This window comes from Ammospiza caudacuta, chromosome 2 (assembly GCF_027887145.1).
Source record: "Ammospiza caudacuta isolate bAmmCau1 chromosome 2, bAmmCau1.pri, whole genome shotgun sequence".
NCBI lineage: Eukaryota > Metazoa > Chordata > Aves > Passeriformes > Passerellidae > Ammospiza > Ammospiza caudacuta.
The window spans coordinates 58,525,897-58,641,176 of NC_080594.1; the positions used below are offsets into that span (position 1 = coordinate 58,525,897).

Below are 115,280 nucleotides of genomic sequence, written 5' to 3' on the forward strand. Positions count from 1 at the left end.
TCTCCACTGCTTTTTATTATAGTTTTTTCTTTTCCATTAAATTAAAATGCCACTCAGTACCTAATATTTTTTCATTGTAAGGAAGCTAAAAACTGCAATTACCTTTAAACTCTTTTCAATAAGCTGAACAAATAATCCCTTTAGCTATGTCTAATTTTCAAGCTATTTATCATCTTCATGCAGCCTATCTCACTCTCAACATCCCTATCCAAATGTATAGTAGCATTAAATGCAGCATCCTAATAACCTAAAATACTAATTACTGGATGCAAATTACCTTTCAATTACTGTTGATTCCTGTCTGGGCACATTCATGAATGAAATTAGCCTTTTTCACTTTTATATCCCTTGTCATTCAGCTGTTATTCACCAAACTCAATCCTTTAGCTAAATGTTTCAGAATGCAGTTTGTCTGCTTGTAGATCTACATCTATTGCTTGTAGATTTAGGGACACCACTGTATCAAACTGCATTTTGTTTCAGAGGATCAAATATACCATCTGCTCCACTGCTTCTAAGTGTGACCTTCTGTGAGTCACATTGAGCATAACTCCTAGAAAAATACCCAATATTGTTCTAAAATATGCACTATAGAACTGATACACACAAATGTTTTAGGGGACAATTACTCTTTGCTTTACTGCCAATCTAAATATTAATAGCTTCAGCTTGCAGCCTAAACCATTCCATGATTCTTTGATTCTGTGCACTAGGCAGCACATCAGGGAAGAGCACTGGTGGTCGGCACAGCACTGCAGGCACTCCATGTGTGATATAGGTGAAGAATGGGATAAAAGGCGCATGTAGCCCATGGACTGAGACTGCCATGCCACAGAGCAAGTATGGAGAACATACATGTATGGAACCTCTGCTCCTTTGGTAACACTAAGGATGGGAGTTTTGCAACTTTAGGTACATTTACAAACTTCATTTTTGGACAGCCAAAGGCTTGCATCTGAGTACATCAATCTTTAAAATGTCAAAACATCCTTATGAAGCTGTCATTCCCATAAAAAAACCCTGACACCTTCCCTAGGGCATAAAGGAATTTAATTTTTGATGGGAGTTCCTTAGCTCCAGAGCAAACTTTCTCCTTCTGAATAAGGTTTCCACAGCAATAATGTAACAATATCTTTGGGTGTGGCAGCAAGGGTCTCTGAGAATTTCTCACAGCCAAACAGCAGGCAATTGTCACACTCAAGGTAAGAGACACAACCAGGCATAACAGCCAGGTTGCCACTTGCAGGAAAACTTATCAAGCGTATCTTCTTTGGGAGTGCTTAATTTTTAACATAAGCCATAGGAGATACAGAATACATAATATCTCCTCACTTCCTTCGGGAAAAAAAATTAAACGATCGCAGGTTGGAACAGCACGGCAATATTTGACATTCCCCTCTGACCATGTGTGTGGTTGACACGCGTATTTTTGCCCAGGCACCAGCCTAGAGCGGGCGGCCCAGGGACCTGCTGGAAGCCCCGTCCCTGGAGGTGTTTAAGGAGAGCCTGGATGTGGCACTCAGTGTCCGGTCTGGCTGTCACGGTGGTGCCGGGTCACAGGCTGGGCTCAGCACCTCAGAGGTCCTTCCCAAGCCGATTGATTGATTCTGTGATTCGGAGGCGGGAAGGGGTGGTGTCTCCGCCGAGACGCCGAGCTCGCTCTGGGCATGGCTCTTCCCAAATCAGCCATGTCGTCCCGAGGCCAGGCCCTGGGAGAGCTCCAGCCTCTCCCGCAGCTCTCCCCGGCAGCGAGCACTGCCCCTCAGCCGCGGGGCCCGCTCTGAAGACAGCGGCCACTGCTCCCGACGCTCCTGCTGCAGTGGGTGGATCCTGGGAGGTGCCAGCCGCTTCCCTCCCCTTCCCCTCTCCCCGCGGGCTCGGCGCTGAGGAGGCGCCTGAGCGCGGCAGCATCTTCCCTTGGCTCGCCGGGGCGGGGGGAGGAGCCGCCGGCCGCCGCCTCGGAGAAGGAAGGTAAGCGCCGGAGCATGGGGGTGGGAAGGGGAGGGGAGGGAAGGGGCTTGGCTCCCCCCTTCCCTGTGCTTCCCCTCCCTGGGCGGCCGGCGGTGGGGAGCGGGAGCGGGGCCGGGGCAGGGCGCGGCCGCCCGTGCTGCGTGTGCTGTGCTGGGCCGGGCCGGGGCTGCGCTCCGCGGGGCCTCGTTTCTCAGGCACCCGGTGTGTAAATGGCCGATAACGGGGATGGCGGCGTGTCTGTCTGTGTGTCTGTGAGTCTGTCTGCGTGTGCTCCGTCAGGAGTCCCGTGTGTGCGGTGCCCGTGCGCGCTGCCCGCAGGTGCGCAGAGGTGTGGTGGTGGTGGTGGCGGCGGCACTACAGGCGAGCTGAGCTTGGCGGCCCGGTTTTGGTTTTAAGGAAAAGAAGGGATACTTTGGGAACCAGTCACCGTTTGTTTATTGTGTGGGAGATGGGAGGATTTCGTGGCGTTTCCTTGGCGAGTGAAATTGCTAATATCAGGCACAGTCAGCAAAGAGGTTTTACTCGGGTTACGAATGGGGTGAGGTCTGTAGGAGTGATGCTTGTGCACCATCAGAAACTATTCGGGCTGATGAATTATGTGCTTTCCAGTGCATTAAGGGAACTTAGAGGAAAGATGGGGCAAGACTATTTATAAGAGAATGTAGTGAGAGGACAAGGGGGAACAGGTTCAAATTGAAAAGGAGTATATTTAGATTAGATGTTAGGAAAAAATCTTCACTGTGGTTGGTGAGGTATTGGAACAGGTTGCCCAGAGAGCTGTGGATGCCCTATCCCTGCAGGTGTTCAAGGCCGATGGATGGGGCTCTGAGCAAACTGGTCCATCAGAAGGTGTCCTTGCCCATGGCAAGGGTTGTAACAAAATTATGTGTGTGGTCCCTTCCAAGCCAGATCATTCTATGATTCCATGTTGGACGATGTGAAAGCAAACATGGAGTAAAGGAAACGTTTAGAAGTAACCGTCCTGCTCAGTGTTGATAGAAGAGATAATACCATCCAGGTATAGGAAATAAGTGTGACTGAATTATGTGGGATTTGAATGATGTGATGGACTGTAAAGTAGCAGGAAGAGACTATGGATAAAGAAAAACAGTCAAGCATATCATTGCTTTGACACAAGAAAATTTTAAGAGCTTTTGATGGTGTCTGCTATGGACCACAGGAGTTGGATTTGTATAAGAATATCACTTACTGAGAGATACTGTCAGGAATTATGTCACAGATGGATTTCTTTCTTAGACTGTAGAATCACAGAATGGTTTGTGTTGGAAGGGACCTTAAAGGTCATCTGGTTCCAACCTCCCTGCCATGGGCAGGAATACCATTCACTAGACCAGGTTGCCCCTGGCCCCATCCAGTGGCCTTGAACACTGCAAGGAATGAGGCATCCACAAATTTTCTCAGCAAACCATTTGTGCCCTCACCGCTATCTGAGTAAAGAATTTCTTCCTGGGATCTCATCTGATTCTGTCCTCTTGTAGTTTAAACCCATTCCCCCTTGTTCAATCGCTATCTGCCTGTGTAAAAAGTTACTCTACCTCCTTTTTACACTCCTTCCTCCTTTCAGTGCCTAAAAGGGGCTTTTTGTAAGCCCCCTTTAAGTACTGAAAGGCCACAGTGAGATGGCCTGGAGCCTCTTCTTCTCCAGGCTGAGCAGCCAAGAGATGCAGGTGATGGCATCATTCAGACACACAGTGATCCAGGTGATCTTACACACATCTTGCCCAATAAGCACTGAATTGCCTTAGACTTGCTCTCAGGTAAGCAGTGGGAAACTTCTGGGGAAAGGTGGTTCATTGGTCAGCTTGTGATCTTGGGCCGCATTTCTAATTAGATTAAATAAATAGAAATAGATGACTAAACAGGTTTGAAATTCTTCATTTAGAAACTTGGAAAAATCAAGAGGTTTAATTAGTGATGTTGTTTGTACAGGAGTCCTGAGGGCCGTATAAAGTAAAGAAGTTAAAAAGCTGTTTTATGCCAAAGGTGTAATCCATCTGGAATTTATGTCCAAAAAAAAAAAATTAAATAGGTCTGTTGAAATCAACTTCTAACCATCAAAAAGGATTTTAGAAATTAAGGTGAGAAAAAGGATAGTTAAGCAAAATGAAAGTGAAGAGGTAAAGTGCCAGTTGGACAGTAAGAATTGCAAAGGAATAGCAAAAGTAATTCTGAGTTAGTTACAGACAATTGTTTTTTTAAGTTTCTTTAATCATGTAAGTGAAAACATTAATAGAAGTAAGACCACTGAGTGATAAAATTGAGGTAAAATGAGGGTATCATGATGCATATCATCTCTTGCAGTTTGGAGGAGGCTACTGCAGTGGATATACTTAATGTTAGATACTCCAACTTTTGCCTTGAAACAATAACATTTTGTCTCTTAATTATTTTTAAGGGTTGAGAAACCTCTGCTTGTTATGTCTGATGCTGTTATGCTCTTGCCACTTAATGTCCAACAGTTCCAGTATCAGAAGACTGGAATTGTACATTTGAGTATTTAACAGTATCATTTATTGGTAGAGGAAGTGGGGTAACTTTTCTTTCTCATGCACATTCTATTTACTGTTTTTTCTCTCCTGTAACATGCAGCATCTTCTTAGGCAGACAGTGTTAAGAGTATTAACAAATGGATTAATTTTGGATTAATTATGGATTAATTTTGTTTCCCTAGAGCTGGTTCATTGACCTCTCATTTTGGAAGGTCAAAATGAAGATAAGTTATCAATTCTACCAAATCAGTTGCATAGTAAATGAAATTTTATGTAGAATATAAAATAGGCAGAGCCAACAATTGCATCAGTTGTATTTTATTATGTTTGTGTTTTTGTATGGATTACAGGAGTTTGGGTAACAATTGAGCAAAGAGAAGGAACTTTTCAGGTTAATTTTTTGGACAATCCTGGATTAGCCGTATCAAAATTGTCAACAGATGTTTTTCCTTAGCATCTCAGGCTAGATTTAGGTTACATTAGATTGCATGAGGTTAGATTTTGGTGCAGGAATGGCATCTTGTTCCCAAGAGACTGGGATTCCCAAAATGTTTGATTATTTTAACTCATCTCAAGGTCTAGAGATAATGCTCATTATATTTTTTTCCTTTTACTGGAGAAGTAAACCAGTAATTATGTGAAAGTGACTCCAGCACCTTCCTATAATACTTTTCAGCACTTAAAGGAGTTCTTGCTTTGTTTCCATGATCTGAAACACTTGTTTGCCTTCAAAAGGTAGTTTTACATGTGTAGAAAGAAGTGTAAATACTTCTAAGTGAAAATGTATTTTGATTGACATTTTCTTATCAGGCTTTTTTAGCTGCTGACTTTGACATTTCAGTAAATCTACTGGAGGCTTAAGTTTTAGTAAATACAGCTGTTTTCTTGTCTTTGTATTTCTGTCTTTTATTTATTTGTTATATAGCTTCTCTTTCTTAGTAGTTGCCAGCTTCTTTCTTCAAATCTTCTTTTTTTAAAGTCAAGTAGATAGCTAGCCAAAGGTGTGGTATTATTTTTTCCAGATTGACTCTAGGGTTTGTAGAATGAGAAAAAAATTTGGGATTATTTTTTTATTTCTGCTTTAAATATTTTCTTTCTGGTGGGTGATGATGATTTTTTCCAGTTGCTTCCTCTCTTGTTGCTGCCTGGTCAACAATCCACCATTCTACAGCAGTGATGGTGATAGACTTTTCTAAAGGGGAAAAAGTAACTGGAATGGGAATGAGAAAAATGAAGAGACTTAATATGAGCACTTGTCTTACCATCACTTAGAATATGGATTTTGCATGTGAACCTCAGGAAACTTCAGTGAGGTCGTGCTGGGTGTCCATCCCTGGAGCCAACAGATGGAGCTGGATGTCATGCCAAAACACAGGTAGTGTCTGACAAGATGCTTGGCTGAAGTTTTGCTCCTGGACATGGAGCCAGTAAAGAGTTTCTTGGATCTAGCCTCTGAACTGTGCCTTGATTTGCTTGTGTAATGAGTAGGCACACAGTGGAACTTGCATCAGGAGCAAAGAATTCTCAGTCTGGTGTCATGGAGCAAGAAAGGAAGGAGAGAAGATTATACTTTAGTTGGAGTTTGAAGTTTTCCAAACAACCACTCACTGTTAAGGTCTGCAATTTTTTGCTAATGGAAAATGCCACATCAGTGGAAGAATAAATGATAAGCTGAGTTCTGTCAATTTATTGTCAGCACTGGGTGTAGTACTGGCATTTCACTGTAAATGAAGAAAGAAGATAATTTTGGAAATAGTCTTCCTAGAAAGGAATGTGACCTGTTCAAGGAGTGCATGCTGGCAGTATTGGTGATCTGATCTCTCCTGCAAAATTGCTTGGACAAGTTAGCATCATGTAATGACTACTCTTGTAGGAAACTGCTCAGAAATCAGGAATACCAGAGAAGGTTAGGTGCCTTTTCTAAAAGTCTTATCAAGTCACTTTTCTCTGTGACTTTTGCTTTGTAATCTTTCCTAAGCCTGTGGTTAGAGTCCTTGGGGAAGAAGCTGCAGACAGACCTTTGAATCAGCAGATGAGGTTCATAAATGCTCAAGTTAAGTGGGAGGAAATACTAAGTGGAGTTCTGAAAATTTTTGTTTGCTTGCCAAGTTCCTAGAGAGAGAGTCTACAAGAATGTTTACATTCAGATGAGTCAGTGAACCTGATTAAATATTTAGGGTTAAATGGTCTGGGACTGTTAATGAAGCTTGGCTACCAGATTTAGTATTTATGTTCTTTAACTCAATCTTATGTGTACTGCAGAGGCGTGTGTGTCTTACCCAAAAACCTATTGTGGCTGGACCAAAACGATGGTCAAAGCTTCCAGTTTCCAAGACCTAAACTCAGACTGCCAGAGTATGCTAACAAGATTCTTAATGGTACTTGGATTCCAGATAAGAGATTTGTGGAAGTTTAATATAAATATTTTTATATCAAAAGGCTGTGCACGGCCTCAAGAAATGAATGTTTACAATAATTATATTTTCTCCTTTAGATTTGCACTTCAGAATTCTTTTTTTTTAAATACAGGTAGAGAAAGTTATTAAGTTTTCAGCCATGAGAATTGTTTCTGGCTTACCTTTTTACTTTCTAAAATAAGTATTGCATTCTTTTTAAATGTTGTAGCTAGCTATTTTAAAGCAATGGGTTTTAGCAGTTGTGCACATATTATAAGATTTAGTAGACAAACAATCCCAGTAACTTGTCTGAAATAGCTAGGATACGTTTTTCTCCTGTAGCTGATTTACTCAAATATAGAGGTTTTTGTCTTTTCATTTTTGATAAAAATACTGGTTTTAATTTGCTTGACTGCTTTCACAATGGTTATTTTTCTGGAGAAAAATTCATGCAAGTAGGAAAATATGAATAATTGCTAATATTTTAAACATGTATGGATAAGAATAGTTCTTAAACAGGTTTAATTTTTTTCTATCTTAATTTTTGGGATCCCCAGGTGGATATGTACTCCTAAATCAATTACAGATTTTTAGAAAGAATGACTTTGCAGATACAGATATGTGGCACTCAGTATGTACTTTTATTAGAAGACATGAATTTGGATAGAAGAATAAACTGGCATAATTTGAGTCACCCTGTTTACTCCTGTGGGGTTGCTCAGAAATAAGGTGTCTGTGGTTGCAGAGCAAACTGAAAATTGAGTTGCAGGGTAATTTTATCATAGTTATGCAGAAGATAAAACATGTTCTAACTTTTGAGTTGGGAGGGCATGTAACTGATCTTTGTTATAGAAAAGTCAAGGCAAAACTGTCAGGAGTCTGAAAAGTAATGAAGTGGAGCACTTTTTATCAATTAACTGAGGTGGTTAGATCCTGATGTACCTTTATGCTAACAAATCAACTGCTTTTAAGTGAAACTATGCTTTTGTCTGAACTGGTGCAATTGAAATACTGGAAGCTGAAGAATCATGGATATCAGTTTTGTATCAAATGGTGCTGCAAAATACTGGATAGCCTTGATAGTCAATTTCACAGGAGGACTGCTAGCATACTTGAAATGAAATGTTTCAGAATGGTTCAGTAGTACAGGCAAAGGCCTTGATTAGGGGAGTTGTTTCTACTTTGAATAATGTCCACAAAATCAACTGTTGCATTCTTGTTGTTTGAACAAGTATGTTGAAGAAAATAAGCAATTTCTTAAGTGCAAGAGCTCAGCAAGCTCCCCCATTTCCATGAAGGCGTAAATCTTGGTAAAAGGCTGTGTGTGCTTATTCAGGGCGCTGCTCAGCTGCACAGGCAGGACTGTCTGGTGCCATTTAGTTCTTGGCTGCTGCTCCAGCTTGGCATGGATGTGTGGATATCCCGTGGGTCCTGAATCGTATCTGCCAGCACTGTTTGGTGTCAGGGATCCCCAAGGTCATCTCAAATACCAGTAGGTGCTGATGTGTAGGTGACTGACTCAGCCCTTCAGTCTGTCCTAGTGGAAGGGGAATATAACTTGGCTTCCAGGTCAGTTTGGTTGTGTGTTTGAGCCTTAAGGTCAAAGTCACCGTGGACTTTCACATATGAGCTGAATTCTTCATGTAATGTCTCAAACTAGCTGTATAAAGTACACTCTGTGTGTGTAGATTTGTGGGTTGTGTTGAAGCTTAAGCTTAACAGTTGTGCATATTCAGCATGGTTGAGCTGCAGAGTTGTTCAGGTTTTTATTTGTTTCAAGAAAATAATTTTTGTTTGTTTATTCAGTAGATTACATGTTGAATCATTAACATTTATCATACTTTAGTCATACTAATTTCATGTATTTTGTGTAACTGAATTGGGTCTTAAGGCATGAAGTCTTACATAAGAGATGTGTTTAGTATTAAGTTAGGCTGTTTTATGCAGTTACATTTGATACTTGTTTTAATGTGGTATTAGTCTGAAAATTAATAAAATGGTAACTGTTTGTTGGATGTTATTCTGCCTGTAGTCAGAATTTTAGAGACATGAGTTTATGCGAGAAATAAACAGATTTTAGCTGTGTCCGAACCAATGTATCTCAAAGAAAATTATGTGTACAACTTTCATCACTGTTCAGTGAAAGAGGCTTGTACAGCTTCAGAGCTGCTTCTCATTTTTGTAGTTTTACTGAAAACAGAGTTGCATGGCTTTATGTTAGGAAATAATTTTAGGATAGTGGAGCTGTGTATATTTCTGAAGAAACATCTGGTCTGAAGATCTGTTTCTATTGATAATGTACGTTATAGAAATTATACAGGTAATTTACGGGGCTGACAATATTTTCTGAAGCAGAATGAATTTTTAGCAGCTCTCAGTAAACCTGAAAAGACACAAATGTTTTTCTAGGATTGGTTTCAGAATGGAACTGGAATAAGTAATTTTGAAGGCTTAAGCCAGAAATTGAATTCTCTGAGCAGTGTGCTTTTTCTTTGCTGAAAGAAATGTCTTAAAGCATTATGTCAGGAAGATTCTCAATTTATTTCTGCTGCAATGAAAAGACATTGGAGTATGGTGCTCATGAAACATCTTTCTTTCCAATCACAATCTGATTAATTTTCCTATTTGTTTTAATAAGATGTTTTGTCCAAGAGTTAATATTTTAGGTAAGACTACAGAAGAGCAGAGTCCACCTAACTGATCATTGTATAGTTGTATGTAACAGCAAAACTGAGAGCTTTGCATTTCTTGTTTTCTCACCCCACAGAAGAAGAGAACTATCTTAACTGGCTTTATTAAGTGTGGATGGTTTCAGAAAGTATTGTTTCAGCAATATGATATGATGATTTTAACCCCAGCTCTCTCTCTCTGCAGGGGGACACAAGCACAAGTCCATATGGAGGATGAAGCTCCTCCTCAAGGAGTCAGTGCCAAGGTCAGAGTGTTGATTTGTATTGGGAATTCTGTACTGTTCTGCTCAAAAGGTTCCATTTAGCAATAGCTTAGTACATGCAAGTACTTTCCAAGGTAGACAGAAAACAAAAGCTATGGTTAGAAGAAATTATACTAGCTGAAGAAATCTTGCTTAAGTCATCCACAAAATATTAGAAGAACAATATGCTCATATAACGTCAGAGATTTGTGTCTAAGTCTGCCTTTCATTACTTCGTGCAATATAATGAGGGAACTGATCACTTACGGGATATAAATATTGGTGGGCTAAGAGTTGAAATGGTTTTCATATTTTTGAAACAAAACATAATGTGGAACGGTGTGAGGGGAGAAAGTATTGAAAAGTGGAAGAATATCTCTTACTGAGTGTAACTAATAATTCCAGAGACAGGATTTAAATTATGGATTTTTTTGTCTGATAAAGTTTTGGTTCTTTCTTTTTTTTTTTTTTTAATCAGTATCATAAGTATTTCCTTGGGTGCTTTTTATAAGAGTAGTTGGGGAGTTTTTCTTTCAGTGTATTATTCTAGTGTTAAAAAATGCTACAGTTTGAGGCATTTTTTTAACCTGTTAATTATGAGGGTACGACATGAGTGCTTTGTAGAACAAGGTTAAAGAAAAACAACTTTTCTATACAAGATGAATGGGTTCTGACCCACTGAGCACTTGGAATTTAGAGCCCACATTATAAAGAAACCAATATGTTATTCCAGTAAAGGTGTCTGTAAAATGGAAGGACACCATGATTGTCCTTTTGAATTTCAAGCTTCTTCGGTCTTGCACAAAAGTGGGATGCAGTTTTGTTGATGCAGTTGGAAGAATAGTCTGTGATGCTTTCAGTATTTATTATCATATCTTAAGAGGGCCTAAAATTCTCTGTGGAATGAATAGTAACCTCCTGACATAAAAGAAATTATTCTGCAAGCAGCAGATGAACGAAGACTGATTCCATATGGATTGTGGTCCTTCGTCCCAGATAACCGTGCTACGTGTCACAGGGAACAATGTCTGCTAGGGTTAGCTTGGACCTACTTGCTCACTGACTTATTTCATAACATAATGTCTGTTTGTCCAGCTGCCTGCTGCCAAGCTGATTGTGTCAGCAGAATCTGACTTCCCTTTCACTTGCAAATTTGGCTGAAGTTGGTCAGTTATTTGCTGCAAGGAGATGGGGAAAGAACTGGTGTGATCAAAACTGCAACTTTTTTTCCTGTAAATATGGCCAATCCTTCTTTCCCCTCCTCTGAAGTAAATAATAAAGAAATGTGTGATTAGCTGGTATTTTTCAAAAGAATTTAACTTAGGGTCAATTTAGGGTGTTGGTTTTATTTTTCTAATGTTATATATATTCCTGTGTATATTTTTTCATAGTCAGTGATACTAATTGAAGAAGCAATATTCTTATGGCTGATATAACATGCTTCAGACTCCAAACTAGAATTTCTTCACATCTTTGTATAATTTGGAGGTAGGAAAAATGCATACATGAAAACAAATATCCATATTTTTCAAAGATAAGTGTATTCTTGGGCAGAGTTCTTTTATGGTTTCTTTTTTTAACAGCAATTTTAGCACCAAGGGAAAATACACAGATTTCAGATTTTTAATATGCTCTTTTCACTTTATATTGGAATGCTGTCTTACAGAATTCAATGTATACTGAATTCTGTAAGACAGCACTTAATGTTGCATGAATATAGTGAATATATGACCTCACCATTTAACCTCCTACATGGTACTTTTCTCCATTAATGTTGATCATTTATTTCTAGATCATGATATATTTTATATGTTTATTTAATGTCTTCCTTTCAAGCGTTGTAGAATTAAAATACTGGTTTGTGGCGGAAAAAGGAGATGGTGATTTGATTTGCAAAGGCATGTATTTTTTCTGTGCAGATATTTGATAGCATTTTTTATAATACCAGGCCTTGGAGGCAACACTCTTGTCAGCCCTGAAGATGCTGGATGTTGGGAAATGGCCGATTTTTTCTCTCTGTTCCCCAGAAGAGATCAAGTTAATTCGTCAAGCCTGTGTATTTGGCAGTGCTGGTAATGAAGTGTTGTATGCAACTGAAAATGATGAGGTAATTGTCCAAGAGTGTGTATGAATGGGACATGTTTAATCAGTCATGTATCAAGTTATTCTGAAGGCCAGTAGTATAATAGTACACCTAGAGAAAGTTGCATTCAAAAATGTCTGATTGTTTTGTTTGCTACAAAACATTTTCAGTTTAAATTAAAGGCTTCTTACCACAATCATAGAACAAAGAGAAGATGGAGTTAGGTATTTGTTGCAAATGCATAGTGACAGGATGAGAGGCAGTGGACACAAACTGCGAGATGGCATTTTCTGATTCAGTACTAGGAAAAAAATGCCATAAGAGGGGTTAAATCCTGAAGCAGTTGTGAGATTTGTTTTCCTTGGACATGTACAAGAATCTCTTGAACATGGCCTTGAGTCAGCTGATCTGTTTAGATCTTTGGTGAGTACAGAGGTGGATTAGTTGACCTTTGGAGGAAGCTTTCAGTTGCAACCTAAGTTATGAGTCTGTGATTCTTTTCTTACAGGTTTTTGTGCTTGGCATGAACTGCAGTGGCTGTTTGGGAACAGGAGACATGCAGAGCACTATAGAACCAAGGAGGTTAGATTCCCTGTGTGGCAAAAAGATAGCCTGCCTGAGTTATGGAAGTGGCCCTCATGTTGTTCTTGCTACAGAAGGTAAAGTATGACCTGAATATTACTTCTTCAGAGAGTCCACTTAAATTCATCCAGCAGGTGTAAAAGGTCTGGGCTGGTAACATAAGAGAGAGAGTTGAGCATTCTAGGCTGTTAAGTCAAAACTATTTTAATTGGCAAATATGACATGTCAGCTAGCTTGTTATTTTCAGGAGTTTTTCAAGCCCTACTTTGATCTTGTTACTACTTTTGGAAAGGTTTTTTCTTTCACTTCTCAGTTAAGTTCAAGACTTCTGATAGCTCTTGGAATGCATTAGTGGCTACATTATGCCCCTATGTTCTTGTGCCAACAATGTCCTTCGGCCAAAATGAATCTTTTCCCTCCAGTACCTAATTCTGGATGTGCTTTAAAGACCCTTATGTTGGCTTCCTGCCTTCATGCTTCCTGCACTGATGCTGTATTATCCACATTGTGATAGTGGCTTTTATGTTCATGTTTAAGTATGTTACACTTGAGGAAAAATTATTAATATTATGTTCCTAGCGAGGTTCTCTTAGAGCCTAATTGATGATATTCACACTTACCTGTCTCTGTCAATGAGAGGAAATGTTTTTCAGTATTCTAGATTATGACTAAAAGTAGGTGGAATTACGTTGTAAATGTGTTCTTTTACATTCATTTCCTCCAGTCTTCATGGCAGACCATTCTGCACACTTTTTTTGTGTATACATCTGTATTCCTCTGAGCTTTGTTACTGGCAGATCCCACTGACACACTCGCACTCCTTAACCTGATGATGAAGTACTGCCAAAGAGCAGGTCAGGAGCTGATCCTTGATGAGGTTTACTCATAACTCCATTTGCATTGATAGCGTATCTTCAGCACAGCCTTTTAAACTTCCCTTTTAGAGGGCTGTTACATGTTACACAATTCTTGTGTTAATTATTGTCATTGCCACTTTGCTGTATCTTACTGTGCTGTATGTTTCACATGTTGACTAAAATTTGTATTCATATGTTGGTGAACTGAGGAAAGGGTTGTTCACTTTTGATAGGATAAAGTAATTAGATTTAACCAGTTATTGTATAGAAGTGTTGTTTTAGTGTAGCATATTTTACCTTTGTAGTTCTGAGGGAATCCTCCTTAGGGAATATGCATATTGTAAGGAAATGAAAGCTTATTTTTTGAATTTTCCAAAATGGGAAACAGTGCCAGGATGTGGACAAGAAATTCTGATTAGTTGTCAGTAAAATAGAAATTTAAATGGGAACTCTTGACTGTCATTTCTTCCTTTTGTCTTCTGTATTACACCATCCCTTTTCTTGCAGCAGTATGTTTTCCTTTGCTATGATTACACTGATACTATCCATTTGGATTTGTGGTCAACACTATGTGAGCCTGGTAGCATTGGTACATCCATGGGCTGAACAGCCCTATAGGTCATATATGTATTTATACACTTAAGTATGCATATTGTTACTGAATTTGACTTTTTAGTTTGTAATTTTGTGTTCTGTACTCATTGGAAAAGTAGAGATTTTTCAACCAGCTCTTTACATTTTTCTTGTAGAAGGAGAAGTGTATACATGGGGTCATAATGCTTACAGTCAGCTGGGCAATGGTACAACAAATCATGGCTTCATTCCCTGTCAAGTCTCTACTAACTTGGTGAACAAGAAAGTCATTGAGGTTGCCTGTGGCTCTCACCACTCCATGGTGTTAACCTCTGATGGAGAGGTGAGTATAGTGGGAACAAGTGTCTGTTTTCTTTTAATGAAACTCACATATGTGAGAAACAGCAAAACAGTATTCACCTCTAGCATTAGACCTTGCTTCCTCCAATCCTCACAGTGCTGATGTAACACAAATGTTTCAAAAAAATTGAAACTTGTGAGGGTGTAGCTGATTTTGGGCCACTTCTGCTTGTAATAACAAATTACACAGCCAGTTCCTTCCTATGCTATACTCTACTTTAAATGCTTAGTGGCATTACAGCTGATGTTAATGTAAATCACATTCACTGTAAGGAATTTTACCTGCCAAAGTAAAAAGTTTCCTGGACTTTACCTTGAGGTGGCATTTGTGCCACTTAGATATTCTAGTTTGGGTTCTGGAAAAGTAGCAATGGATTCTTCCAGCATTGACTGCAGCCATCATGTTTCCTCTTACCTTCGAATGGAGGAACATAAAAGAATGGGATATATAAATGCTTAGATTGGCATATTTTTATTAGAAACAGTTCACTTGTAAACCTGTGTGTCTTCCTTGGTCTGAAAACAATACATCCACTTTCACATAAAAAACCAATTTTTTTACTCATATGGCTTTTTCCTCTCTTGAATGTGTACTTTGAACTGTATATTTTAAAGCCATCTTTGATGACGATTCTTTTGCAACAGGTGTACACATGGGGTTATAATAACTCAGGCCAGGTTGGATCTGGTTCAACAGCAAATCAACCAATTCCTCGAAGAGTTACTGGCTGCCTACAAAATAAAATAGTTGTTAATATAGCTTGTGGGCAGATGTGCTCTATGGCTGTAGTGGAAAATGGAGAGGTAAGAAACTTCACATGAATATTTGGACTGAGTTTTAATTCATGTAGTAACTTGGCACGTAGATAATTTCAAACCTGGTAATAATGAGCTGTTACTCAGAAAGGAAGTTTACCTTTGCAAACTCCCTTGAGTCTAGCTGCTTATACTGCTCATAACCACCTTTGTTATTATACCACTGCTGTCTTTAGCATTCATAGACAAATTATTGTCTATACTAGAATCTGAAGTATTGTATGTGAGAGTAATCAGTGAATGTGAGAATAATCACTGAATGATATTTTAATTATCAGTGCTCATATTCACATATCTTAAGAGAACAAAAGTACATTGCATATATTTTTTGTACTGGAGTACCTCTTGAATCTCTCTCATACTTTTTTATTCTCTTTGCAAAGATACAGGGAGGCTGTAAAGTTCTACACTTTGTTCATATGAGCTGATGATGTTGGGCAGTATACATCTTGCTAGCTCTATTTCTCCAAACACTTGAGTTTAGAACTAAGTAACCATTGACTGCAGTAAAACATGATGTCACTGAAATTATCAGAGCTCAGTGTTTTCCCTTTTTCTTATGTTTGGCATAAAGCTGCCTACTCAAACTGTTGTGTACAGCTTCCATTTTATAATTGTTCTAGTGTGTTTTCTGTTAGAAGATTTTGGAATGAGAAATCAGCTCTTTGAAGAAGGGAAGTATTGTGCTGGATTTACTCTGTTCTGGCAAGCAGCCATATGAGTCACTGATTTTCTGTTCTTCCTATTAAAATATTGTAGTCCTACATAATCTAACTCCTAAAGAGCGTGAGTGTGGAAGAATTGTAGATGAGTATGTAACCGGCATTTTAAAGAAAAACGTGTGTGTGCGTATATGTGTTTATATAGGAAGGTATATGTGTGAATATGTTTGTGTTTACCTAAAATAACAAAAAGAAGTGAATAGTAGCAAGCAGCTAACAGTCCCTGTCTCTGTTTCAAGGTCTATGTGTGGGGGTACAATGGGAATGGCCAGCTGGGGCTGGGCAGCAGCGGCAACCAGCCCACACCGTGCCGGATCGCAGCCCTGCAGGGCATTCGTGTGCAGCGGGTACGTCTGTGCTGCTCCTCCCCAAACCCTCCAGGAGCCTCTGCAGGAGTCCCATAGACAGCATGTGCTGCCTTTGAAGGAGATAGTCCTTTGTTTAAAAAGTGACATCAGAATGAAACATGTGTCCTAAAGTGGACCTCTCCCAACAGGGGAGAAACTGTGACCTGTGGAGGTCAGTGGAAATTTTGCCATTAACTTCAGTGAGGTCAGGATTTTACTTAGAGGACTAGACCACTAAAAAGTTTGTTTTGTTTTCTTCTTTTTTCCCTGTGAAAGTTAATTAAAAAATATTGCTGTTATTTTAGTAAGTAACAGAGTCTTTCTAGGACATTCCATTCTTCATTAACCTCTGCCTTTTTTTCCTGGAAAAATGCTGCAGTTTAGCATTTTGTCTGTCTTGAGGACTGAATTTCATTTCAGAATGCACTCCAGCCACAGTGACTTACTGGTGTTTGGAATCTGAATAAATTGCCTCCCACTGCATTTGGCTAACATTTGGTATGATTCCACAGTTAGTCTTGACCTTTGGAGATTATTGCACTTTACCAAGTAGTGGGGCTGCCACCAGTGTAACTAGCAAACTGATAACTTCTTTTATACAATAAATATTTAAAGTTACTGCAGGACTGATTCTGGAAGTTTTTAATTGATTCATGTGAAATAGAGGATACTGACAGGTAAATGATACAAACTGTTAGAAAACATCGGTTTTGTAACTAGTGAAAATTTGCAAGAGCATTTTGAACTTTGGATCCTATTTACTGTGTTTACTCAGGAAAGCTATGAATTTTTTAAGTATTTTAAAAGAAACTTATTTAATGACATCATTTTATATTCAGTGCCTAGGATGTAGACAGTAGCTTTGCTGGTAGCAACTACTGTTGGATAGTAACATTAAATAAAGTAAGTATTATGTTCCCCTGTACTTATTCTTCTGTTTAGAGAGTGAATGCTCCAGCAAGTTTGGATTAGATTCTGTTTCCATCCACTTCCTTTACTTGATACCAATTAATACCATGTTGTAGATCTCCACTCAGTAAATAACTTGATGGTTTATTTCACTTAAAGTACATCACATGCTTCATGGATGTCAGTGGAGTATATGTGTTTATGGTGTGTCTTTGCAGATCATATTAAGATAGGTGAGCTAGTTATGAACAATGTAAATTGGTTTTTGGTAGCTGTCTACTAAGTTACACGAACTCCTGCAGAGCAGGACTGCTGCTGGTAATGTTGCCACTGTGTATCTGTCTGTATGTGGGGCATGTGCTGCATATATGAAGTGGATTTTTTGGACAATCTGATTGAGGAGGCAGCTCAGCAGGACCAAGGGGGTTTCCTTGAAGTTATGAGTTGATACAATTGTGGGCTGCCATCAAAATGGAGAGTTTTGTCTCTTCCATCTCTTTCCTGGCTGATTGCTCTTGTTGCTTATCTTGTATGGTTCTCAGACTGTACTGTGAGAGTTTTCTTGCAGTGATGTAAGTTTAGAGAATTACAGAATGGCCTGGTTGAAAGGGACCCTAAAAACCATCCAGTTCCATCCCCTGCCATAGGCAGGGACACCTTCCACTAGACTGGGTTCCTCAGAGCCCCAACAAACCTGGCCTTGAACACTTCCAGGGATGGGGACTTATCTCAGCAGAGGATCCTCTGATCCTCTGGCCCAGGGAGGGGGCAGTTTTGTGTGGCTGTTAGTCAGGGATGAGAGGATCAGACAGGGAGAGCTTAGCTGTTTTTCCAGTGGTGAAGCTATTCATATTGGAGCAGTTGTCCATGGAGCCAGGTCAATGCAAGACAGACCATCTTCACTTTTCTGGGTATTGTTAAATTTGTCATATAGCTTTCCTTCTTTCTCAGTTTCTAGCTATTCTTTTTGCTCTGCTCTTGAGATTATCTGTCAGGGTTTCTCATTGGTAAATTTTTTCCCCCAAAGTCACTTCATTTACTTTCCTTCCTTTTTTAATAAACTTACCTGTATATTTAATTTTTACACTAGCCTAGAATCAATGGCATAACCTATAGCATAAGATGTATCTGTCTGTATTAACTTACTATTGCATAAAAATGAGTTTTTCTTCTTTTTATTATTCCTTACAGGTTGCCTGTGGCTATGCACATACATTAGTGCTAACAGATGAAGGTCAGATATATGCCTGGGGAGCCAATTCATATGGCCAGTTAGGTACTGGGAATAAAAGTAACCAGTCTTACCCTACAACAGTTATTGTGGATAAGGACAGGTAATACTTACAGTCTTGCAATCAGACATTGGTTGACATACTCACAGAAGAACTACATAAAATTATGGTATTTTTAATCTTTTTTTGGGAGAAGGAGCCTAAAATTTTTTGCAATGGTTCATCTGCTAAATGTGTAGAGAATTTTCACTGAAAATGCTTGAATCTGTCCCATAACCACCCCTGTGAAAGAGAAACTGAACATTCTGAGCCTGAATATGCTATTTTCTGCTCTGGCTCACACTGTACTTTAAAGGCCTTAATTGCACTTTCCCTTCAGTGGTGTAGTTTCATTGCTTGAAATCAACAATAAAGGCTTTATTGTCTGTGAATATAAATTGTGTTTTAATATGCTACTTTTCACAAGAAGTGTACTCAGAAAAAGTGAAGGGTGGACATCTGCAATTTGTGTTATTTCTGCTATTAAATCTGGCTCATAATCAGGAGAGAGAGAAAGGGAGGACTTCTTTCTTGGTATTGGTGCCTAAAAATAAAGCTTCGATTTTTATGAGTTAAATATTTTCCTCTAGGTCCTTGAGGGACAGTGGAGAAGTTGTTTCTGTTGTAAAGCCAAGTATGTATATGATCAGAAATCTTAATTTTGGGCTCCTGTTGTGAGTAAGAAGGAAAGTGAGATGTCCCTCTTAACCCTGTGTCTGAGTACATCATTGTGAGGAAGTGGCATCTCTGCTCTGGTGATGAGACATGGCCTGATCTTGAACATTGCTATTTCTGTGTGTGTACTTGTGGTTTTGCTTCAAATGTTATTGATTTTTTTCCAGACACTTTTAAAATGTTACAGTAAGAATTTAATACAAGTTCTAATGTTGCCTGCTACCTTTGGCTTTTGTCGGTCAGAATATGAATTCTTGGTGTCAGTGAAAATACTGCCTCACTAAAGCCTGCAAGATTTGTGCATACAGCTTTAAACAAGTTGTTTCCCTGCCATTATCCCCAGGCAGCTGAGAACACAAGTAAACAAGCAGTAGTTCAGACTGCAAAACAGTGGATTGTGTAATGCTGTACACAGTGGGAGTTTTGAAGTCCTAAATCAGTCTTGGGATTAGAGACATAGCCTAGCTAAAGGACACTTAAAAACAGCTTTAACAGCTGTTTGGTTCTAAATTTTAGTTTTCAAAATGGAAGTCCTTTAAACATAAGTAATAATAATTATATGAGTAAGAAGAAGTATGTTTAACTTGTTGGTTTATGATTGTTACCAATAAGCAAACAGAAAAAAGACTTTCATTGTCTTTCAATTATAAGCGAAAATGCAATTTTAATTATTTTTAATGCATCCTTATTTCCCTCTTCATCTTCTCCAAGTATTTGTTCTCTGCAGCTTAATACAGCTACTCCCCTCACTGCCTAGCACCACCAAGGACATTCAGAGACTTGAAACTCATCATAGCTTTGCTTGAGAGAGCTGAGGGATCAGCAGAGGATGTGCTGCAGCAGATACAGGGCTCTGCTACAGCTTTGGCTGCTCTCTCCCAAGATGCTTTCCCAAAGAGAAACTTGGAGTGCCCGCTGTTTGCAGAAACACTGCCAGCCTTTTAATTTTGCTGTGTGTGACCAGAAAGCCTTCTTGCTTATGTGCATGCTTAAAAGCATGTCTTGCACTAGAGAAAGACAGGGGGCAGTGAGCTGATTCACTGCATTTTGTTCATGATGAGTGATTTTCTTTTCTCCTTTTGTTTGCTCGCAAATTCAGGGTGGTGGAGATCGCCGCCTGCCACTCAGCGCACACGTCGGCGGCCAAGACGCAGAGCGGCCAGGTGTACATGTGGGGGCAGTGCCGCGGCCAGTCCGTCACCTTCCCGCACCTCACCCACTTCGCCTGCACCGACGACGTGTTCGCCTGCTTCGCCACGCCCGCCGTCATGTGGCGCCTGCTCTCCGTAGGTGAGCCCAAAGGCTCCTTATTCTGACACCTGCCAAACAGAACTGGTAGCTCATACAACAGTTGCGTGTATTTGAAGCCTAAACATAGTTACTCACAAAAACTTACTCCAGGAAGCATAATCATAATGACATGTTATATGTGTGTAAGTGGTAATGTGGCATGGTAAAAAATTGCTAAAGCCTGATGTCAGGGCTAAACACTTGTCTGTTTTATTGATGTGGCTCATTGTCAGAACCCAGGAAATTCCTCTGGCTGCCCTGGAGGGCTCGAGCCCCTGCCCAGGGGGCTCAGAGACCTTGGCACAGAGCCCAAGACCCCTGTGCCTTTGATTTAGCCCTTGGGAAAAACAATTACCAACCTTATATGAAGGACTACAAGCCACGACAGTTTAAGTAGAATGATAGTGAATTTATCACAGGGTGAAAAATAGATTTTTGAGGTTTTTAGAATGGGGGTTCAGGGGACAAGAGGAGGAATCTGGGCGTGTCCAGCCTTTCTCCTTCTTCCTCCTAGCCTCCATCTTCTCCTGTGATGTTGGCACTTTTAGATTGACTTAGAGTAGAAGCTCACTGTCTAACATAGGTGATAGGTATTGGACAGTAATTGTAAATATTGTACACATAGGTTTTAGTATAAAAAGATAACACCGCCCCGGGGGCAGTGAGAGTGCCTGGACTGTCCTGCTGAGCAGACCTGGGCAGGCCTGGAGAAAGAATTTTATAGATAAGATACAAAAAACAACCTTGAGACCGAGAAATGAAGAGCTCTGACTCCTTCTTCGACTGCCAGGCTGGGAAAAGAGACTTTCTAACATATCTTGGGGTCACTCTGACCAGATAGAGATCCCGAGAGCTCATTTCTATGGGGAAGTGCCTCAGGTTTGGGGAGAAGTTTTTTGTGTAACCTCTGTGTGTGACTGTCCAGTGGCTCTGGGTGGAAAATCTGAGTTTGAATTTGGAGATTTGAGTTGAGGAGCTCTGAAGCTTTCTTTGATGCTCTTAAGTAGACTGCTAAGAATTGAGGGGTTCAAATTCCCATGTTCTGAATTGGCCACAAGCACTCAGTCTCATCACAAGTGATTGTGACCTGGTCTTCTGAAGAGTGTTGCTGGATCTCAGGTGCTTGATTAGCATTGAGATCTGTCTTAATGGCCTTGAGTAGAGTTAAGTATACAGCATTGGCTACCAGAGAGCTCATTCTTCAGCTGCAATTTAATCCCATTATGGTTCCTAATGAAGTTACTGGGGTGTTGGATTTTTTGTTTGGTTTCTTACTGGGTTGTTTTTTTTTTTGTGGTGGTATTTTGTGTGTTTCTTTTGACTTGTTGTGGGTTTTGGGGTTTTGTTTGTTGTTGTTCTTGGGGGGTTTGTGTATTTGTTTATTGTGTGAGTTTCTGGTGGGGTTTGGGATTTTTTGACCTTAACTTCCGAGTCCCTTTGGAAATAGGGCTACAACAGTGTAGCAATGTTGCACCAAAGCATAAGGTGAAGCCTTACAGGAGGAAAGGTTACTTTACTTTTAAATAAAACAAGTTTCAGATGTACTTTCAAAGCCACTTTTTGGTATTTGCCAAGTAGTGTCTCCAGCACCCTGGCACTATTCAGGAGGTAGGGTTCCTTGTGATGACACAGGAAAAAGGACGCTGGCTATCAGGTCCTTGTTATGTCTGCTGGGTTGTTTTCAGTTAGGTCACTGTGCTGGAGTCAGTTGTGCCTTTTTGCACACTCCAGGAGCTGAGGGTGACTGGCCTCTTCATCCTGTCCTACCCTGGCAAGCTCTCAGGACTGACTCAGTGCTGTTTGTCATCTGACGTATGCGTGGTGAGAATCCTCAGGCAGCTGTGTCCTGGGATCTTACATCTGCTGACCTTTATGCCATGGACATCTGCCATGCTTACAGCCCTTCTCTGTCCCTTTTATTGTGTGCTTCCACACCCAGGCATACCCATTCTCTCCATGTTTGTGGCAGTTCTAACATTTCTAATACAATTCTTAGCACTGGCTGCTAAGGAGTTTTGTTGGCTTTGTGCCTTGTCAGTGGGAACTGCCTCTTCATTTCCTTCCTCAGGCTCCCCTTTCACTGCTGTAACAAATAAAAGCAGCTGGTTTCCCCCTAAGAGTTTCAAAGCTGAACCCCACTCTATTCAGTTTTCCTCTGATGGCTGTAAGAAGTCAATTGGAGATGTGTCTTGGTAGACACCTGGATTGCCAGTTAACTTTGAATCAGAGGTCAAAATAAATAAACCACACATTGTACAAAAGAAGAACTAACAAATTATTTTATTGTATCATTGTTTCAGAAATGTTTCTCTTTTTTATCATGACTGTATTGGGTTTCTTTCCCCCATCCATTTTATGTGTACCTACCCAAATTGTGTATACCTGACATTCTCTAAATGAAGTGCAAAATGACTGTGCTAAACAAAGTGTAACAGTATCAAAGTGTGTGTGTGTGTGTGTGTGTGTGTGTGTGTGTGTTAAGCTTTTTTAGAGCTTGTGGAGAAGGTCTTTCCATTTCCAGCAGAATACTATTCTAGTTTCTAGTTTGATAGGTTACAGGACCTAGCATTTATGTAATTTTCTGTAAAGAACAACTAATTATTGACCCACAAGATCTGTCTAAACCCATAATATCTATTTATATGGTAAGAAGACAAAATGCTGTCACAGTTCAGAATGAGATTTGGGGGTAGAGTGGGTTGTTGATTTTTTTACTAGTATTAAAGAAGACGGTTCTCTGAGGCTGTGTGATGGAGATTTGGATCAGTTCAGTAGGTAAAAATTTGTATGCAGATAATGGAGGACTTTTCAAAGCTGTTTGGTAACTTTATAATGCAAATATCATGTGCACTGTGGGATATACAGACATATGACACCAACAGGAGTATGCAGACCTTGACAAACTGTGCTTCTAACACAATTAAGTCTAGGGAAAACAGTTATTTTAGAATAAACTTGTAAGTGTTGGTATTTACTTTTAGTGATATTGCACTGGACAGTTTCACTGGCAACCAATATGTTGTTTCTGTAATAGATTCATTTTTGCTGTAATATAATGCCTCCTTATGGAAGCATTTCAGAAAATTTTATTATGATTTTTTTATTGATCTTTGGAGGCTCTTATAATAACTAACAGTTTCAATTTGATATAATTTACTGACTAATGGTTGATAGCATTTTCTATCATATGGTGCAGTAAACTTCTGAGATTAAACTTTTTATTTTCCTGGCCTTATATAGATGAGTTAGAGGAGTGGATTTCGGAGGTTTTTAATAAAGATATTTGCTTGGAGCAGGAAACTAGAAAGGACTGAAGAAAGCTGTCCTTTCTTTGCTTTTCTGGCCCAGACAGAACATGTAGGCTGCTGGGGGGTTTTGCTACCTTTAAGGAGATGTATTTGTTAAGACTGTTAATTGCTGACAGATACCCAGAATGTAGTGGGAGATATTTGTATTGTTTACTAATTTATATAAAGTCCCCTATTTATTCTAGAGCCTGATGACCATCTAACAGTTGCCCAATCACTAAAGAAGGAATTTGACAACCCTGAAACTGCAGACCTGAAGTTCCTAGTGGATGGAAAGTACATTCATGTTCATAAAGTTCTTCTTAAAATTAGGTAAGAAACAAACAGTATCAATTGTATAAACTAAACTGTGCAGTGTAGTCCACTGTGCTGAGTCATCACTGCAAAAAAATTCTTGACTTACTCTTATAAATTCCCTTTTCCCTGAGTCAGGGACTCATCTGCTGTTCTTCACTGTTGCTCTCTTTGTAATTGTCAAACATGTTCCTCTACTATCTGCCTACACTTCCCTCCATCTGACATTTATCCTCCTTTGTGCTCCTAAATGGCCTTGACCTCAATTTCCAATAACCTTTTGCTGCCAAGGAAAAGGCTCGCTTCCTTCTGCTGTCTTGTCAGTAGTTAGAATCAGTTTTTCCTCCTTTATATGCTTGGATGCCTCCACCAGAATGATTTGAGGGGGTTGTGTTTATTCTTGGCACTCTTTCCTTCCACAGAACACTTCAGTTGTTTCAGCATCTTCCAGATGATCTCTTTCCTCCTTTTATGATAGATTTCGTGTTCTATGTGTTTTAAACATTCTAACCAGTGAGTTTGACTTTTAAGCTGGCTTTTTTTTCTGTTTTTACAACTTTTTGCAAGTTAAGACCACTTTATGATGAGATTTTACGTAAGCAGATCTACAGAATGATCTCATTGTTATTAACATGCAGAGAGATAAATTTGTTACTGCTAATGTGGTTTCTCCTGTGATATTCTAGAGACACTGCTTTAGATCTCTTCTGCCTTGCCTCCTCATTGCTTCTGCTTCATCCTCCTCATTGTTATATTTTTCTCTCTTTGCTATTTTTTTTCTCAAAATGCTTGGCTATCTCACTCAGCTTATCACCACTTTCATCTTGCTGCTTTTGCTCCTGAGCCCTCTTAGTGATTTCTTGTATATTACTGTGTGAAATTAAAATTCCCTGTTAATTCTTGCCTGTCCTTGTTTTGTTGTTTGGTTTTTGGGGTTTTTTTTCTGCTCTCCTCTTACTACTCTGATTACCTGTATTACTTTTGTCTTCTCTTTACTAGTCTCATTGCTTGTTCATTACATTCATGCCTATAGTCCACCCTCATCATTTGGAATGTCATGTGTTCTCCATCAGATACCACACCAAATCTTGTGTATGCCCAAAATGCTCCTGGTAGGGGGATAGAATACAAGAAAACAAAGATAGTGTAGAAAGTAATCTCACCCCTAAGGAGTTGCAGCTGGGCCAATCACCAAGGGTTAGGAACAGGCCTGACTTTACCAGGCCACAGCTGTGACCAGTGAGAAGAAGAGTGCTACAAAAGAGTGGGGTGGCTGGGTGAGAAGGGAACTGGAGTCAGTTGGCTGCTTTGTGAAGAAGAGAGGGTCAGTGGTCTAAGGAGCTGCCCACAAGAAACTTTTGCAATCAGGAGACAACAGTATGGAGCCCCTGCAATAAGATGACAACAGTTCCTGAGGTTCGTTTTCCTGATAATCAGCCTATATGTAGCTTTCTCATATTTCCTTTTTCTTGATGTATTTTTATCAGATTATATGGCATTCTGTGAAGGAAATATCTAATTCTAAAATGATTTTACATATATGGTGTTACCAAAATACTGTGAGGGAATAATAAAGCACAGGCACAGCCTGTAAAATTAATATTTTCTTTACTGTCATGGTGCAACTGGATCAAAGTATTTAAGAAGGTGTTTTGCAACATTTGGCCTGGAGCATTGTCATGAAAGCAGTGCTGCTAAAAGTTCCTTTTTGTTGTTTAGTCATTTCTTTACTGCTTATGAGGACTTCTTTCCATCTTGTTCCATTCCGGCTCTTGAGCTGGATCCCGTTGTTGGTGGTTACTGGCAGGCAGTGGTGGAGGAATGGCAGGGAGCACCCAGAATGTCAGTGAGAGCAGCCCAAGGCCATCACTGCCTGCAGGAGCAGGGACATCCCAGTGCAGGGGTGGGATTTTCCAGCCCTGCATTCAGCCAGCCAGAGCTGGATGTATCTGCACTGGGTCAGCTCAGGGATAGCGACAGTGAGAGAGAAGCTCCAACAGATCACTCACTCCAAGATAATTGCAGACTGGAGGACGTGTGCTGACCAGTTTTTGTTTTCATTGGCTTAATTTTTCAGGGATCAATGTACTACCTTCTCTCTGACTTTTGTGTGGTGCCATTGGCGCACAGACCATTCCCAAGGTCTGACCCATGCTGGATGGATAGCATGGTCTCACCATTACTTAACACGGGGCTCTGGGAAGCAAAACAATGAGGTTTTGTCTACCTCTCCAAATGCTGGAATGTGGTAAAAGATGTGGCAGAAGCTGGATAATGACTTTATTTCTTTATGAATTTGACAAGAGGTTCCATTATTTTATTAAAATCCTCAAAGTACTAAGATTAAAAAAGTTCTTTCATTAATAAGTAAAATGTGAAGAACTTAAGTCATTAGTTAAATAATTATTTTTCATTTGGATTTAAGTAATACTGTCTTTAAGTTGTAGTTTTATCTCAGAGACATTAAAAGGAAACCATCTTACTTTTTACAGGGAAGTTTGAGTAAAAGAAGAGAAAATTCAGATGTGAGCGAGTTACAAATTAGTGTAGTACAAAGAAGTATGATTAAATTGTGGTCGTTTTAGGAGGTTATCAGAAGTGGAGATGTTCATTTTTATCACCAAAACATTTGAAAACAATGTGCATGCTAGGATGCTTTTTAGGGAACACTAAGTTACAGTGCATTGTAAATTACTGTGAACTGGAAGTTGCAGATTACAGCTACCAAAGGCAGTGCTTTGTCCTTGTTTGTATCTGTCACAAAAGTGTTCAGACTTGTAAGGAAAAGATGATGAAAGATCTGAGTGAGAGTGTCTTCACATTCAGTAATTTAATCCTTGAATATCATGATTAATGCTAAATTGTGTATGGACTCTGACACTGGAATAAATGATATCTGAAATTATTAATAATTTCTCTCTTCATTGGGAAATGCTGGAGAAATCAGGGTCAAATCTCAGAAGTGTCTAAGTTAATTGTAAACTTTATGTGCTACAAGACAGGTAATAAAATTGGTTGTTAATGTATAATCGATTTTAAAAAATGGCACCAAAACTAGATGGATAATCCTCGTAGATATTGTAAGTGGAAATGGATTCTGCCATAAAATATTAACAACAGAAATAAAATTCTGCGTTATATATATCAGCCTTGTAAGACTTAAAGAAATTAACATGTTCAAAGCAAGAAATCATGTAGCTAGAGGTTCTGCTTTTGTATTCAGTCTGTGGGACTGACTTATTTTTTTCACCAACTTCTTGCTGCAGCTCATCTTTCAAGCTTAACTCTTTGCCATGTACAATTTTTGTTCGTGTTTTGTAGGTGTGAACACTTCCGCTCCGTACTCAATAATGATGATGAAATTATAGAAATGAGTGAATTTTCTTACCCTGTTTACCGAGCCTTCCTGGAATATCTGTATACAGACAACATTAGGCTCCCTCCTGAAGATGCAATAGGTATTTGCCATAAATGCAAATTACTCTAGATGATTATTTTTGAAAAGTTCAATCTAGGTGTCATTACAGAGTAAGGAAAGCAGGGCTTGTTGGTTTTAGTTTCTTCAGCACTTTAATCTTGAATGTGGCAGGTGTCAGGAAGAAAAGATGCAGTAGCAGTAAACATGCCCAAGGAGGATAAGTGGTGGGCATGCAATGGGATCAAAGGTGAAAAGTTTTCAGAAAGAACTCGTTGTTGCTCTTACTAAGAACTTCCCTTTATTTAGAAAGGCACTACTGCCATCCTGAAAGTTTACTTGTTTGAGTAGCTGTAGTGATTTTTGATCCGGAATGAAAAGAGAGCTCTTCCCTGCATGAATTTAAGAGGATGTAAGTCAGTAATTGATGTCCAGAATGAGAACAAGAGAATAGAACACTTCCATAGTAATAAAATCGTTCCTTTTTTGATAGGTCTGTAGGGGACCTTAAAAATGCACACATCACATAGGGGAAAAAAACAGAGCACATCTTTGATTAATTCAGCCTAAAACAAAAGGATGATTGATTAACTTGAAAAGCCACTAATATATTTTGCACCAGAATAGTTAAAGGTGTATAAATTTTCACAGGGCTGCTAGATTTGGCAACACTGTATAGAGAAAACAGACTGAAAAAGCTTTGCCAGCAAACGATCAAACAAGGCATTTGTGAAGAGAATGCCATTGCTCTCCTCTCTGCTGCTGTCAAGTACGAAGCTCAGGTAAGAACTTCTCAGATAAGCAGATGTTTTCTGAGAAATGAAGCTGCCTAATGTAAACGTGACTGTATTTAACTGATGAGGCATGATTACTGTAATTTCCTTTTCTGGCTTAACAAATGTTTTTTTCCCCTTTTTAAGCTGTTAAATAAAAATTTTAAAACTCCAAGTTTAGTGTTTTCTTCCTGCCCTTTTGGCTTGCCTCTGTGAGTCAGGGTTTTTAATCTGCTTCCTTCCTTGTCATGTGGCATTGCAGGGCTTGGCATACAAATTTCTCACTGCCATTTACATCTCTGCCTTTGGATTTTGCCCTTTCACTTCCTGAGTTCTCCACCTGATCATTTTGTCTGCCGGTGTCTGGTACAATCATTCTGGTGCTGACTTTTACAGGCAGCGGAAGGAGTCAGCTGTAAAGTCCCTGCATATTTACACTTGTGCTTTTATTAAAAAAATCTACTTTAGCAGTGCTGTTTACAATGAATTATGCTGACATACAATAAATTACCTATTGTTAATACTCCCCCCATATCCTGTCATCTGCTCTGCCCTTGGTTCTGGAATGAGTCACTAGCAGTCAGCCTGTTATCCATGCTTTTTTGGTAAAGAAATACTTTCAAAGATATTTTCCTTTTCTCATCTTCCTAGTGCTGTGATGATTGTGGAAATAACTGTGTGGTGGGCTTTATTGTCCAAAAAGTCTCATTATGTATTTCAGGTGTAGGGGACATTGTTATAAATACCTTTCAGGTATGGGAGGCAAGTAGAAGAGACTGAAACAAACACTGAATTAATAATGTTACAATAGTCAGTGCTGTATGGAGACAGCAAACTACAGGAGATGAATTTGGGTAGGAGTTGCAAAGAGGCGACTGGAATTCAGTAAGTTCTGTGCATTGAAAGAGAGGATAACAAGAGATCAGTAGATAGTAAGAGTGCCAGCTGCCAGTTACTAGGCATTTGTAACCCAGGTAGCAGAAACAGAGGGCATGGATGGCTGGGTCAAAAAGGACTTGTGCCTTCAGTGTGCTGTGCTGCTACAAGCCCAGCATGGCAGGGAAAACTCTACAGAAAGGCATGACCCAATGGTTTGGTTCTCTTAACAGCAGATTTTTCATTAAAATTTTATTCTTTAGTTTCTCCTCCTTCAAACTTTCCAAAATTTTTTAATATCTTCAAAGCAGAAGTACTTTTGGTTGGTCTGTATCTGGTGAAGGAGTTAAAGATATGTCCAGGTGTGTTGTGAAGTAGTGAAACTAGCCTGAACAAAGTACCAGAGTTTATAAGGCCTGAAGCACAATAGAAGGGATTGCTGGATAACTAAATACATGTTATCCTCCTCTTCCTTCTATGATTCAGTGTTTTGCTCTTTCAAAACATACTGTAACAGTTTAGCACAATTGTCAGATGAGGAATTGGTTCACTTGCCCTGGCTGCAGCATGTGCCAAACTTGGGGTGTATTGTTGCCCTCCTGCCTATACCCATGGGTCAGAGAGGGTTGGATGGGCAGCAAAGATTTCTTAAAAAAAAAATTTCAAAAACATGGGGATAACTTCTAAGGAATCATGGAATAAACCAGGATCTTCTAGTGTACTACATTGAGAACAATGTGCAGTGTCAGGACCTCAGTAGAAAACTGCCAAAAGAGGGATTATGAAAGAGGCCTTATGTTTTGGAAGCTTGAAGAGATAGAATTCTATTTTTTTGTCATTAAATGTGAACACTGCAAGTGAAAGATTATAGTGGTGTGTGACATGCCATTCCACATTGCAAATTAAATGAAGACTAACTTGACTACTGTATACCTCTGTTAGGATTTAAGATGTATAAAAATATTTTTTCCTATCCTCAGAAAATACAAAGAGTTTCTGCTACAAGTTAATTTAAAGCATATTTCTCATACACACTGTAGCAAAGTTTAGACTAATCATCTTCTATAAAACAGAATTAAAAAGACAGTATTTCTTGAAACTGCAAAATGACTGATTCTCTATAATCTATGGTTCTATTCATACCAGCAGCAGAAAAACTAGCTGCTGATAGTTTTAGCTAGTATAAAAATTTTCACATTGACTGTAAAGCAGCTCAGGTTCTAACAGTACCATTTCAGAAGTCTGCTGGAACTTAAGGTGTCACTGTCTTTGATTGTCTACATTTTTATTTCCTCTGGTTTTTTGCTTTTTCTATTCTCATTCCTCTTCTACTTTCCCAGTAGTTGTTGATGAGAGATACTTGCTATACCATATTTCTTCTTTAAGGATATTTTGTGTTTCAGTTTATGCTTTAGTTACATCTTGAAACATGGAATCTAAGGAAAAGTTTTCAAAAGAAAATGCACAGGTCGTCTGCTGAGTATCTTGCTACTATTAATGCCAGGCTGCAATGTTTGTGAAGTTAACATAGAATCAAATTGGCTTGGGTTACTCTTTTTGCTGTAACCCTTGAAGAGTTTTATAGTTTATGGTTTAATTCTGACTTCCTTGCTGCTGGCTCCAGCTCTGTATGCAGAAGGTAATTAATTTTTCTTCACAGCAAGTTGTTGCATAGGAGCCAACTAAAGGAGGCTGAGCCAGTGCATGGAGAGAAAGATTGCCACTGTTGCGAGGAGTCTGAGTGGGAAGAATTTGCTGCATGCAATCATGGTTGTTTGACTTGTAGCCATGCTGTGCTGAACTGCTGAGCATCTTCTTACAGTGAGACCAGGACAAGACAGAACCTTTTGTGCTATCTGGGAATCCCATTAGACAGAGGAATTCAGTTCCTAGGTTTGCCATGAAAGACATATGTATCCTAACATGCAGTTTGTGTTCAGCAAGTATCATCCCCTTTTACATCGTATTCTGCTTTTATTTCCAGCATGACTAGCAGATCTGCTGTTTTTCACAGGACATTCACTACTGAATTCAGTGCAGGGAGGACAAGAAATGAGTTATTGATGCTCTAGTAGTTCTTTTTGGGGCAATTTGATGGCTTCACTTGTTGGTAACTTTTCTAATGAGTATGTAGTAAATGTGATGGAGGTCTAGAGTTGATTTAGGTGGCTACTCCTATTTTCTCAAAGTGGGTTTATTGAATAGTTTGTATGAAAAAACTTCATCCTATCATTTGTGATCTCATCAAAAGGATAGAAAAGGGGTTGATAATGGGAGCAATCTGGTGTGTTTTTTGCTAATTAAATGACAGATTTGAAACAAAGTAACAATGTTCATAATTTTATCAGTCATTCATATTACAAATTACTCAAATTTGTTCCTAGGACTTGGAAGAATTTTGCTTCAGATTTTGCATAAACCATTTGACTGTTGTTACACAAACTCAAGGCTTTGCAGACATGGACCATGACCTCCTGAAAAACTTCATTAGCAAAGCCAGCAGAGTGGGAGCATTCCGAAATTGAGGTCTGACTACTACCGAGCTGAAGAGCACATCCTCTTCCCTTCTGGAAATACTTTCCCTTTGGAGAACTCCCCCGTGGTCAGAATGTGCAATGGTTTGGAAGGAAAGTCGCGGTGTCCATCAGTTTAGGGAGTGTGTAGAAGTCCACTGACATGTAGGCTTTGTTGTAAGGATGGCTACAGTGTAGGTGTGTGGTGACTGTTCCTTGCCAAGAGCCAGAATTTAACACAAAAATCTAATGCAGTAACTACCCTTTCCCACCCAAAGTCAAGCAAACTAAGCTTGTCATTATCTAGTCTGTCTAGTTACTAATTTTTTTTAAACAGTCTGTATTTGGATTTTATGGCACAGTGACCTCTTTGCTGCTAAAACTTTCATAGTCTGTTTTTGTCTCAAAACTCAGTTAATATGCCATCATGGGCTTCTTTTTATAATCCAGTGGAGATACGAACTTGTGTTTCTGGACATGTAGTAAAGTTCCATAAGTTCTTTAGGATGCGAGGCTTTGTGGTTTGTAGAAGGGTATGTCTCATTTGTTGTTTATTTGGGAGTTAATTTATGAGGAGCTTCAGCAGGATATTACAGTTTTGAGTTCTTGTCTCATTGTTTAGCCAGAATGAAAAGGATCTCCCTTTCCACTACACCAGGCATGTCCCTGGCCCCCCAATGGAAGCACTCATCAAGTTTGTCTGTGATGTGAATTGTCATGCCGTGAGTTTGACTACTAAGAAAACCACCTAGTTACAAACCCAAACAAGCATTCTTCAAGTTCTGCTTGAGGCATAGTTAGTTTTACTATCTCTCCTCAGATCAACTTCAGAAAAATGGAGAAAAAGGTGATTTTGAAGTAGTATCTTCAAATTAATTAAATTTTTAAGAGTGAACTGACATTATATTCCAAATGGTGATAAAGGTAACTTGTCCAAATAGGGCATTTCAGATTCTCCTGTGGTCGGAGCTGTGAGGTGACCACTTCACTTTCCTTTCAGGGCTGTTCAGGAGAGAGGAGATGCCCTCTGGCCATGCCTCTCTCCCAGCACTGATCATTGGTGGCTGAGGTAGAGTAGATGCTTCATTCCCACTTGGCTGAAGTAAATTAAGATGAAAACCCACCCAGTGCTGCACAGAGAGGGGTTTGCCCCGTTACAGAAGATGTGGAGCTTATGGAGCATTTACTTGAATTTTGTAACAGGTAACTGTGAATTAACCTTGAGAATTTCAGATTTTAACTGACTGAAGTGACTTCAAGTGCCTTTTGCAGTATTTTACAAATGGGAAGAAAAAAGCTGGGTGACCAGGCTCAGGACACCAGATGGACTCACAAATATAATTATGGACTCACAAATATAATTATGTAAGTAGTCATGCAGCCTTCCTGCAGGTCCCTGCTGTGCCACGGCATCCTTCAGTGATGTTTTCTAATCCTCAAATGTGCTTTCTAAGAACTTAATTCCCTTAAATTATCATGTCTTCATGTCTAAGGTGGAAACAGCTGTTCTTTACTATATTGGAGGCTCATTTCTCAAACAATTCTGTTCTTTGAGGAAGAGTATGAGGAAAAAGAGGAAGAGGAGTAGTGAGTAGTACCCCCTTCACCCCAGGCCCTGTGTGTATGACTAGAAAGGTGAAGCACACAGGTAGCAGAATTTACTTAGGAAGAGGGTGATGAGCAAATATTTTAGAAAATGCTGAGGTAAATATTTAATTGTGTTTTTGACATTTGCCTCAGACCCTCACTAGAAATACATTGGATTATCTACTGCTAACAAGCACATTCTGCCACCCCCTCAGTGATGAGTATGACTTCCTCCAGCAGTGTTAAGTCTGTTCTTAGCAGCTGTGTCAGTATTTTGTATTCAAACAGAAGTGGTCAAAACCTTTCCAATCCATAATGCTGATTCATCAAAAACACAGCTTTGCTGGGGGAGGAGATCAGTTTTGCTAAGTTTGTGTTGAGAAGCACTTGGCACCAGCACACAGCCAGAGGTTCCTGCAGACAGTGAAACAGTGTCATCGTAGGGCACAATTTTGCTGCCAACCCTGTGTGCTGTAGCCCAGCACTGATCATGCCAGTGTGGGCACAAGGGATTCCATGAAAGCCAAGGCTGCAGATTCCTGGCTAAGCCTGAGATGCCAGATTCACCTGCCAGCACTTCCTTCAGGGCAGCAGTGCCCAGAACAAGGGTGTACCACCACATCCCAGCCTTGGGGCAGCAGCTGGCACCAGCCCCTGTCCCATCCACCCCCATGGCAGCACAGTGGCACACATCCAGTCCCACTGGGAAATGGAACCAGCTGGGAAACCCCTCCCCTGCTGCTGGCTTGGCACTGGTCACACCAGCTCTCTTAAGGTGTGGAGTATGAAAGGTCTCTCCGCATGTTTCTGTTGTTTTACTCAGAAGAATCAAAAAACTATAAACGTTAAATGATGGGGGTCTTTCTGACTCAACATCTGATCACAAACCTTCCCTGGCTCTCTGGGGACACCGCTCCATGGAATGATAGCACTGGAGAGAGGCACCACTCTCCTCCATTAGCTCAAGTTCATAACAAAGTAGTTGAACAGGGATTGCAGCTGAAATGGCATGCAGCTTGGGACAAGACATTTTTGGCTTAATAGAACAAAGTGTCATTTCTTCTCCAATTTACTTCCTTCCTGCTCATTATTTCCAGCCAACCATACACATTAAAGCCTACTTGCAATTTCAGAATAATTGACAAAGCCTGTAATTTTGAGAAAAAGCATCTCTGGACTGAATGAGGGTGATTCTAAAGGTCCAGTGTGTCAGCGTTGGCTTTTATTTTGTATCATCTGACCTGGATGTGATAGTGTTTCATTCATAGAAACATTTATTTAATTTTTTTAAATTTTCATTGCATGTGTTCAAAGAAAAACCACCCTTACTGGCTTAGGTGGTTAAATGTGGGTACATGGATGTAAATATTGAAACCCAACTGTGGGACATTTCAGAAGAAATTAGGGATGCTTTTTACTGTGGTGAGATGGACTGCAGCAACCTTGTGTTTGTGTATCTTGCAGACTAAATACTTAATAAAGTATTGTTGTGTTTTAGGATACAACAGAAAAAAGGTATTTATTTAAAAGTGAACATTTGGTCAAGCAGAAACTGTGTCTGGGGTTGAAATAAAAAGCAATGTTCTGTTTTCAAGAAAGGAGTCTGGAAAAAAAAAAGAAAGTACATGGGTAGGATCATTTGAAGGTTCTACTAAGTTACTGAAGCCAAAAGCCAGCACTGCCTTGTCATCTAGTATCCACCTGTAGAGTTCTGTTACAATGCTTGGTAACTATGTAAACTGCTGTTTTTGTATGATCTGAACACTTTCCATGGACTTTCCTTGTAAAACAAAGCATTTATTTGCCCCAGAGAGGCAGGATTCAATGGCCACCACCCAATGATGTAGGAAGTTTACAGCCTGATTTTACATAAATGATTTTTTTGTTCTATATAAGCTTACCTGGTTTAATAGACCATTAATAAAAATGCCATAATGTTTAAAACAGTTTGAATGGGACTTTTTTCCTTTCTTTTCAGTAAAAATGAAGAAAGTTTGATGCTTGTAGACTGAATTGACTGTATGGGGGGGGAAGTAAAGCAGATAATATTTCAGAGGTACCTTGAAGACTATTTGTGTTCTTAAAAATCAGTGTCTCCAGATAACACATTTGTAAGCTGGAGAATGTCTTCAAGTGTATTTCCACCTTTAAAAGAAATCAATGCCCTGGTGACTTAATAAACTGCGATTAATAAAATGGTCCTCAGAACACCAATCATTGTTTCTTAAGCAAATGTAAAATGTAAGCTTGTTACATTTAAAATATTTCAGCTTGTAGCACGGAAGAAGAAATAAGCTCCTATGACATGTAAGAACAAACAGCATTTGGAAACAGTGGACAGCAGGAAGAGATTAAGGTATAAAGCATCAAATGAAGAGGCTGGGAGCCAGCTCATCCACCTTCACATGGCTGCAGAGCCAGGCTGACAGACTCCATTCCCTTAAGCACCAATGGACAGAAATGGGCCTTTAAAGGATACAATTTACCTGACCTCATCTTACACCCAGCGCAGCTTCAGCTTTCTACAGAAATTGATGCCTCATGTTAAGAGCACCTAAAATGGCCTTCACATTTTGTGCCCAGCTTCTGCTGTGATGCCAAATTTTCTTTTTTCCTGGAAAAGTTTCAATATTCCAGGCCATTTTTAGTACAGCAAGGTCTCACTCTAAGAAAAGTGGTGTCAAACACAGTAAGATTTCCATACCTAATAAAAAGCCATTAGTTTCAGTATGTATTTATTTGGATAAGTACCATATGAAATCACCTAATATAAGAAAATCACTGACTGTAAATCCTTTAAAAGCTATTTTATTTATCTTGAAAGGCAGGAAACTGATTAGTTGTATAAAATAATATTGTACAATTGATGTAAAGCCTTCAGTCTGTTTGAACAAAAAAAACCACATTGTCACAGTAAAGAAAGAATGAATCTGTGTAGATACTGGACTCTGTATCATCCCTCCAGCCAAAGGACTGCTGTAACAGAGCTTACAGTCAGTGCACCCCAATGTTAACACATATCCTGTCTGTAAAACTGCAAAAAGTGAGAAAATAAACATAAGGTACTCTGGAAAGTTCTGTACATCTTCAGTAAGGAAGCTGGAGCCATACTGAGTCTAAAACTCCCTCAATATTATTTTTAAATTAATTTACAGTTTTTGCTGCTCATAGAATTTTTAGTAGTTCTAGGGTTAGCTTTGAATCAACACAAGACCTTTAAAAAACTTCCTACTCTAGGTACTCTAGGATCAGCTAAACAATTGTAAATAAGCTCCCTGGAAGACATTGGTTTAAAATGTTTGTGCCATTAATAGCATGCTTTTTTACTGTAGCTGTTCTTGACTTAAGAAGCTGCAAAAGCTAAAATTCATAAAAATGGGTAATTTTGAAGCAGGACAATTGATTTGCTTATATTTTAATCCACTGGAAATAAAACGTGCTTTTGTTAATTGGCTATTTTAACAAAACTTTCTTGTTTCAAGAAAAGTTCCAGTATCTGAATCAGTAACTTACAAATACAAAATATGAAAAAAGTATTGGATGGTTTTGTTTGGGTTTTTTTGCTAGTTGCAACCATTGACAAGTTGCCCAAGTATCTGCATTTTCAGTAAAAGCAGAAGGGTTTTCCCAACGTGGGTTCACCACGTTCAGGTTTTGGCAGATGCTGCAGTAAGGCCAATGGGGATGCCCTGTGCTTTCAGAGACCAGGCTGCTCTCACCTGGAACCCAGCTGGAGACACTCAGCTTCCAGCTGTTCCTCAAGCTCTTTGGCTTGGCTACAGTTAGGTGAAAATTTGCAGAAATCAAGAAAATTCTACATCTTTAGAATTTTGAAATCTTGTGAGTACCAGGTATGGTTTAGGTTTGTTGGTTTTGGGAGGTTTTTTGGGGGGTTTTTGTTTTGTTTTTTCTTGTAATACTTGAGATTTCCCACGATAAGAAAGGGCACATCAATTACTCTGCATATGGGAGGAAGCTTCAGCTTCTGGGAAGTTTCAGTGTGGGATTCTGGGATGAATCTCTATGGGATTCATACTCCATGAAATTCAAACTAAGGGACAGTGTAACTGCCTTCCAAAATGACACTGGGGTGGGAGCTGGGGAAGCAAAACTACAAAATGCCAAGTGTTGGTGTCAGTAGTAAGGCTATGAAATGATTTCACTTTGAATTCAGGTTGTACTCCTGAGGTGAGGCCCCTTCTCTGCAAGGCCCCCAGCTGCTGTCCCATTTAATTTAATGGGAATTTGATGTGCTAATTATGAACAGAGACAGGAAGTCTTTGCAGTAATTGGCCCACCATTTTCAAAATCTGCAAATAATGAAAATCTAATAATCAAAGCTAAGAAACAAAATTAGTGCATTTCAAAATCATTCTAGCTAACATTTCACCTTTAGACATAAAAAATGAAATCCAACAAGACTGAACTGGCTTAAATCAGTAATGCTGCAACAGGAAATTCAGACACTTTCCAAGACTTTTAAAAAATCCTCAAAAAATATATAAATTAAATTCAGTGGCTTACATTGTATATATGCTACATCATAAGGCAAAGTATAATGGAAAACATTTAACAATTTAAAAAGTACAAATGTTTTCAACTAGCAGTTTGGAACTGAAAGCAACTAAAAAGCAACTCTATTAATGAAGGCTGTAAAACAAAAACAATTTAAGAGGGCTGGCAGTGCAGCCCCTGGTCCTGAGAAGAACTTCACTTATCTTCAGTGGCTGAGGTATCATTTCCATCATTCAGCTTCTGCTTTTGCATTCTTGTTCGAGTAGATGCTACAAGAAAACCCAACAAAGAAAAAGAATGAAATATTTCTTCATAATTACTTTGGACTGATTATTGGAAAAATTTGTAATGACACAAGGAATAGAAGTACATTATTCTATTGTAAACAAACCAAATCCCTCATTATAGGATGAACACCTGATTTTGCACTGTTTCAGCCATTCTTGCTCAATCTTACAGATCTTATGAAATTCCTTCCACCTGTTCACTCCAGTTCTCATTGTCTCTGTCCCCTCACTATGTCCATTTCCACCCTCCAGGTGGGCAGATGGTCCATGTCACATCAGGAATCTCGCCAGGCAGAGGCTGTGGGCTGAGCAGTGCCCACATCCCAGAGACAGCCTGCCCAGGAATGCCCTTTCCCCTCAGTGGCACACACCAACACCACTGGACACGAGACAGAGCTCTCCTTCTTAACCCCTACCATAAATCAACACTGAAACATTTTCCCTACCTTAAAACACAGAAGCCTGGATCCACACTCATACCTATCTTGATGAGCAATGTAAGAGTTTTTAATGGGCAAATCTGCTCAGCTGCAGAGCTCAGATTCTCAGAGAGTGAGAATGCCTGGCCAGGCCAAGTGTGCTTCTCACAAGTGGAAAATATAACTCAGACATGGGGGTGGGGCTGTTTTGCTTTTTATGAGCTAGATTTGAATTTCATTTCAAAACAGAAAAGTGATGCCATAAGATCTGAAAGAAATGCTGACCCACAGCAGAAGAAAAACCAGTCTCAGACATTTCCCTATAAAAGCAAAGCAACAAAAAAATCTGCATACGGTTTTCCTGTGTACATAAATTTCCATTTTGTAATCTGCATTTTCAAGATTATATGCAGGAAGTACAAAAGCGAAGCAAATTATCCAGATCACATCGGTGTTGAACAATGTTTTCATCTGAGTGGGCCCAAGCGCTCTTATCCAAGGCACTCAGGGCTCTCCAGATTATGAGAAAAGTAATACTCACTCATTTCTGCAAGCTTTTGTTGGAACTTGGACTCCTGGGGTAGGTGTTTGCTACAGAAAGAAAGCATAACGTTAAGTTAATAACTTTTTACCTTCATAACCTAAACTTTAAATAGAGTCACTTTTTGACATCAAAGCATGTAATTGAGGAGCTTCATGCTCCCATCTCTCATTTGATTCAGCTGCTAAAGCTCACAAATTAACACGAGAGAGGGTATCAGGAGAAAGTTAGGATGAAGGCCCTGAGACCCCAATACATGCCACATCTCTGAAAAGCCCAGGGCAATCTCTCACCTTCCATCTGCCTCGTCCGTCCCCTCTATATCGAAGCGCAGCCTCTTCAGTGGCTTCGGGGCAGCAGCTCCCATGTCTGCACTGCGCTTCAGCTGCCCCTCACTGTTGCACAACATCTGGTTGATTTTTTGGAACTTTTCAGAAGTCTGAAGTGACAAGAAAACAGGGAAAGAATTGCCAATAAATCCTGAAACAACTCCAACTTTGCAGATTTTCCAAAAAAATTAGGAGTTCTTAAAACTATAAAAAAAACTATATTAAAAAAAATAAAATGCAACACATTTTGAAGGTGAAGTCTAGACATTTAAAAGGAGTTAACAGAACTTCCCTATAATTACTTTAGTAAATCAGGTACACTCATTGGCCTGCTCTAGATATGTGAGCAGGCTACCCCATTCCTCCAAAACTTACATGCATTTAAGACAAGGCATCAAAGATGTTAAAACTCACCCCAAATGATTCTCCAATGGACACCAAAATTCTGCCAAATGAAGAAGAGAAGTTTAAGCTCCATTTAACAATGACAGAAGCATTGACTAATTTGCACAGGTTAGCACAAGGCACTAACAAGGTCTCTTCCTCTCTCTCTGCATTAACAGTGCAAATCCATACTGTGCTTTACTGTGTTGAGACATTTCTCTTTGAGCCACTGAATGCTCAATCACCAAATAAACTGAATCACACAGACAGACATGAAATTATGGCTTGAAAGAATCAGAGGCCCCCAGAGTCTGTCCTGTATCAGAAAGAAAAGTCTTCAGTGCTGGGTACCCAGAAAATCACCCTCTCATCTCTACCTTCAGGTGTCTGCTAATCAAAGTCATGCAGGACTTCAACCTAAGGTACACAATAACATTTAAACTTCTGTGCACAGTGGGACTTGATCCTAGTCTAAAAAGCCACTGGAAAGTGGTACATTTCCTGTCATCCCCATCTGCTAAGAGCCAGTAACCAACAGTTTGAAATGTTCTGTTCAGCCAGCTAAACAAACATTTTGTTGCAAAAAAGTATTTTCTCTTTAAAGGAGCTGACAAAGCTCATCTGTGTTTTTCAGGAGTGTGATGCAGGGTCAAAGCCACCAACATTTATAGCAACCAGGTCAGGAAACTTCTTTGGTGGGGGGTAAAAAAAAAAAAAAAAAGAGGAAAAAACCTACAAAAAACCTCCTTGAGCACAACAGAAAAGCACTGAATGATGAATAAAGATTCCAAATACAGGATAAAAACTATTAATAGAAATTATATGATAGCCACAGACAAACTAGACTGCAGTTTTTCAATTTGCTTCCACTAATATCTCCCAAATACCTTACATTTAGTCCAAAAATGCTTGTCAACAACGTACCTAGACCTTGGAGTCATCTTTGTGGGTGACTGAAACCCATCAGAGAATTTGTATGGGCTCTTGAGAGGTGAGATGTAGATGTTATTGCCAGCAGGGACACGCCGAGGAGAGTTGGAGAACTGGTAAGGACTGCGAGGAATGTGTGGGATTGGTGACAGAGTGGGAGGCTATAAAAATAATAAAATAATCGTAAGGTTTGATTTCCTGTATATTTCTAGTCTGTTGAATAATGAACAGAGATAATGGCTTACCCTGCTGGAAGCATACTGCAAAATGTTTGTTTTCAGCTTCTGCATAAACACTAAGTTGTAAAAGACTATGATGGAGTCATATTGTTCTTCTCGGATAAGAACACGTTTGAAAGTCTGCATAGAGTGAGAAAATCATACACAGATTAAAAAAATATAAGGATTGAAAATTTACATTTGACAAACTCATAAAGTCCACTCAAAGTCTGTGTTAGATTAAGAGCTAGGATGGCACATGAGTTGTATGCAAGCCATTGTAATTTCTCTAAACTGTTGGGATTTTTCCACATGTGTTTGAACACCAGCACCTACTTCATTAACTGGCACAGCCCCTTGGTGTGAACACAGTTCTAACATTTTCCAAATTTAAGTACAATTTGCTTTCACACCCATGTGTCAGAAAGTCTAGACTACTGTGCATGCCTTGGAAGGCTAAAAAACTCATTACTGACCTGATGGGGATAAAATAGTTCTATAGGCTTGGAGACAGAAGTCTGGAGTTTAGCCAAGATCCACAAATACACTATGAGAAATTCTGCTACTGAGGGGGTGCTACAGTTCCATTAACTGGTAAGGGTTTTTCTATAGATTTCATTACTGTGCTGTGCAAAAATTTCAGTACACTGAAGTTCCTGTGAAGGAAGGAACTTCTTCATGTTAGAATTAAGCCTGCAACTTTAATACATACAAAGCTGTTTGATATATAGCCATACATCTCTATTTGCTATCAAACTGTGTTTCTGTTGAAAGCTTCTGTAGAAAGTAATCTGCTTCTCTTCCCTTAATGCTCCAAGGAAGTTAGACAACTCATAAAGAAACTTGTGTTACTTTTGAAAATCTTATTAGCTCTAGACATAAATTTTTCATCTAGACTCCAAATACAGTCATAAACCATTGTTACATACTTTTCAAAAGATGGAATGAAATTTGTTTTCTGAGGAGAGTTACCAAACTATGCAAGATGTTTAAGAGATATTTATTATTAGAGTCAGTTTTCTCCTCCACAAAATGGAGATGCAGTGAAGCAGAAATTTTCCTTTTTTTTATGGAGGAATAACATTTAAGAACTTCCATACCTCTTGATTTGTGTTGCAAAGCTCCTTGTATGCTGAAACTATCATTTTAAATCGAAGATCTACATTCTTTACTTTGCATATGCCATACATGGAACACATCATGATCTATTAAAGAAACAAGAAAACTGAAAATTAATTCAGCTTCTTCATTTCAAGTTAAGCAAGCAAAACTTATTTAAAAGGCAGAACTATTTGATGAGATTTTATCTGCTATGCAGTTTAAACAGAATTCCCAAACGATTTACAGTCAGAATGTTGAGGGTTGTTGGGCATTGCGAAGGAATTTTAAATAACTCCTGTTGGCACAGTTTTTTTCTCAGAGTTGCCAAATCTCATTGCTTTATCACAAATCTCATAATGTTGAATTGCTTATTTAAATCACAATCCAAAGAATTACTGACTAATGAGTTTCTTGCTTTTTTTTCTTCTTTAAATAAATGTAAATAACTTTCTTTTATTGATTGTGCTCTATAAACTAGCAGACAACTCAACTTAAAAAGAACTTTTAGAACATAAGTTAACATAATGCTACCTCCATTTCTATGTGACAAACAACTAATTGGAGCTGATGGTGCCTTCTCAAACTCCTACCGTATGCTGCAATTTCAGGGTAGAATAACAAAAAAAATTATCAGCCACACATAGTGTCTTTGCAAAGAAAATCACTATATTTTATGAAAATTATTAGAAATTGTGGTTAGTTTTTGTTATTTTGTAAAAAGCTCAAAACTGTACTTGAAGGTACCATATCAAGTAATTGCCAGTGCTTAAAAAACTGAGATGACAGACTTCAGTATAAACTAAGCCCTCCTTTCAGTGACCAAGAGATTAATAAAAACCCCAGAGTACAATTTCTAATGGCTAAGAACATACAAAGAACATTTTGTTCAGGAGAGTCTTTTTAACTTTTTAAAACTTTTTTTGTCCTTGTTACCTGGTCCAGGTGCCTGTCTCTCATTAGTTCATACTCATTTTGCAGTGTGTGCTGGAAGAGGGTCCAGATCAAGGGTTCCAGGTCAGGATGGTCGGAGAGAAGGTGAAGGAACAGGGTATGGAGTCGACGATAGGCCAGTAGATACACTTCAGAAACAAAGAAAAATAAACTGCAATTGTTGTAACAGGAGCACACAAAATGAAAGGAATGTAATGAAGGAGGGGCAGCATTGTGCTGCTCACTGTCTCCAAGGGGAAAATCTACCAGACATCAAGTGAAGGCAGTAGAAGCCGGGCTCAAAATAAATGGAAAAGGTTTTCATACATGAGACAGCAGACAATGTGGAAGGCCACAGCAAACACCACTGCACATGTATGTCTATTCAATTCAAACAAGCACCTGGACACAAATCTGCTGAGAGTTACTAAGCAGACACAGCACAAAAGGTTCAGGAATCCCCCCAAGTGGGATAAAGATCAAGCCTGGGAAAGCACCAGCTGTGTCTGCCCAGTTGTCCAGCTTCACAGGACATCTCTGCATGGTCACTGCTGGGAAAAGGATGCTAGGAGAGAAAAGCCCATATGGACATTCTTCCAGCCAGGATAGGGAAGTTTTCACTTCTAACTCACAGAGTGCACACAGGAACCACCTGCTGGCACCATTTTGCCCTTTCTTCCAGAGGTTTGCCTGGTGTTCACTACAGATTCTACAACAAACTTTTCAGAATTGCTCACTGCCAAAACTCAAAAGGGATAAAGAGCAAGAGATAACTTTGCAATGTCAGCACATGCAGGAGGAACAAACCTTTCTTGTAGAACAGAGAGAGGGAGGTAGATTTCTGCGGTTTCTGCGGTGTTTGGGGGGTCACAGCAGGTGGAACATCTGGAGGGGGAGTAGCACTTAGAGATGCCTTCTTCTTAGGAGATTTCACAGGAGAAAGATAGCTGGAGGTTCAACATAGATTAAGCATTTAACATCACAGAATGAAGAAATTTCATTATTCAATTCTACATGAATAATACTTGCAGGAACTCTTCCCTTTTCCCCATCAGAAGAAATAAATTGCTATTGTGACCTGTTATCCCCAACACCTGATACAGGAACTTGTTTATTCCTAGGCAAGTGATGTAACAGTTTACGATTACATATTTTATAGGGGTGGGGAAAAATATTTCAACAGTTGATTTAACTTTCAATGTATAATAAATATCTGCAAATACAATGGTTTACCAAAACTTAAGTACCAAGCCTAAGAAGTAGGAAAGCAGAATACAGGTGGATTTGAATATTAAGGGTAATATCAATTATATTAAGGGTAATATCAATTTCACATTTCCCTAGACCTCAGCCATTCACTTACAGGTCTGCAGCAGTGTGGTTATGCTGGAAAGGTGTACTGGGAGTAGCAGTGGGTTCAGGCTGATCAGCTTGGCCTTCTCGCTCTTTCGACTGCTTGATAAGATCAAACAGAGGCGACCCCTGGAAAAATGACAGGAATCCTGCATCACACTAAGAACAGACAACAACTCTGAATGGACTTAGTTCCTTCTCTAAAACCAACGACCAAAATGTGAACCTCAACAGAAGGCTAAAGCTTGAAATACTTCAGAACACTCATACTTTGCAAGATGAATTTTAACCACTTAACTTTGAGTTATTAAATACATCAAATGCTTTTTTTCCTGTTTCAACAGCAGTCCATTAGATATAGGTTAACTGCAGATTTGAGACAGTTGTATTAGTTGTATTCCAGAGTCCTTACTACTTCCTATTAAAGCTATTTCTGAAAAGAGGAATAATCAATACAACAAAACAGAGAAAATGTCACATTTCAAACAACACAGAACAATATTAACAAAAAATTCTCCCAACCACCCCAAAAAATCCAAAACCAAACCAACCAAACAACCAACACCCAAAACCCAAAAAACCCCACCAACAAACAGCTGAAGGAAACCTCAGCCCACTGGTGACTGAAAGTTACTGTTGTACCTACTGTCAATCCATTTTTGCTACAACATCTACCCAATATTTTACATTTAACAATATATAATATATAAATAATATATAAACCACAGTCACTTAACTGCACTGGGGACTATTCAGTCTCTGCAGTGTCACATTCCAGAGCCACCTCTGGAGAGAGTTAGAGTGACTCTGGATACATTAAGTCTCTGCCCTCACGGCCCAAAGCAAACCCAAATTATGATTTGAGGCAAATTACCAGTACTTGAACCAAGTCCTCTGGAATACATCAGAAACAAAGAGCTCGAGGCAGGAGGTGAGAGAGAAGGAGCAGAGAGAACGTAAGTGGAATGGAGGAGGTTCTGGCTGAAACCGCATCTGCCCTTCTGCTGACATTAGTAATAAACAGCAGTCCTGCAGAAACAAAGTCTCAGCCTGCCTGCATGTCACACACAATAGAATGATGCTGAGACAGCAAGACCACATGGGAAAGTATTTTGACACCATATTTATAAATAAATTTGAAAGCACAGGGTTGATGGCTTCTGTTTGTTTTATTTTCTTCAAAAAGCAGACTCATCCTTGAGCACAGTGTTGCCTCTCACCAGTGCAGCATTAGAACTCCTGAAGCAACAGAGGAACATTTGGGTAGCAAATATGTGCCTTCTTGAGAGTGAGAGGCGGGGGAAGCTCTGTCCATAAAACTCAGGATCAAGTGGGCAAAACCAGACATGCAACATTTTCCTCAAATGATCTTCCCAAAAGACAGCAGCAACATATGTCAGCTCATTGCTCTGTACACAATGCACTGTCTGATGGTTCCTGGTCTGTTTGATCTTCCAAATGTACATTTTAGTTATTAAAATTCACTGGCACAGATGAAAAATCTATAGCTATGAACAGGAGCACAGCATGCATGAAAGCATGCAGCATCACCTGGCTAAGGCAATAAGAAATAACCTAGTAAAATTAGACTACATTTACTAGAATTGAAACTAGCAGTAAGACATTCCTTATTTAGACCTATTCCTAAAAAAACCCCATCTTTTTTAAGTGTATCAAATAGAAATTCAAAATAACAAGATGAGAGTGACAAGATTTACAATTTTTCACACTGCAAGTTTTACATTATGATTTTGGCAATACTGGAGCTGTTTCATCCATAGCAGAAAAAACCATCAGTTAGTGATTCATAACCACATAGCTGTTTCTCCATCAGTTCAGCTCTTGGGCTGGTTTGCATCATTTTTCCCTTCATTTAGGGTGCACACACTTCTCACTTGTGTCCCTCAGTGCTGTCCTTGCTGGAAACACAGGCATATGAGCTCCATTTCTCATTCTTCTGGCCACTTGGCCTCTTCCTTTTTTATTATTCTCACCAGCACTTCACTTTGCTCCGAGGAACCGAGATTTGTTTCCCAGAGCAATCATTGCTGAAATATCTTGACTAAGAGTGAACCCTGCTTCATTCACATCACATTTTAGTGATTAGTGACTGGAAAAGTATTATTTTAATGAAGGGGTTGATGAAAGGGAATGAGAGGTCTAGAAAGAGAAGCAAAAAGTTACTGTTCTTGAGTTAGCACTTGAGACCAGCAGTTCCAGGTCCTCTCTCACCCCTGCTCCAATTCTGCTCACATTATTCTGAGTGTGATTCCGCTAGATAAGGTATGGGGACACGGCAGTTTGCTACACACAGAAGGATCCGCCTATTTCTGCCTCATTTCCACTCCTCTTCTACCTGCCAGCCTCAACAACCAGGCAACCCCCACATAAGTCAACTAAACCATCAGAAAGCTAACAGAGAAAGCAAACCCAGATTTAAATCTGCTCTGCAGAGAATCACAGAGCCAGACAAACACTAAGAACAGACAGGGCAGCCACACCACGAAAGCTGGGAGCAGAGCAGAACACAAAGTACAAGATGCTGTGCATTTATTGACAACAACCTATTCCACAACCTGATTAGCATGTGGAATTTTATCTAAGAGGAATGTAGAGAACTGACTGCTGCTTTCCATCAGTTAGATGGGCTACCTTCAGCAAGAGGACATTTTTGTGCAGAAACATCTGCCCACAGAGCTCGAACAGCAAGATGCAGAGAGTCCCACACATCTCTTCTGGTTCCCACAAATACTAATTGATGCTGTGGTTAGAAAGCTGGCAAGACAAAGAGGGAGCTGCAGGCCACCTGGCCCCAGCAGTGCAGAGCTGCCAGCACCAGCAATGGCAGAGAGGCTGTGAGAAAGCCCGCTCAGTGCATGTCCCCGGGCAAACCACAGCCTTGTCACCTACGCTGGCTGCACAAACCTGTCAGCCCTGCAGCTGCACGAGCAGAAAGAGGTTATTTACCTTTCAGACCTGGTGACATTTAAAGCAGGTGTTTTTCTGATCACCATTTCCACCTTCCTCTCAGACTTTAGGTGCAGCCCCCTCTGCTCTTTCCCCAGGGACCCCCACCACTCTCACAGGAACATTTCCAAGTGCATGGTTGCACTTGGAGAAGTGGAGAAGTTGGAGAAGTAGGTGCTGCACTGACAAGACTGATGCCTCAGAAAAACCTGTGTGTGCCACAATGCAGAAACACAGAGAGAGGGGGTTTCTCAAGTGCAACTACCCCCACGCTGTAAAACTGGTGGATGTAATTACAACCATGTCTCTTTTCTTTATACTTGAAAATGAAAAACGCTTCTATTCTGTGAATTCAAAGTGCATTCTGCAGCTTGCAGGGCGTTTCCAAGCTTATCAGGGCAAATTTCAGCTTCAGTCCAGAATTTGGTATTCAAGAATCAAATGAGAGAAATACAACATCATTTACCAAGCAATTACCAGTCCTCTAAGTAATAATCACAAAAGAACTTTAACCCCCAGGCCCAGCTTAATTGAACAGGAATATTTATCAGGAACTCGTTTCTAAAGCCGTGTTATTCATGCTACCTTTACAAATTTCATATGGCTTTTTAAAGCTTTTAAGCAGCACTTAAGGTGAACAGGTCACCTCCAATGCACTGCTTTAACATGAAAGGAGATCTGAAATTTGTGCATTAATTTAATGCTCAGTAAGTGATTAATGTTACTAGATGCAGCCACAGAATGAATTTCAGTAATTAAGCTAAATGCTGATTTTCGTTCGAGACCTTCCCTGCGATGGCTACAGAAACCCCATTTTATTAGTGCAAAAAGTGAGAAAGCAAGAAATGAAGAGTTAAAATTTCTCAGGGTCAAAAGGCTGCTGGAACCAGAATCAAGAATAAGGCTGAAGTTTGACTCAGTCCCCTCTCAAAACACCCAGGGCTAACTAACTCTCCAAGGCTAAACTCCATGCATTAAGTGGGGCTTTGTTAAGAGTGGCTTTGCAGGATGCTTCCCTGCAGCAACATTTACATCACAAGCATCTGCAGTGATTTTTCCCTGTCTGAAAGCTCCTTTTATGGAAAAAACAGGCAGAATTTCTTATTTGCTACTCTTTATTTGGCTACAGTTAAAGTACCGGACACACAGGTGCTTCCCTGCTTTCTAATCTTTGTATATTGGCTTTATCCCAACTACATGTTTAATTGGACTTTGGTTTCCATGAAAATATTTTTAAAAACTTTAAATCCTTATATATGGGGAAGAACCTCCTGGGGATTTGGGTGTATCCACTGACCACAGAGGAAAAGCCCTGAGCAGCTTTACTCTAAACAGTGCTATTAGTAGTTCACTACTAAAAAAAATTTGCTTTTGTCTTTGTTTTCCATATGCTTTACGTTTTTGTTTTTGGTAATAATTTCCTAATATATTTTCAGGTTTTAGTCATCTGTTCACATTAAATTTTAATGCAGTGTTTAGCACTTAACTATGTATATATCTCAATGCCAAGGTCCCATGGGTGCTGGGGTTTTTTTTTGCCTCAGGCTTTCCTTTTTTCTTTTGCTTGTTTTCAGATTATTATACCAGTCAATACAACACATAATGATAAGACATGTTCTTCTTCATAATGTTATAAAAGATGGAAGTGATTTTGTTAGGCAAAACAGAGCCAGTTTAGAACTGACAGCTTTGGAATGGAAGTGCAAGGACTGGATCAGCACCAGCTATTTCCAACCCTCTTTCCCAAGGGAAAACTGCATGCCCAGAAAGTTGGCTTTTGTTTGCAACTGTGTTTTCAGAAGATTTGCATAACAATTAGTTACCAGAATTCTGAAATAATTCAGACCTGCTAAAACAAAGTAGATGTCACAGTCTAAACTGAAATAGTATTGATCATGAAAAAAATCAACAAAATTAAGGATTGTGTCCTAATTTCACACAAGAGTTGTTTTATATAAATTATGTTCGTACTGGGACTTGTTTTTATGAAATTCATAAAGAAAAACATTAAAAACTACAGTGTTAATCGTTTAATTCATTTAAGAATACTGGCAGATCTGCTTTTAACTCCAAACAGTGTGTGTATGTTTAATATGTGTCCTATTCCTATCCAACTCAACCTGAGCATTTAAGAGCCATCCAGCTTTGTGAGGATCTCCTTTCATCTAGTGACAAAGGAGTTCAAATCTCCCCAGAGAAGGAAAGCCCGGCTGCCACAGCCTGAATATACATCTTAAACTTCATTGCTTTAAATGGTGCTGCAAATCCATTCTCCTCACAGCTTTGCAATAATCTACTCTACTTTGGAAGTCTCTGGAAAGACCTGGCAAATCTTGTTAGAAATCAGACTTTATTTCAGAATAATCAATGCCATACTTTTCAGCCCCTCTGCTCCTAAAATTACTCTTCACCAAATGAACCCAAATTAACCAATTCTCTATGATTTAGAGCATCTCTTAGCAAAGGTCCATGGGATCCACCTCACTCTACAAGAGCAGTACAAGAGCAACATGAAAACACCCTACCTAGCAATGCAGAAGGAATGATGTGAAAACACTTTTTAGCCATAAAGATGATAGACCTTCTGTCAACATAGTGACTAAAACTATTGGTTATGTTCAAAAATATTACACAAACCAGTGATAATGCTTGACAAATAGGGAACTTCTGACACAGTTACTGGTTTGTGGCCCTGCAACCAATCACCAGCTCAATACTGAAGGGAAAAAACAAACCCTGGTCATTAGGACTGCTCGTGTTTGCCAAGCCTGTGAGGCTAACCTTTTAAAAATCACTTCAAAAGGAATTTTGAAAGACAGTCTACAAGCAGAACTATGCTTTCATACAACTGTTTTGTTTACACTGCTCAGGATGACCCTGGGCAGGCTGCTACTACAGGGTCTGCAGGTCCTGCACCATTTCCTTCAGCAGTTTTTCTGCTCAGTTCACACAAGTGTACATGCAGGTACAGAAAGCACTACAAAATGCAGCAATCCTTGCTTTTTTTTGCTGCACATTATCCAAGAAAATATAATTTTAGGCTCATTTGCCACACTTTTTTCCCCAAAACAATTGCTATGAGCATCTTCCAGAGGGATCTGTGTAATGCACTGGCAGTGCTGCTGCAGAAACAATCTGTATCTGAAGTAATTAGCAAGTTTATCATCTAGCTCCCAGGACAGCCAGGCTTCAGTATGACTAATTCTTGGACAAATCTCAAGATTTTTGGGCAAGAACCAGAGGTCTCAAGGACAACTGAATTAAAACCAGTTTCCCCCCACTATGTGCACATGAAGTTGTGAGCAATAAACCAAAGCCCACCTGATGTGAACCACTTGACTGCTGGAAATGACAATATATCAAGAGAAAAAATCTTGAGGTTGAAAATTTTTCCAACAGCCTTAAGCTGTGAAAAAACTACAGGGTGTAATGATTTTCAGCACAGGAAGTAGAGGAGAGATGCTTTAAGGGACCATGATGTTAACAAACATCAGGCAGTACTAGAAATAACAGTTTTATAGTTATTTCTATGCAGGAAAAATTCTTACACTGGGGAGCAAAACAGCACTCAAGCACTTATTTTCTTCAGAGGAACTTCTGGGTCACAAAATGCCTATCTTGGCAAAGACAACTTATTTACATAATTACTATTGTAACAATCAAATTGTCATAGTATTGCCTCACATTTTCTATCAGTTTCATTTACACAGTCTCAGTCCCCAGAAAAACAATTAAGAGCAGTTCTGGGAAATATTTTCACAAGTACAAGTGGAACCATGACAGTGAAGTGCCAGCTCTGAGACTTTCGGTCAAAGCCGAAGATTCAGTTTCAAGTTTAGTGCTCTTTCCAATTTCTCATTAGCTGGACAAATTTAGGTACAATGTACCATAAACAATTCTCTTAACAACCTAAAAGTGCTAAGTGTGCCAAGAAACTTTGTAGACAGCAGTTTTTGAAAGAGCAGGAGAATATTTTTTAGTAATGTAACCAAGGAGTCAATCAATTACAGACTGAGCAAAAGAAGATGTAACAGATAACCTGCAGAGGATGTGACCAAGCTGCATGCACAGAAAGAGCAATTCCCCAGAAAAGTTAATACGAGGTATTAATGCCTTCAAACCATTAGGAGCAGACTGCTTGTGATATTTAAAAGAAACAAAGGACTAAAAATATCTTGAATTGTACTTCATATAATCTAGAAGACAAAAATGTCACAAGTTGGAGTTCCTTAAACAATATGCCATGTTTTGTAAGAAAGCATAACATGAGCATGCAAACCATTTTATGTCATGGATTTATCAACCAATTCTGAAAACATGTCAATATGAAGAAAACTAGATGTGACAAAAAAGAAAAACCTCATGCTGTAACAAAACTATCCATGTCAACGTTCTGGGTAGAAACCCACCCTCTGAGGAGAGTTTTGATCTCAATTTAAGCCAATACTTGTATGACTATCACAATGAGATATCTCAAGCTCAGTTTCTGTGCCCTGGTATGAGCCCAAGGCAGACAGGAGCTGGCAGCCACCCTGCTGTGCTTGGCTTCTGAAGCAGAAGCACACGCAGGGCTTCTGAGTGCTCAGTTGGCAGAATTTAAGAATATACTTCCAATTAAGCATTTTTGCCTCACAAGCACTTATTTGACAATCAGTCAAAATGTAGCATAACAGAGGTAAGGAAGACTGCAGTGGAAATCAAATCAACAAGAGAATGTTAAAAAAGGTCTTGGGCTATTATTTAGAGTTCATTAAAAAACAAAACAAAACATTCTTCCCAAACTGAAAATAAATAGCTGAATTTTGACAATATGTGATACAAAATAGTATAAAAATCACTAGAAACACCCTGAACTTTTCAATAACTTGTCTTATCAGAAAGCACTGATATCTATATATTTTTTAATGTTACACCTGTTTCATACTCACTTCTTAGTAACTGCATACATTGATGGTTTTATCAATTTATCAATTACTAAGTGGTTTTCCACTCTTTTCTCTCAAAGTGTTGCAGCTGATTCTGAGGGAGATCTCAGAATGAGTTGGGGTTGGAAGGGACCTTAAAGGTCATCTGGTCCAACCCCCTGCCATGGGCAGGGACACCTTCCACTAGACCAGGCTGGCTCAGAGCCTCATCCAGCCTGGCCTGAACACTTCCAGGGATGGAGCATCCACAGCTTCTCTGGGCAACCTGTGCCAGTGCCTCCCACCCTCACAGTAAAGAATTGCCTACTAATATCTAATCTAAACCCAGCCTCTTTCAGTTCAAAGCCGTAGCACTTGTCCCTACATGCCCTTGTCAAAAGGAATAAAAGACACTAGAGAGCTTTCTACTAAAATAAAAGAAAGAAAAAGTGCTGATCTCCTTACCACCCCAGCTTTTTCCTGGTGATTCCTTCACTTCCCACCACTCCCCTCAAGGGTAATTACACTGATCTACAGCATTAGGTGGCTTCCATAACTACAAACCATAAATTTGTATAACCATAGGAGAAACAATGCAAGAATTACTATGTCAGCAGAATTACTAGGTCATCATTAGCTGCACATAGATCTGAAGCAGAGAAACAATTGTTAACTATTATTATCAAATGTAAGAGTATCCTTTAGCAAATGATAGGAGTCAAAAAACTATCTTACACTAAAATGTGGAATATCTGGAATATCCATATACATGGAATATACATGAAGTTACTCTAGCATCCTTTAAAAGCAGACTAAATAAACCTTAAAACAATGCAATATACCAGTTTTAATTTTTTTCTAAGACCAACAAATGTAGCTGACAAAGAATGGCAAAACCAATAAAAAGGTGCAAAAAATTGTAAACTATTTATCTAATGTCTAAGTGAGTGTGTGGATGTGGTAAATGCAGACCACACTTGGACCACATCAACATCTGCAAAAAGTTTGAGCTCGCATTTCTGCGAACTAGGCCAGTACTATTTTTCAGAAAATAATGCAGGACGTGATATTCAGTGCCTTTTCTCATGGCCACACAGGAATCTTTTATGAAGACTGATCAGTGATGGCTCTGGAAGAACCCACTGGAAGGTGCAACATTTCCCCTTTGGATATTTAGAGCAAAATTACGTGGGGAATTAGAGAACCACAGAATGGTTAAGGTTGGAAGGGAATACAGTGTGGCATCTGATCTCCCTGCTCCAGCAGGGTGTTTAAAGCCCAGTACATTCCCTATTTGGATGCATTCAGAGGAACCCAGGAAAACAACATTTATCTTCTTCAAGGTTTAAAATCTACAGCTACAGAAAGATAAATATCGTGTTTGGTTGGGTTTTTTCCAAAACATCACAAACCAGATCCACCCCCATCTCCCCTTCACATTTGAGTGGCACCACTGCAGAAAGCTCCCTCCCCACAGGAAACCTTTGTGCTCCACCTCTGTGCAGTGCAGGACCCAGACTCAGCATCCCACCTGCACCCCCTGCCCACCCACTGTGGAACCTGAAGGCAGAACTTGGGTTGGAGGCTTGGTGCAGGACCCATGAGGGCAACCAGCTGCCTCAGAGGGGCTCTACAAAAGCCATCTCCAGAAGTACACACCCAGCTGGGGACTAAAAAGCCAAATCCTGCCAAGGCACAGGCATCTGCATCTTGGGCCTTCACAAAGATAATGAGGAAGCCAGGCCTCCTTTTGAAACAACATTTCAAAAGAAAGGATTTCAAGGACTGTCAAGACTTTTTGATGTCCCTTTTTTTTTTTTTTTTGGTGCTCAGATTCTCCTGAGTAGGGAGTGGATTTAAAATCAAGAAAATTTTTATGCTCTCTTCTCTCTTTCCTCTGTACAACGTTTGCTCCTTTTAATAATATGACTTTGGCATACAATTAAAAACTGCACCGTGTACATAGAAAGAACTCATGAGACTCTCCCTGAAGCAATAAATCAATGACATTAGGCAATACATGAAGAGTACATATCAATAAAGCAGTAAAACTGACTTAGGTGATAAGGTGAACTCAATTACTAAATGATCAAAACATGCTTCCCCCATCTCATTAAACTACAAATATCCTGCTATAAAACACAAATGAAAAATGTGAAATCCTTCAATAATAATGTGCTTTTCCATCAAAGCTCTGCATTTTTATTTTAAGAAATTCTTGGTCATTTGTAAACAAAGCAAAACCCAAGTTCAGTGTTTCTGAGGCAACCACTATGCTTTGCATCCTAATTTGAGAAAAATCAAGTCTTTTAATCCTAGTTTTTCTCCCTTAAATTTAAGGAAAGCTTTATCAGCTTCTTAAAACCTTATTTTTTACTTCAGTCAGACTTTTTGGAAGAAATTTCATTGAAGCATATTCCTGCAGAAACCCTACATTTTGCCAGTGTTTTCCAACAAAAGCATTTCGAACTCTCTGCTAGTACTACCAATCTGGCTGTAGCATCTTTTAGCAATTTCAAAACAGAAGCTCACCAAGCAGCGTTTTAAAAGGCATCATATGCTCATTTTAAGTCTTGATCACTCCATGAACTGTCATTGTGCATGACGTAATCAAAGTATTTCACCTCTGTTTTACTGAAGTTACAAACAACCACACTGAACTTGTTACTGTTTACTTCCTGTGGGGTAAGCAGATGCAGGAAGGCTGTGATGACTGGGCAGATAGCCTCTCCTGACAAGGGATTTTCAAGTGCTGAGCTTATAGAAACCCCCCAAAAATGTTTCCCTTTACCTCTCAAGCTCCAGAGCCTGTAAAGGTCTCACATTATGCAGGCAATAATGCAATTCCAAGTTCAGTTGAATTTTACAGCTTCTCATATTTGGTCTAGAAAAAACAAACCTGAACTGAGCTCAGCCATTTCTCCCAAACTTGCCTCTCACATACTTTCACATGAGATTAAGAAGTCATAACTCTCAAAGATCTAGGTTGCACTTTAATCAGGATAACCTGCCTGCCTCAGAAAGTATAAAGAATAAAAGGAAGACTTAAAAACACAAGCTGATCTTGAGATTTCACCACATTGCTTCTGGTAAAGAAATAGACCATTTTCACACTGGCTTAGGTATATACACTTAAGTTTATCTGTGCACCTATATATACACTCCTGACATTTCAAAGAAAGATGGACAAAGAATACATGGAAACAGTTGTCAAATTTAAAGGAGTTATTTTGATTTGAATGCACTTCTACTCTGCTGTCTTTACTTTCACTGTAAGGAAAATGCTTTTGGTCAGTGTGGGCAGCTCCACTGCCTTCACCACAAACATATTGGTGCCAAACTCATCTAGAAACCAAAACCCAAAGAGAGCCCACAAGCACAGCAGAACAGCAACACGAAGCCTTACATATAAATGATTTATTAAGAAAAGCTCATACAAGGTACATCTACTAAGATATTTCAATCCAGCAGAAATTCTGCTATATAGATTTTCGGTTGGGTTTTTTTTTAAGTATCCAACAGGTTCTTTATTTGTCATTCAGTGGGAATTTTCTATAGCTACTCTAAAGCATAGAAAATAATGTCTGAGCTACAGCAAAAACAAAACAGGTTTTATAATTTACTTCCAAGGAAATAAGAGGCTGCAAATTAATGAATTTCTGAGGCTAGACCCACAAATTACAATCTCAACCTGAATCCATCTCCCTGCTACCTGACTCTCTATTTTGTCCACTTTATAACTGCAGGTGATATGAGGTACCTGTAGCATATTTATTTGTCTGTGATTTTCTAACTCTCTAGACTGGTTGGCCTGAGACAATGACAACAAAAACCAAATATTAAGAGTGAAGACGGTCGGTCCAAAGCATCCAACAGCCTTAAGTCAGTAAAAAAAATTACAGCATCTTCAATGCACTCTGGATCAGATATCTGCCTAGAAAGCTGTCACCCTTTATAACTCCATCAATCTTATGTAAGAAAGCATGACTATGCATACCATGTCTGCATTACTGCTCATTTTTATCCTACTTTGTGAAAAATCAGTTAGGCATACATGACTCTCTTTTAATACATTATAAGCATCATCATTCCAAACAGTTTACATGAAAATAAATTAGAGGGTAGTAGACTAAGAGCACAGATCTCACTCTTGAGTTTAGCTGAGGCTTTTAAACCTCACACCGCCCAACACCAGGGTAACATCTGGCCAAGAGTCAAAACAATACAGATGTGAAAGCCTCAAAGTTGACCATTGCCACAACACTTCCAGCACAGTTTCACCACTGCCTGAAATCACTGTAAGCATGATAGTGCTTCTTACACATCTGCACTTTATGCCTCATCCCTTGCTTCAGCATTAGCACAGCTCTGACTGCAAATTATGTATTTGTGAGCATTAGTTTTAAATCAAATAGCTGTCCTCATTTGCTGACTGCACATGTACACACTGCACAAGGGAAGAAGCAGAGAGGCTTAAATGGACAGTAGCAGGATTACTTTGAGCAACAGCCCACATTTAAACTGTTTAAATCAACCATAAAAAACTGTATCGGAACTCAAGGCGTTCAAGATGTACAGAGAAAGTTAAGGGAATATTTGTGAGTAGAAGTAGGACCCTTGTGATCCTTTCACAACAGGTACCTCATACCTACTAAACCACCATGGACAACAGTTGAAGAAGTTTGGCAAAGCCCAGAGACTCAAGCAAGGCGTGAGCAGGACATTGTTAGCTGCACAACACTACCTGGAACTTCCTCTACCACCTTCATTGGAGGAGCAAAATACTACTGCAAGGTTATCTCACCAGGAAACACAGCACAAAGCTTCTGTTCTCAGTGTAGTGCCTTTTTCTGAAGCTAAATACATTATCACAGAATGGTTTGGGTTGAAAAGGATTTTAAAGATCATCTAGCTCCAAAACCCTCACCAGAGGCAGGGACACCTTTGCCTAGACCAGGTGGCTCAAAGCCCCATCTCCCCACGGGCTTGAACACTTCCACATATGGAACACCTTTCCTCCAGAGGGCCCACTCCCTGATAGCAAAGGATAAAAACCCCTCACAACAAGAGCACTTGCTCAGTGCATGAGATGTGGGTTCCAGTCTCCCCTCTTCTGCCAGGGTCAAATGGCAGATGTCTCCCAGAAAAACACCTTGCCACTTCCAGGAAGGTTATTAACAGAGATTCAATGAAAATTGATCATTTTGCATTTGAGAACATCACTCCATTTCTCCAAGACTGCAGCAGAAAAAGTTTTAATTATCACTTGAGAAGCACGACCTTTGTCCATCCTCCAAAGTTTTGACGTTTCCTTTGTTATGTTCTAGGTATTAGCTGATTGCCACATTGAAAAAGCAACTGCTAAATGTGGTAAACAGTGCAGTAAAATGGTTCATAAAGTACCAAATTGGTTCCATAAAACTTCAGGATATGGGCTGGAAGGAAAGAGCAGTTGTACGGGAAAGTCAGCTGAAGTATTTGTAATTGCTGTTTACCAGTACTAATGATATGCTAAATAATCATTTAAGTGATCTTATCATGCAGAATTTAAAGAGGTTATTTGCTGACTTACACATTTAGAAAGTAATAGTTCTTCACATTAATCAAGCCCAAGTTCTGCTTTTTGGCAGCAGTTTTCCCCTGACAAGCATTTTCATGTCAGTATTTATCTAAACTAATTAGCTTACCAGCTTGAATAATTCTTATGAAACTTTTCTTCCCCCCACAACTTCTTATGTTCCGGTTTTGTGAAGGAAACCAAATTAATATCATGAGGTTTGGGGTTTTTTAAACAGTATGAACTCACACAGATCTTATTGAATGACTATGGCAAATTCTTTCAATAACTTAATAATGCTATACTTTATAAAAAGCAGTACAGGAATGTGACTGTGGGCTTCCTGCTGCCTCTGACAAATAGAGGTTAAAATCCTCTGTGTATAAAGTCAGAGGCCTCCATTTGGCCAAAACTGAAAGAGGCTGTAAACACTGGATGCAGGATTTGCAAGTAATTTGACATGAAAGTAAAACATGTCCTCAAGAACCAGTGCAGTAACACCAGTAATCCTGACACAGAACCAGACTACCTTAATCCTGCCCAGAGAACATATGTTGGGCAAAATCTTACACTAAAGATATGAAAAATAGCAAGCAATTGCTTTAGAACGACACAAATTACAGATGTCCTTCTACAAATTCTGTTACCCCGATCATTTCACTCCCTATGCTTGGAAGAGTTTCCAAAATAATAGATAAGACTTCTTCTTTCCTATAATTTCTAATGTTTGCTTACTATAGCAAGTGATTTTTAATTTTTTTTTTTTAGATTTTCTTAAAACAGTCATGTTCTGCACTTGAAAAGTACTTTGAGTAAAAAAATTTAGCCATGGAACATCTGGCAAATTTCTGCCAACTCAAACTTTGAGTTTTTAATCCTGGGACTTAGAAAGTATAAGAATGAGAAGAGCCAGAACTTGCCACAGTGTTTGGAAAAGGCATTTAACTTATTTCCTGCATCTACAGCAGACAGAAATTTCAAGTATTGATGTTATTTCAATCATGTTTGCAGAGTAACTGAAAACACATTTTTTTAAGTTAGAAAAAAATGCAAATGAAAATTTAGGAACTCGGGTATTTTTTTCTAGTTAAGGCATTTCTCTTCCTACCTGACATTTTAGAGATTCCTTTCATTCTATTCCTATCCACTGAAATCATGCTGTTAAGACTGTTCATAGTCTTTTTTCCATTTTTCTTCCCTCTGAAGAACATCAACATCCACTTTTCAAGCTTTTGATCTCTATGATCCTTTCCTTTGCTGTTTAGTCCATCCCTTTTACACCAATCAATCCACAGATAAAAGCTTGGAAAGATTTCATCTTTTATCTAACCTCTACTATACTACCATGAGATCAACTAGACTTCCAGCATCAGCCCAAGAGTGGAGGGGGAAAAAAAGTACTATAGCAGCCTAAAAACTCATACAGAAGGAGAGAAATTGTTTCCTCTATCTACAAGCAGGAGAGAAACAGTTGTGTCTCTTGTAAAGGAAACTGAAACTATTTCAAAAAGGGAAGAGGAACATTTCAAATGCACAAGAAAAAAAGAAGTCTGGAATTTTATTCTGAGCTTCCTTTTCCCTTTTAAGCAATTACACAATCAACTTTTACTTGTAATTTGTATAGATTTCATATGCATTATGCTAACAAGTTTCCTGACATTGAGGAGCCTTTAACTGCCTCTGCAAAAGTTGCAAGGGATTAGGCTGGCTAGATAAAAATACTCTCTTCATCCTAAGTTTTATAATGCTCATTTGAAGACTTGCCTGTCACACCAACACAAAACAGGAAGTTTTCAGTGCCATAACAGCTTCACTCTATCTTCACAGGTGGAGACCACCACTGCACTTTAAGATGGCAGTGAGCCACTTCTCAGAAGCAGTCCTAGAGTGACTTTGGGGTGGCTGAGCAGGCAGCCCCAAAAGACAGCTGAGAAGGTCAAAATACCCAGCCCTGCTCCACTATATCTATTTTTCCAGAGACTTATGGAGGTGAAACTAATGAAGTCTCTTAATGGATCCTTTTGCTTGGCTGGAATCTAATCTAAAAATACAAATTTTTAATGTCAGTATTTTTGTCACATTCAGTAGCCACTGTAATTATCTCAAGATTATATCTAATAGAGGGCTTCAAACTACAGAAATCAAGACAGTCTCACATCATCCCAGTGTGGAAGTGAATGAGCTCTTATGTGGAGGGAAGCTTGAGGACCAAGTCATAGAAAACTGCCAGGATTGGAACAGAAGATCTGTGGCACAGCCAAAAAGATTTCCTGGCTCTCAGCCCTGCTTCTCAACCATAACAAATTCCTTCCAGCACAAACACACATTCAAAGAGAAACTCCAGTAAATAGACCCAAAAAAAAGCTAAAATCCATTAAAATAACTAGATAAATAACAATACTTAGTCAAAGAAAATATTATCCTGCCAAGGCTTGCCTTCCCTGCACCAGACAGCACAAGTTCTTCTGCATAAAACTGCTTAACCCAAGCGAGAACAAATGCCTGTACCATGACAGAGGTGCGCCTCTAAACTACAACAACAGTAGTTATTGAATAATGGTCTTACACAGACCATTTTGTGCACCTGACAACCCTCATTTAACAGTGCATACTCTTGCCTTGGAAACACTAAGAATTTATTACAATGCTATTGATTTTGAAGCTGCTTTATCTCTCCCCTCTAAAGAACTTTCAGTATTAGCATGGGCACAGATCAAATGCAGTACATTAGACAAGTTCAAATGCATTTCATCTTTGACCACAACTGTTAATTCCAGCTCTGAAGGTGAGGGTACCACCAGAGGAACACACAACACTGGTCAGCACAACTCCAAAAGCTTGGAAAGCCTTCAAATACTTTTTTATTTCAGTGAAATGGTTTTTGCCACTCAACTTGGGCTTCTCAATTGAAGGGATCCTGCCCCCTGTGTCCTAAATGACAGCAAGTAATCAACTCAGTGGCATCTTGGGGAGGAAGGAGGACTGTCCTACAGCCACTCTCCTAGGACACTGCTAAGGTTATAAGCACTTTTCCTTCTGAACCCCTGAGGTGGAGCAGGCTTGCCACACAAATCCAAAATCGCTTAAATAGGCATCTAAACTCAGAGAAGCAGAGTGATGTGGTAACTGCCTGAAGCAATACAAAAAAACTTGCTCACTGCTGAAGTGAGAGATGATTTCAAACATCTCATCAGCTCCTGGCTTTAAGGCGCCCATTCTTACTCTGCCTTTGGTGCCCTTTCAGGAGCCACAGGAAGCCTGTTGATGGAAATGCCGGCTTTGCTCATATAGCACTAGCAGCAAATGACAGGTCCTAACTCATTCCCATCTCTGATGCAGAAAGGCAGACAGACTCACATGTGCATTTCCCTGCAGCAATAGCACTGTTTCCTTTGGAGACAAAAAACCCCTCAGTGTACAAGGCCCGCCCTGCAGCTGCTTCCTCCTGCCCACCCCCTCCTTCCCATCCTAAAGGAAAACAGCCTGTGGTGAAGGAGTATCAGCAAGGCCATCACTCTGTCAATTCTTCTTCCGTAAGTGTTAAGCTTATTAAAATTTAAGGGGTTGGGGGCTACTGAAGTATTTTCTGAACCTGTCAGCACAAAGGCCAACATCTTAAAACATGATCCAACAAAAGGAGAGAGCAAAATGAGGCTTCCCCCTTGCTCGTGCTGGAGCCTGGCCAGAAGGGAAGCCAGTCCTGACTCCCAGCTGCTCCCACTGCACTAACACAGGTTCTTCAGCTTGGACAAGCTCACAGAAATTAAAACACTGCTTGGTTACAATCAGCTGCATCTAAATTAAGCAAGTGGATATACAATTCACCTTTGCCATTCACACTTTTACACTAAAAGACTCAGCCTGTCTGCTCAGTGGTAACTCTCCTTGATGAAACAAGAAGGGAAGGAAAAACCTGCCAATTCAGGGGTTTCTCATTTTCATCTGCAGGTGGAGAAAGCCTGCAGCTGAATGCTGTTTCTGGACATACACAAATATCACTTAGGTCATCAATTAGCACGAAGTGCATGTACTGTACTGCACCAGAAGGGTTCAGGGGCAACAGAGTCCTAATGACAACACAACCATACACATAAAGCCCTAAAATAGGGTCTGAGTAGTATCCATGCTTGTAACAGGAGCAACAACTAGGAGCCACAGCAAGGCAGGAGCTTTGACAGATAGAGAATAGGCTGAGGATGCACCCTGACCACTACTTTAAACACATTTACAGTGGTAAAACGGACCAGACATCCCACCCTGCCTCTGTGCACCCACACCTTCATCAAAACACCAAAATAAGTTCTAACCAGTGAGATACACCCTCATTGCCATTAGTTTCTCTCCCTAAACATGAATTATTGCTTGAGGCTTTGACCTGTGACACCAAATTTCTGTACTGCAGGGATTTTCATTCCAGTAACTGAGCCTGCCCTACAGAATCTTCATGTGCAAACAAAGTTGGAGCAGTAAAACTGAGCAGAGCTCCTGTGACCTAATGCAGAACATTTGCAGGAAAACCCTTCTTTTACCATGCAAGGTTGCCAGGAACAGAAACAAAATTTACTGTGTGATGACTGCTTTTGTGAGAAAAGCTAGGAAAGCCTTTATGCTAAGGTACATGTTAAGTGGGATATGAGAGACTCTGCCAAGCTCACATTTTCATTTCCGACTGACTTAGAAGTCCCAGATGCACTATGCCTTACATTTTAGCATGGATTTCAATAGCCAAAAAGGTTTTTTGTGGTTATAAGCCTATTGAAATTAAACTGCTTGATTTCACCTCAAAATCAAGGTGAAAATGTTTCACAGATGATTACAAAGAAAACTTGAAATAAAATAAGCAAGACCCACTTTTGCATGTTTCTGAATTTCATCTGACATACCTTACGCTAAGAAACTGTGCCAAAATCCTGTGAAGTGCTATTATTTACTCTCCTTCACAGCAGACTAGAAAGGTTTTGCCCAGAGCCTTGCTTAGGTGCAGCTGATTAAAATACAGTTCAAAAGAACCATACCACCCAGCCAGATATGAAGAGATTTGTTATTCTAAGACTTAGAAATGGACTGGGTTTGATGCCAGAAGTGAGTCTATGCAAGTTGCTGTTCAATAAATGAGTCTGTCTAAACTGAGATTTATCTCATATCTGCCCCTAAAGGCAGTAAGAACTGCTTTTTTTTAATATTTACTTAACAGTGCAATTAGTTACAACATGTTTTTGTTTCAATTATTAGTGACTAATGGGAGTATTTTGTGCATATGTGGTAACTGCCCCCCTTGAAATAACCAGAACCAATTGCACAGTACACTATACGCATTTTGTTGTATTAATTCTGTGCTTGCATATTTAAGAAAATGTTTCTGTATCACAACATTTCAAAAAACCACTGGAGTCAATTTTCTTTTAACAAAAGAGCCACCTTTCTGATTAGAAATAAAGCTTGGGCTGTGCCTTCTAATATGGAACAAGTAAAAAAAAAATCTCTCCTCCCACTGCAACACATCTCAGTCCTGTGAATATCCAAGAGTAACCCTCTCTTTTTCAGTAATTATTTGGTGCAATTATTTAATTACCTATCAATGTTACTTTGTCCCTCTTGAGGTTTGTACTGGTGTATTGGGGGAATTTAGACAGAACCACTCAGCTGACTTCTGGTGATTAATCTAGTGTTCTCTATTACAAGCAAAGCTATTAACAAAAGGCACAATGTTAGTTCAATCCTATATAAAATCTCACAATTACTGCTGTTTCCAAAGGAAAATAGGAACATAAGGGCATGAGAGTTTAGACACTGTAAAGTCTCATCATAACTGAAGAGGAAGTTTTCCAGACTCCAGCAACACTGACAAAGGACCTCTCCGGGGGCATGGAAAGAGTTAAGAAGTAGCTGCAGCACTCTCCAAGCTGCATCTGCAAGGTACAGCAGAGCCAGGGGAAGGCAAACAAACCAAACTGAAACCATTCTTGCGCGCCCAGCCTCTTCTTCCTGTGATGTCACGCTACAAATCGCCCGGGCGCTCTGCTCCGCTCTCCACAAGGAGCTGGGCTGGCAGGAGCTGCTGAGGGCTGCAGGAACAAACACGCTCTGGAATTCGGTCTCTGCCCCGGCAGGCAGCTCCCTCCTGCCCCTGCCTCCCGCCCCATGGGGCCAGCCCGCGAGCCGACAAACTTGTTGCATGGAAAGAAGGGAGAGGGGGAAATGCAAGCGCCAACACCTCGCAGCGTCCAGGAAATCGTTTCCTAAAGCACACTCTCCCAGTGAATTCGGATGGACGAGGCTTTGCCAGCACAACCCGCAGCCAAGAGTGAGGCAGAAAGTCCTACAATGGCTTCACTGAATCGAGGTGGGAAATGGAACTAAGCAAGCTTTGGGGTGATCTCATCTGCCACAAATGATGCGCTTTCTGACTTTTGTAAACTGGCTATGTGATTACAAATAGCACTCGGCAGAGAAGAGAGACTTCCTGGTGGTTTCTGCTGGAGATGTACTCCCCTGCCACAGAGCTCACCTTCCTTCCCTGAAGCTTCCCAGCATAACAAACTTGCCAAAGCACACTGCTCAAATACATCTGACCTGCAAGCTCTTCTGAAATTTCAAAAAAGTTGCAATAAAAATACCAGAGAAGAAGCCAAATCACAGGAATTTTTAACATACCATTATAATGGTAAGCTCTAATTGTTCCACTGAGGACTCCTTTAAATATACTCTGTATGGGTGTATCTTTAGCATGGTGTTTGTTCTTGGCCTCATAGCGAACTGTGTAGCCATCTACATTTTCACTTGTACTTTAAAAGTGCGAAACGAGACTACAACTTACATGCTTAATTTAGCCATATCAGATCTGCTTTTCGTGTTTACATTACCCTTCAGGATTTATTACTTTGTAACCAGAAACTGGCCGTTTGGAGACATTCTCTGCAAGATTTCCGTCACCCTCTTTTACACGAATATGTACGGGAGCATCTTGTTTCTGACTTGCATCAGCGTGGATCGCTTTCTAGCCATAGTGCACCCCTTCCGATCCAAGACCCTGCGGACCAAACGGAACGCCAAGATTGTCTGCGCTGCAGTGTGGATAACCGTGCTAGCAGGCAGCACACCAGCAAGCTTCTTCCAGTCCACAAACCGCCGCAACAACACGGAGCAAAGGACGTGCTTCGAAAACTTCTCAGAGGACACGTGGAAAACCTACCTGTCCCGGATTGTTATCTTCATTGAAACGGTTGGGTTTTTCATCCCGCTCATCCTGAACGTGACCTGCTCCACCATGGTCCTACGGACCCTGAATAAACCGCTCACGCTAAGCCGGAATAAAGTAAGCAAGAAAAAGGTACTCAAAATGATTTTTGTCCATTTGGTGATATTCTGCTTCTGCTTTGTGCCTTATAACATTACCTTAATACTCTACTCCCTTATGAGAACACAGACCTGGGTCAATTGCTCAGTGGTGACTGCAGTCAGGACTATGTACCCCATCACTCTGTGCATCGCTGTTTCAAACTGCTGTTTTGACCCCATTGTCTATTACTTCACATCAGATACCATTCAAAATTCCATAAAAAAGAACCGGTCCACCAGACCACAGGATGTCAGATTCTCTGAAAGGCCAGTTTCAGAAAGCTTCATTCAACACAGCCTTCAGACCATAAAAATGAAAATATTTGACAGTGACTCTACAATATAAACTATATTAAAAGACTGTTGGGACTAAACTGGAATTAGAAGCCTGCACATTTTTCCAGCTGTGGACATATATTCATATATGTAAAGGCTGTGCTTCCTTCACATCTGAAAAGTTTATTACAAGGCTGTAAAAGTGTTAAGCATAATAGCACACAGGAAAAGTATTTTAAAAATCTATGTCAAAGGTTTGTTCTGACAGATTGTGTTAGAAATGAACTTTTGAGTTTAGAGGTTAACCAAAGTCCAAGGGTTGTTTCTCAAGTCAAACACAAATGAAAAAGTAGGTTGTTTTCCTTCCTGAAGTTAAAACAGTTGCTCAATTTAATAATGATATCAGTTTCCAAGTTGCTGAGGACGGGGGTGAAGCTACCTGCTCCACACTGCAGGAAAATTGCCCCATATTATCATATCACTTCAGCTGCTGTGTCTTCCCCAGTTTCCTCTTGCCTCTCTCACTCCACTCCCCTACCGTCTTTTTCCCTGCACTTTCCTACTTAGGGACCATTATGTTCACAGGAGGCTTCAATCAGTGAGTTACAAGAACTTTGTTTCTCCCAGGTTTATCTGATAAAAATACATGCTCTCTCCACAAGCCTGGCCCTCATAAAGCAATTATGTCTCCTGGTAGTTTAGAGCATTTGGAAATGTTTCAGACAAACTGGTTTTTCTTCTCACCTCTCTCACAAGCCTGTGTGATTAAAACAAAGTAACTTGTGATGACTGAAGTTAATGCTCTGGGTACAGTACCACTTCATTAAACTCTTTTGTGAAGAGTTCTTAAACTAAGCATGACTTTTGAGGAAAATAACATCCTCTGAGTAAGTTAATTTGATCTCAAAGTACAGTTTCTTGGTAAAATAAGACCTTTTCTAACTAGAAATATACATGTGCATCAAGTTGATTATTTCTTCCAGGAAACTATTTGATGTTCCATAAAGAAATTCAAGATGCTGTAATTTTGGAGTTCAACTTCCTCTCAATTTTTGTGTCCTAAAAATCATTAGAACATGAGCATTTAAAATTTCAAATGCTACTTTCTTCAAACTTTAAAAAGTACAAAGTACTCAGGGCTACATGCTGGCAAAATTAATCAAGACACTTGGAAAAGTCAGCAACACGTAAAAGGAGAAATCTACATATATTACTGTCACAAACAGGAATACATAGACAAAATTGCTTTAAAACATCCTGCTATATATGTTTCCCAGCTACTAGAACACTGTGTACATTTTCCTCAGAATTAATTTAACATCACTGTAAAATAAAATAAAATTTAAAAGGTAAAATAAGTGTTGTTTTTTCCTCCCTAAAAACAATGGAGAATAAGAACTGAGTCTAAACAAATTTGCACTTAAGATTTAGGGCAGTCAACTGCAACACACGTACAGCACTGAGACATTTTTGTACCAGGGCTGTATACAGAGGAGTGAATCAATGTAGGAAAAAATGCATATTGAGCCATCAAACTACATGACATGCTGTTATCTGAATGAGTCTATTTCCCTATGCAAAGCTTCTGTTTAACTGTTATAAATCAACCATACATTGCCTCCTACTACTGGGAAAGCGAGTTACTCAATGGCTGCTAAGAGCTAGTGCTGATTGAATTTTAAATTTAACAGCATTTTCAATCTTTATCCACATAATTTATAAAAGGAAAATTCATACAGGATGGGCTTAAGCTACAAAGACAGCATAGATATAAATGTCTGCATGACATCTGAAATAAACAATTATCTTTGTTGAGAATCCTAAACTCTTCTGATACATATCCAAATTCAAAAAAGTGCATGAAACTCTTGGCATGAGTTACTCTGTTTTCCATATGCCGCTGACAAATCCAAAGTCCAAAACCAGACATGCATCTCTGAAGTCTCAATGACACTCCCTCTCTCTAAAGGGTGCGTTTAATATTAGACTCCCTCCAAGAAGTGTGAGACAAAAGCCCGTAATGGCACTGCTGGGCTACATTTCCAGGGTACTACTCCCCTGAGCTTCTCATAGCTGTTACTCAGTTGAGTGACAACTTGTTCAGCAGCACCCCCTCAGCAACACAGCAGTGAGCACCCCAGGGCCTCACCCTGACAGACAGAACCTACTCTTTCTGAGGTTAAAAAACTGCAGGGGAAAAACAAAAACCCATCACTGACTTAAAAGCAGAACAAGCAGACAAAGCCATATACATGAGTACTTCCCTTTTAAACCAAACTTTCCTTGGCATATTACCTCAAGTAGTCTGCAGAAGCACAGACAGCAGCTTTGCTTTGCACTCGCTCTCCAGGGCAGCAGCTTCTGGTTTTTAAAAGAGCACAGTGCAACACAGTACAACAGCTTTCTGATCAGTTAATAGCTCAATGTCCAGAAGCTATCTGAGGAAACTCTGTATTTTATTATTAAACATTTTCACAGGAGAGGAAAAAAAAATACACAACAAATATCCTAACAAAAAATCCAACACAGTCAAAAAGCATCATCTGTAATGCTGCGAATCAAACCATTACTTGAAAAATTCTTGATCTGACTGATTCAGAAGAGGGGAAGTAAAACTGTACCTCCCACAACAAGGTGACAGCAAGACAGGGTACCAGATATTCAGGACTGGATGAGGTTTTCTCTGCCTTTTCTGGTTCTGCAACAAAATTATCCTGGAGAGCTGTGGATGGAGCAATTCCTCAACAGATGCACTCCCTGTCTCTGCTCTTGACTTTGATACCAACTCTTTTGTCTCTCTGGTAAGGTCTTATGACAAAATTTAAATGTAAAATCTAGATAAGAAGTTACATTCCTAAGTCATGCCAAGACATTTCAAAGAAAAAAAGGCTTACATTGTCAGAGCTCCTGAGGATCTGAATGTGTTGCAACCAGTACTTCCTAAAAGTGCATTATTTTTACTCATACGCCTACCCAGGGAAAGCTAGGAGTTCAGTTTTAGGATAAAAACTTCAAAAACTGTTCTTTGTAGTGTGGTTTCTTCATCTACAGAGTGCAGAAAGTGCACCCTTCCTATAAAAATAAAAGCAGGGCAAATTTAATTGATTCCAAGCAAGTTTTAGATCTAAAGGCAGGTAAATATTGATAGCTAGTTAACTAACCAGCAGTTTTAAAAGACAAGGAAAAAATATTTGCTATAAATACCTTAAACTTACTTCAACATATCATTACTTCAACATCAAAATCAGAAGATGTCCTATTTTATACTTTCTGTATTCAGGTTGAAGTTTTAATTTTTTAATCGCCAGGTGATTTTTTTTTCACTTCAGTATGCAAATATTTTACATTTGAAGAAATACCAATACCAAGTCAAATATGTCTTTATATTTTTTTAAGTGTGTAAAAAAACCTCTATAGAAAATAATTCAGGCAGGTAAGGAATCCTTAAATGAAATCAACCTCCAAGCTTTGGTTCCTTAAGGAAGTAACCTCAGTCACAGAATTGCAAAAATTGAAAAAGAGCTCTTGAGACCAGGTAAAAGATAAGGATAGCTGATCAGACCCCAAACATGCAGCTAATCTACAATCCTGACTCCAACAGCAGACAAGGCTGGATGCCTGGGGAACAAGATAACAGTAGGAGAAGCACACAAGGCTTTCTCAAGTGCTGTCCCACCTCATCAGTCATATGTCAGGATTTTCTGGGTCAGATATATTCGTGTGTTCAGGAGAAATTTTTCTCCTGTGAGCTTGTTCTGTCTTCCTGTAAATGTGTGTAAATGTTCACAGTAGTAAAAATTTCACATTGTGTGTGTGCATAACTAAGAACAAAACTAAGAAACTCAAACATCCTTTAGTTTCAAATCTACTAGTTTCATAAATGCCCCTCTCATTTCTTTGGAAAGAGGCAGGGAGCACTAGACTGTCATTCAATCTTTCCATATCACTTCTGATCCAACATTCTTCCATCATCTCTTGCAAATGAGAAAGAGATTTTCACTTGCAATTTCAAGCACAATCATAACCAAAGATGAGATTTCTAGAATTACACTAAGAACTCCGGTAAAATTAGAGAATCTAGTGAGGTTCACTTTGAGCCTGGTAATTTTGTCAATCCCGCCTGAGCACAGTATCCTCTAGCATTATTTATTCTCTCAAGTTATTTTCTAAGAGTTTTATCCATGAAAACCAATTTGTTCATACTTTTCCAACACTAAATGTAATATTACAAGGTTCTTGCATCTAGGCAGACCTGTGAATCCTGACAAGTTCCCTTTTTTACCAGACTATCATCATTTAGACTGCAGGGTTTCTGACATTTGAGCACCACTGACAAAATGAAACATGATACATTTCGAAAGCTAAGGCAAAATGTAAATCAGAATGATTCTAAATCTAGAAGACAGAAATGCCTGGGCTGCATTTGTTATCCAATTACCAGAATATTGAAAACATTGTATAAACACAACTATTGCTGCATTAGCACATTTACTCTATAGGGTTCATTCAAGAGGAGCCAAGTTCAGGAAGCCAAGCTTGCAAAGTCTAACACTTTTGCAAGAAGTTGCATGGAGAAGTTTTGCTCTTACAATGCTGGTTTGATACTGAAGCCTTTCACATTTATCACCTCACCCCCATCCAGTTCCTGTCAAACAGCTGCTTGTAAAAGCAAGCCCAGCTCTTCCCGTAAGACAACTGAACTTACTACAAAATTAAAACAAACAAAAAGAACTCTTCACACATTTTCCGGTCTTTTACAAAACCTATCGCGTTGTTGGAGAACTAAAAATTCCAGAGCTGAGAATTCAGATTTTAAATAATTCTTTTTTTCTACTTAAGAAGCAGCCTGCCCACTCTAGTTCTATCAGAACTAAAAGCTGTCCAACATAAGAAAGGGGGAATTTTCTGTAATTTAAACCTGAGGATCAAACCACAAGCAACGGCAAAGGAAGGCCACTAGAAAGAAGTTCTTTTATGATGAGATAAAAAGAATATTTTCGCACATACATAGTTTCAATATTTCCCCTAACTCTATCTTTTTTAAACAGTGAGATCCTGCCTTAAAGAACAAAATTCTTAAATAACAATGCTAGCAACAGGAGGCACTCAAAATTAATGCAACCAACTTGTGAAAATATTAACTCTACCTCACAAGAAAACAACTTTGGCTAGGTTAACGCTGCTTTTCTGCTTTTCAGAAGAATTGTGCAAATCCCAATGCTTTACAAAAGGAAGTAAATTGGAAAATTTTATTAAGTACATAGCAAAACATGGACAAAAATGAGAATAGTGAAGCAGTGAAGCAAGTACCAAAATATCTACCTTTTCAGCCTAACAAAAAATGTTTCATTAATGAAATCAAATCCAAAAACTGCTGGTCTACCTAAGTTATTTCACACTTCTTACATGTGAAAGAAAGTTTACCACATATACTGCGTGCTATTGTATTTCACACACTCCCCTGGGCAGCAAATGAGAAAAAAAAAAAAAAAAATCAGTACAGACTGGTGTCCAGATAAGATCTGTGAGTTCCTCCCGGCTGCTGGAAGGTGCAACGGGCGCGCAGAGAGCGTGCCAAGCACGGGCTGTGCTGTGGGCAGGGTGGCTCCCAAAGGGAAAGCACAGGCTGCTGGCAGTGCAGGAAGGAACCTGAGCCAAGTTCAGACCAGGCAGAGTCTCCATGGGTGAGCCTCCAGCCTCTGCTCAGGAGAACACCAAGGATGCAGCTGCAGAGGCTCCACACTCAGCTGGACCACGGGCACCTTCCAGCCTGCACCTACCCCACTCTGACAGGCAAACCCACCCCAAAGGAAAAGCTTCCAACAAACCTAGAGGGATTACCTTTCTGGAGGGTGCTGAACACTCTGCCTGCTCAACAGATGTGAACAGGGGCATCCACATCCCCCACAAGGGCTTTTTGTTACTGGAAAGTTACTGTAAGATGGCAACACAAACACATAACTGAAGTAATATATATTTATATAGTATAAAAGCAGGAACAAAAGCACTTATTTGGCCTACAAAAAAGCATCTAAAACCCCATGCTTTTATGAATGCAATAATTCAAAGTGCAGCAAGAAAAGAAACAAAAACATCTTCCAATAATATATAATTTGACAGTTTGACACGATACTAGTATCACCTTAAGAGCTTGAAAATTGAGCACACAGCTGGAAAAAAAACCCAAACCTCCATTTAAGAATGTTTGTTTGGCACCCACTTTGCTTCTTAACATAAACTAATTTTACCTTCCATAGAAAAGTTAGCAAGAGTGAGTCAAATGACACAGCAGTAAGGAAAGAAAGAGTAATAAAAGGACTTTGGCTCAGATAAAATAAGCCAGACCAAAACAAAAACAAAACCAACCTAACAACAACAACAAAATCCCAAAAATCAAACCCAAACTTCATTTTAATAATTTCACCTATTTCACTACAGAGATTCCTAAAACTACAAAGTTGGAGAGCATAGTGCCATCCAAGGAAGGAGCAACAGGGATACAAGTCACAGAACTTAACCCGAGCTTTATTTACTTTTGTATTTAAGGCGACAGTTACATCAAATTTGCCACAAGTCAGCAAGATTTTACAAAACTGAAGAAGTGCCAAGATACCTCCCTGAATTCTAATACATTTTTCCCTCATGGACAACCTTTAAACATTCCTGCACAGTATTTATAATGCAAATATAGCAGTGTTGCCGAATGAAAAGTTCAAACTACCTAAAAACATAGTATGACTAAAATCAAATTCCTACAGCTGAAATATGACCAACAAAACATTGAACAGTATTAAAATAAACTTTAAAAAAAATTTTAAAACCCCAACAACTTGAAAAGCAAGGATTCCCAGAAAACTATTGCACTATTCCTTGCTCCTTTTAATCAGCCAACCTTAAAGAAAAACAGACTAAAGAAAAGTCTACCATGCTAATGCAGACATTTGTGTGACTAAATCTGTACTTAGTACTGGTGTACAGCCAAGATATCTTTATGGGGCACCAAGAGGGCTGGCAGCTCCACTGAGCACAGCCTGTGAGTCCCAGCTCCCTGTCACAGCTGTAAATCTATAACCAGAGCAATCCTGACACAGCCTGGGTACATGACCTCCACGTGAAAACACAGCAATTACAGGCAAGATACAGCACAAGCAGCCACCTAAAGCAAACCTAGGCATAATTACACAACCACCTCTTGCTAACCTCCCTTTCATGCTTTAAGGAAGGGGGAAACATAGTTATGAAAAGCAGAATTAAGCATATGACTTGCTAACTTGCTAAAGTAGAATTAAGCATATGACTCCTAACCTTAACAGACAAAACTATAAATCTAGTTTAGGTTTGTCACTGAGGCAGATGACAGTGGAAAGTGAATAATCCCACTGTAAAATACCTGTTTAAAATAAATAGAATGAACTGCTTCTCAGAAGTACAGATCTGTCTCAAGTGCAGAGGAAACCTATATATCTAAGTTATGGAAGTAGGATTCATATTCTCTTAACTAGAGAAACTCTATACCTTAAAGCAGCAGGAAAAAAACTTAACATTCTTAATCAAGAATGGCATCTAAATGTCACAGAATGAAAACTCTGCACAGCTGCTGTGTCTTAGGTAATCCCTTTGGTCGTGTTTGTACTTGAAGCAAGAGCATCTTAAGGGTTGGGCTGACTTGGTATACCTACAACAGATAAACCTGTTAACACTGCTAAGATAACCAAAATCCTTCAGTCCTAGTGAGTGCTTTATGCACTTTGTGAGTGCCTACCAAGAAGTGAACACACTGTCAACACAGACAAAAGCAGGAAACACAGGACCTCAGCTTTAAATGTTCTGGCTTCTCTTCCAGTAGCCTGGAGGATTTGCTCAAATGGCAACACCCAAGCATGAATAACTGCTTGAGTCATCCTCACGATAAATAGGAGTGGCAGGGAAGATTTTCAAAGCGATGGGAGAGACAGTGAAGACTATAATTCGCTATTCTTCCTGGTTTTTCAATTTGCCTTCGGCTGTTAAGGCAGATAAAAGTTTCAACTCTCAGAAAGCACAGCATGGTTTTCATTAAAGGAAACTCTTAAGGAGTACTAGAAAGGCAAGCATTTATTAAAGAGTGCGTGTATATATATAGCCAAATTAAAAAAGCATATAAACATAAATATATTCATATATTTCTATTATACCATGTGCTATCTTCACAAATACCCAAAAAGCAATCATCTTACAGACTCCTAAAACTGTGCCCTGTATGATAAAGGCAAAATCAGAGGAGGTTTTCCAGCCACAGCTGTGACAACTGAAATGTCATAGCCTTAAAAAAATTTAGAGCACATTCAGCAGAATCAGTATGAGCCTTTGGCACTATCACGCCGAGGAGCAGTGGTGGTCGTGACCTCTCTCATCCCACATGCTTCTGGAACACACTCATGATGCAAGCAGAAATATATTTAGTATGTACAGACAGAAAACCTCAAATATGTTCTCAGTTCCTTTCTGAGGGTTAAAGCTGCATACTCCTAGTGTAGCTTTGTCAAAAGGAGCATGGTGAGCACATGCCAAGCCATCCTTTGGTGACCCTTAGCATGTTTTGTCCCCTGCAAGAAAAACCCTAGAAAATTTCATATTACAAATCATTGCCCATTGCATCTTCCAAGCTGAGACAAGATGCTAGGTGCCTAAAATCCAGAAACCCACAAGACATGAGTGATGTCTGCATGAGCAATCTGATGTCTGTATCTTTACACTGGTGAAGCTCCCTTGCTGGATTGCATCCCGCCAGTGAGCACGCTTACAGATGTTGTCCTTCTGGACATGCTCAGCACTTTTTGTGCGCCTAAGGCTGTTGTCCCCCATTCCTGTACCTGAGGAAAGGCAAACATCAGCAGGCATGGAAGGAGTGTGCCTGACATAGAGCAGCTTTCCCAAGAGAAGCCAGGTGCTGTGCAGAAGTGAGCACGAGTCCCCCAGCCCAGAGGGAAGGCAGCCCAGGAACGCGTGACTCATATGCCAGCGCTGGAGTCACTCGTGGCTGAACCCGTGGCTGCATCTGGGCTTGGCAGCACAGCGAGCCACAGCCTGTCCTCAGGCCTCGTGGGCAAGGGGCAAAGCACAGCTTGCACCCACACAACTACACATCCTCCACTGCTAATCCACACCAGCAGCTGAAAATAGTCCCTGAGCTGCATCATGCCCCACATCTTGCCTAGGCATTGTCCCGAGTAGCGCTGACAAATGTCAGAACAGGCCAGGGAATACGTTACCAGGGAAACACCTGATGACTGTGGGGCAATACTTGAGCCCAAACTATTGTCCCTTTGAGGCCAGCAGTACAAACTCAGCCCAAAAAATACCCAGCCTTTGCTGCCTGGCCTTACTTGGCTGCCTATCAGAAGATTTTAGATTTATTGTTTTAACGCAACAGCAAACCACTTACCCAGCAACCTAATGTATCAAATGTTAACAGTGTGACAATTCCTACTTCCTGATTTAAAAGGAATCACTTAAGATGTCAAAATGAAAGAGGGTTTTAAACTGCATGTAGACACCTACCTTCAGAGAAGCTGTAGGACTTCAGACACACCTAACAGAAATCCCTACTGAGAAGGATTCAACTCACAAGAAAATGTATTAACTCCCCTTTATAGCTCAATTCCTCCTTACGAGGAGCATAGAAACCTAATTTGAAATTGTACATCCAAGGAAACAGGTACTAAACACTTGAGAACAGTGAACTCCACAATAACTGTGTCCTTGTACAAGGACCAGGAGGTTGCATAGCTAAGCCTGTACTATTCCAAAGTACTAAGAAGCTCTTGCTGACCTGTAACTGCTCACAGCTTTACCCTGACCTGGATTTGTCTAACGCTTTTTATGCAAATCTTAAACATATTATTTAATTTTATTTCCTTAATGCATGATCAAAGTAGGTCTGCTGTTATTCCAGCTCAGCAAGTTCACCATATTAATGCAATAATATATTCTTTGGGAATACATGGTTATGAGCACGAAGCCACTCTGCTGCAGTGAGCTGCATAATTTAAAACCAACAGAAGTCTTTGGTGTGGGATGAGGTATTTAAGTATAAACACTGACTACACAGTTAGATGACAAATACTTACTGCAAACATCGAGTTATTTTAAATCGATGCTGTGTGATAAAACAATACTGTAGATTTCATTGCAAATGTTGAATTGACAATAGAAACCACCAAAAAGAAGCCACACAAGGAGAAGCATTATGGAGCACAGTTTAAGCAATGCTAGATGAAAGACATTATAAATAAAGCAAAGCACACTTGTCTACTTCTACTCATATTTCAACCATTAAGAGAAGTAATTTCATGAAGACGTGTTTTTCTTGCATCAGTCATTAAAACTCCAAAACATACTACAATTCCAAATCACAACATATATCAATACTGGTGTTCCTCCCTCCTTATAAAAATTAAAACACTAATTAGGACAGCACATATTAAAAAGCAGTACAACCAAAGACGGCTACAGTGTCAAAAGCTGCAGTGCAATGCACTGCTTTAGTTTCCTGTCTGTTTGTTGTTCACACAAAAACAAACATGAAAACCACAGCTGAAGTTACCAGACCAAAGCAGGCTGGGAATCAAATTCCCTTTAGCCTGTCACAATGAACCCTCACTTTCTGTTCTGAGCTGTTGGAGGGTTGCAGGTGGTGATGCAGCTGACCCTCACCCCTGTTAACAGCAAGAGCTACCACACAACCTTCCCAAACTCCAGTCCTACGAGAAATACCACTTGGAATACTCCTAGTGCTCACATGGAGGAGCTAACAAGTTTACAGAACACTATGGTCTGTAGAGCTAACCAGGAATGTGTGGAGAGCTTCTGTCTCTAAATTGCTTTACCTTCACACAAGGCTGAGGTTGGCCTGCAGCTCCAGTGCAGAAGAACAAGACCCTTTCACTATCCCAACACTGCACTTGTGAAAGGGCATTTGCAAGGAGCACATTCTCTAAGCACCAGCATGAAAAACACAGGACCTTACTTGTACCTCCCCATTCGGAGCATGTGAGCAGAATGGAAGCTGAGAGGCAGGGAAATACAGCTGGATTGCTCTTCAGATACAACAAACATACTCCACAGGTATCTACTTTCTTGAACAGCAAAACCAAAAACACTCCACAGGTATTTCACTCAAAATAGACTGAAAACTGAGAGACTTTGTGTTTGATTTGCTTGCCTGAAAACCTGTTCTTCCTTGTTTATTCCTAACAAACTGCAGCAAACAACAACAATACCTCAGTCAAAGATGTGACATGGCAGTTGACAGGGCTTTCAGCAAGAGAAATTCAGATATTCTGAAATTCCTTCACATAACCTTCATTTGAGATATTCAAAACAATTACTTTTTTGGGTGGCCACAAGGGAGGTCAAATTGAAAGAATTATGGAAAAGGCTGAGCATGAACTCCCAGGCTGGCAGGTAACAAACTATCCCTTTCAAAGGAAATAGATTTTAACTGTGGAAGGGTTTAAATCATATTTCTATAAGTATGATAAAAATGAAACAAAGGCTATTCAGCATTTTGAGTCTAAAGTAATTTCAGTTCCCTTTAACGTTACGAAATCAAAACAGCGCTCAAAATACTGTGAGCACAAATTCAAAGTAAAGAATATTGTAAAGTGTATTTCTATTTTGCAAATAAAAATTATGCAGCATTATTAATATATTCTAAACTGATCTCTACATAATCTTCATCTGGAAGCATCATAACCTCACTGGTAAATATTTGAGTGGTTAAATAGGACTTTTCTCAGGGTTTGATAAAGATTTAAGAAAAAGGAATTACTTTCCACATGATTTAGTCAGTATGGATTTGCCCCTTTTAAGAATCAAGAATTATTGTGAAGAACCTTTAACTGGTTTCCACCCTTTATTTTGTCTAGCTATGCTTTTTTTGTTGTTGTTAAAAGAAAGGATGACCTAGAAAAGTTTCATTTCCTTCCTAAAGCACAGATGACTAAATCAGCTAGCTATGTAAAAGCCATAAACATATTCACAATGAGTAGCTAAGGAGTAATATATTATCTTCAGAAAACAGTAAAAAACAGAATCTTTTACATTCACTTGATGCAGCTTCCCAAGTCAGGTAAAGGTCAGATGCATTTGAGACTTTTTTCCCTGAGAAATTATACAAGGCATTTTTCCTCACAAAAGATCAGTGACAAGCAAAACTGCAATAAATTCAAGCTATTTGGTATTAAATTGCTCAATCCTTTTAAATCTCTCATCAAAGTCTTCCTTTTTAAAGCAGTCAGGAGAATGAGTAAGAACTGAAGCAGACAAGCCTTGTAATGAAATGCACTACCTGGGAGGGTGGAGGACACAAGAACTTAACAAAAATAGACAGCAAGTAAGTGGGGAAATCAAAGTTGCATTAAGCAAATATTTGTAAATAAATGTTTCTCAGAAGTTTCTATTCTTATTTACTAAGCAAGATTTTTTGGGGATTTTTTTGCATAAGCTTTACTCATTCCATGCTTTTCTTCTTCATTTAAACAGTTTCTTGGAGAGGGAAACAATTTTTAAAAACCTCAAAAAACAAGACCACTCTCTAACCATATGTGGACACGTGAACTTTCTCGAGATTCCATCTTTCTTGGACTGTTTACAATTAACTCAAAGAAACCACTTATGGTGAGACATTCTTTAGGAGTAAGAAGAAGGCATCTGGCTTTTCTCTACTCCTTTATCAAGTGTTTGGAGGTTCAGAGGTATTTACTGGTATGAACTACACTTCCCTAATTGCCTGCCCATTCTCGAGGGAATTGCTAATTAAGCAGACACTTGCAAACCTTGTACACCATTGCATGGAGGCAATACCCAGATAAGGAACTGCAGAAGAATACAGTAAACCATTATTTTGTTCACCAGTTAAACCTTTCTAGGATACCTCAACAGCATCCTGAGTCAGCCATCTAAGTATTTTCTCTTGCTTCACTCCACATCCTTCTCCGGCACTAGGTGATCTTTGCAGGCCCCCTCCAACTGAAAAATCAGCCACCCCAAACCAGAACCAAATGCCCCTCTAGAAACTCAAGGAGAGAGAGTAAAACATTAAAACACATTCAAGCAGAGCACTCAAAAAAATCCTGGAATAATCCTGTGCTTGTTGATGACATTATCATTTGTTTCACAAAAGCCTGCAATGCCCATAATCTTTTTAAAACAAAACTCTCTGGATTTTCCAGCCTGAAAGTCCAGGTCTAAATTAGATTATCCTGCATTCCTTGTTTGACTTATTGGGTAAAAACTGGTGGATTTTGGTGTACTGCTGATCAGCAAGCTGGCTTCAAGCTGCTTTGTAGAAGGTAGCAGGGGCCACTTCTTGCTTGTAGAGAGTCAAACCCAGGTATATCTTTTGTCCTCTTAAGGTTACAATTCCTAAAGACCTTTTGCTTGCAAGTTTCCTGAAATAGTGTCTGCCTCTTAAAATACCCTTTCCTCTCCAGAACTAAAAGATATGGGATTGGTTCTAAAATGGTTTCCTTTATGTCTGGTCAAAATTACCAGCCTCTGTAGTCTCCTGTTTTGTGGCATAAACAGCCTATTTCTGGTTTATAAGTAACAAACAATGAGAAGAAACAAATGTTTGATTTACTGAAATACAGCCTAAAAAAACAATCCAACCTTCCAGCATTTTATTTTAACGGCATCCAAAAATACCAAAGTGACTGGAATGCAAAGGACAATGCAAAACAATATTTTAAGTACTATTAGCAAATATATCAGATGCCCAGAACAGAGGCCCTATTGCCAAGTAGGAACACCAACTGGATAAAAATTAACTTTCAAACAAAAGCATTGAATTTATTGCTGATTTTGGTACTAAAACACAGTTAAAGGGTATTACCCTTATGATTTTTGCCAGACTAGTAAAATGATGCTGGCTTACAGTCATGTAAATCAGCAGACCTATGCTGACTTCTTCCTCTGATATGCTTCCTTTTTCTAAAACCAGAAGACATGACAAAACAAATCCTGTTTTGCTCTTTTAATTTATTTTTCTAGAACCAAATCTCAGCAAGACCACAACTTATTCTATAGAGTTGGGTATGAAGTCTTTTTTCTAGGCAAGCACATTACACAAGGGCAAATTCTACTTGAAAGTGTTACTTACAGATTGCCAAGCGAGAGACTCCATAATTCGATGTTCACAGTGCTCTAGATGCTTTATCATTTCCCGTGTTAGGTTGGGTTCTGCTCTAATAAAGCTTTCAATCACCTTGTAGAAGTCAAAAGCTTTTAAATCAAATACATTGAGAATCCATGGGAAAGACAAGTCTGTTTCAGCACTGGTACTGTCACCTTGTGAAGCATTTCCTGAAGAGAAAACAGACTAAAATTGTCACATATTCTACATTCTTCCACTTTTGATGTTTTTTCCTTTTTGTATTTATTGAATCATTGCTAGCTCAGACATTTCAGTGAGTCGCTTTTTGTGTATTGGGTGGGTTTTTGCTATTTATATTAGAATAAATAGTAATAACTATCAATAAGTAACAATGCAATTAAGGACTCTAGATTTAACTTACTGCCATATGTAGCCATGACAACCTCAACAGCACATGCCAGAAGAGATGTGTGGAAGATGTTATCATTCAGAAGTTTGCTAAAGAGAAAGGAAGTTATTAGTATTTGACCCAAGACTTCAAAATAGCAGACTTCAATAACAACTTAGGGGCAAGTACCTGAAATTTTGCACTGAGAGGCGCTCTTCCTCCTGAAATAAATAAATCAAACTTGTGAATATTCTTAGTAATTCCAGAGGTACTGCCAGTACTGAGATAGCAGCACTAAACTTACCGACTTCAGCATGGACTCCATTACTCTGTAATAGAGACGCACTCCAAGCTTGTACCTCTGTTAGAATGAGAAAATCGGGAATATTACAAGGGGTTTTGACAGACTACAACAGCAAGACTCTTGTGTTTTAACAATCCAGAACATTCCAGTTTTTGACAGAGCCACTATAAACAAGTTACTGTCCCCAGTTCCACTGGCCAGTAACACTGGAGAGGTATCAAGGGCTACTAAGGTGTGTGACTACCCCAGCCACGTGAAGATTCAACCAAGTGTAACAACCTGAATTGTGTTCACACTGATTCACAGCTAACAGGATAAAAAAGCAGGGCTGACAGACAGGAAGGAGACTGTCGAGTACAAACTTGGTTGGGTTTATTTTCTAAAATCCTTGTTGAAAGCACAGCTGCTCTCCTGACTTTATAAGGAAGTGAGTCACCTTTGGCAGTTTTAGGCCAAGTTAACCTAATGAATGCAAATATATGTTTCACTTAATGTATTTTGCCCAAAAAAACTTTCCATTCTTCAGTAAAGTACTTCCAACATATTTTCACCCAATTACTATTGCTCCTTACATATTAAGAGGAATTTCTTACATGCTATCTTTACAGCGCTTCCTCAATTTGAAAAGAATACTGTTACTTTTTACCTTTACTGATCTACACTGAATGAGGAGAGTCAGTAAGTCAAGTCTCATACCAGCTAGTGCTAACAGAGCTCAAGTGAGTGATATTCAACCCAAATACTGACCTGTGAGCCAATTTCAGCCCATCCCTGTCCAACTGCTTCAGCAAATTTCTTTTTGAAGATGTGTTCAAAACTTTCCACTCTTTTCAGGATACCATCCTTAGGGTTCACTGTGCAATTCTAAAATAGTACAGGAAACAAATAAGGGGAAGGAAAGACAAAGAAAAGACATTTTACTTCAAAAACATTTCAATCATTTAACTGATTAAAAGCCCTGCTTTCCTTTGTAACACCTTTCAACATACGGTCATCAGCATAAATAAAAATGAGGTATTTAAAAGAGTGCTGTACATCTTTTTCTCTTTTGTTTCCCTTCTATACCCCCTTGCTTTTCCATTCAATACACACATAAAATAATTTTAATATGCTGCTCAGTAACTGAAGTATCTAAGCACTTAAAAGGTTCCACTACACAACAGTTAGAGAGGATGCTTTCTAAAATGACTGATGACATTTAAACCAACCCAAATAAAATGTACTTTTTCAAAAACATGTGCATCCAATCTACAGGTGTCTATTTTGCTTGACTGGTAATTCCAAGAATCCTACACAAATCATCTTTGTAGTCACTTACATTGAAGTACTTGATGAGAGTGTCTGATGGTTTATCAGTTGCTGAGTTTAAAATCATAATCAACTGCTGAATGTTATTCATTGCCGCTCTGGAAAAACACAATAAAATGCATAATAAGCATTAAGGTTGACAGTTTCCAGAAAATGAACAGCAAATCCACACACCAAAAAATTATGATTCCTGTTCTCACTCCAGTTATCAAACAAACTGTTTGAGGAAATCTACTGTGGTAACGACTATGAATTCTAACAAGGCAATTTATCTAATTACTTACACATGGATTGTGATAACTTTAATAACCAAAAGAATGGCTTAACACCTAAGAAATAGCTTGACTCTTCTGTGGTATTGTTACTTCCTGAATTCTTCACTGCTGTTTTTGATTTTCCAGTAGAATTTTGTGTGTTAGTGGTTCAACATAGTTAAACAGTTTAACACAGTTTAGCTTTTAGTTAAGGAAAAAAAATCCAGGAGTTACAGAAGTGATTCCCTGTAAGGATCTTGGCAGCTTCCTTTGGACCTGACAGGACCAATCAGCTGGCTAGTTTTGAATATTAACATTCTGTTAAACCACTTAAGAGAGCTGAATACACCCTGTGAAATCACATTTAAAGATGAACAAGCCCCAGGAAAAGCTCTGTTGCTTCCAGCCTTTGAACAGGTGAAGGGACAGTGGCCAGGCCATGCCCTGCTCTGCTGCTGCCGAGTTCCCACCACAGCCAGGGGCCAGGCTGGCTCTGGTCAGCTTCACATGGAGCCAAGCTAAGCCCTGCTCTGGCCGTGAGCTGCCCAGCCATCCTGCAGAAAAAGAAACAGCAGAAAAGAGAACGGAGGGAGTCCTGCAGCCCCATGGCTGGAATTGAGCGTGGCAGGGGCTGGAAAACAGCCATGCAGCCAGAGCAGCCACCACCAGCAGAGAGCACATCACCATCCACGAGCCCGGGCGAGATGTTAACTCTCTCAGAGATGAAGCTTGCATGCATCAATCCTCTCTCAAGTGACAGGAAAAGGAAAGGGTGAAGAGAAAACAACACATAGAGAAAACAACATGGAGACACCAAGGTCAGTGAAGGAGTTGAATCCCAGATGGGAGGAGAATGAGGAGATACCTCAGTCTTGGGCTGAAATTGTCTTGTAAGGGTATGGTGAAGATATAGTTGATATACCAGACTTTTTTTTTTCCCCTGTAACTCATGGAATGCATGGGGAGAATGTAGCGTTCTAATCACAGCCATGAGCACTCAAGCAAATGTTGAAGTAGCTGTGTTCCAATGAGAAGCTTGAACCCAGAGAGATGAAAAAGATGAGAAACCTTGCCCCAGGACAGAAGAAGAAAACCTCTGATTCCAGAGATAAAAGAGGAGAACTTTTTGTTTCTATACTAGAACAGCTCATCCTTAAAACTGTACCCCAACAAGCTGAAATGCCCCATGATGGCAGCTGTGGGAAGACTACCAAACTGTGGGAGGGACTTCAAGATTACAGACTTTCCAGGTGACTGCTATTTGTGAAAATTAAAACCACAAGAAAACTATTTCTTGTGGAAAAGTCTCCATGGCATGGCAAGAGAGACTTCTCCCCCTAAGTGAACTCAAAAAAAAAAAGACTAGGCAGTACATTGACTGAAAGTTACAGGTTTTGTCTCTTTATATTGTTAGTGGGGAAGGAAAGAAGCGCTGGGGGAAAGACAAGTGTTCTGAAGGTTTATTCAGGTTTTTTTTTGTTTTTTTAGTTCTGTTAATAAAGTTTTCTGAATACCCTTTAGGGTTTTAAGCCTGCATTGCTCTCTTCCTAATCCTTATCCTTCTGTATTAGCAGAACATGAGCAAATAGTTCTAGTGGGTGCACTGGTGTTTGGCCAGCCCACTACAGTTTGTGTGCTTCAAATCTCTGTATCATTCAACCTCAATTTGGTTCATATCATCAGTCAAGTAACTGCAAACCCAGCAAAAATATGTTCAATCATTGCAACATAATGCATTTTTCTTTAATCTACTTTTTGCCAAGTATTGGTAAAAATCACTTCTGCCACAACTCTCCTAATGATAAGGAAAAGCATAAGAACACTGGAAAAACATAAAATGAAAACATACAATTCAGTCTCATTATGCTCATAACTAGTACTTACACCCTTTTAATACACTAGTTTCTACATAAATGACCAGATACAAATCCACTGATAAAAATCATTATATTCTCTGTTTCAGGGGGCTTTAAAGCAGAGTCCATGAGTCTAGGTTAAAATATATGACACTGTAAGGTAACTCAAAGGAATAAGCATGGTCCTTTCAGCATATACTATACAGGGTTCTGTTTAAAAGGAGAGATAAGGATTCACTTTCCACTCTAAGATGGTGATCAAACCTTTGCTGCCATCTACTGACACTTCTGTGGCTTCATGAAAAAGTTACTACAGCCCAAATTCAGTGCTGGCGAATAGGCCTTCACGTGATTTGCCCTAAATAGCATCAGTTTTGGAAAAATCAGAGCAAAGCCCAAGTGAGAATGGAAAGAATCTAAACATCACTAGACTTTCTCTCAAGAAAAAAGTTGGTTTAGAACATTTTGAATTTTTAGCAATGCAGAAACTTCATACTCCAGGACTTTTCTTATGTCAAGAACTTTAAGGAAGCATCTTTGCCATCTTTATAGCTACTATAAATAAAAAGTATCAGTGATCAGAACTACAGTATAGTTTATGGGGAAAAAACCAACAAAACCAAGGCCACATTTCTTTAAAAATTAAAAAAAGACTACGCTAAAGATAAATATTTTTAGCTATGATATTAAACAAAAGAACACATTCAAGAGAAAAACTCATACCGAACAGGAGTCTGTGGAAGTATAATATTAATTTCCTCATCTGCATTGTTTTTTAGTGGTGTCCTCTCCAACTGTGAGCTACAGAAATGGAAAACAAACTTATCAAAGACTAATACAATTCAAAAGACAATGTTTTCTATAAAGACTTAATCTGAAGAGAAAAATGTGTAACATATTAGAATATGTAGATGCCCAATTACTTGAGTTGTTTAAATTCCCAAGTAGATGCTTTGAGCAGTATGTTGCACTAGACAAGCTCTAAAGTTTTCTTCCAAACTTTTCTTCTTTCCCAGAATTCCATTTACAAACAGCTTAATTTATATGTAGAGATGGTATTAGTTGCATTTTAATCCCATTTTAAAGTTCATGTATTTTCATGACATAAATAAATTCAGACTCACATGGTGAGCTCACATTAAATTATAGAGATATTGAATTGTCAGCAATTGCTAGCATATAAGTGTAGGACTGAAAAACAAATTAAATCAAACAGTCATAGAATGGTTTGGGTTGGAAGGGGACCTTTGAAGGTCATCTGGTCCCATCCACCTTCAATGACCAAGGACATCTTCAACTAAATGGGAGTCCTCAGAGCCCTGTCCAGCCCAACCTTGCATGTTCCCAGGATGGGGCATCCACCACCCAAACCATTCAGTGCCAGCTGGCTCAGAGCCATAACACAACCTCTGGCACATCTAATCAGCTGGCATGCCATGCCTCCTCCTCATGATTCCCCAGCTTTCCCTCAATGAAAAGGGCCTTGCACAGAGTAAGTGTTAGAGCAGAGCTTCCAAATCAGGTATCCACAGTCATATGTTCCCTAATTATTTAGGTGATGATGTAAAGCAAGGCTGGTGATGCCAGAATTCCTTATCTGAAACTACAAAACTAGTAGGTCAACAGGATAGAGAGATCTCCACTTATAACACAAGGGGGCAGAGAGCAACACAAGTTTGCACTCTCTTATGGAATGAAATCAGTAAATGGAAATATTACCATGCAATGACAGCAGGCTGCAGAGTCTCATCATGATTCAGAAATAGTCTCGCGTCTATATCTTTGTTCTTGAGATAGAGCTCGTCATACTGTTTCAAGATAACTTCAACCTCAAAAAGACATTGAAAAAAACCAGAATTTATTATACAGGAACAAGTTTGACAATCTACTGAATAACATAAGTTATTTCTACTTCACGACTGGAATGCTGAAATGCTAAAAGAATGACCTTGGACCTCACAAAGTTACTTCTTATACAACAGTTGAAACATACCCAGAGGAAAATTACTGTTTATAAGAGAAAACAATCCAAGATCATCATAAGAATTTTTTGATGAAATGTAGGTCTTGACACTGTAAAAACAACTAGATTAGGAAACAGACCTGCAAACCAAACTAGCATTTCTGTATTTTTAAATCTTTCCTTCTAGAAAAGAGAGTGTCACCAAGAGCAGGAAATGTAAAATGCTTGCTCTTAGAACAGCTATTGGGCAATTGAATCAGTCCCTGTCTCTGCTGGTTTGGGCAATAGGGCCTAAACTCAAACCTTTTTTTTTACCTCAATAGGAGTTTCCTCATTTTATATTAAGATATCTGCACTGGAGTAGCTCTTAAGAGACATGCCTATTGCTACAAAAATAGACTTGTTATTTCATGGCCACACTGTAGTGTTTTAAGTAACTGTTAAAAAATTCCTAATTGACACAAATCCCAGATGGATATGACTTCACTTTGCATGGAGAAGTTTATTGGATTTTTCTGAATGTTTTTTTAATTACTTCTTTTTACTTTGAATGACTAACATTAACTGGAAGTCTGCAACTTTTTTATCTGGCCCTCCAAATCTGCTGCTGTGCTCATGTAGAAGTATGCAGCCACCTCAATTATCTGCTCCCTGAGCCCTTGAACTTATTAAATGATGCTGTGCTCTGGCAAACTCCTGCTAGGAAAACAGGCAACAATGCATATGAACCCAAATTAGTCCCCTCTCAGTCTCAAGAGAGAGAAAGCTGGAAATGCCTCCTACACAGCTTTGCTCCTTACCCTCTTCTTTACCTTTGCCAAACGGACTTGCTCCAAACTGATCTCACAATTAAAACTTTAAGATTAGGTCTATTAAACCAAAGACTATATTTCACTTCCTATTATCACTATTCCTTTTATTTAAAAACTAAATTATATTTTCATTTTTTGTTATCTTCTTAATGGATTATGCATTCTTTTAATCGAAAATATTTCAGTACTTCATAAATTTCTAAAAAAAACAGCAGCTCTCAGACAAGATGGCTGTACTGGGCCAACTTGGAAGAAACCTTCAGTCAAAAATAAGAGTTCTGTATTGATCTATTCATTAATGCATAAAGTCTGACAGCAAATACATGGGAAAGACAAACAAAATACCAACATAAAGCCTCAAAAGCTTTTCTTGCTCTGGAAGGAACATTGAAATTTTTCAAAAGCACAGTGTTTTTTTATGAAAGTCAATTTAAATGTACCACATTACTACCTATTGTACTGATGATCTCATCCATGATTTTTGGTTAGCTGATTATATGTATGAACCAACTACCTCTGAAATACAGCTCTAACTTTCTGCTCTGGCACTCAAGGTTAAGGTGCAAAGACCATGTGACTCAATTTTTCTTCAAATGCATCCTTTTGTAAAAGTTTCACCAACAAGTCTTATGCTAATATTTTGATATTATGCTGAAGTTCAGTAGTCTTGGATGAAAACCCTCTGATTTGAGAATAAGCTGTATAATGACCTTTGCCTGGAAGTTCATATAGGGTTTCCCAACTATACATACACACATCAATTAAAAAGTCTAAACAGGCTACTGATACCCTGGAATTAATTTAGGAAGAGATTAAGATCTTCAGTGAGTCCTGTACTTTATTCCCCACCCAACACACTATGACACTGAACAGAAGATACATTTGATTGAACCCTGCAGACTCATTGCTCTGATCAGCTTCAGAGCTGCTTATTTTTAGATTACAACATCTACTGGTGACACACAGCTAAACTTACATTTTTAATAATAATGAATGTAAACACACTGCAAGAAGTTACCTATTAAAATGCACTCTGGATGCAATTGCACAAAGAGAGAGTCTGCTGCATCCAGGCAACAGCTCAGCAAGATGAAAGCAATTCTGCACAGACACAGCAGTCCAAACTCTGCCAAGTTGTGAAACTGAGACTAATCTTCTGGATATCTTTCCAACAACACTACAATAACATGTCTCATTTATATTTTAATTAAGGTGTGCAATTTAAGACTTTAAGCATTTATAGAGTGACTTCAGAGACCTAGTATTGTAATAGCTGTATTTTAGATGAATGGCCTTACCAAGGTCATGGATATGCAACTCTTACGTTTTGCTTGGTGTAAAAGCTTTTTGCTTTGAGCAAAGCCTGGTTTAGCCTCAGGAGATTAATTTATTAAATTCAAAAGCATAGGCTAAATATACTTTATGAATACTGGATTCCCTGCTAGCCCACATTCCTAAAAAACAGTTCATTTTGCCACATGATTTAAGAAGAACCTATTAGAACTCCACCAATGGGTAATGGGTGTCTTAAGCAATTTGGCATGAAGTAAAACACAGTTGTTGAACTGTCTGTACTGTGCATGGGAAGGTTTTGGTAACTAGGGGGGTTACAGGGGTGGCTTTTGTGAGAAGCTGCTAGAAGCTTTGTCCATGTCCACCAGAGCCAATCCCAATGGCTCCAGGACTGACCCTTTCTATTGGTCAAGGCTAGGACAATCAGGAATTATAGCAGCACCTCTGTGATAACATATTTATGAAGGGAAAAACAGAAACAACTGCAATTACACAGAAACAACTGCTGCCTGAGAAAAGAGATATGAAAGTAAGTGAAAGGAGCAACTCTGCACACACTGGGGTCAGTGGAGAAGGAGGGGCAGGAGGTGCTCCAGGTGCCAGAGCTGGGATTCCCCTGCAGCCCCTGGTGCAGAGCATGGTGATGCAGGATGTGCCCTGCAGCCCAGGGAGGTCCATGGGGATGCAGGATGTGCCCTGCAGCCCAGGGAGGTCCATGGGGATGCAGGATGTGCCCTGCAGCCCAGGGAGGTCCATGGGGATGCAGGATGTGCCCTGCAGCCCAGGGATGTCCATGGTGATGCAGGATGTGCCCTGCAGCCCAGGGAGGTCCATGGGGATGCAGGATGTGCCCTGCAGCCCAGGGAGGTCCATGGGGCTTCAGAGATCCATGCACAGCCTGGGAGCAGGTGGGTGCCTGAGAGAGGCTGTGTGCCCATGGGAGGCCCATGCTGGAGGAGCCCACACTGGAGCAGGCTTCCGGGTAGGACTTGTGACCCCTGGGGGGACCCACACTGGTGTAGTTTGTGAAGAACTGTTGCCTGTGGAATGGACTCATGTTGGAGAAGTTCATGGAGGATGTTCTCCTGTAGAAAGGACCCCACTGGAGCATGGGAAGGACTCCACTCCCTGTGCAGTGGCTGGAACATGTGATAAAGTGACTCCCCATCTCCTGGCACTGCTGATGGGGAGCAGGTTGAGCCTGGGAAGGAGGCAGGGGTGGGGTGAAGGTGTTTTTAACATTTATTTTACTTATTATCCTACTCTGATTTTGCTGGCAATAAATTCAACTAACATCCCTCAGCTGAATCTCTTTTGCCAGTGATGGTATTTGGTGAGCAATCTAACCCATGAACCTTTTGTTATATTTTTTCTCCCCATTCTGCTGCAGAGAGGAATTAAAAGAGGCTTTGGTGGGTTCCTGGCACCCAGCCAGGGTCTGCCCACCACAATGTCTTAAATTCCTCTACTTACCTCTGGCAGTCCATTGGAAGCTACAATACCAGCAGAATTCAAGAAAGGAATGAAGCTTGTGAAATACACATTTTTGACCTAAAAACAAAAAGGAAAAAATGTAGCATTAGCAAGGTAGAGAGTCAGCCATGCATACACTGCTTTCACATCTTTAAATCAAGAAACTGAGACAGTTCTGTAATGCACTGTGGTTTGTTTTCAATGAAGCAAGAACAAAACTTGCCATACATTCAAAACACTGTGATATGTAAGCAAGCAAATACAACCCTTTCGTGGAATACTAATTGATTAAACTGGAAAAGGACTGCACTCTTTCCAGCCCTATCACATTTCTGCTTCCATCACCCATTTGAATATTCAAAAATCAGTCCTTTTTACACAGAAATAGATTTAACAGCAGAGTGAAAGGCAAATGGGGGCCTTTTAAGATCTTCCACAGAAGCAATGTGCTTTTTGCATACATTTTCTCATCATGGGATGCAGCTGTGAAACTCCGTCAGAGCAGCCCTGCATCCATATGCTACATGCTGTGATCAGCCTGTAACTTCATATTCTATTCTTCACAAATCAGTTACCCTGGCAAAATTATCACCCATACCAAAGCGTTTGTTTTGGGTGGTTTTTGTTTGTTTTTTGCACTACTGAGTAGAGAAACTATAAAACAGTAAAATACTTTCACTACTGAAGGTAACTGCTCGACAGAATAGTTAAGCTGGCCCAAATAATGACACTTAAAAGACCATTTAAATAAATACATATTCCAGATGGAGTCTAGCAGCAAGATCTATCAGACTTTGAAGCGCAGGCATTACCTCATCTAAATTACAATCGTGCTCTTTACAAAGGATTTCAATAATTTTTGTGTCGGTATCAAGCTGCTTGGCAGTGCGTGAACTCCTGCTCTGACCTCTCCTCGGAGTGCGAGCTGAACCATTCACAGTCACTGCAGGCACAGAAGACTCTGCAGAGACATTCAGAACCATCACAAGGTTAGAGCCGTCTTAAGAAAGAGGAAATTCAAGTTATTAATCCTAGAAGATGCTACTTCTTATATACTTTTTTCAAGTCTTCCCCTTAAATATATCTTCTTTCTCATCCGTTCAGCTAGGTAAGAAACCTTCATTACAGAAAATGTATACAAAAAGAAAGTTAATTTTTAAATTCCTGTATCAGTATTTGGACATTTTGTTTTTAAGAAGCTACTCTGAACAGAATGTAACAGCACTTTCTCCAAGTAGCTTTAACTGAAAATCTGTTTTGCAAAGCTAGGAAAGCCTTATCTTTTCACAGATGAGTAACTATTTTTCTATTTTTAAAGAAGTATAAAACAAGAAGCTGAAGGTCAATAAATCAATGCAGAACTTGAGTGATGGTGGGAACCTGAAATATGGTCCTGGAGGGAATTCCTCCTTTCCCCAAGTACCCCCAGACACACAAGCAGAAACAAACAGGTCTACCTAGAAGAAAGTATCAAAAAACCTTAATACTGTGAGGTAAAAATATTTCATTTTGTTAAACTCAAAACAGATGGCTTAAATATGTGAATTATATTAATAACATACATTAATATGATTAAATATTGTTGGTTTAAACTTGACACTGTAATCAGCATGCTGTTCTCACTTGTAACTTCATCTGCATTTGACAACTGTTCTGAGAAACCCTGACAAACTACACTGCAGAGGTGGCTGCATCATAATCCCCTCAGTCTTAGTCAGATCATAAAGCCTGGCATCATTTATCACAACATGAAGCCTCTTGGTCACGAGGGTTTGAAAAATACATTGGGTTATTTTCTCAAAGAATGCAGAGCTGTTTGACAGTTCATACACAGCTTCACATCAGAAACCCAGTGCTTTGCCCCTAGGACAGTGATACTCACATCTGCAATTCAGTCTCAAGTGGCAGAATTTTTTTTCAAGGTATGATGCACAAACTGTTTCTAAAAATTAGCTCCTATTCTGTACAGTTTTACTATGAAAAAATAAATCAGTGTGAACACAGAATTCAAAACCAGGTAGTTTTAATTCAGTGGTTTTTGAAAAGGATCTGCTTTATAACACCTGAAATAAGCAGCAGCATATATGTCTGTCCTACTAGGAATGAATTTAAATTCAAATTCAAATTCAAAGTAGTACTGGAGGAAAGCAGGGATCTGCTTGTCCCAAGTCCATCCTTTATTCACATTAGAATAAGATCAAGGTTATTTTTCTTTACCTGCAACAAATAATCAGTGGGTCAGATAAATATCTCCAAAATACAGAATTTAAAGAATATAGTAGTGAATACCATATCTATTGCATGACATTACAACTTAGGTAGATGTTTAGTTACCAAAGAATAGATTTAAGCTAAATATACTAGGCTTGCATCTTAACCCACCAGAGGATAAACTAATTTCTAAAAATCTGAGTCACATCCTGTGGCTCCAAATATTTCAGTGTATTAATTCCATAGCTAGCTGAAGAAAATAGTTAACTCAAATAGAATTCTATCTTTGAAAGTTTTTATAAATATTTACTTCAACTTTTTTGTGAGGTTTTCCACGTTTTAGATATAAAAACTTAATGGGTAAAAGCTTACTGTTGAACAGAAGTTTTTATACAGAAGACCCATTCTATTTTTACTTAAAATAGTGACACTTGCAATAGCAAACAGGATGTAATAAAAGCAAAGCTGTCTACATTTTACCTTTACTCTTTTATTTTGAGCTGATATCCACTGTATATTTGTTTTAAATGTCTGTATAGTCCAGTATCTTGTACATTTCTGCTGTTGTCATACTGTTAAACATCAATAAAGTAAGAGTCCACCACAGCAATACAGTAAGATACCACCACTTTTCCCTTTTCTATCTCAAGACAAACCTAAATAATAGTTCTCAGTTATGATCCACCCAGAACCTGAATTCTTTTACCAAATTAGACTTGCTGTTTTAACAAGTCCCTAAACAACTAGTATGGGGAGAGGACATAGCAAAAATTATATTAAATATACTGCCACATTCAGGTAATTGAATTCAAGTTCACTATCATGTAAATTTGACTAAAACAAAAAATAATTGCATTTCAATAAGCTTAAGAAGTTTAATTATGTTAATAATGAAAATTAGCATGGCTAATAGAAATATAATAAATTTACTTTCTACTTGAATGAGAAATACAAAAAAAAATCTTACTGTATGGTTCCTTGAGCATAGCAGGAGGTGACAGTTTGATAAAATAATCTAAGACACACAGCAACAACTGGAAAGAAATCACCAGGTCATCTTCCACTTGCAACACTTTACCTGCAAATATTTAAAAGGGTAAAGAAAACATTTTTGAGAATGGCTGACTTAATTCAAGAAGTAATTTTGCAAAACAAGGATTTGGAAGTTCATATAGTAAAACAAAAAAAAACAGAATCCAGGAAGCATCATACAGGATGCCAGTGCTCTTTAAAGGTTATTGATTTTATAACTCATGGCACTTCAGTTCATGGCTTTAGAGACAGCATACAAACAAAATTACTTTGTACAAAACCGTGCCCTCAGTGCTCAATCTTCATTCTTCTTTTTACTGTAAAAGAATAACCTCTTACTTCCATGTAATTCCTCCCTGCTTTCTTTTTCTGTGGTCTCATGCAAGCTTTTTGAAAGCTGCTAAATATTCAGAAAGCAGGAGCTGCTAGTATACAGTGAAAAGAAATTCAAAACATGCTGTCACGCTGTAGGCTCAGCCTGTCAAATTTTTATGAAATTATTTAAAAGTCACACAAGTAATAGCATGAAGAGCACTTTCAGTGCTGCATAATTCCAGTTTTTCCCAAATTATGACTCATATGCCAGAGAAGATCTATAGAGCTGTCCCAAGATAGCGTGCATTGCCACAAAAAAATCAGGAAGTCGATAGTGGTTTTGAACAGGTACAGATCTGGCTGTGCTCTACTTACATGCGCAATTATTGTATTTCTTTTCTATCAGATGTAGCAAGCATCACCCAGGCTCTTCTGAAACTCCAACTATTTTCTAGTAAATTTCAGCTTTCTTTGTTCTCAAGAAAAGGCAGGCTAAAAAAACCTTTTGCAGGTTTTGCTTTATGCTTATGCTTGGAGAAATCTAGCGACAAAGCTCCAAAAAACTCAGGTGATCCAAGTCTGATTTTGATATCAGAGATGCATACACTTCACTGATAACCCACACCTGCAGTATGCAGCACTTGAGAGACATGATTCACCCTTTTTAGTAGGAGTACAATGAGACAGGAACTCCATGGACCACTATAAACATTTCATCACTCATTTCATTAGTTACATTAATGAAATGTAAGTTACATTTCATTAACTGTAACTTACAACTTTTCAAGAAAGATTTGTAGCATTTAAAGGCCATGCTTTCAAAGACTTACTATAATACCTTATAATTAAATTTGTTTAATTAAATATAATTTATAATATATATAAGCTTATTTTTTAAAATATGCCATTTTTAAAGGTAATTATCCATTATTAAAATGCTGGCAGACTACAAAGAACCTCAGAATAGACTTAAATACAGCAAGAAGACTTAAGAACAGCAAGCTTTAAAGAAAAAGGGAAAAAATCATAGAAATTTTAGAAAGCTGATGTTTATAAACGGAAAGTGTAACAGCGAGAAGAACAGCCAAACTGTATATGAAGAAATATTACTGAGCAGTTACAAAAGCCAAGCTGGGTCTGTACAATACTTATTTGTAATAAGGATACTAGTGTCATGTTGGGCATGTAAAACAAGTACACTCACTTCAAAAATATTCATCAAAATTACTGTGTTTTAAACAAAACCCACCTTTTGCCAGCAAAAAAGTAATCCAGTAATTTTTTAGGACTAATACAGAACTGAGTTCAGCAGAAATCCTGCAGGGAAACAAAAATACTTCGCATTGATAGCTCTGTAATAATTTAAACTACAATGTCTGAAAACATGCTTCTGTCTATGGAACTATTTAACAACATGCAACATTTCCCATGGACTTAAGTTTACTAAAAATCTCATCCCATTCCCTCTGTAATTATGACTACACATTTGAAAAACTTAAGTCCCTGTAAAGCCATTGAAGAATCAGGAAATATCTGTAAAATCCTTGGAAAAGAAACTGAATGTGGGCAATTCAAATGCTCTGAGCTGTCTTCTCGTGTGTCTCTGACTGATGCCCTACTCTCCAGCCCCAGCATGAACTCAAGCTCATTGGGAAGCTGTTAGGGCATCTTTTAGGACACTCATCTGCTGCTGTGATTAGGAAGCTCACGCTCCATCCCAATGTTCATTTCCACCATGCCAAGACATATGCCACTGTTGGCAATATTTCATGGATGAGGGATAGATATATAAAATATATATAAAAACACGATACATATCTACTGATATATACATACACACACTCTATATGTTTTTAAGTAAGAATATACTTATATACATAATGTGTATAAATCACATATATAGAGATATATATGTAAAATATAGATAATTTCTGCATCTCCCATCATCTCATTGACATTCAAATCCACACTAAATTTAAAGTAAACACACAGCATACTACAACTTAGGCCAGTCCTGAAGGGTTAAAAGATAACATGCCATCATGTTTTACATCTTATCTTGACAAACACAATTTAGGAAAATCAAACTTACTCACTACTAGGTTGTTCCAGATAAATAAGGCCACAAGTCCTAGAAAATAAAAAAAATTCTTATTTTTGAACATGCTTCTGTAAGCAAACTATGCAGTATCTTTGACTTGAATGTAGTTAAAAAAGACATCAGTTCACAAAACATTTTTCTAACTTTAAAACAAAAAGCTGACTCAACAACAGATCAACTCTAGCCCTGCCAAGCCTGAAATAATGTTGTTGCTTGCATATTTATGTCAAAGCTTAGACAGCAAAACAATTTCTTCTAGAAAGACAAGATTTGTACATATATTGTTACTCAGTGTTTTGTACAACACAGCAAAGTGCGCTACAGCTGCACAAAACACACTATAAAAGGGCATTTAAAAATCCTTAGTACTTCTTCAGTGCCACTGCAAGCCTTGTGGTGTAATGTTGCTTCCCAATTATTCTAGGTATATAGCATTTCAAGAAAAAAAATCAGTTTATGCAAAAACAAACTAGGATATACATGCCTTCATTCTATAAACTACCAAAGGGTGATCTCCTACCCCTTTCAAAGGTTATTTAAGAGATATTTGAGAATCTTTTGTGACTCGGAAGGCAAAATGTTAAGTAAAAAAAATATTTAGATAGTAAACCAATCCTCTTTATATCTGTAAAAAGTTTAAAGTGAGTAGTAATGCAAGTCTTACTACAGTTTGTACTGCAGCAAGGGGGTTGTTTAACACAGCATTGTGATAGTTATGGAGTAAAATGTAAGAGGTGTTTATTTAATGCATGTAAACAGCTCAATTTCACTGTTCTGCAAATATTAGCCCAACAGTTTAAATGGGCTCCTATAACAAACAGTTTGAAAAATTCAAATACTTAAATGTTGACAGACGAAGAAATCAATTTCAAAATGAAAAAAGCATACACTACCTTTCAAACTTGTGGTATAGTGCAAATAATACATCGTATTTCTTTTTCAGCCTTGATACAGTGCTATCAACTTTAGTGCTTACAGTATCCATGTTAACATCCACCTCTTTCAGAAACTGAAAAAATGTGCATACACTGAAAAAGGGAAAAAAAAAGATGACACATTATCATAACTTGTGAAAACAAGTATTCTGAAATAGCTCTTAAGAAAGAGAAAATAAACCACATCTCCATGAAAACCCATTGCCTTACTTCACTAGACTCCAGCATGTTCTTACTACTGTTACCAGTGACTGAACCCTTGCCTTGGGAAACATTACCTGTTTACCTTGAGCCCCACCTTCACATTTTCCAGACAGCAGGAATACTGTTCAGAGCTATCTCACAATACAGGCTCTACCACAGAAGGAAGGTTTTCCTGCCTAGCACAGATATTATCTCTGGAAGTCAGAATCTGCTAACTAGACACACCTTTGTTCTTGCAGTGCTGGTAATACCACAAATATCCACCTCTCAGCTCTCCTGTTCTGCTTTAGAAACGCTCCTACTACTCTAAGAACATGAACCTTGGCTCCATCCATGCTAAACAAAGACCTAGGAATGAAAACTGAGATGAATGCATTGAATTATATAGAATTTCAAGTCTTTCAACAGGACATCTCCACCCTTTGGAAATATTACACAAGGGATCAAAGTTCTCCCTACTCATTCATGTAATATTATGGCCACCAAGGAAGCATTTTGTTACATTCTTAAGTAAAATGAGCAGAATGCTAAAAATTAAAGAGGAGGAAGCTATCAAATATTTTCAAGTATTTCAACTGTATCAAATATATTTTCATCCTCTATCAGAATGTAATATTCTGAGAGACTTTTTGATCTTTGTCAGATATAAGACACAAAACCAGTCAAAAGCTCATTTAAGAACACTTATGATGGAATAAAAGATCTTTCCAATGCATCTGAAGGCTCTAGAGGATGGCTAGTAGAAATCTCTGCCAATTTGACCTTTTAGCTGAGAAAAAGCCCAGGGCTCATAAGCAATTGAATATTGCATCACAATCATAGAGTAACAGCTTACTCTTTGAAACTCTAAGGGAAAAAGTCTCTCACTTTTCAGCACAATTTGTCAGTGGAACTAGGGTGGAACATGCTGGACGTCGCTGCACAAATGCAATTGGATTTCACACGGTTCCAAGGCAGTCAACAATGAAGAGATTAAGTCAAAACATTGGACCTGACCCTGCTCTGGGAGATGATGCAAGGTAGAAGAGGGCATGGAGAAGCCTAACCATAACAGATGACTTCAAGGAAAAGGATATTCTTGCCCAAGCCTGAGGTTATTGCCAGGACTTGGCCTCCTGCCCTAGAGCATTGAGAGGCTCTGCTCCTGCACATGCTTTCCACACATGGCACAGTTCCAGGCAGATGGCACTGGAATCCTTTCCTTAGATGAATGTAACACAAGGTTGCTGTTCCCACCTAAATTCACCTTAAAAGCAGATACTATAATCTTAATTTCTGTATTAGTAAATTAATTAATATACAATACAACAGTAACACACCCCCAAATAAAAGAGTATATGAAAGAGTATATGAACTATACAAAGTTTAGCTAGGCATTAAAATGTTTGAGAAAGAGCAGCATGCTGGTAAACTGTTTGAAGAGTAATGTTTCTTTTCCCCACTTCTTGACTTAGCCTAAGCCTAATGCTGGGAAAAAGGTTTTATGGAAAATCATCATAGAGGGAAAGAAATAAAGAAATATTTTAAGTGCAATTTGCACCAACCTGAACCAATGAATACTTTATGAAGAGCAAGAACAAAGAGATGAGTGATACAACCAAAGCCAACTACAGATTAATCCAACAATATCACTGCTCCCTCAACTTCTAGTTTACCAGTATATTCATAATTTCTGTAAGTAACTTTCATTGTAAAATCAACTAGTCTGATATGTACAAAGATTCACTATGCCTTGAAAACATTCCCTTCATAAAAATGTTGACAAGTTAATTGTTAAAATCTAAATTCACACACTTGAACTCACTTACCTCATTTTTATACTTTTCAAAAGCTCAGTGAAAGTAAATGTCACTTCATCCAGATCAATTGCTACAATAAAGATACATACACCCCATGTTTCCTTTTTCTTTGTGTTGCAAGCCTTTTTGAAAAAAGAGAGGAAAGAGTTTTTATTAATCAACAGAAATGGGTAATGCATGGAATACAATAATTAGTCCAAACATGATTGGAAATGGTTAAACAAAACATCCTCAAACATTTGACTATGACAGCCAATTATTTTATAACAGAAAACCATTCCAGGTTTTACAATACAGGTGAAAGACTGAGCATTTCAACTTTTATTCCTACAGTACAGGATCAATTTTACCCATACAATTCAGCAAAGCTTCAAAATACAAGCTTTGGTTCCATGGAATGTTTTTGCAGAGCAGAAGTAATGATTTCTTTTTTTTCCTAAATTACCATATTTGATCATAACAACACACTGAAAGTTAAGGAATAAAAAGCCAAACCATAAAAACAAAACTGAAATCTTTACAATGACAGGCAATAAACACTCAAATGAGTACAACTGTGTCAACCACTCATCACCGTGGTTTGCTGAACCACAAACCCATCTCTGCTTAGTAAAGTTTGATAGTAACAAGCACTTCCAGCCATTTTCCTACCATACATCTACATTTAAGGTCTGCTTTGTGCTGTTTAGAAAGTGCAAGTTATAACCAATCATCCTTCATCAAAAGAAGCCAACCCACAATGACAGACATGGAATCCACATGGAGCAGAACTCCTGATGATGGCTCACAAGCCATTCACTTGAAGCCAGACAGGTATCACTTAAGATTCCAATACCCTTCCACCAAAACAGCAACTCAGTGGAAAACCCCTGAAGAACAATGACTTGTGGAATCATGGGAAAAAAACCCTTAAGCAGGTATATCCCAAGTTTTGGAAACAAAGCTATCTTGAAGACAGAACTAGGCATGGGTGCAGGCCAAAACTGCAGAAATAGCAAACTTGTAAAATGCTTTTCAGATATCCAGCATCCTTGTAAATAAAACTGAACACCACCCAGGCCCACAGCAAGGGAGCAGGATCTGAATGCATTCTCCACAGCTCTAGGTTGGACATGACATGCGTTGGAGGACAGAGGTGAAATGGAGCACCAGGAGCAAGGGAATGGAAACACTGCATTCCTGCTCTTCCACACTGCCTAGCTTTAGGCCACTCCCCAGCCTTTTTTATCCTTTCCCCAATCACTCCACCTAGTTACCTCCTAGACAATACCAGTGCAAGTTGCAGGGGCCTGCTCACTCTAGAAAATGTTCTCCAAAGGTAATAAGAGTAAGACTGCACCAGACCAACCTCACTCTATGTTATGCAGTATTCCAAACCTGCTCCAAAATCCTCTGCACTGTCTGCATCCACTCACGTCCTTGCTTATTCAGCAGTGTAACCATGACCAATAACCCACTGCGCCCATAAATGATACAATTTCACTAATACTGCCAACATTTTGTTTTGTTTTGGTGACAGTTGCTCTGTGTCTTTCTTGGGAACAGCATTTATAAAACAGGGAAGAGTGGCTGGGGGCTTTCTCCAAAGAAGAAAAACTTTGACTGGCTTGTGCAATTGTTAATAGTTATAGAACAGGCTTCAATGCAAAACTAACCAGCCACCCTCAACAGTGTGACAACTGACAATTATTTAAGTCACTATTTTCTTCCTGCATTCCTGTTTGAGTGTTTCTACAAATCACATCTCCTTGCACAAGAGAAAATTACTTTGAAATAAGCTATTGACAGACAGAGATGCATTTGTTGATATACAAAGGGATATAACAAATTATGCAGGTTAATGCTAGCTAGTGAACTACCAAGAGGGAAGATTACTCACAGTGAGCATACCCCTGCCCCTGGAGTCAGCTGACCTTGTTTATTAAATAAGTTCATTTCACTCCATGCTCCTGCAAACTCAGGCCATGATGTTGTCCTGTAAATACAACATCTTGCGGGGCAGGAGGACTGAGTGCCACCAAGCAATGAAATTGTTCCTGGTTTGTTGCCTGTGCAAACAAGCCCAGCTTTCCTGGGCAGCCTAGCTCAGCTCTGGCAGGATGAGTGCTAGAAGGCCACAGCAATGCTTTAATTGATAGCAGAGAGGTCTGGTTTTGCAAGAACAACCTTTAAACTCCTTGTCCAGTATGGTTGGGGGTAATAACTCATTTGTTTCTAGCATTAAACAAAAAGGCAGCCTCAGAGGCAGCCTAGCCATCCATGAGATTCAAACCATTACAGATGGCCAAACTCCAGTATCAGGACTACTCCCACACCCATTGCTGAAGGTACAGGATGCTTTGGACAACTTCTCCTCAACACAAGATGTTGGCTGACTGCTGGCCTAACAAGAAAAATTACACAAAACCCAAGATAAATAGATTGTGGGTTGGGTTTTTTTTCCTAGTAGCCAAGAAAAGGTGAGCAGCACCTCAGCATGCCTGCCTTATAACATAGCTGAGACAGGAAGGAGAGGAAAACATGAAAGAGCACCAGAATGGGACTATCCCACCAGCTGCTGCTGGTTAAAACAACCAAAGACACAGGTGAACTGCAGTTTTCTCGGAAAATAAGGTATCTGCCATAGCCATGCATGAAAATTGCAGTGATTTTAATCCATAAATATTGTCATGGTTTAACCCCAGCTAGCAACTAAGTACCACACAGCTGCTTGCTCACTTCTCATCCCCAGAGTGAGGAGGTGTGTCAGAAACCAACCATCACAGCTTGAGAAAAGAGCAGTTTAATAACTGGAACAAAATAAAATGCAGCAATAATAACAACATTAATAATAATTGTAATGGAAATGAAAGACAGAGAGAGACATAAAACCCAACAGAAACAAGTGATGCTCAATACATTTGCTCACCACACCCAGCCCATCCCTGAGCAGCAATCAGCAACTCCCAGCACAACTCCAATGCAATTTATATAGTGGGCATGATGTTCTTTGGTATGGAATACCCCTCTGGCCAGTTCAGGACACCTGTCCTGGCCATGGTCTCTCCAGATCTTTCGGTGCATGCCCACTGGCAGAGCATGGGAACCTGGAAAGTCCTTGACTTAGGGCAAGTACTACTTAGCAAGAACTAAAATGTCAGCACTGTCAACATTCTCATATGCTAAATCCAAAACACAGCACTATACCAGCTACTGGGAACAAAATCAGCTTTATTCCAGCTGAAACCAGAACAAATATAAACATCATGGGGCAGGGGAAGGGGAGAAGAAATAAGATGATGTCTTCCTGGCAAGTCACACTCTTCACACTCCTTCCCTCCCAAAGTCCTCTTCTTTCCTATGAGTTAAAGTTGACTGCTGAACAAAAAACACAGCAGCATCACTTCTTCCAGCTATTTTGCTTTGTTTACAGCCAAAGTAGATGATTCATCTCAGAGGGATTTGGATGCATGGGAATGCACTGAAGAAATTAAATGAAATGAAAGGAATGAAATGAACACAAATTCATAGCCAGAAATTAATTTCTGAGGGTTTTGTCCTACACCAGTCTGACTCAAGATCTTTGTTGATATGGCAGGACAACAGCTCAACATCTGCCCTTGGCTGTCCTTCAGTTTCAGTAAGATGACTTGCAGTGACCTTAATGCAACTCATCATGAAGCAAAGCATACTTACCAATCACTAGCCCTAAAATTATTTAACATCTAGTAGTCCACACAGATTTCTTTCTCTTTTTATCATCTTTTATTTAGGATTCCAAGGGACCCATGCTATAACTTTGGGCAATGTTCTGTTGAATCAATATAGTTTTCTGTAGAAAAGATCTAAAACTCTTACAAAACATTTCTCATTCTGGACTTACCATTACTTTTATTCAATATGATTTTTACCAGATGACTAGTTTATTTAAATCTAGCGAAAACAACCTGGGAGAAGTCATTAGCTTAAAATGCTCATCCAACATTTAATTATTGTAAAATGGGATTCTGGCTTCTCTTCTTTCCAAATGTAGCTGAAAGGTGTTAAAAGGCACTAACAGGAATAACTTGTGTTCCCTGCCTCCAGAGGTTCTCCAGAGTTAATCAGTCCCAAGGAGGAGATGGTCACAGGAAGTCTCAGCTCTAGTATGCAGTTAGAGATGTTTACTCTTCTGCCAACACTGATGATAATTTTGGTGACAGCCTACAAAAGTGACCCAGGAATAGAAACTTCAAATGCTGCTGAGTAAAAGAAGGTCAAGGGAAATGCACACGAAAAATATGCAAACACAGATGGATACTTGAACCAAATGGGATATAGGATGTCTCACTGCAAATATCAAGCACCTGATTTTTGAAGAGGAAGATATGGAACTTGGCTTCCTAACATAAAATCTGTTACTACATTCCAATCAATATGGAGAACTAGCTTGATGGTATAAGAACACAGACATGTGTTAGAGATAGTCCAAAGGAGGTTACAGAGGTGATCAGGGGGCTGGAGAGAGTTGGGGCTGTTCAGCCTGGAGAAGAAGAGGCTTCAGGGAGATCTTAGAGCATGTTCCAGTACCTCAAGGGAGCTATAAGAGAGCTGGAGAGGTATTTTTTATAAGGACATGTAGCAATAGGACAAGGGGAAATGGCTTTGAACTGAAAGAGAGCAGGTTTAGATCAGGATTAGAAAGAAATTCTCTACTGTGAGGGTGGTGAGACACCAGGACAGGCTGACCAGAGAAGCTGCCTATCCCTGAAGTGATGCCCTATCCCTGAAGTGTGCAAGGCCAAGTTGGATGGGGCCCTGAGCAATCTGCTCTAGTGGAAGGTGTTCCTGCCCATGGCAGGGGGTTGCAACGAGGTGACCTTTAAAGGTCCCTTGCAACTCAAACCATTTACTGACTTTACATGTTTCTGATTACAGTGGGTGGAAGATGACTGGAGAGTAGACTCAAGAAGCTCTGACAATAGAAAACTGTTCAGAATAAAAACCTGCAGGAAGAATACCCCAGGGGGAAAAAAATCTGCGACCATTATAAGCCCTGTCTACATTTAGGAAGTTCTGTGTAAAGACAGATCCTTCATTTTTTCAGCAATACCAGGTTTAAATTTTCTATTGAACATTGTCTGGGATAGAAGATTGTTATTAGTTCACAACAGAGGAGATCAAATTCAAATGAAATACTAGCTGAAAGTAATGAAGGCAATGGAAAGTAGTGAAGTAGTAAAAATAGTTCATCTGATATGCAAAGTTCCCATTACACTTTTACATGCAGCAAGACTGGAGAAGTCATCAATCTCTCCTCAGGATAGGCAGAAGATGAGTAAAAAAAAACTCTACACCAGTTGCTTGAGCTTTTCAAGTCCAAGGGCACATACAAGCGGCCCATCTGCTGCTAAGATACTGAATATCATCAGCAAGAGGCCATGGAGATGATCTGTTTGTTTTGGGACTTTCAGTAGCTCTTCTTTTTTTAATAACAGAGGATCCTAAAATAGCTGTAATTTTGCTCATGCATCCAAAGTTTCAATGGATTCAGGTTCAGTTCAGCTACAGTTCTATAAATTAGAGACAAAGTCTAGACAGAAAATACTTCATTAGCTCATATGTGTTTCATGCTTTTGTCAAAAGCAAGAGGCCTCTCTGCCTTTTAACATGAGGATGAGGTGGCTTACCAATTAAAATATTCTCTTTTTAATAAGAAACCACAACCAAAAGGATTTTTTTCAATTTAAATGTGAAATTTTATGGACTGGGGACACTTGGCCTGCTGAACATGAACTCTTTTGTCTATGCAGACCAACCTTCCATATTTCAGTAGTCTTTACTTCATTCCTCAACTTAAGCAACAGTTTACCTGTTAATTTCTTCACTAAGAAAGCAGTTCAACTCCTGCACAAATCAAGTGCTCTGCAGTATCTGCATACCAGTTGGGGAGAATTTCAGGATGTAAGAAAAGTAATTAGAGACAAGAAAAGTAATTAGAGACAAGAAAAAATGCCTAGAACGTCTTCATATGCTAGAGACTTTCTGAAGGAAAAGAAAAGGCAGCAATAATACATATCTCATGGGGTACAGAACTGGCTGGTACAGAATTTTACACCACTGGCTTGAATTACAACAGGAACAAATTAGCACAGTACTTGGGGGAATAAAACAAATGGGCAAATAAAGCTAAACTAGGAAAACCTAACTATGAAGACTGCAGATCTTGCACGACGACAATTTTTTAAATAGTGGGTTAGACAAATATTTGATAAAAATGGCTCAGGAATTCCTGACTCTGAACAGCTGAGCTGCAGCAGGAGAACAGTGAGCCACATTTCCCAGCAGTGCTATGAACAGCCAACAAAAAATGGAGCTCCTACCCACGCCCCACATATTACAGCTAACTAAGCTGATGAGCTCGAAGCATTAGCAGACCCTAATGCCTTAAGGTCCTTGGCAGACTCCAAATTCTATCAACTTCTTAAACCACTTTCATTTTCTTTGGAGAAGTTTGGTTCCAATTTAGTCACCAAATCATCCTGTTCCTCACATGGGTTCTTTCCAATATATTCAGCAACAATTTGCTCAAGCTTTTCTTTCCTGCTTGTATCACCCCATATTCTACTTGAGATTCTCATTTTGCTGCTCTCTACCAAAACAAACAGTAGCAGAACATAACAAACATGCCCTGAGATTCTTCACAGCAGTATTAGTATGGCTTCCTGGACTGCTTCTAATATCCCTTACACCAACAATCACCTGCTGCTCACCAAGGTACATCAGTAATTCCACTAAATCTATTCATTCCATCTGGAATTTATAAGCATTTTGGTTCATAATACAGATTTCAGGAGAGTTACAAAAAATTAAGAGTACAAGAGAAGCAAGGATCAGAGCCAATGTTAAGCCATAAAAACAAGTGTGTAAAAGTTTTGAAACTAAGACTGTAAAAACTACAGCTCTAAAAGATTCTGTTCATCTAGGTAGCTTGGTTTGATAAAGAAATGATAGAGAGAACAAAAATATTTGTATGACACCAATGAAAAGCTCTTGTTTAGATAAACACTTCCATGTTCACAATAAGCTTGTGTGGGAGTTCACCAGACAGCAAAAGAATTTAAAAAGAAACATCTTTCTGATTACACATCAGATACCTTCCTTCAGCCCACACACCAAGAGTGCTGATTCAGCATTTGGGGTTCTAAGACATTTTTAGTTACCATTTTATTGTAGAAGAATGTCATTAAACTTGGCTGTCACAGAGTGAAGCTTTAATATTCTCCTGCTATGAAGGAAAACACCAGGATATTTAACAACATATTTAACAGACAGCTGTGATGCTTTTGAGCAATCCCCCTCTGCAGACCTGGTTTTTACAACTACAGGTCAGCCACATTTTCCAGAAAAGTTGTGTTACAATCTCTCTCTTGCCACCTTCCTCCTCCTCCACACCTCTCAAAGAGGTTCAGCTGTTTCAAGGACTCGCAGCCCAGCTGGAAGAGGGTGCATCTGTATATCCTTGACTCACATGCTGTGGACACAGATAACTGGAGAGCACTGCAAGGAAAGCTACAGAGCATGGAAAGAAGTGCAAGATAAGAAAGCTGAAATTTCAAAGTATCATCACTAGTAGCTCAAATGCTCAAAAGAAAAAATATCAGAGTGGAAAGGTGTGACATCGTGAAGGAAAAAAAGCAGTGGCTCCAGTAGGCATTAGCATTCATTCCAGGGAGCAGCAGATAAGTTCTCTCCTCCTGGCTGATGCCTACCTGGTTAGTAAAATATCTCACTGTAGCACAGGCACATTTAGGCTGGTAAGTCACTACATTCTAGCAATTTTTGTGTATAGGCCTGCCAAAAATAACTGCTTTATACTTTTAAGCCACATGCACCCAGTTTGTGGAGTCACTGCACACGCACCCTGAGCGACTCAAAAAGGACAGCACTACAAGATGTTTTCATCTCAAGTCACTAAACATTCACTGAGCAAGGATACAGCAGATGTTCAGACTGCATCCAAACCACATCTGCACCCTGAATATCTGCCAGTTACCACAGCACCTAAAGTCTGGGCCACACTGCTTCCCAGTTACCACTACACGTGCTCTTCACATCCTCAGAGATTTGGCAGGCACAATTCTAACATCAACCACAATAAAATAAGGCCAGTGAGCCAAGAAAGACAAGGTTTCAGGTCTTTGTACTTTGTAAATGGCTTGAGAGGGGGACTTTTGGATGCCACCTCTATTTCCATCAGCAGCCTTTTGATTTAAGCTTCCTCAAGTCAAACCAACTACACTGCAAAACAGAAGTGTTCTGGTAAGTATTTGTCTCAGCTGGTGGCCTGCTGTTCAACTTTTTACTTGAGAAAGCTGCTACACAGCTTCTGCTCCAGCTCAGAACTGAACAGGTTACTGCTGAACCTCACTGATTAAAACACGTGCAGCTGGTGCTTGCAGGACAAACCCTGGGACAGCCCCTCCAACATAACACCTTTCCAGAGGGAAGAAAAGAACAGCCTCCTCCTGAATCCCTGCAACTTGAACTAGACAGTCGTCCTGAGAAGCCAGGCTCACCACAGCAGCTTGACTTGGGAAAAGAAGCAGCAATTAGCCAGGCTGTAAACTTGCTTGACTTCAGAGTCAGATGAAGCCTGCTCTCAGCTAGAAGTAGCAACTCCAGCACCTTCCAGATCCCCATGGAGGCACACACTTGACAGCTTACTCATTTCAACACCCTGCAGATACAGCTCTAAGTTTGAGGGAAAGGCCCTGGACTGAAATATAATGTAGATTTTTTTTTCCCCTGTACATTGAAAGGCTCTCAACAATCAATTTTACTTGCAAGACAACAAATATTAGTTATATATCATAATGAAGATCTGGTTCTGAATAGGTAAAGGAAGCAATCAGATGCTGTAAGGTTTCAAACACCATGTATCTTATCTGGCCACTGCAAAGTAATAATCAGTGAAAACAAAACTTCACCTGTAAATGAAATTTGCAGGATTATACTGCAACCTGCCCTGCTTTTTTTTCAGTCAAGGGACCTGACTACTCCTGTTTTCATTCTTACAGGGGAACTCAACTATGCTTTTAGGTAAATGCTTCCATGAACATCTGTGACAAGAAATTGTATCTGTTACTGAAAGAGCTGTGCACAGTCTCTCTTCCATGCTGTTATTACTCTGTGATGAGAATGTATCAAGACTTGGTATAGCCACACTGCAGTTTAAAAAACACAGATTACAAACTATTAGTAGTGACAGTTCAAGCTGCAGAAGGGTAAGCAGAAGTCAGAACACGCACATCAACGCAAGTGCCCACTGTGGGAATAATACCCCAGCTGGGTATTCTAAAACTGCATCCTGACTCTTTAACAAAGCTTCTGCCATGATTTAGCTGTATTATAGCTGTTCTCTGAGCCAGCTTGTTGACACAGCAGTCATACTGAGGAGAAGGAAAAGCAAAAATCAAGAAAGGCCCTAACACTTTATTAAGCTGTTTACACATGCCCAATGACTAACTTTGAACGGAAATGCCTCAACGATAAGCACAGGTTTAACATTATGCAACAAAAAAAGCAAACGTTCCTGTCTCTACAATAGTAATCTCCCTTTCTGCAGCCTCATAAAGGATACAGAGGGGGAAAAATACACAGAAACACGCAGCAAGGCTGCCTGTATAAAGCTGACTAAGACATATTTGAAATAACTTGCAGTTCAAAGAATTAGCTGATTGCATGCTGCTGTTTTCTACTGCCACTTGTTAGTAACCTAAAAGGACTCCTGAGCACGTACATTTATAACAAAATATTAACAAAAAAGGGCAATCTACAGAAGCTAGTTTACACAGACATGAACATGGCAACATCCCACTTCTTTCCAAGTCTACCTTCACTTGGAAAAAGCTAAGTCACAGTACATGAGCTTTGGCCGTGGGACCCTCGGCGGCCGCTGCAGCGAAGTTTCGGCTCAGTATGTGAGCTGGGGCACAGAACTCTGATGCCGAGCGATGCTACGAGCAGCGCTACTCACCAGAGCTCCGTCCGCTGCCGACAAGCTCTCGTACGTCTTCCACGCTTTCTCCCTCACGCTCTCCGACACCTTCAGCGCATCACAGAGCACGACGAAGTCCGCTTCGCCCACCTCGACCCTGGGAAAAGCATCGCACATTGCCAGCGGGGACACGGGACCGCGGGGCGCCCACGGAACCCACACCGCCCGCTGCCGGAGCCGTCCCAGGTGCCACCGCCCCACAGCCCGGACCGCCGGACGCCGAGAGCCCCGGGCCGGCCCGCCCGCCGCCAGCCCGCCCCCGGCCCGGGCACCGCTTACCGGGGGGCGGCGGGCGGCGCGGAGCCGCCGTCGGGGCTGGGGCGCTGCGTCCGGGCGGAGCCCGCCCTGCGCGGGGGCTTGGGCGGCATGGCGGGAGCGGCTGCCGGGAGCGCCCGCCGCGGGCGGCACTGACCAGGGGCCGCCGGCTCCCGCTCCCGGCCCCCGCCCGCCGCCCGAACCGCGGGAAAACGGCGTCACCGCCACCCTCCGTCACTTCCGCGCCGGCGGCCGCGCCCCCGCCCCGCCCGCGGCCCCGGACACGGGGCGGGACCGAGCGGCGGAGGCGGCACCGCGGCCCGGCCTCGCCTCACGGAGCCGCCCGCGCCCCGCCGTGCCCGGCGCGTCAGGTACTCAGCGGGTACAGCCGATACATCTTTTCCGTGAGACGGGAAGGAACGCAGATCTGTGTATAAGAGTAAACTGTGCAGAATGACTGCGCAGGTGCAGAGCAGGGCAGGAATTGCAGATCCTTTAGGATGTGTTGGTTCAGCCAAAGTGCCAGGTCCTACACTTTGGCCAAAACAGCTACAGGCTGGGGACACAGTGTCTGGAAGGTGGCTCAGGGGAAAAGGGCCTGGGGGTGCTGGTCAGCAGCAGCTGAACGTTAGCCAGAGTGTGCCCACGGGGCCAAGAAGGCCAGTGGCATCCTGGCCTGGATCAGCCATAGTGTGTCCAGCAGGACCAGGGCAGGGATTGTGCCTTCATACTCAGCACTGGTGCAGTTATAACTCAACTGTGTCCGATTACTCATGAGAAGAAAGTCCAGAGAAGGGCAGGGAGCTGGGGAAGGGTCTGGAGCACCAGCCCTGTGAGGAGCAGCTGAGGGAGCTGGGGGTGTTTAACCTGGAAAAGGGAGGCATGGGAGACCTTCATGCTCTCCGCAGCTGCCTGAGCAAAGGCTGCCACGAGGTGAGGGTTGGCATCTTCTCCCAGGTAACAAGTGACAGGACAAGAGGACGTGGCCTCAGACTGCACCAGGGGAGATTTAGGTTGGACATCAAGAGGAATTTCATCATCAAAAGGGTGGTTAAGCATTGGAATGGACTGCCCCATGGGCAGCAGTGGAGTCACCATCAGGAGGTGTTCAAGAAACAACTAACATGATGGCATTTGGTGCCACAGTCTCGTTGACAAGGTGGGACTCAATGGTCTCAGAGGTCTTCTCTGACCTAAATGATTCAGTGATTCAGTGACCTCTCAATCTGACACTCATCCAAGTTCTAACTGAAATGTTATTTTTAACACTGTGTGGTAAAATTACATTTAATGTAAGAAGTTCAGGCTGTGGGCATCTCCTGGATTTTAGATTCAAATTGCCAGTGCTCTGATTCAAAGATCTTAAAAGTCTGCTTTGTTGTCTGCAGTTGCATACTCACATTTAGAAGGCAAATCTCTGCTGCAAACAAGAACATTTCAGACTTACATGATAACAACTTCTTAGAAAGGGAAAAATATTTGTATGTAAGGATTCTTACTACCTGCACATATCTGTCATTCACCCGTAAAGAAACTACTTTTAGTGAGACTGCTGTCAAAACTCTGGATTTAAGAAAAACCCAAATAAAAATCAACATGAGCATTAATATGTTGCACAATTAAAATTCCCTAGTATTTTTACATTCATACATTCTAGTAATTTGGCTAATCCTTTAGATTCATTAACTTAAAACAGGAGAAGAGTGTCTGGCTTTCTGCTTTATAATTAGAATTAAACCAATTACAGAAAAGTGAATACAGAACAAATCAAAGTACATAAACTCCAAATTAAATGTTTGCGTTGTAGACTGTAGTGGGACTTGGACATTCCTGATTATGATTCTAGTAAAACTGTGGCAGTAATTTCACCCTTCTTCTATGCACATTTAAATACTTCTTGTATTCAGATGGTACCAAATGCTGAGGCAGGTTTGGGGTTTAGGACTGTCTGTCATCACCACTGAACCACAGACAAGTAGACAGACCAGCTTGGAAAAGTAAGCTGAACCCTGAAACCACAGCTGAGTCCATTGCCTTCTCCTCACAACTGGCTTTAGGAGCGCAAAAGAATTCAAAATGAGAGCAAAGCATCTCAGAAGACTTGGTCCCAGCCAGTGGAGAGCACGCCAGCTGTCAGCGAGAAGGAAACAAACACACCCTCCTGGGTTGCTTTCTTCACAGCTGCTTTAACATGCTGTTGCATCCGGGCCCTGCACTGTCCAGATGGCAGGCAAAGAATTTGTCTCATGGCCCTCAGTGCATTGCTCCTTTTAAAAAGTTCACAAACCAGCCTCAGTATAAATAATATTTTTTTTACTTTTTAAATTGTTAGTGCACCAAGCACCTTCTCAAGTCAGTTTTATGCATTTTTTCATCAAACAAGGCTCTTAGGACTCCCCTCCATAAATAACCAAAATGTAGTTTCAGAGTGCTTCAAGTTACAGCTGGAGGGAGACAAAGGGAGCAGCAGATGAATGAAGCAACAATAACCTTTAATAATCCATCCCAAAGCCTTGGATATAGTAACTACATCTAAACTGTAGAAAGAAGAGTTAACATGTATGTACTTCCAAAGAAAGGCGCATCCTTGGGTAAAACCATATTTAAGTTGCTGCACCTTTTTCCCCTTCTCCTTTTAAAATGTACTGATTTGAATGTTTTAATGTATTCTAAAACATCTTCTAAATGAAGCCTTTAGACTCTTTCCTTTGTAAATTCAATAAAATTACAAAGGAAAGAAAACATCAGCTCCTACTGGGGAAAAACAAAAGAAGCAAAGGAAACACAGCAATGTCAAATAAAGTATTCATGATAATTTTTGCATCTGACCTGACAAAATCTTAATTTTAAACATCCTGCTATAACTTCTTTTAGAGTATAGGTCACGGACATATGTGAAACATTGTCCAGTCAGGCAGTCCTGACTCATTGTTTCCAGCTGCTACACAACCTTAGGTAATTTTATTATCCTAATTTTTTCACTTAAAAGTATTGCTGTAGTTTCATGGTAATTGCCAGTGGGAATTAAAGCCATTATTTCAATTATAGTAAATTCAGTTTTCTGAAGCTGCATGACCAAAACGTATGCATTTAAAAACCCACTAAATTGAGAGCTTCTGGATATTAGTCCAAATACTAAATATTGGCAGAATTTCTACTTGAATAAATCCCATAGGCTGTAAAACTCAAGGATCATGAAGATGTCTGCATGTATCACACCCATTTTCCTGCGTGTAACAGGCAGAATTAACCAGGGAGGGGACAGAGCCTTTCCTGGCCAGCCTTTTCTGTGCATTCACATTCCTTGCACTGTGTAGCAGCCGCCAGCCCTCTGCCATCAGTGTCACCTGGAGCCCAGCACGAGTGCTAACAGGAGCAAGGAGGTGACAGACCTGCAGGCCAGCTTTTCACCAGCTGCTGCCTGCAGACCCAGGCCTTAAGAAGAGCTTGCTGGAGAAGCACCTGGTGCAGCAGGCAGACCCAAGTGACAGTCTTGCTGCAGGAGAGCCTCAGGGACACTCAGGCCATGGCTTGAGCAGGCCCTTTGCACTCCCCAGCATCACCTCCCCGGGTAAAGCTGTGATTGCCTTGGCATCAGCTCTTCCTTTGAAGCTGGAAAGGGTTTCCTGGGGTGATGGGGTGAAACTGACTGCTTGTGCCTCTTTGTGGTGGTGAGCCTGGCCTCTATGCCATTGTTTCCTACACAAATCCACAGCTTGAGATGTGAAGAATAAAAACTATTTCTGTAAGTGAATATTTCTACAGTGATGTAAAGTCCATGGGGACCATAACAAACATCTCCCGTTTCTCTTTCAGATGAGAGGTATCTGTCAGATGTTAACTTCTAACAATTCAAATCCTCTCTCTATACATTGTCATTATTAATAAAAAGAATATTTTTCACTCCACAGTTACACACATCAGTGGCTTGCTCTTCTCAGAGTACTGCTGGACTCCCAGGGCTGCAGTGATGAGTTTAGGGCAGGAATCTCTATCAATAAAGCATTTGACCAAACTGCCAGTGGGATCTGAAAGGGCACCACTGCTACTGGACGGGGAAATAGCTATATGTAAATGATGCCTATGTGCAAAACCTCAATCCTTCACAGATACTTCCAGTTATTTTTCTTGGACATCAGAGAGGTTTTGTATTGATCAAGCTTTTGTACTTGAGTGTCACTTTTTTTTCTTTTTACTCAGTTGTATTTGTTTATAGAAGAATCATAACTACTTTTACAGACCTTCCACATTTCTTGTTCTCTGTGAGAATGGCTGTCAGAGCTGTGTCTGTTTTAACAGATTTGCAATAGTGCTGAGAACCAGGGTACTAAAAAATAAAATCCCTGACTAATGCAATTTGTCAGATTAAGCCCTAGCGACAGTGCAATTACATCAGACAAAAATGATCACTCCTGGTATGGCTTTCCTTGCTTACAAAGGTTCCTGGCTATCAGTGTACATCATGCCCTTGCATGCACAGCTGCATCACACCCTGTGCTTTGTCACACAGGTACCACCCTGTGTCCTTGGCAGGCAAAGCACTTCAAACCCTGGGTACACTGTGCCCCAGGAGGGTGCAGGGAGGGCATCCTGTGTCCCCTCTGCCAGGCAGTTCATTTCAGCTGGTACTGCCAACTGGTAATGAAATAAAGATCAGCAAGCAAACCACAGCCCTCTTGTTGCAATTACACAGCCACATTAAGGACCCTGCTGCAATCCCTCCCTTCCTGACCTCAGTCCCAAGTTCTGCTTCCTCTCACCACATGACAAGTATGCTCTGGCACAGGAGCACCCTGTGCTGCTGCTGGCCATCTCCCCATGGATGTTTCCCATGCCTTCACTTCCAAGATTTCCTAAGCCCACAAGAAGCAGAACACACTCTCCTGGAAGTACTTCTTAGGAATCAAATTAATCTTAACCAACAACCTGAAAACCAATTGAAAGTTAGCAACCATAGCCTGTAGTAAGTGAGCGTAGGCATTCCTCTGAACTAAACCAACCCGTGATCTTATTTCTTTTTGCTACAAGTGGGTCTAAGAGAAAGACATTCTTTACTAATCCATGGCAGCGAAATACCCTAATTAGGTGAAAACATTTGTGTATAGCATTCCAGAAAAACTCCTGGTGTGACAACAGCACTGTAGGCTCTTTTATGTTGCTTCCTCCACAGCAATAAAATCTCCTCCTCCCTCTGGAACAAGCAGTGTCAGTGAGAGTGCAGCTCTGCTGCTGTCTCCAAACCACAAGCTTTTGCTAACACTGATGTGTCAGATCTCCATCCTCCCACCCAACCCATATGAACAAACACACGTACGCACCCTGACAGGCATCAGGTAACCAAACTCTTGCATTTTCAGTCTTGCAGGCCCAAAGGATTTTCTTCACGCCAAAACTTGCCCTGTGCCTCTTTACTAAAGCTGCAGCACTTCAGCAAGAGGAGAGAGGCCTTGGAGCTTTTATTGTGCTTGCAAGCCCAGATTACATCGATCACATTGACTGGTCACAACAGCTTTACTCATGCAATCACCAGCTGAACATCAGAGGCTCTTTGGGATCCATGAGAGAGCAACACAGCCCCCTCCCCCAACTGAACATGGTGGCACAGGATACTGATTTTGCTGCTTCATTGATAAAGTATGCCTCAGCATTAGGATTGATTTTGGTTTTTATGAGGAGTTTTAAAACTATTTCCAAAGATAATTGTCCAATAAGGTCATTTTTACACTAACCCTTTTCTGGAATTCGCTGGGCTGGAAATGTGGTTTCTTCAGTGCAGCACAGCCATCTTTGTTTATTAGACTCTTAACTATTACTATACTTATATTTATTATACTTTTATTATTTAAAAAGGAAAAAAAGCCCAAGCATCTCCAAGAGCTATTTCTTTCCATGGATTTGTGTCCCATGCTTCTTCGACTTGGTCTAAGAGGGCAGAAGTTCCAACATGAGCTTTTGCTGCACTCTGGGTGTTTTAGGTTGTCTTCCTACACAAACTGTTTGGCATTTAATAAGGCTGGGAGCTTTTCCTCAGTGCACGAGTTTCTCCCTCCTTCCCCACACTTATTTTTACACTGCTGATCAAAGTAAATTTCCTTCCAACGGGTTCAAAATCTATTAGAGACAGGCATACAGCATGATCATAGAAACCTCCTGTGTGTAAGAACAAATCTATTTCTCCCCCTGCTCCACCACCCTTCAGCAGCCTCATTTGCTGGTATCTTCCTTAAAGGGCACGCCACAGATCACCAAGTTTGTCTACTCAGTTTTGTTTTGAAAACAAGTTAAAGACCTGACGAAGCTTGCTTACAGATTAACAAGCTTCATGCTTAACTTGGGGAAAATAAGAACAGAATGCTCCTGAAAAGGTAGGAAACATCCTTAAAAGTACTTCAGCTTAAATCTTGCGTCATACAGGGCTCCAAAGAACGCACCAGCAACCTTGTGCTGACATATACTTGACCTTTGTTGCCAGCACACAATTGCAACATCCTGAATGTCTGTAGCTAAAGTTTTCCCAGCAGGTTTTCCAGCTTGCTTGCACATATACTGAGCAGCAGTGTAAATATAATTTATACATTAACATATTGCCTGTATGCATGTGAGGCCTCATTTGATGTTCATGATTGCACCATCAAACACGGATTTAAAATGTCCAGCTTTGGAATACAGCAGTTGTACTTTGCATTTTATTTACATCAGGACCAATCCATAAATTAAGCCACATGCAGATGAAGAAAAAAAAAGTATTGTGTGTTTAGGAAACTTCCTTTAAAACAAATTATTTTATCTCAGTCCAAACATCCACAATAGCAGGAAGCTGGATCACAGCATGTTTACAGTTGTATAATAGCTGCAAAAACACTAAAGCATCCTCCCACTGTATTAAGAAAAGAGCCTTTAAAAGATGAAAAATAAGTTTAGTACAAAGTCTCTTGACTGAATTAACCTAAGACAAATTATTTGGACACATATGGTGTATATTATTTAAAAACAGATTAAACAGTGTTTTGGGGTTTATTTCAAACATGAAATTATTCTATAAACATTTCTACTTTTCTGATGAATCAATGCTCAAAATTTGGCCAGAAGACAAGTCAGTTCTCATGTCATGGAAGTTCTCAAGGGGATCTAGGGGGAGATTTTCCAGCCTTGTTTTTTCTATGTTACTCCCTTTTTTTTCTGTCCTGTATTTTTTCTTGCATACAGCTTCAAAAGAGCAAGTACATCTTACTCATCTTATACATCCTATTCTGCACTCTCCCCTAGAAAACCTGGCATTACAAGGATCCAAATTGTATTACAAAAAAATAAAATCAATCTTGCTTTAAGAATAGCAGTTTTAAGTGTAAATGGCACGATACAGAGTGGTATTGGTGATATTTGAGCGAGCCCCAGATTACCTGGTAAAGCTCAGTGGCACAGGCTGGCAGAAGCACCACGATGGGGAACAAAGGGAATAGCAAAGTCCTGCAGGTAGTGAACCCTCCTGGCCCTCAGCTGGGTCAGCCTGACT

The 115,280-nt window shown here is 39.7% G+C and overlaps 3 protein-coding genes across 5 annotated transcripts; 2 read left to right on the forward strand and 1 right to left on the reverse strand.

The window, feature by feature from the left end:
- The first annotated feature begins 1,884 nt into the window (after positions 1-1,884).
- Positions 1,885-36,533, forward strand: RCBTB2 (RCC1 and BTB domain containing protein 2). 3 transcript variants are annotated; one of them, XM_058825702.1, is made up of 13 exons: positions 1,885-1,971; positions 9,752-9,812; positions 11,758-11,916; positions 12,401-12,551; positions 14,081-14,247; positions 14,910-15,068; positions 16,042-16,149; positions 18,250-18,392; positions 20,104-20,294; positions 23,788-23,914; positions 27,218-27,354; positions 27,963-28,093; positions 31,345-36,533. In XM_058825702.1, exons 2-13 carry the CDS (start codon positions 9,774-9,776, stop codon positions 31,483-31,485), a joined length of 1,653 nt encoding a protein of 550 aa, XP_058681685.1. In that variant the 5' UTR covers positions 1,885-1,971; positions 9,752-9,773; the 3' UTR covers positions 31,486-36,533. The 3 variants fall into 3 exon arrangements, 2 of the variants coding, with proteins under 2 accessions (XP_058681685.1, XP_058681686.1); XM_058825703.1 differs by lacking the exons at positions 1,885-1,971; positions 9,752-9,812 and adding an exon at positions 11,286-11,297; XR_009276027.1 differs by lacking the exons at positions 27,963-28,093; positions 31,345-36,533 and having other exon boundaries at positions 23,790-23,914; positions 27,218-27,320.
- Positions 36,437-107,941, reverse strand: RB1 (RB transcriptional corepressor 1). The gene is made up of 27 exons (XM_058825700.1): positions 107,792-107,941; positions 107,492-107,609; positions 97,504-97,616; positions 95,450-95,584; positions 94,548-94,586; positions 93,705-93,772; positions 92,076-92,186; positions 89,710-89,858; positions 88,898-88,975; positions 85,076-85,185; positions 84,080-84,157; positions 81,257-81,344; positions 80,686-80,802; positions 79,939-79,995; positions 79,824-79,855; positions 79,668-79,744; positions 79,253-79,455; positions 44,078-44,196; positions 43,522-43,661; positions 42,718-42,863; positions 41,784-41,888; positions 40,711-40,824; positions 40,460-40,626; positions 39,566-39,596; positions 39,116-39,261; positions 38,823-38,872; positions 36,437-37,844 (listed from the first exon to the last, which is right to left on the reverse strand). The coding sequence occupies exons 1-27, from the start codon at positions 107,878-107,880 to the stop codon at positions 37,771-37,773; spliced, it is 2,754 nt and encodes a 917-aa protein (XP_058681683.1). The 5' UTR covers positions 107,881-107,941; the 3' UTR covers positions 36,437-37,770.
- On the forward strand, positions 63,552-66,450 carry LPAR6 (lysophosphatidic acid receptor 6). Its single transcript, XM_058825704.1, has one exon. The coding sequence runs from the start codon at positions 64,157-64,159 to the stop codon at positions 65,177-65,179; it is 1,023 nt and encodes a 340-aa protein (XP_058681687.1). The 5' UTR covers positions 63,552-64,156; the 3' UTR covers positions 65,180-66,450.
- Positions 107,942-115,280: the final 7,339 nt, after the last annotated feature.

What these genes read in the sequence shown, in the direction of transcription:
- RCBTB2 (XM_058825702.1), top strand. Translation starts at nt 9,774, where the DNA reads ATGGAGGATGAAGCTCCTCCTCAAGGAGTCAGTGCCAAG. An exon ending in AGGGCATTCGTGTGCAGCGG is followed by an intron (nt 16,150 to 18,249) that starts GTACGTCTGTGC and finishes TATTCCTTACAG; the next exon opens with GTTGCCTGTGGCTATGCACA. An exon ending in CCCTCCTGAAGATGCAATAG is followed by an intron (nt 27,355 to 27,962) that starts GTATTTGCCATA and finishes AAATTTTCACAG; the next exon opens with GGCTGCTAGATTTGGCAACA.
- LPAR6 (XM_058825704.1), top strand. Translation starts at nt 64,157, where the DNA reads ATGGTAAGCTCTAATTGTTCCACTGAGGACTCCTTTAAATATACTCTG.
- RB1 (XM_058825700.1), bottom strand. Translation starts at nt 107,880, where the DNA reads ATGCCGCCCAAGCCCCCGCGCAGGGCGGGCTCCGCCCGGACGCAGCGC. An exon ending in GCGCCGCCCGCCGCCCCCCG is followed by an intron (nt 107,610 to 107,791) that starts GTAAGCGGTGCC and finishes TGCTTTTCCCAG; the next exon opens with GGTCGAGGTGGGCGAAGCGG. An exon ending in CTCTCAGTGCAAAATTTCAG is followed by an intron (nt 79,745 to 79,823) that starts GTACTTGCCCCT and finishes CTTTCTCTTTAG; the next exon opens with CAAACTTCTGAATGATAACA.